The 144,179-nt window shown below is 35.2% G+C and overlaps 2 protein-coding genes across 3 annotated transcripts; one reads left to right on the forward strand and one right to left on the reverse strand.

The window, feature by feature from the left end:
• Window positions 1-21,918: 21,918 nt before the first annotated feature.
• On the forward strand, window positions 21,919-88,086 carry LOC148957021 (WD repeat-containing protein WRAP73-like). Its single transcript, XM_089092800.1, has 6 exons — window positions 21,919-21,993; window positions 26,455-26,634; window positions 33,141-33,347; window positions 62,714-62,837; window positions 85,031-85,228; window positions 86,691-88,086. Exons 1-6 carry the CDS (start codon window positions 21,919-21,921, stop codon window positions 86,903-86,905), a joined length of 999 nt encoding a protein of 332 aa, XP_088948926.1. The 3' UTR covers window positions 86,906-88,086.
• Window positions 88,087-101,032: 12,946 nt separating this feature from the next.
• On the reverse strand, window positions 101,033-140,816 carry LOC148957022 (xyloside xylosyltransferase 1-like). 2 transcript variants are annotated; one of them, XR_016142477.1, is made up of 3 exons: window positions 140,304-140,816; window positions 101,926-104,112; window positions 101,033-101,886 (listed from the first exon to the last, which is right to left on the reverse strand). XR_016142477.1 is itself a non-coding variant. In XM_089097328.1 (2 exons), the coding sequence occupies exons 1-2, from the start codon at window positions 140,754-140,756 to the stop codon at window positions 103,435-103,437; spliced, it is 1,131 nt and encodes a 376-aa protein (XP_088953454.1). In that variant the 5' UTR covers window positions 140,757-140,816; the 3' UTR covers window positions 101,035-103,434. The 2 variants fall into 2 exon arrangements, 1 of the variants encoding a protein (XP_088953454.1); XM_089097328.1 differs by having other exon boundaries at window positions 101,035-104,112.
• Between the last annotated feature and the right edge of the window lie 3,363 nt (window positions 140,817-144,179).

A 144,179-nucleotide genomic window follows, 5' to 3' on the forward strand; every position in this document is an offset into this window, starting at 1 on the left:
TGACACTGAAATAATTATTCTCAATGATAATCTGAGAGACGTTCTTGGCTTTAAACAGAATATGATCAATGGGAGAATGCTGGCACCGTTTACGAGATGGATCAAGTTATTTTTGCTGATTATCCACCTGGTTTCAACTCAGACTCTTGTATAATTCTCTATGCATCTTTTGTGGAAACATCGAGAGTTGATAATTCAAATGTCCCCCTCCTACGTGTTCTTGAACAAAAAACAACTCACGAACTTGTTCTTCGCAATAATATAAAGCATCTTCTATATGTTCCTGTAAACGTTTCTTATTTTGAACTCTGTCAGTTAGCGATACGAAGTGAATTAGGTGATCCTTTAGCAATAACAAAAGGCTTAGCAGTGATTACATATCATTTTTGACCCATTGTCGGCGACAGCACCATCCCCCAAAATGAACAATAGAAGAATTTCATTCGTCTGTCCCGTTATCGATTTCTCTGTTGGTGCTTTGAGTCCACGTCAAATAAGCAATGGATTGGACTACTACAAAGGGCGTACTACAATGTCTGGCTTTGGTCTTGGTAGCTGGTTTGCTAGGCTATTTCGTTCTGCAATACCCCTTGCCAGAAAATATCTCGTACCTGCTGCATCAAATTTTGCTGCTTCAACACTACAGGACTTGGGGTCGGGCAAGAATTTCAAGGAGAGTGTTAAGGAAAATATTAGATCTTGAGCAAGAGCTGTTGGTGAGCAATTAAAATCTCGACAAAATGGGGAGGAACTGAAAAGGATGCGTGCGCGTCTTTCACTCATCAGTCTCTATCCAGGCGGGAAGCGAAGGACATCACCAAGGACCTTGAGGAATAAAACAAGGAAGACCATTAAGCAGAAGAAGAAAAAGAAAAAGATTGTTATATTATGCCACTGCCCAACGCAGTTGCATAAGCCACTGCGTTGGGAAATATGCGTTGGCATTTGCCACAAGAGGCATAGCCACGGGCGATGCCTCTTGTGGATCACCCTTTTACTTGTCACCCAACTGGGTAATGGTAACTGAGCTCCTTTTTGGCGGAACGAGAGGAGTGTTGTCATTATGGGCTGTGCACAGTAGAAGCCACAATGAGGATGAATCCAAATTCTTTTCAACTAAAACACTTTGACTGACAGCCTTTAGCCCAGGAATAGACTACTATGACTTTGGTAGTGGGAAATTGGTTTATTTGATGTTGAACTGTTGACTCCAAGGGGCTTGCTGGCACTACAGGGTTAGTGGTGACCAGGTGACTTTGGATGATTGGTTTGAAAAACAAATGACCCTGTCAGTTTATATAAAACCCCCCGGCCTCAGCTCAGGCGAGACGACCCGCTAGACTTAAGCATATTAGTCAGCGGAGGAAAAGAAACTAACAAGGATTCCCCTAGTAGCGGCGAGCGAAGAGGGATAAGCCCAGCACTAAGGGTCAATTGAATCCTTTCGGAGTCAATTTCGACCGCTGCAGTGTTTGGGAGCCTTGTAAGACCGTCGTTTGTCCAGTATAAAGTACTCAGTCCGGTGGTGAAAGGTCACCTATAGTGTGTCTTTACATCTTTTCTAAAGATAGATATGCATTCAGATTACTCTAGATTTTATGTGTTCGTTTGAAATACGCGCTACAAAGTGTTTTAAAAAACAATAATTCGCAATAAGCCAGTTATAACCCAATAAGACCCGTACCCCTCTGGCCAGTTTTAAATTAAAAAGAAGAGAGAGTTTTTCATTTATTGTCCAAAAACCTTTTTGGGAATAATAATTACTTATTTAGTTCGATCCCTCTACGGGCGCCGCAGGGCAGGTGGCAAGTGCTGATGTGATTGCTGAGGGCAGCCTCGGCTGTTCTCTGGTCTTGTTGGTCGATGGTGATGGGAGATCCCTCTCCTCTGGAGGGGGCGCATCCCAGGGGCGTCGTGATCCCGTTGCGGATGCGACGCACCTAGAGCACACATGATGGGACCCGAAAGATGGTCCCACACACACATACACACACACACACACACACACACACACACACACACACACACACACACACACACACACACACACACACACACACACACACACACACACACACACACACACACACACACACACACACACACACACACACACACACACACACACACACACACACACACACACACACATACACACATACACATACACACATAGACACACACATATAGCCACACACACATACAGATACACACACACACACACACACACCCACACACAAACACCCACACCCACACACCCCCCCCGCGCAAGCCCCCCCGCCCGAAACACCACCCCCCACACCCCCTATAAAACCCCATCACTCACCAAACCTCACACTCACTCTCTCAATCACACAATCACTCACACTCAAACTAACTCACACACGCCAACACACACACACACTCACCAACACAACCCCACACACACAAAAACACACACACACACACACACACAGACACACACACACACACACACACACACACACACACACACACACACACACACACACACACACACACACACACACACACACACACACACACACACACACACACACACACACACACACACACACACACAACACACACACACACATACAAACACCAATTGGATGGACTACACCAATTGGAGTGGGCTTTACCCAGTGCTAGTGAAACGTCGGGCGCCAAATAAGCTTTTATTTTTTAAATCAAAAACGGTAAGCGACATGATTTCCCGTGGTATGTTTGTAAGTCCGAAGATTTACTTTATACAGACACACGACGAAGAAATCAAGAAACGATGCAAAGGAGTACCCACGTGCTATGTGGATAAAAATTTCGAAATGGACATCTATAGGAATTGTAGTGTTCAAAATACAATTCCACGGGCCAAATTGCTGGCAATTCGTTCCCTCAATTACAGGAACTTTACTGTAAATATAGAAAAAATTTAAATGGGTACCATTTCCAACAAAGTCTATGTTTTTCAAGACGGTGTAACTAACCTCCCCCTGGGACACTATTTAACTTCCGACCGAGCTGAATGAATTAACCATAGGGAAAGTCTCGGTTTGAATAAAGTCCAATAAATATTTCCCAAAACCTTGGGGGGGGGGGGGGGGCTTAGCGGGGGGGGGGGGGGGGGCTCGCAGCCCGGGGGGCGGCCGCCAGCGGGGGGCGCACCGCCACTATCAAAGTTACCTTTTTTGACTTAGAGCAGATTTTTTTTGTAAATATATATGTTGCATTGAAAAAAAAAGTGATATTATTTTTCATTAAATGTTGTATTTGCAAATTAAGTATATTTATTAAAGTGCTTTTTCTAGTGCTTTTTTTTAATGTTTTCTTATAAATAAATTTAAAAAAGTGTATTTTTCTTTGTTTTCTGTAAAGTGTTGTTTTTTATAATACCAGAAATATGATTCTATATTGATTTTTTTCTTCTCATTATTATTATTCTTGAACGGACTAGTAGAGAAATTATTTAGTCATTAAACAGCTATAGTCTACAATTAGTTGTCCAGGTGAACTGTTGAAGGGAACATGTATCAATTTAAAACACCATTCAGATCGTTTCTGTGTGGGCCATCAATGTTGGGCAAAACAACACTCTTAACTAAAATAATTAAAAATTGTGATAAAATGTTTGTGGAAAAGCCGAAAAAAATCTACTATTGTTACAGTATTTGGCAGGAGTCATACGATAAAATAAAAGCAATTGGCACGACGGGATTGGTGCAGATACAATTCAGACAGGGACTTGATGTTTTCAACATTATTGAACCAAACTCTTGGCTGATTATTGACGATCTGGCTGAATCTATTAAACAATGGTCCCAGGAAATGCTGCAATTGTTCTACGGCGTTGTTCACTGATTATTATTTTGTTTTGCTTTTATGACTTAGAATTGCCATGTATACTGAGTTTTTATTAATTATTAAAATAAATTTTTTTTTGTTACTGTTTGAAGTGTGCGAGGTACTACTACTATTTTTTTTAGTTAAAAGTAAGCTTCGCTTTGTTTAAGTGTGTTTTTTTTTTTAATAAATAAATTTTTTTTTTCATCACCGTGCGAAGCACATGAGGTGCTACTACTGGCTTTTTGTCAAAAGTATCTTTTATATGGTCTGACTGGGTTTTTCAAGTTTGAATTGTTAATGAAAGGGTTGTATTATATTAAAGACAAGCATATTTTAATTAATGCAATAACTGCCGACCAACTGGTAGGGGTCCTCAAATTTTCACTTTCTCCCCTCCCCTTTTTTTTGTTTCTGTATTTAGTCAGGGAGATTTCTTTTTTTTTCTTTTTACTCCATCCTTTTAAAGCGTTTATGGTTGTAGCGAGTTTTTACTAAGGCTATATTTTGAAAATATAGGCTTATTTTTAAGGCTTTCGAAAATTAAGCTATTAAACTATAATGCGTTTTCATTTATCTTCATGTTTTATTTAGTTCCGGCTACAGTGATTAAAGTATCTATTAATTTATTTTCTGCACCTTTCTACATATTTAATTAAAGGGAGTTAATTTATTTTATATTGAATGCGATTTCTTCCTAATTGCTTATTTTGGTAGCTATTTTTTTTAAGTTGAATTGCATGACGAGTCGCGTATTGATATTTACTCAATTCCTTTTAGATTATGTAGAAATAAATTCCTTATTTTAGCGTATTCTAGAATAATGCTAAATTGGTGGGATACAAAAGTTTGTTAGTTGATGTTAAGTTTTCCCTTATAAATGAGTTAAAAGAAAAACACATTCACCCTTAGGTGTTAACTCATTTTTTCCTGTAACGGAGTTATTGCCACATGGCAGCGGTATTTATCATCAAGCGCGATATTACCTAAAAATTTTGCTAAGTATATCGCAAGGCATAAAAAATTATTTTCTCTATATTATTTTTTAGCGTCGGCTATTAGTGCCTATGCAAAGCGTAAGACAGACACAATTGTTTTACTTGTTTTCCATTTTCTCGGCTTCGCAACTAATTAAAGTTGCTTAATTTGGGTCCTTGGCTTGTTCGTTGGCAAAGGGAATTTGTTGGAACAGAATACTCTTTGCGGCAGAAGAAGGGTGACGCGTCGTGGGCATGTGTATTTAAATGCAATATTATCCCTTTTTTTTATTTTTGGAGTTTTTGACTATTCTCCCTTTTTCTTTGTGTGACATTTGAATAGTTTGAAGATAAATTTAGTTCATATTTTGAATTGATTTTGTTCCTTAATACTCTAGATGTGACCTTTTTTGTTTTAAAGGAGGCTATTATTACAGAATTGATGACTTTCTTTCTGTATCATGTTCCAAATTTGGGCAATTTTACCTAAAAGAAATTTTTTGGGTATAGTAGCTGTTACGTGATATTTGCTTAGTCATTTATTGATTTGGGGCTCTATATAGGCCTAACTATAATTTGTTGATCCCGCATTTCTTGATTATGCTATAAACTACTTTTAGGGTCGACTTTATTTAGTATATATGCCCTTCGCATTTATTTTAACTTTAGTTCAGTCTCAGATATGTTACGACTATTAAGTTACCTTTAGAACTTATTAGAGACTACGTGGAATTAACTTTTTATGGATAGCCTATGTTCTGTTATAATGTTAATTCTCCGCTTGATGAAGCACTCAGCTATGGCCAAGGTGTTATATTAGTTGAAAGGTTCGTAAATTTAACACTTTGTGATTTGTCAAATCAATCGTAACATTTTTTTTTTCATTTGAATTATATTTTTTTGTTCATGTTTTAGGAAGAGAGGCTGATCTGTATTTTATCCCAGTAAAATTGAATTGTTTTTCAGCTGTTGCTTTTTGCATCACCAAGGGGGTATATTCCGCGGCCAGAAAATAAGAAAAATCTCTCCCCTTTTTTTTCTTTATCTACTTATTATGACAAAGCCTGTCTCTAGCTGACTGTATATTCCTTGCAAAAATATGATTGTTTCATACACATTGCTACATCACAGTTATTTGCAAACTAGGTTAAAGTTGCAGTATTATTTTACAATCCTAGAAGTAAGGTTTTAGTTTTATAATTTTCTTTGTTAACTAATTGGGGGTTGACCTCCTACTCTGAGGAATTTAGTTCACTGACGGGCTTGCAGTTTGTTTAGGTTTTGATTTATTTGGTATTTTCTTAGGTTTTCCTAGATTTTGCTTATCTCTACGGCCTTATTTTTCTAGGTTAGGATTTATATCGCGCTTGAGGTTTTCCTAATTAAACAGTTTTATCTTAATAGGTTAAGGCTTATATCGTAGGTTAATGCTTGTATTGACTTGTGTCTAAAATGCCGTATTTATCAACTTACTCTTATTTCTAAATATTATCATAGGCCATGTCCCTTTTCTGTATCAGATTGCTTTGGTAAGGGTTCGTTTTAAAACCGATCATTATTCTTGAGTCTTTGTTAGGACTTTTAATCCAAGATATATTTCTCTGTTTATCTGGATTCCAACATAGCGCAATATCTGCCTATTGTTAAGGCCAAGAGATATCAACCTATTCATTTTTTATGATCACCTTCTCATGTATCACAACAGCGAGCTATAGTTTGCTAAAACTAAGGGTCGTTTTCATGCAACACCCTATTTAACTGCGCCGCAAATGTCGAATATACTTTATTTGACTAGTTTCCTTTCACATATAGGGCCTATGGCCTGCATATTTTCTTTAATATCAGTTTAATTACGAATTTGTTAAAACGAATATATTCTGATCTGTTTGTGATTTCAATTTACAATATTGTGTGAATTTAATAAAGGATTTTGTACATTTTTGGAATTGCAAAAAAAATACATTTTTGTGAGGTTAGTCATACTTCGTGGACCCCTAATGACTAGAATGATATTGCAAATACCTTTTGATGAGCTAGGTCTTAATTAAAGAGAGTACCACACCCTGCGCACTCTAAAGGTCCACAAATTTAAATTGTTGTAGCTCACTTTTGCAAATTAAAATTTGCGAAACAAAAATGATACTTTTGTTTGTTTTACTTTGTTAATATAGGCCAGTATAGTTAATTAGCTTGTTTTTAGATTTCTAGAAAGCAGATGCCCATTGGCTGTCACTCAGTGCGAAGGAGTTACGTTTCTTCCCGCCTAACCAATAGGCTTTATGGGTTAGCAGTGTACTATTTTCATTTCTCAACAAGCAAGGTGTATTTTTGTAGAGAAAACAGAAATGGCTAATTTCTTGTTCACATGATATTTTCACCGTCCATTTGCGAATGTTCAAAAACTTGGCTAAGCTACAGTTTATCTTCAGTTGTGATCAAAACCGGATGGATTTGCCGAGACTCTTATTTAGGAAAACTTTCTTTTCAAGGGGAAACTTTCCCTTGTTTTCTATTTATTTACGGTTTTTTTTTTGGGGGGGGGGGGGTTACAAGTCACTGCTATGGTTTTGATTTTAGCATTGATTATTTAGCGATATTCCCTTCCCTATAAGGTATTCTTCTTTCTTTATCTAGGTCGTGAAGCGGAAGAATATTTTTATTGTTAGGCTCATGGGACGTAAATTCATTTGGATTTACTTGTACTCTTTTTTATGTCGCCGCATTGAAGTTATGATGGGTAATCCAAGGATCATTACGCTATTTGATGACACGATATAGGGTACGCTTTTCTGGGCCTTATTTTTAACTTTAAGAATTATGCTGCCCTTAAGGTATTTTTTTTGTATCTACGGGCATGTCTCCTGGTAAGGTTTATATCGCATTTCTCTAGGTTGAAATTTATTGGCCGAAATTGTATTTTTTTTTACCATTTTGGCACGGGCTATCTACAACTGATTTCTAGAATCCAAGGTTTAGCTATCGAAACATTTTATTTAAGGTGTGTATTGCTTTTTACAAAGGGTATGTGAATTAGTTTTGGATTGCACCACAGAAATTATAATGAAAGGGCTAAATCTTTTATTCGTGGCTCTTTTTTTTTGCCTTGTGAAAACCGCCGGTTTCACAATAGATAAGTTTTTTTTTTTGATGAATATGTTTTAAATTTTAAAGCTTGGTCCAGCCTACCCGTTGTTTTGGGTTATTTTTACTTTTAACGCTTAGGTATGCGTTCTAGCTATGTCTTCTATTTCTTTTGAAAGAGTACAAAATAATATTATTTTCTAGCAAAGCTAGGCCAGTCGGTTACTTATGAATAGGAATATTTTTAGAATATAACACAGTACACGAGTCAATCAATCTAATTGATAACATTGTAAATGAAAATGGGTAGTATTTTAACGTTAAGGAAGAAAAATGCGCGAATAAATTGGGTAATTTGCCATTAGTTTTGAGTTGTTTTGAGTTATTTTATTTTGTCTTAGATTATTCTACGACTATATCGTCTTAGCAGAGACTATGCTTGGATGCTTTCTGTTTCCTAATTATGCTGGTTTCTGCACAATTGCTTTGCACTAGTTACTGGCATAGCGTGGCGGAACCATGTGAGTTAGGAACAAATCTGTATTCTTGATTGTAGGTTAGCGCTGTCTAAAATAGAATCGCTAGAAGATAGTTTTTATTATAGATGGTAGTGAACATTTCAAAAATTTAAATTTTAAACTCGTTATAGTTAAGAAAACAAGGATGATTCTAAATAAAACTTTATACAGTTTATCACCTTGTGAGTCTTTTCTTGCCTCTGCAATGAAAGACAAGCTTATAGTCCACCGAGTTCAAAATGCACTGCAGCTTCAACACCACTGTTCATGGACTAACTGTGGAAATATATCTGTAAATGGCCTGAATTCATTTTTAAATGGCCTACTGTCTATGCTATCATCTGAAGGAAATACCATAGTATAATAAAGGGTTGTACCAAGTATCTACCCATAAAAAATAGGTATTTGCCTAGATACCCACCTGGAGATAATGAAACATGTTAAGAAAACAGTTTTTACTTCATAATATGCAGAATTATCAGTCAATATATACCAAATCATATTATTGAGTTTCAAATAAAGTGAATACACCATTCGATGCCTTTTTTTATGCTTTTTACGAATATAATAATTATTTATATAGTAAATTAATTTCAGCCCCCCCCCCCCTCTAAAGGCTATCCCGAACCCAACCCTGAATTGGCATATATAGGGGGCTGAAATTCATTTCCGACAGAAATGCTTATTATATTCGTAATCAGCATAAAAAAAGGCATCAAATGGTGTATTCACTTTAGTCCTAAATCAATAATATGATTTGGTATATATTGACTAAATTATCATAGTTAACACAGTGTGCGTGCAGCCTTGTTATACTTAACCCTCCCTCCCAATGTGCAAATGTTTAGCCCAAATCACATATTTTCTATTTATTCTTAGAATACAGTGCAGTTGTTTCAACCCCTTTACCTGTAAAATGAACCAACAGTGACAAAACAAAAACTGGAAAAAACAAGGTCCAGGTGCATAGTGCATTAAAAAACATATCATTTGGAATATATATTTGCGTATTATGGGGGAATTATAGGCAGGCTTTATGAAAAATTTGTTCTAATTTTTATTATTATTCATATTCTTTTATTGTTAAAAAAAAACAATTTTTAATTCATAATAATAATAAAAATACTTTTGTTTTCCCTCAGGATACACTATGAGGACCATATTTAATAAGTATAAAATACAAAGACACAACAATATATATTTACAATAATATTTTTTATAAATTTTAAGAGGCCTTGCAGAATTATCATAGTTAACACCTTTTGCGTGCAGCCTTGCTATACTTAACCCGCCCCCCCCCAAGATGCAAATATTTAGCCCAAATAACATATTTTCTATATATTATTAGAATACAAGGCAGTTTTTTCAACCCATTTACCTGTAAATTGAACCAAAAGTGACAAAACAACAACAGGAAAAAACAAGGTACAGGTGCATAGTGCATTAAAAAATATATCATATTGACTATATATTTGCACATTAGGGGTGACTTAGAGGCAGGCTGTATGCAAAATGTGTTAATTATGATTATTATGTATATTCTCAAGTAGCATAAGAATAGTTTTCTTGACATTTTTCATTCTTTCCAGGTATCTATATAGTCAAATACAAAAAATTTTTTAAAAAAATAACATAGTGTATATTAATGAAATTTTAACAACTCATTAAAAATAACAATAAATAATATATCTGGTAACAACAGAGTAAAAGGGCTATTTATTAGTAAACACCTTATTAAAAAAAAAGTGCTAGCAGATTATCATAACGTCCATTTTATGCTCTTTATAGTATAATATTTAGAGAATTCAAAATGACATGCTCACCTGTCTGGTATCATATATAGGCCTATGATAGCATATCTATTGAAATAAAAGAAATCAATTTAATTCTTGCTCTATATAGTCAGCAGTTAGGTAATCTTTATATTAACAGACTATTAAGGTAGCTAGGAAATAAACTTACCTCTATAGTAAGAATTCCATCCTGAATCAAAATTTAACATTCATTTGCCTTTATTTAGCTGATAGTCTTTTCACTTGGATGACTTGTTATTTTGACATTGTATATCTATGAATCTTGATATACTGATTTTGTTCAAGTTGAGTTCACCTAAAGCCAGGCAATATCAATATTATTTAAATTTACAAAAGATGGAAACTCTTTAATTTAGTCTCAGAAGTCATCTTGTGTTCCATTGCAGAGTTAGTGTGTCTTGATTTGTTGCTTTTGTGTTCAGGTGAGTCGAGGTTAAATTTAATTTTTCTTAGAGTAGTTTAAGTTATAGTTTGACTAGTATTAGTTTTTTGTTTGATAGGTGTTGTAAGTGAGAGAAGTTTTATCTGCAAGACATTCATGATTCTCTCCTTTGATGCTTTGAGGATGGTGTGCTTAAGTAAGGTGTTTTGGTAAGTGTATATTTGGTGTTCTGTGTGTGGGTCATTTTGTGTGCTTAGTTACTGGTTGATTTTGAATTGTTGTATACTGGGTTGCTTTCAAGGCAGAAAATGGGCATGGGATGGCATTTAAAGAGCTAAGGATATTTCTTTGTATGCTGAGAATTTTTTTTATGTTATTAGATGTGATTTGGACTTTGTGGTCTATTCAAATTGGTCAATCTTGGGTATAGTTTTCTTTTTCAGTGGTATTGGTGTTGTTGCACTTACCTTAAGCTTTTTGAATTGAGCTACATGTGTTTGAAGAATGTCTACGTTTTTTTATTTTTTGGCAGTGTATTCACTTAGGTTTCTTCAGTTTATGTCTTCATTTAACCAAATAAGACTGTCCAGGCAAAGATATCTATGTTTTCTGCAATGGTGAATAAAGATATTTGCTTGATCTTTGACCTTTTGTGTCATGATTGCCCAGTATAAGGACATCCACAACTGAGATAAAGGTTCCAGTTCTGACAAAGCCCTTCCTATTGCTCATGATTTGGGATTCTTAGTGGAATATTGTTTGCAACTATTTTTGTGGGAGTGCAGTTGGAGGATTTTATTGCTAACTCTTGATATTGGGTATTAACCCTATTTCAAACAGTAGGCTGTGCAAAAAGTGTGGTTCTATCAAACTTTCCAGGTTCTGAATTGAAAATAAAGTATTTTGCAGTAGTCATAAAGACATTGCCAGTTCTTGAAAAAATACAATACAGATAGTCCAAGTAATTGAGAGGCAAAAATGTTTAAATGGCATGTGTAATTAGAGAAATGTTGAGATGGCTAGGGCACATTCTTTGGGTGAAAGAAGACAGATTACCAAAGATTGTCATTTTTCAGCCAGCCTTCTTGAGCTAAACAGACTGCAGGTTATCTATGCTTGGGGCTGGAGGATGTCATAAAGAAGGATTTAAATCAAATGGGAACTTCTTGGACGGGTATAAAGAGAAAGGCTTTGAATATATTGGGATGGAGGAGGAGTGTGTGTAGCTGTGTTGGCCTCAGGCAGCTTGGTGCTGCAATGAGTTGGTAGTAGTAGTAGAGGTAGTAGTAGTTTAGTATCATAGATGGCTAATATTAATAAATAAACCAATGTATAATTTTTATTGTTCATTATCAAGTAAGAAGATTTACAAAGATTGAGTATAAAAAGAACGAAACGCGCATATACTGTACTAGAATCAAAAGAAAAGAAATACTTCTAACAACACTAAACAACACGGATAGTCCACTGCTTGTGGAGTACTATTATGCAATACATTATATGGATCTAATGTGCACTTAAATTGGATAATTCTATTTCTAACTACTACAAAAGGGTCTTCTGTTTTATTTATTTTTTTTAGACACTCATGTTCTTAATTCACAGAGTGAGAGATAGATTCAAAAGGTATTTTCCATACTTAAAGAATGTTGAATTGATTATGTATCTTTCTCAATCAGAATTATCCAGAAAGGAGAGAGTGCCAGAACATGGTCTGCAACAGAAGCATACTAAAGACTTTGCAAGGCAAAGAAAAGTGTATTGATGTTTACAACAAGCCAGAACCTCTTACCCATTGCAAACTTTCTCTGAAAAATGCAACATAAGTTATTTATGTGATCCCTTATGTACAATGAGCCGTCTCAGTTTATTTTAAATGAGAATATTGATTTTTCTGTTTTAAAAATTTATGCTTTTATAATATAAAAGTTTATATTTAAAAATGCATGCTGTGATATATTTTCTGTATGTGCCAAGGTTAGGTAAATAGGTAAAAATTTCTTTCCTTTTTGGGATTGCAGAAAGAACCTCTTGAAAATCTTTTTCAGCATTAATTGTTACATGTATGCCAAATTCTACCATAATTTCATCTAATGAAGGTTTTTCATCTAGTGAAGATGCTGGATGATTTTACCAGCCAAAGTTAGAAGTTGTTAGAACTAGATCAGGGGGTGCTTTTGGGATTTAGCTTTGCATCATTCTTTATTAAGAAAAGGATTTATAAAAAACTGACAAAAGTCATGACAGTGAGAGAAAGAGAGTGATTGATCTTTGTTCTATATTCAAATAGTGCCCACTACCTAGAAAAAGGCCGTAGCAATGTCCAATAACTGCTGAGATCTGTGCTCAACACAATGTAGTCAGTGATCTTTATCTTCCAGTACTGATTAACAAATAAACTTTCAACTGGGGATAAATCCATCTATTTAGACAGTGAAAAAACAGGTACAAAAGTCCATATATTTTGATAACACACACAGCAGACAGTCACACACTCAAGACGTGTGTTGTATCTGTGATCGAAATATCTTGCCTTTTTTACCTTTTTTTTCACTGTCTAAATAAATGGATATATCCTCATTTGAAAGTTTATTTGTTCGCCATAGAACAACAGTGAGATCTAAGAACACAACAAATAATTAGAGGGGTTCCGTCGAAAATGTATAATATTTATTGGGAAATGATACCAACCCAGTAAACAACTAAAAACTCAGCATTTTTCTGCAATTAGAAGAAACAGAAGGCTTTAACACTTTCATTGAATTTTTTTTTTACATTTAGGCAAGATTAAAGAAGAAAATTTACATGAAGAACTTTGATTGAACTTTGTCAATGAACTCTCTCTGAAAATAATCTAGCAAATAATCCGGAAGTTCATTATTTTATGAATGACCCAAAAAATTATTTATTTTGTTGTATATAAATATGCTAGTTTCAATTTTATTATTTTAGTATTTCTACTGAAGACTGTTGCTGTATATGTGACTGAAATATCTGGACTTTAGTACCTTTTTTTTCACTGTATAAATAAATGTATTTATCCCTATTTTAAATTTTATTTGTTTGTCTTAGAACGGCAGTGTGATCTAATAAAAAAACACATAATTTAAAGGTTTTTTGTCGAAAAAAAAACAGTACTGATTATTTTAAAGGTTAGGTTTGATAAAATTCTATCATCTAATTTGGAATGGAAGGCTGCTGCTGGAACAGGAAGGTGAAGGTAGATTTAGAACCTAACATGAATTGAAAGTATAATAGATAATTCACAAGTTAAAAATAATAGACCACTAAGAACTGTATTGTTTAACACACAGGAAAAGGTTAAAGTGCTAAATTCAATTTAGAAATCTAAATGTAGTGCTTGGATTAAAAGAATGGTTTGTCCAATTAATTTTTATAAAATTTTCAAAGAAAAGGATTTAAAATGAGAAAAAACAGTAGTAATGATCTTTTTAAAATATAAAAAATAGATAAGTTGTTTTATTATTTTATATCAAGAAACATTATTTACTGAATAGTAAATAACTATTCGTTATTATTTTTGTATTTCATTTTTATCAAAGCACAAATGAAACTTTACCCTATAGAATGTTCTTAAAGATATTGAGTCTGCTTCAATTTGTTGCTACTTCTACATGTTCTAAGTTTTATTTTTTATTTACAGATTAACTTATTAATTTCTTCAACTACTATGATTGATACTTGTTTTTGGACTAAGCCATTCTCTAAAAATTTTATGAAACTCTGAATACTTGACTTAATTTGTTTTTGAAAAGTTTGTTTTTGAAAAGTTTGTTTTTATTTAACAATATTTAACAAAGTCACTTCATTTTTGTTTTACACAAAGTTTTTCTAGAGTAATGCTGCAAAATTTAGTTTCTTAAACTTGTGTAATTTTTGCAGAGCATTGTAAGCCTCATTAAAGTGGGGTTTCTATTTTTAAATTTAGCTATCTATTCAACCATAATTAATTATAGCATTGCTATATGGAAGTATCCATTTTTATTTCGGGTCTGAAATAGCTTAAAGCACATATTCATATCTAAAACCCCCAGTTTTACTAGGAGTTGGTATGAACTATCACATTGGGTAGACTTGTCTCCCTCCTGTCAATGTGTAGACATGAATATAAATTATTGATAAAAAAATACAGGTCATTAATTATACTTCATTGCTGAAGATTCTGCATCCAGATCTGGCTTAAGCACTTCATGAAGAAATAATAATATGCTGTAACCTAGGTTACTACAGCTAATGAACCTATGTTTAGGTTCCCTGGTCAGGGTTTAAACCCTGAAACAGGGTTTAGGTCCCCTTGTCAATACTGAAACAGGGTTACGTCCCCTATTAGGCATAGAACTTCTGGTTACAGGCACATAATCAAAAGGTCAGTTTAGAAGGCTATTTGAATCATTGGTCAGAATACAAAAAAAGTTAATACTGTTTTTTCAAATGTTTAAAAAAATACATTTTAGAAAATTTTCTCTTTCCTTAGAAGTTAAGATGTTAACATGACTCATCAAAGATTGAAATAATAGTGTGCTTTAACTCAGGCTACTATCGTTAGTATTAGCCTGGAGCAGGAGTTTAAGTCCGGGGGATGATGATTATTTTGTTTGAGATAGGGGTAAGTTCTACAACTGAAAGCTTAGATAGAGTAAACCCAGTGCCAAATGGGTACCTGTAAAAATTGAGGATAAGCACGGAAAGAGTCAGATGATTTGCACTCTATTACACATATCACTCACAAAGGCAAAGAATTAGGAAGTTGGTGGAGAAGGCTATTTGAACTATTGGTCTGCATGCAAAAAAGTTAAATCTGCTTTTTATCTTTAAAGCAATCAGTTTTAGAAAAGTTTCTTTTTTATAAGTTAAGATGGTCACGTGACTCGTCAAAGATCCTCATTTCTTCGCAAGGGTCCTGTCAAATTTATTATGTTGATGATTAAAACTGGAAATGCACTTTGCAAGGAGGGACCCTTGAATGTGAAGATTATATGTGGTCGCCTGATGGTATGAGTATTATTGCTCTTTCTGCTAATAATTTAAGTATTTTTTCGGGTCTGGGTCCTTCCTTTCAAGTTTTGTAGGGTTTTTAAATTAACCAAAATTGTGATTATTTTTCTTGCTTTTGTGTGAATTTATTTTAGTGTTGTTTTATCTTTTTGTGGGAAAAAGATAAACTGCTATTCCTACTATCTTGAAACATCTAATCATGCTCACTGTTATATTTGCTTGATTTACTCTTTAAGACTATATTAATATTGAAGCTCTATATAGATCTGTGTCAAGAAAGAATTGAGATAAGATAAGATTTACTACTTAAAAACGGCTATCACAAGCCCAAATGGGCCGAATTCGAACTTTAGCATCAATGAACAAAAATATCTAAAAACAAAAAACAACAAAAATTATAAAAGGATCAATATCAATCAGTAAAAATGTAAAAAAAATAAACTAATAAAATTAAAAGGTAAATATAAATAAGCAAATCTAAATGTCAAAACAATGAAAAATCTACAAAGAACTACGTTTATACAATAATCAGTAAAAGATTACAATTATTTTTTTCAGCTCATAAATAGGACGCACAAAAGTATCTAATATATCATTAAATGTATATGTTGACAAGGGAGTGAGGGGGGGGGTGAGTAGATTAACTGATCTAATATGTCAACTATGTTTGGGATGAAATTTTTTCTGTATCTTTAAGTGAAAAATTTTATTGGGGAAAGAAGGTGGATTATTGTTGAAGCAGAGCACGGGAGGCACAGTCAAAGGGGTGAATATTGACTAGGGATAAGGGACTTGTCTGAGGGTGATGGAGGGTATTTTTATTGAAATGCAAGGATATTTTCGCTCTCCTTTCCTTAAGGGCGACTAGATTGGCTCTTCAAAGAAGGGTAGTATAAGGCACTTTACACTCATTGATGATAATTCTTTGGCACCTTTTTTGGACTGCCTTAATTCTGTCTGACAATTCATTGGAGATGCAAACAGGACAGGCGTACTCAAAAGTTGGACGTACAAATGGGAGGAAAGTGCTCAAACAATGTAACTTAGGACATTTAAGTTTTTTAAGGAGTTTAAGAAGGGACAATGCAGTATTTGTACGTTTTAAGGTATCATTAATATGGTTCGGCTATTACAACGTGGCTATACAATCATACCATTTATATACACTATGACATGGAATCAAACATTTTAACAAGGATTTTTAAAATGATAATCAAATTTGAAATTGTATATCACATTTTAATATTTATATCAACGATTACTTTGTCTATAAAATCTGCCCAGGTAATTATTATCTGTTAATGAAATTAGACCTTGAATATCACATAAGAATATGTCACTGCCCTATGTCAATTTCTATAAAAATTGAAGAACCCTCTACACAATTTAAGTTGCTATAGAATTTGTAGATGCATATCCAAGTTGAAATTTGATAAAGAATTTGAAGATGCATTATGAAGATTTAAATGCCATTTGAAATGGTAGCACCCATTTGAATATGGCAATACCATTTGACTATGGCTTGAAATGGTAGCACCCAGTAATTTCGTAATGTTATCAGACATTTCAGGGGGGATTGGGCAGGAGAAAGAAGGGGGAGTTTCAAGGATATTAGATGTTAAAACTGTTGATGTTAAGGGGTTGACTCTTATATCATTAGTTACAGCTTCATCAGATACCAATTACGAGATGTCCATTGAGCTACTTCTTAAATTTTCGAAACATGTATCTAAGACAGCTAAATCATCAGCGAATTTCCGTCTATCCGGAAAATCGACACCAAGGTAGCTTATCATTGTAAGAAATAAAGTTGGGTCTAAGAGGGTTCCCTAGAGCATGCCATTATAAATTGAGAGGGGATCAGAATATACATTCAGGTATTTGACGACTTCTGCTCTATTAGATAGTAAAGACACAACTATTCTAATTAAATAGGGGTCAACTTAAAAGTCATTGGATAGTTCTTCTACCAATGTATTGTGTCAAATCAAACGCTTTTTGCATGTCCACTACGATAACATTGAGCCAGGTATTGGTTTTTCAAGTATGTTACATATTGCGTCCTTAAGGTGAACAAGATATTGAATGGTAGATGTAGAGCGTAAGTTTCCAAATTGCCTTTGGTCAACATTTGGGATAATATTTACTTTCAAACACTCATGTAAAAATTTCTCATTTAACTATGAAAAAATTAGAGTAAGAGTAATGGACACCACCAAAATCTTACTTGTTACGGGAGTAATAAAACCGAATTTCCAACAACTTGGGAGTAACCTACCAGTAGAGGTAATTTCATTAAAAAGTAAGGACAATTTTTCTGAAAGATGGTCAGCTAAGGCTTTAATTAGTACAATCGGGATGTCTAGTGGACAAGTACTGTACTTTTTTATGTTCTTAATTTTTGAATCCACATTTGAGAACAAAATAAAGGGTATACTGAGAGAGCACAAATCAAAAGGAGGGTTTAAAGAGAGGCGAGGGAGGCTTTGAACTAAGGAGGAAAGGAGTTTGTTTTGATCATTGGCTGTAGCTAAGGGCTGTTGTTGGAAATGGAAATGTATATTATCATGAGTTTTCCATCAATTTTTTTTTATTCTATTATGTTATATATGAAGAAGTAGATTTACATATTTTCTTTATTATATGTTTAAGAAATGAATTAGCTTTGGATGTTTTAAAATTGTTTATTAGATTAATTTTTAATATTATTAGATTTTTGTAAATTTAATTTTAATTTAAGGTTTTTAATTAGAATATGTTTTCACTTTTATTTCAAGTAATTAATCTAGGTATTTTTTTTTTTAAATCAGATTCTGAAATTTAGAAAATTTAAAATTAAATTTTTTTATTAACTATTATTAACCTAAATATGTGAATTGAATAAGTATAAAACTCAAAAATATTTTTTTTTTGGGGGGGGGGAGGACTGTTTTGGAACCCCTTGATTTAAAGTTATAAAGACATTTTTAAACAATAATTAATATAATGTCTATTTCTTATACAGAACTTGGGATCGTAGTTCAGCCTAAAGAATTATATAATCTGATGAAGAATAACTACTTAGTTCTTTTTCCCATAAGAAGCGTATGAACAACGACATTTTTTTATAATTAAGAATGGACAAATACATTATGATAAAATTTATAAATTTATTTATATAAAAAAAAATCTCAGAATTGAAAAATTGACAAAATTAAATTAAAACACAAAGATTAATCAAAAAAAAAGAAAAAAGGAAGAAAATACAACTATATAAATTTAGATAAAATTTCATACTTATTGGTTTAGAAGACAGCCAGACTTTCTGTAATTCGTCGAGTTTCCGCTCGTCTGTAACGTCAGTTTCGAAGCACATTATGACAAGGTGATCCAAGCGGTCATCCTCCATCGATCTGCGTAAACATATCATGACCAAATAAAAACTTCCGTCTGTTGTGACCACAGTTGGTGGCACTGTCGCAACCCACTGATAAACTGACTAAAGAGCGGGGAACATCGAGTTGACGGCGTTAATTTTACGGAATAGCCCCTTAAAGATGGTGCGACTTATGACTTCGTTGCTTTCAACCTCAGTTCTGGCAAAAAGTGTTTGAAAGCTTAGTTCTAACAACTAGCTCCACAGAATCTAAGCTTTTTGCAGGAAACATCTTCACGACATCGGAAAGGCTTTTACAGCTGTCATACATAGGTCCTAGGAAACTTTGGTATGCTGGCCCCAGAAAAGATGAGTTGTCATAGATTGACATCATCCAAGTCGTTCACTAGGGCTTTAAGGACACCTCAGAGCTCCATAGCATAGAACAATTTCCAGTCATCCAGCGGGTTGGCTCCAGACGTGTCAATTGCCTCTGAATAACGAGTAGGCGGAAGTCTGGGATGGTGTTTAAGGTGGAACTCGTAATTGGCTATTGAACCAAATTTTTCCGTTACTGCTTTTGCTGCCTCAATTTGTCTCCCTGTCTGATCTGGATCTTCGAGGAGAGAATCTAAAATATCGCGTGTCTTCCAGCGTTTTTCTTTAGCAGTAATCAGATCGAGGTATTCAGTCTGCAACTCCCGTGAAAACCTTCGTCCTGAACATGACTTGGCCCATGAACATAAGCTTCAAAATAAACTCAGAGCAGGTTATGCGGGGGTGCAGAACTTCGGCTTTTTCTTTTATTATTTTATCCTCATTTTGTTCTTTTAGCTCTTTGAGAACTTCCTACTCGGTGTCTAAGCTGGTCCACAGTGCTGTCAAACTCTTGGATTTGGACCTCCATATTTTCGTTGACAAATTTTTTAGCTTCAGTACTGATTCAGCCCTCTCCAGTGTTCGTTTGCAAGCAATAATTCTTTTCATTCCACCCATAAAAAATACGTACAATTCTTGTAAGATCTCAAACAGTTTCCAGACTATTGAATTGTTTGCTGCACACATGTTCCACGATGACGTTCTCTGTATGAGCCATGCATCTAATGTAGTGTAGTTGTCTTCCAAGTTTGGTTGATATGGGTTCCTGGACATCTGTCGGACACCAGACATAGTATTTGTGTAATCATAGCTCTGAAACATAAGTGTCTCTTTGCCTACGCCTTCCTTTTCTAGAACTTCTAGAATCTTGTCGGCAATTTCTTTACCTTTTTTTGATTCAACTGGTACCATAGCTAAAAGTCTCTCCTGGATGGTGCCATTGCAGTCAACGTACCTGATAAAAATCCCAAGCTTTTCTTCGTGCTCACAGTCTGGAGTGGTATCTGTGAGAATTGAATACGCACCGCTATTGTTCACATAAGTTACAATTGTGCGCTTGATTTCGTTACCCATTACCTCAATGAATTGGTTTTGTGAAACATCACTAAGGTACTTCACCGTATTTCTTTTCGACGTTCTGTCGCGCAACCAGTTGCTGAAATTTGGATTACAGCGAGCAACGAGGTTAACAATTTTATAGAAATTCCCCGTCGCTGTCATCAGCCGCGCCACAAAGAGCTATCGGTTGTTTTCCTAGTGTTTTTACTATATCTACAAAGACTTTGACCCTTCATCGGTTTTAAATTAATTCCTTTTCTTGCTGTCTTTTTAAGACCTTAGTCTTTTCATCCAACATGTTTTCAATGCCATGCTTGAATTTGCTATAAACTGCCATATCAATTGATGCTGACTGATGAGCAGCGCTTTCAAAATATTCTTTCATCTTACCAGGGTTCTCCATCCTTCGGCTAATCATCTGGTTCCAGAAGAACACTCCATTTTTAACCCACGTATCTTCTGTCTTTTCACGTTTCGATCCAGTAGGAAACAGCATGCATGCGAAGCAGTACACACGATCCTTGATGACGCTACACTCAAGGTACCTGTATTTTTCGTATCAACCAGCGTTCATTCGCTTTTGGTGTTTGTTGCTTGTCGGTACCTTTTTTATGGTCCGAAAAAGTGGCAAGATACGGCTAGTTAGGACCTATGTTAAGCAAATAATGTTTCTGATTCTCCTTAAGCGGGAATGGTTGCTGTCCGGGATCGTGATTGGCACGACAATCAAGAGGCAGATTTTCAAAATTATGTTCTTTTGTGTTCCAACTTTTAATATAGCTGCTGACAAAACTTCAAGTTCTTTTAGGTTTTCACCTACACTTTCACACACACTGGTAATATCAATTGCCACAGTCTTTTTTTTTTTTGATTACTTGATGCATTATCAAAACGGAACTTTGCTCGGCCCGCACCAATTAAATCATTTTCGACGTCAATCAAGGCAAAACACTTTGCAAGAAGCTCCTCACTGTCCTTTGACATAGGATTACTTGATTTTCTTGTATCACTATCACTAACAGATTGTTCCCTTAGATAGACGTTTTCATCCTAGTTCCTCTTTGCAGGCTGAACAATCTTTTTTTGGTAAAGATGTTAACAGTACTAATTCACTTGACCATGCTGAAGCTACATCTGTGGTATCTTCTTTGGCATTAACCGACCAAGATTGGGATTTTGGTAGATGTCCTGTCATTATTTTCTTGTTTTTTATTTAACCGAATAGAGAATAGTGGCAACGGTCCGTAAAATCACTGCACGAGTTGGTATAACCTGCTTACCAACTCGTGTTCTTTATTTAACCGAACGAAAAATTTTGGCACCGTCCGTAAATTCACGCACAAGTCGGTAGAACCGCTACGTTGTCCAACCTAGATTGAGATTTCATTAGATGTCATATCAGTATTTTCATGTAACTGGGACACCAAGCATAAAATCACTGCACGAGTTGGTAAAACCGCTGCATTTACCGACCGAGATAGATATTTCGGTATATGTCATGTCAGCATCTCATGCTCTTTATTTAACTGAATGGAAAATAGTGGCACCATCTGTAAAATCACGGCAGGCGTCGGTAATACTACTGTGTTTACCGACCAAGTTCGAGATTTCTTTAGAGGGCGCCTCAGTATTTTCCTGTTTGTTTTTTTTCTTTTAACGGAACATAACATGTTGGCGGCGCGGAAAATCACGGAGCTTTGCGCCATGATTTTACCGACTCATTTTTTACCGAGTGGCTGAGAACATTGGGGGCATCCCCGCTCTCCCCCATACGTGACGGCCCTGTTAATTAGTGGTCCAAGATCCAAATTCGAAAAGCTGATCATTACAAATTGAGTCCTAGAACTGGCAGTCCTGCCATCCGTCATGGAATGGGTTCTTTATTGATTGATCTGGGGTGTATGGCTGGAGAGAGAACACTCTATTCATAGGCAAATATTTAAGGACCCATGTCTAATTGGCATATTCTTGTCTCCTAAGACTCAAAACTCTTTTTTTTGTATGCAGAAATTTGGCTCATTGTGTTTGTAGTACTTTCATATTCACCCTATCTTAATCGCATTAATCCATTTAAGAGCCTTAAGGTCCCCAGACCTGTAGTGCCCTTGAGTTTATAAATCCAAATCAAACTTCCATTGCTTCTTTTAACAATCCTTTTCAAGATGGTATTTGAAAGACCATATTGAGGGAATATTGATTGTTGAGTCCTTCAAATGGTTTCAATGGTTTGTGATTGTTCTTGAAAAAATTCCATTTGGCGGGTTCACGAACGGGAAATTAGCGTAGGCAGCTTCTTAGAGTATCTTCTTGTGTGATGATAGCCGGTGCTATGACTGCTGCTGAAGATTGTAAAATTTTCTTCCTGAAGTTTTTAAGTTCAAGCAGCAGTTGGTGTCCTTGGTTAATCAGATCAGTAATTATTTCATACGATACAAAATATATTAGTTTCATTTGATTTTCTAGTTTGGAATCCATGGTGCTTAGTTGACTGGATCTTATTGGTGATTAAATGTTCTATCATTGGTAGTGCGGTCACCTTTCTGAAATACTGGCTTTATGTTGGCTACTTTCCTGGCTGTTGGTAGCTCTCTGAAGACATGTGATATAAGAAAGATTTTTATGAGGGATTCTGCTGTCACATTAGCAGGTTCTTTTAACAGTCTGTGATGCACATTATTGGATCTTGGTGGTTTATTGGTATCAGACGTCAGTAAACATATAAAGACAACTGCAAATGATACCTTATTCTTTTCCATAGGTTCTTTTTTTTACTGAGACAAATTTTAAGTTCATTAAGTCTGCTAGTTTGTTAATGTTGGTAGTTCCTTCACCTGGCTCTAGTACCCTATCTACGCCGTTTAATATGGTATTGATTAAAAAAAAAAATCCGTGAAAAAAGTTTTTCATAGAAAAGTAAAGAGCTTTACTAAGCTAAAAAAAGCAGAAATAAATCCAAATGATCTTCCAAGCGTAAAACTACCGCTAACTACCATTAATAAATAAATGAAACACAAAACGAACAGAAAATGCAATAAATAACTGAGTCAAACTCAAAACGAGCAAAAATTAACAAGAGTAGGACTGACAACCCCCATGCCTTCACTAGACCAGAACATAATTTGCAATTTACTTATACTTAAATAAATGAAAAAAATTCACCGTGGGTTGTCAGTTTAATAAGTATATACTGACATTTATCCCTTAAAGTTGTGATAAGTTTATATTTATTCATGAAAAAAAAAGTAAAAAAGGATTTAAAATGTATGTTGTTTTATGTATTTTGTTAAAAGGTATGTTATTTCAAAGCTTGTGTACAAGTCTCGCGTCAAACTCTTAAGGTTTTTCTTGCTTTGGTATATTTCTCTCTGTTATTGAGGGAGTATTTATTTCTTATCTTTTCTTCCATTGTTTGCTGCTACGGTTGATTTCCCTCTTAATTTCTTTTGATGTGTTTTTGTGTTATTGTGCTTCTTTTTTCTGCATTGCAGGTTCATATCGATTGTTTTTTTGTTTTTTTTACTTCTTTTTTTACATTGTATTATTTGATGCAATTTAATGTTCTTTGCCGTCCTTTCCGTTATCATTGAAAGATATCCCTGGTCCTGTTTACTAGCCGCTATACTTTAAGACTAACTAACAGTTTATACGTTGAAGAAAGTCTTATTCATGACTCTTATCATAGTTTTAACGTCAATAACGCAGCAAATACCAAAAAATTTGTGGTAACGAACTGTAAGTAAGGAGCCATTCGGCCCAGTAGTAACTGAAACTCTAAGAAACAGAGTCTTGATAACAATGCTTGATATCAAAAGAATCTTGACAAAAAAAATTGAATTTTGATGTCTATTCAAAATATATAAAATTCGTAAAGTTTAATGTTACCCATCAAAAGTTATGTGCCTAAGAAAATTTGCCCAATTTCTGAAAAAGGAGAAAAACACCCTCAAAAAGGGGGAACTGTATAATTATACCTGCAAACAAAGGGAATGGTATTCCCTTGATATTGGTTAGAAGCGCTGTATCACCTCCCCAGAACCACAAATAAGATTGACCGACATTGCACTTCGGTATCTCATCCCTCCTTCTCCCCTCCCTCAAAGAAAGATAAACCGATTTGCTTATAATGATCGGCCAGGTTTTACCTACCTGGGTAGTCATTCCTACATGATCACTTCATGCAGTTGCCGAACATAAAATATCTTTAAATTAGAGCTATACGTGTCTAAACCTGATACAATTAGCTAGTTGCCTCTATGAACTCACAAAACTTTGAACACTCTTTTTTGTGTTCATAGAGACACCTTGCTAATTGTTTTGCCTACGTTGCTAGGCAAATATATATATGCATTAGCATATATATATATATATATATATATATATATATATATATATATATATATATATATATATATATATATATATATATATATATATATATATATATATATATATATATATATATATATATATATATATATATATATATATATATATATATATATATATATATTTATATATATTGTATATTGTTCGAATGCCAACTCGGATTTTTCTGTTTTCTTTACATTCTTTGTTTCTGATTATCCCTATTTATATCGCTACTACTTTTTTCAAAGTGTTGTTAGCTATATTCTAGTGTATATTCTCTTTTTTCTTAATTTTGAGTGTATTGCGGGATTTAGCGTATTTTTTAAGATTCTTTCGTTGTTTTATTATTGCATTATTATTATTATTTATTACAAACCTGTCTTTTTACAAAAAGAAAATGACGGAGAACTACAAAAAAAAAAAGATGCAAGATATCACTATACAATTATGACAAGGTAACTATAGTAGAAGAAGTTGGCTCCAAGCATGTCGTGAAATCTCGGGGCTGTATTTCTCCATAAGTATAGCAACAGCTATAGTAGGATCTGCTATGTTGACAGACTGTTGATGAGCTTTGAATTGTGTGTCCAGGTTGGATATCTCAGTAGGTATTTTGCGAAACGATAAAAAGTCAAGCAGATTTTCAATTTATCAACATTTGTAAGAATCTTCCAGAAGGGTGCAATGTAGAGGATTTGAGGCAGAGCAACAGTATTGTACAGTGTTGCAAGATAACGGCGATCGAAACGAAGCTTAGCAGAGACTATAGAAGCATAGGCTGCTGATGTGCGGTGTTTAATGACTTCTGTTGGGAGATGACGAGTATGAAAAATTGTCCAATAGAAATTCCATAATAAACGATTTGGTCAGACGGGCAGATCTTTGAATTCCCAAGTACAATTTCATGAGGAAGTGAGCCTTTCCAGTTGAAAAGCATTACGTTCGACTCTTCGGCGTTAAAATTAAAATCAGATGTCAAGTATTCTGCTTGCAGGTTTTGGGAAGTTTCAGAAATTTGTCTGAAGTTCGACTAATGTTAAAAGTTTCATCAGCATAAGTGACTAAGACGATATTGAGCCCAGAGAACGCAAGACATGTCACACTGGTCCTGAGCTTCGAAAACATGATTATTGAAATAACAAGGTGAGGCAATTGCACATTGCCTGGCTCCTCTCTTAACTAGTATAGTTCTATCCAGTGGCCTAATCATTTCATCTTGCTTAAAAGACTCGTATTGTGTTGCCCATAATAATCTAAGCTTCTTGAACGGAATAACCGTCAGTACCAATATAAATGATTGATTGATTGATAACGTTAGCTCGTTTAAAATCATTCAGCAATTCCAAACTAATATCCAAAAAATTACAATGAACATGCCTTTGTAATTTTCTTTCTATAATCTAAACAAGGGCTATTGCCGATAAAAGGGGTATTCCTCTCCTCCTCCTCCTCCCATTATTATTGCTCCTCCCAAATCTGTTGGCAGATGAAAAATACAAAAAGCATAAAAGTGTGTAACATGCAGAAAGAAGTTCAAACATTTATGCCAAAAAATCGAACCTTTACGAAAAAAATTTCCGATATCTCCTTTCGCAATTAAATTCACGGAGACCTTGTTGCTCAAAAATTTGTATTTTTTACATTACTGTATTAATTTTTTTTTAAGGTATGTTTAGTTGTATGGTGTCTTATCAATGGAGCTATTATTAAACTTGGAACACTAAAACCTGTCAATTCAGTTTTCAAATTTTCCCCAAACGGTTCATGGCTTTCACTCACTGAGGTATCTACTTTAGGAAGGGATGTAATTCGAGTATATTCATCCAGTAATTGGACACTTGTTCAAGTGAGTAAAAGGTGGTATATCTAGAGCATGAAGTTAGAAGTTCCTTATTTCTCTTCTTTTGTGTTTTACGTACTTTCATTTTCTGACTTGTGCTGAAAAATATTTCTTAATACACAGATTAATAAAGAAAACACTTTTAAAAGTGAATATGATTTAATTTATCAACAAATATATATATATATATATATATATATATATATATATATATATATATATATATATATATATATATATATATATATATATATATATATATATATATATATATATATATATATATATATATATATATATATATATATATATATATATATATATATGTACATTTACTTTTTTAACTCAATCATCTTCAGTTCTTCCTCTTGGCATAATGAGCACTGCAGGAAAGCTCATTTGGTATTGAGCTTATCCATTCACAGGAGCTGTTACCAAAAATCTTGGAAACTTAGTGGATGTTATTCTGCTTTATCAGTCTAAAGCCTTTCATGAAATTGAGCTTTTCTATATGTTTAAGAAAAGATACTGTTTATTTCCAAAAAATTGCTGTCAAAAAACCACATAGGCTGAATTTCTGAATTTGCAAGCAAATTTGCACAAAAAAGTGAACACAGGAAAAAAATGATAAATTTGGTAAGAAAAAAATAGATGTACAAATCAAAATTTAAAAGAAATAAAACTGACAAAGTTTATAGAGGAATTAAACTTGTTATAAAAAGCACAAAGCGAGTTTAAACTAAGGAAATAGTATAAATAACTAGGACAAGGGAAATTATTTTGACCATATTAAAAAAAAAAAAAATATTGTAATATAAGAGACATAAGTTTTTAAGGATTTAGCCAAAAAAAAGTAGACTACAAACAAAATGTCCAAAATTAGAAAACCAAACTTTTCATAATGAGTGGTGAGAAGGGTGGGTGTGGGGGAGAGTGGGAGAGGATATTTACCTATTCAGCATATCATTTATGAAGGGGAAAACGTTCCTCTGTATTTTCCTTTGGCAAATTTTATTGGGTAAAATAGAGATTTTCATTGAACCAGAACAATAGAGGTATAGTCTAAGGGTGGGAAATTAAGTAGGGAAAAGTGTATTTACTTGAGGGCTATGGAGAGCAAACTGTAAACATATTAAGTGAATATCATTTAGACATAAGGTTTTCGAGAAGCATTGCAGAATATTATCGTTTAGCGAATTAAGGACTGTTGTCCAAAATAGAAGGATTGTTAAATATTAGAATAGAATATTAAAAAAATATTCTAGTATTAAAATAGAAAGGTTATTAATTTTTTTTGTGAGATTAAACTAAGAGCTTAGGAATTTTAGCATCAAAAATGGCTGGTATGCCAATAAAAGGTGGGTGCTTGAAGGAATGGGCCGGTTGACCTTTTTGACAGCAATTGTCATCCGAAAATGAGGATTTAGGCTTTTTCTTTTAGCATAGATCTAAACTTAGACCTATGGTTAAAGTAATTATCGTTTTTAAAGGGCTAAATTCTTGTTTTTAAATGAGCAGAATTGATTTTTTGCATGCAGTATTATCTTATCCTAGAAGTATTACAATTCGCAAAGTTTTCTTAATATTTGTTTTGTGGATTGTAAGCAAATTGTCTGGCTCTGCACGGTTATTTTTACTTGGTGATGCCATAAACCATAGAATACTATAAGAAAGAAACCAAATACTGAGCCATTTCTATTCATATTTTCTTGTGACCAGAATACACAAAACAACACAAATTGTCTGGCACTGTACGGTTATTTGAACTTGGTGATGCCAAAAACCATAGAATACTGCAAGAAAGAAACCAAATATTGCGCCATCTCAATTCATGTTTTCTTGTGGCCAGAATACACAAAACAACATAAATTTTCTGGCACTGTACGGTTATTTGTACTTGGTGATGCCAAAAACCATAGAATACTATAAGAAAGAAACCAAACACTGAGCCATCTCTATTCATGTTTTCTTGTGGCCAGAATACACAAAACAACACAAATTGTCTGGCACTGTACGGTTATTTGTACTTGGTGATGCCAAAAACTATAGAATACTATAAGAAAGAAACCAAATACTGCGCCATCTCAATTCATGTTTTCTTGTGGCCAGAATACACAAAACAACAAAAATTGTCTGGCACTGTACGGTTATTTGTACTTGGTGATGCCAAAAACTATAGAATACTATAAGAAAGAAACCAAACACAGCGCCATCTCTATTCATGTTTTCTTGTGTCCAGAATACACAAAACAACAAAAATTTTCTGGCACTGTATGGTTATTTTTACTTGGTTATGCCAAAAACAGAAGACTGTAAGAAAGAAACCAAATACAGAGCCATCTCTATTCATGTTTTCTTGTGGCCAGAATACACAAAACAACAAAAATTGTCTGGCACTGTAAGGTTATTTGTACTTGGTGATGCCAAAAACTATAGAATACTATAAGAAAGAAACCAAATACTGCGCCATCTCAATTCATGTTTTCTTGTGGCCAGAATACACAAAACAACAAAAATTGTCTGGCACTGTATGGTTATTTGTACTTGGTGATGCCAAAAACATAGAATACTATAAGAAAGAAACCAAACGTAGAGCCATCTCAATTCATGTTTTCTTGTGGCCTGAATACACAAAACAACACAAATTGTCTGGCATTGTATGGTTATTTGTACTTGGTGATGCCAAAAACTATATAATACTATAATAAAGAAACCAAATATAGCGCCATCTCTATTCATTTTTTCTTGTGGCCAGAATACACAAAACAACAAAAATTGTCTGGCACTGTACGGTTATTTGTACTCTGTGATGCCAAAAACCATATAATACTGTAAGAAAGAAACCAAATATTGAGCCATCTCAATTCATGTTTTCTTGTGGCCAGAATACACAAAACAACATAAATTGTCTGGCATTGTACGGTTATTTGAACTTGGTGATGCCAAAAACCATAGAATACTATAATAAAGAAACCAAATACTGCCCCATCTCAATTCATGTTTTCTTGTGGCCAGAATACACAAAACAACAAAAATTGTCTGGCACTGTATGGTTATTTGTACTTGGTGATGCCAAAAACAGAATACTATAAGAAAGAAACCAAACACTGAGCCATCTCTATTCATGTTTTCTTGTGTCCAGACTACACAAAACAACAAAAATTGTCTGGCACTGTATGGTTATTTGTACTTGGTGATGCCAAAAACATAGAATACTATAAGAAAGAAACCAAATACAGAGCCATCTCTATTCATGTTTTCTTGTGGCCAGACTACACAAAACAACATAAATTTTCTGGTACTGTACGGTTATTTGTACTTGGTGATGCCAAAAACCATTGAATACTATAAGAAAGAAACCAAATGTTGAGCCATCTCAATTCATGTTTTCTTGTGGCCTGAGTACACAAAACAACACAAATTGTCTGGCACTGTATGGTTATTTGTACTTGGTGATGCCAAAAACTTAGAATACTATAAGAAAGAAACCAAATACTGCGCCATCTCTATTCATGTTTTCTTGTGGCCAGAATACACAAAACAACAAAAATTGTCTGGCACTGTACGGTTATTTGTACTTGGTGATGCCAAAAACATAGAATACGATAAGAAAGAAACCAAATACAGAGCCATCTCTATTCATGTTTTCTTGTGGCCAGAATTCAGAATTCGTGACAATTTTGTGACAACAGTTCGTGACCATTCTTTGTTTGTGACGTGCATTTTTGAGCTCTGTTTGAAATATGTTTTGAAGGTTTGGCCTCACGAGTTGCCCATGGTTACCTTTGGTTTTGTGCAAGCTTATTTTTGTTAACTGTTTTTTTTTTCTTGCTTGTGCATAGTGTTGGGAATTCATATTTTGGTATTTATTCAATAAGAAAAAAAAAGTTTCACCTGAAATTATGGAGCAGCATCAAAACTTAAAATCAACAGAAATTATTTTAAATATGAGTTAGGCTTCCTCTCTTTCAACCTTCGCTCTTTATGCTAATGTCTTAAAGTTTTTCAAAAAACTTCTCACTCAAATTCAATTATCCTTATATTTGAGCAGTCTTTTTTAAGGATTGCGAAAAAAAATTCATATTTTGCGTGAACAGCCAGAGATGAGAAATGTGCAGCCCCCTCATATACGGGATAATTTCTGTTTGTTTTAATTTTTAATGTTGCTCCTTGCTTTCAGTTGAAAATTCGTTTTCTGTTTTAGCTTGTGACCGTTTATCAGACCATGCCGAGAAATCCCCCCCCCCCCAAAAAAAATCAATATGTTTTCCAATAACAAATACTATATTTCTCCAGGGCCCTTTCTCCAGGGACTATAATGGTCTTATTAGTTCCCATATGCATTAAGCATTTTTACTTGAAATCTCTAAAAAATTTGAACAATTTAGCACCTGAAGGACATCTAAATATCGTTTATTATTTGAGAGCAAATACTTTATGTTACTTTGATTCTTTTTATCCATCATATAATCATATTCTAAATAATTTAAAAAAAAGGTCCGCTATAACTGGACTGGCATTACCCCCCATAGGAATTCCATTACTTTGATTATATAGATTACCATTAAATTTTATATAAGTATTAAATAGAACAAATTCTAGTAGATCAAAAATATCTAGGCTATAACATTGAGCTTGTGGTACTATTAAAATAATTAGTCCATCTTGCCTTCTTATAATACGTATCAATTTTTAAAAACGCCAAATTAGACAAAAGAAAAGCTTTCTTAATAATCTTTTTTAAATTTATAAATACTAAATTAATGGGTAAATTTGTATATAATGTAGTGAAATCAAACGAGTCCACTCTTTTAGCTGAAACTAGAACAAGAGAATCAATTACTTGCAACGAATTATTAACACTCCAATATGGATTAAACTTAGAAAATTTTTTAATTCCCGAGCAATATGACTCAAATTTATTTTTGATTTCTCCTAAAATACACGACAGGTCAGTAGCCGCAACTCTGGTCGGGCATCTTGCTGCACCCGCAATAAAGCGTGGTTTCGGGGGATTTTTATGAAATTTTGCCGTCCAATATAAAAATGGAAAATTTTTATCATTATCATTAACCTTAATATTAAATTTTTTAAAAAGTATATCCTCTATTCCAATCAATAGACTATTATTAACATCTTGAACCTTTTTATAGGTATTTGTTGTACTAAGCTCCTTTGTTAAAACATCACAATAAAGCTTCTGACAAATTATGGCAAAATTATTATTCGCTTTATCAATGGGTACAATTACAAAATCCCTCTTTATATTAGCAATTGCGTGTTTAATCTTAGAATTATAAGAAACTACATCATCATCATGTTTATTTATCCTCTTATATATCTTATTTCTCACATTATTAATAATTAAATTTCTCCAATGCTCAAAACTATTTTTATTAATTTTCTCTTTTTTGCACCAATTATCAATAAATATTTCTAGATTATTATTTAACCCCCTAAGCAGATTCGAGGGTTTTAGATGATTTGAAAGAAGGAATTTAGCCCCCATTTATATTCTGCAATTCAATTTGCTTTATTATTGTTAAATCACCTGTAATAATATGTTCGTAAGTTGGATTAACAAATGATAACAATTGGTCACACTTGCAAATAGGTTTTCAATTACTATCCGTGTCAAAATTCTTAAGTATTAAATTATAATTAAAAATCATTTGTCCTATCGTTTTTGAAAATTTATTTTATGATCGGATTATTCTTATACTTTAAATTACTAGGAAGGGCCTGTGTCACATCAGCCTGGTTTAAAATTCCAGGTAAATTTATATCCTCTATTTGTTTACTTATAAAAGTTATAGGTAGATATAATCTCTTCTCGTTATTAACAGTCTTATCAGACTTTTTATCTTTTGAAATACATTTAGTTCTAGCTAGAATACATACTGTATCGTAAATCAGTTTAATTTTTGAGTTACATTTTGTTTATTACTTATATTCCAGAATAATTTTATTAAATTATTATTTGATAACTTATTTAAACATTTTATTATGTTAGCCATACCATTAGACTCAAATAGTTTGCACAATTCCTTCAAATCGATATCTAAATCTATATTATTATTTTTTTTTGATTATTTTTCCTATATCCTCTTGATCGATTTTTACGTTTAACGGGATGATTAAAAGAAGGATAATCTTTCAGATTCAGTGTAAGACTGGTTGGGGGAGGTGGGTGACCTCTTGATTCCACCTAACAGAATTAAGGAGATTAACGATTGAGTAATTATTAATTGATCGAGCAATCAAGTAAATTAAGAAATAAGTTAGCTTCATAAAAGAGACCTTGCGCAACTCATGAGACTAAATGAGTTCAAAACCTTCCTATAAGTAATATGAACATAATTGCAAATAAAACAGTTACAGTCTTAGCTGTCAGTTTTCTAACTAGTGCCATATCCTCTTCATGCTTTTTCCTAAGTTAAAAAAGAAGACTTAATAATCCTCCCTAATAAGGCAAGGTTGACCAATTTCTTATTTAGTACTTTTTTTTCTAGACGATTGAATGTGAAGTAACAAATATATCAGGGCTTTCATGGGTAGATGATGGCTCAATCGCTTATTGGGATACGATCTTCTCAAGGAAAGTCTGTATCAGCCTTCTATGCGGCACACATGTTGCCAAATTTGAAAATATTCATTTATTGGAGAAGATAGATGTCTCTGTATCTGGAGATTTAATTGCAATGTCTAATGGCAGAGAAGTAAGTGATGGCAGCACGCATATTTTTCAAAGATATGGTTAGGATTTGACCTTAAACAATATTTAACGTTGAAGGGCATAACTAGCATAAATGTATGGCTTGGATTAAGAAATGATAAACTTTTTTTTCAAATTTAAGTTCATTTCATTCATTTTCTTTCTTTTTTTTATCTAATACCCTTGTATTATATTTGACGATGCTTCATGGAAGTGCATTATATAGTGACCACAGCTTATGAGTTTTACTGTACAAAAGAAAGGAATTAAGATATCATTTTCAGAAAAAACTAATGTTTTGGCGCAAAATTTGAATTATTTTCTAGCTAAAGCCGCAAACTATAATAGTCCAATGACGGCGCAGTGGGTTTGGCCTTAGCTTGACCCAGATATCGAACCTGACTGTAAAAAGACACTGCAGGGCTGACGCAGTGACCTTAGCAGTTTGCCTTTTTAATTTTTCTTTTTTCCCTCCAAATAAAAGAGGAGGGAGTAGTAGGTACCACTAAACAAGGGTGAAATTTTTCCTGTGATTTCGCATTTATGTATAACTGTGTTTACAGAAGTAATCCCCGATTTCCTCTGTGAGAAATCCACTGTAATATGATATTTGTTTCAAAAGTCAATCACTTGCTCATTTTGTCGAATAAAGAGAGAACCATAAAAAAAAAACTGAAAAAAAATTGAAGGACAAAGAACAACAAACAAACCTTTAACAACTGAATAAGACCGAAATAAGTCATGCATGAAATTATCAGATTAAAAATTCAAGGAATTCAGTAAAATATAGACCACACAAAATAAAGTATCCAAAATTCAATTAAAAAATACCTTACTCGCTGAACGGAAAAAAAGAAGGGGTCAATTATTTAATATTTAATTATTTAATATATGAGTTGTACGGGTAGTACGAGATAAGATAATGCTCCATTGATAAACCACTATCACAAACTAAAAGAATAATTCCACAATAGTAACATCAAAAAAGAATCACAAGCATAAGGCAAGGTAAAAATCTAATAATAAGAGAATCTATAACTGAAAAAATAGCTTTGTCAAATATTTAAAATAAAAAATTGAACTCCGAACCAAAAAAAGAAACAGGGTTAAAAATACATCATAAAGGAACCATAAAAAAAAGTCAGTATAAAGTGTGGCAATAATTATTGTGGCAACACACGAACAATCAAACAGGACATGTTTTCCCTAATTTCTTTTAAGGCGGAAGGGGAAAGCAGCGTGGCTTTAAGGAGGAAGAAATATGGGATTTCGCTCTGCTTGTAAACGATCCTTTACTCACTTAGAGATAGTCAAGTTCAAAGCCATTCAGTAATAAGCGAATGAAGTTTTTATGGTCAGCCACGCCAAACGCTCTTTGGAGATTAGTTAAGACAAGGTTTTGCCAGATGTTTAGCTTTCTGGACTATTTAAAAGGGTATATACCGTATGCACAAGTTTAATTACCAAATTGTGAGACGTCAATTTTGGCCTCGAGCCATTCGCAAAGGAAATCATTATAAGATTTTCAAAAACTTTAGTAAGTGTAGGAGGGGGTGCATTGGAAAAATTCAGGTTGGTAGATTTCTTCGGGGCAGGGGTTATTGGGATATCCTTTCAAGTTCAAAGGCCTTTATTATAAAATCAAAATATATTGTTATTATGGAATAACAATACTCAGTCCCCAAGTGGAAAATGTTTGATTTTTTAAGCTTTGGACTTAAAAAATCATAAAAGAAATCATCAGAAAATCATAACATTGGAGAGGTAAATTAGGGGGACAGAGCTTCTGGGAGAAATAATTGAGACTTTGCATGATGGAAGCGAGGTACTTTTCCTAATCGTTGGCAGTCCTTTGAGGGGGTTGATGGGGGGGGTAGACGTAATTTCAGAAAGGTTTTTTGCCGCAGATCTCTTTGATTTTAGTAGCCTATAGTTTTGCTTGGGTATTTTTATAACTATATAATACAGACCGGCAGATTTTCTAATCCTTTTTTTCTTCAGGTAATTTTTTAGACTATTAGCCTTTGTAACATCCTTGCTTGGAAAGGTTTATCTTTTTACTTATAAAATTTTTTGAAAGCCACAAGAAAGTGAGGCTTATTGTTTGAGCACTTTTTCATTTTTTTGGAAGCTGTGACTCGATTTTACTTCTTGATAAATCTTGGAGAGACAAAGCCTGCTCTTCAACATCACTTATTGGATTCTGAAAAAGTCAATGTTCAGTGGTAATTCAAGAGCCAAAGCTGTGAAGTACTGATCAGCAAGAGGTCTATTGATGATTTCAGTAATTGCAAAGGCTTTTTTAATCCTTGAATGGATGATATCTTAAATGAATTCGGATCACTCAAATAAGAGTATAATTTAAAAATTTTTCCAAGGAATGATTTTACGACTTTTTCATCACTTTTTGAATTTTGAATTTTGAATTTGGTTTTTTGAATTTTCAAAACTGCTAGATTCAAGAAATAGCCGACTAGTGTTTTGAAAGTTTGACAGCCGGAGAAAATTTTATATGTATACTTGGGCAAGTTTTAGCTTTTTTAACTGTCTGTTTTTCTGTATAAGGACTATTAAATAAAGGATATATACCCTGACCAATCAAAAAATCGAGACGCAAGGTTTTAAGAAGTTTTATACAAGTACTGCCAACTAATGAGTAAATAGCTCACGAAAGTGAGCTCACAAATAGCTCACAAAATAATTTCAGTCACAAAAGTGAGAAGCTTAAGCAAGTCTCAGACAGAATCATCACTAGTCCCACCTAATGTGTATTTGCTCGCCTTTTATGCTAGAATACTCCGTCTTTGCTGACTTCCTAGTTAATCCTTTACGTATTATATCTGCTGAGCCTCGCTGCAGTGCTTCTGTTCTTTTTGCAGAAACAGTAAGTCTTACTGCAGGCATTTTAAGTCCTCTCTAGTTTTCCATTTCCTTTGTGATGAGGCTTTGGACGGTCTGCAGAAATGTTTTCTGTGTAGTATACAATGCAGGGTTTGCTGTTGAATGAATTAGGCAGTTGACAGGTGACAGTTCCTGTTAAACCGGTCAACAAAATAATATTCAATATGCTTCAATATTTATTTTATTGATATATATAAAATTCTGAAATTTACATATAATTTAATTATGAACAACTGATTGTAATTTATTCGTAACTTATTACTAAAACCGATCCGAATTGAATCATAGGTACAGTGTAGCGTTCTCCTTTTAGAAGTGGCGAGCGCACAATCTTTTTCTAGTTTTGCATGCTCTTTACTACGAAACTGGTGATTGTTTGCAGAAGTGTTTTTTTCTGCTCATTTTTGGTATAATGGAGCTCTTTATTTTTCTTCAAAAACTTGTTTTGTAAAAAAAATTTCTTGATTAATTTATAATGTAGAAAGGGGCAAAATTCAAAAGCTGAAATGTGCTCCCGAGACAAGACTAAAATTTACATTTAATCCATACAATAGGCTTCAAATAGCTAAGATTTTGTATTTTTTTTAAGTTAATAAGACAATACAAAAGGTTTGTATGGCTTTCACCAATTGTTGAGATATTTCATTCCGGGTTTTGTCAAGATTTACCCAAGCTACTCAGCATAACCTATTTTGTCCCAATGCTTTTTTATCTAAGGATTTTAATCAATGCTTCAAGCTTTTCATTAGTAATTTTCACAGCAACAGGGGTTTCGTTTTTTTGGGAGGGGAGGGGGTATTGGGAGCAGTTTTCAGTATACTGTGGGGAGTCACCTGAGGAATGATTGAAATCTAGATAGTTCTCTTAGTTTTAATTGGCAAATTAACGCAAATTTACCTATTTACTAACTTCTCCAAGGAACCTTCCGGCCTCTGCGGCTGTATTCGGTCTTCTTCTCCATTTGCTACAAGTTGACTAAAGTGGCCCTGCTTTTCCTGTAATGGCCCTGCTGGTTCCTAACTAGATATGCTGAAGCTATCGTGCTGATGGCTTTTGGTTGGCCAATAGTTGATACAAAAAAGTGGCAACTACCAGTAGTCAGATCTGCAAGAGTTTGAGAAACAAGAATTCTTTGATTTTGGCATCTTCCAAGAACGTTCAGAAGTTTGAGGGCAACATTTAGAACCTTCTTCCAGCCTTGTTCGAGGTATTGTGCTTCACGCTGCTTCTCTCTTGTGGGCTATTGTGTGAAACTGTTGACATATTTGTCCTGGGTTCGTTATAATCTCATCTCAGCTGTTGCCATATTTAGGTTTTACTCATCTCATAGTAAAACAAATTTAAAGCTTACTATGCAGTGAAGCAGGTGTGTCAATTGGGAAGGGTGAAATTTTGCCACCCTCTCTAAATTTTTGGTGTTTTCATTAAAAATGCTATTTCGTGCTTTCATTGAGGAAATTGAAAATGTCGAAAAGTTGCCTCCCCCTGGATTTTAAAAATGGTGTTTAGCCCCTATTCATCTGTGTGGATTGACGACCTTATAGTTAAGGCGTTAGTTTTCAGGTGTTGTGCATATGGCCAATCTACTTTTTCCTCCAGCTTGAGATGCAAGGATCATGTCAAGAATATAATGGAAGTCGATGCCAAGATTCTCTCTAATTGTCTTATAAGTAAAATTCTCATAAGAAAAGGAAGGTTAATTGTTTAACAACCCAAACATTTGCAAAGTAAAACAAACTTAGTGATTGTAGGGTTCAGGGAGCTTTGCCTTTTAAGTTTAAATTGATATTCGGTTAATTAGAACCCATATGATGGTGATAGGTATTTAGTTTAATTGCTTGAGCTTAGCGGAAAAACATCGCCCTCGTTTGAGTGCACAGTACCTTTTAGATATTTTAAAAACTTCGCTTTCATCAGTCTAATTCTTAGTTTGGGGGTTGGTTTCTGGTGGTTTTAAGTGTTTTTTAGGTTGAACTGTCTTGATTACGTGCCTTTTAGTTAGATTTTCTTTTGTGCTTTAAGTGGTTATTCACGGTGCACAAGATTCTCTGCATGGTACACAAGATTCTGGGACTCATATGTAAAACAAAACAATTTTCTTCTATAAAGACCATGTTTGTCTCTTTTTTTTAGAAATAGCTATCTTTTTCTAGAAAACACTACAAAATTAGATTTTTATCCTAAAATAAACATCTTAGATAATCGATGGGTTGTCCTGTCAGTGGGACACGTTTTCTGTGCTTTCATCAATGTTCCTTTTGTTTCCGAACTTAATATTATGTATTATCATTTTGTAGCAAAATAAAGTTAAGAAATAATTACGAGTGAAAAAATATTGATTATCTAGTCTTCAAATATTGTTGCCCTAGAACTTGCCAAATAGTTTAAGAAGATATAGCTGTTCTTTGGAAGCTTAGCTGTGTTTGGGATTCAATAACTTGTTATTATTTGAAAAAAAAAATAGAAAAATGAAAAAATTATTAAAAAATGAAAAATCAAATAGATTCTTTTTTTTTATTTGAGCAGCTTCATTTGATCTCCAAAAATATATTGATATTGTAAGTCCTGGAAATGAGAAGCCATTTTGAAATAACGTCAGAGCTACGGGATTAAACTTTGAGTTTTTTAATATTTTTTTGTTGTTTTTTTTCTTTGTTATTTTTTTCAAATTCTTCACAAGGTTCAAGAGCTATTCCAACGATTTTTTTTGGGATTTTTTTTTGTTAGTTTTTGATAAAAAAAATTCAAGTTTTTCTTAGCATGTTTCTGAACCATATAAATTCTACCGAATCCCCTTAACTCTTGGCGAAGCTCTACTTAAGATATAAACAAAAAGTTATATGTTTAAAAGTCGCTTACAAGTATCGCTTGCATCAAGTACCTACTGTCATTGGATTTTTTTTTTTTTTTTATTAAGTAATTTTTTTTCTTCACAAAGACACTGATATGTTCAGACTAGGAAATAAGAATGTATATTAACCTGACATTTGAAATTTGAGATTGAACTTTGTTGTTTTTTTTTCTTCTTCTTCTTAATGCTTTTTGCAAACTGTTCAAATCCCCCCTTTCACTTACATCTTCCTCTTCGCTAAGCTGCCTGTCAATTTGAAAAAAGTATTAGAAACCATACAAGAACTTCGAACGGCTCTTGATGCTCCTTATTGGGTGTATCAAATAAGTAAGGATAAAGAACTCTCCGATGTAAAGGTATTGAATATGGACTATTCTTGTTATCTCAATTGCTTTTCCAGTTTTGAAGTTGAAAACTTCAAACTTCTAATGGTTATGTTTTGCCCGGAAGCTTATCGTATGAAAAAGAATCGATCTCATGAACCGAGAAATTATTAAGATAGCTTAATTTGTACATTTTTTGTTCATTAAAATGATAACTATTTTTTTTTTTTTTAATGTTACTTATCTGACTATCAGTGCTTCAGAAGTGACAACAAAAATCAGTATTAATGCTACTAACCAATCACTAACAAAATAAACTAAACTATTATATTGTTTCATGAATTAGAGAGAATTTTCATAATAGATCTAGATTGATGGATATTTCATTATAGTCTTACCATAATCCTTACATATCAAGCTGGAGGGAACGTAAGATTGGTCATATTTACTCAGCTGCGTCATTTCATTCTGAACTAGGGGGGGGGGCTAAGACACCTCTGTGGCTCCCCTAAAGTGGCCGGCTCACAATTGTTTAAGAACAATACTTCTTCGTTATGGTTATCACAGGCCTCTCTCAAAATCAACTTATAACAGCAAGAAGCAATTTAAAAGTGTTTAATGAACACAGAGCGAACTTAAGTTGGAAAGTAATTTATAGTTTTATTGCAACACTGGAATCTGACGAGGTCTCATTTTTTCAAAAATATCAACTATAGAGTCGAAACCCAACGAGCAATACAATAACGATGCCCTTTGCGTGAGATTTTCAAAAATAAATATTATGGACACTGTTAGTCACCTGCAGGTTATCAATAGTTTCATGATTGATCTCAACTTATTATTTAGTTTCTTTTTTTTATTGTTTCTTTTGTTATTAAAATTTGTATTCCTTTTTAAAGTTTTCATTTCATTAAAAGAAAAAATTAATTAAATTTTCAATATTTTCATTATCAAATTATGAAGTTCTTCTATTATTAAATATGAGTTATTATTATTATTGTTATTATTATCTAGTTTTTTGGATTTTTCTGCTGAAGAGAAGGAAATGATTGAGGATTTTTTTATGATCACGATGAAATTCGGTGCCGTTTTGTAAATTGACACCGAAAACTAGAAAAATTTTCAAGTTCAAATTACCGCCATTTTCATTGCAAATCAGCACCGACAGCCCTTACGTTTAGAAAAGAGACTCTCATTACTAACCGTTATGATAGGCAGGGTAATGAAGTTTGGAATAATTTTCAAAACTTCAGAACATGCTACTGACATTGCCTTCAAATAGTTGTAAAGTTCAAATAGATGTTTTGTTTGGCGTATTGGCTAAAAAATTGATATATTATAGGCAGCGCAATAGTGCTGTCTAAGTAAAAGAAGATGTTGGCGCAATGTAATATTTATTTTCTTGTTTTGGCCAGGGCACTTCGTATCGTAGGAGTTGTCGTAGAAACTTTGAAAAGGGGTCATTGGATTGGAAATTGGAATGGCTAGTGCCCTTTTTAAAAGTCGAAAGTGATAAGATGGCAACTAACACCTCTCCCACGCCCACCATTTCCCCAAACATATCCAATCAAAATTTTTAGATAGCCATTTTATTCAGCGTAGTTGATTTCCCGATAGAAAATGTGTTTTTGTGTAGGACACTCCCCCCGCAGCTCTCAGGGCAAGGGTTGTAAGTTATGCCCTGGGGATATAAGGTTTTTGTAGAAAGCTTTGTCGTAGAAACTTTAAATAGAGCTCATTCGATTGCAAATTCAAAGGGCTAGTACCTTTTTTAATAGTCGAAAATGATTGGAGGGCAAATAACCCTCCTCTCACGCCCACCTTTTCCCCAAACACATCCAATCAAAATTTTGAGATGGTCATTTTGTTCAACTTAGTTTAAGTTCTGGAATCTAGGTCTTTGAGGATGACACCCCCCCCCCCCACCGACCTCAGGGCAAGGGTTGTAAGTTATGCCGTGGGGGAATATAAGGTTTTTATAGAGAGCGTTGTCATAGAAACTTCGAAGGCCTAGTGCCCTTTTTAATAGTCAAAAGTGATTGGAGGAAAACTAACACCTCTCCTACGTCCACCATTTCCCCAAGCACTTCCAATGAAAATTTTGAGATGCCCATTTTGTTCAACGTAGTTGAAAAGTCCGGAAATTATTTCTTTGAGGATGAAATTCACCCAACAGCTCTCAGCGCAAGGGTTGTAGGTTATGCCCTGGGGGCATATAAGGTTTTATAGAAAGCTTTGTCGTAGAACCTTCAAAAAGAGCTTATTCGATTGGAAATTGAAAGGGCTAGTGCCCTATTTAATATTTGAAGTGATTGGAGGGTAACTATCGCCCCTCTCACGCCCACCATTTCCCCAAATGCATCCAATCAAAATTTTAGATAAACATTTTGTTCAACGTAGTTGAAGGTTCTAGAAATTAGGTCTTTGTCAGCGTTGTCGTAGAAACTTCAGAAAGGACTCATTCAATGGGGAATTGAGAGGGCTAGTGCCCTTAATAATAGTCAAAGGGATTCGTATGGCGAATGCCCCCCCTCCACACCCATCATTTCCCCGAACACTTCCGATCAACATTTTGATATAGTCATTTTGTTGAATGTAGTTGAAGGGTCTCGAAATTATGTTTTTGAGTATGATAACCCCCCCCCCCACAGCCGTCAGGGCTAAGGTTGTAACTTATGCCCTCGGGGCATATAATATCTTATAGAAATTGTTGTTGCAAAAACTTCAAAAAAGGCTCTTTTGATTGGAAATTGACAGGGCTATTGCTCTTTCAATACTCGAAAGTAATCGGAGGGAGAATCACCGCCCCACCCACGCCCATAATTTTCCCAAATATTTAAGATGAACATTTTAAAATGGTAATTTTGTTCAACGTAGTTGAAAGGTCTGAAAATCATTTCTTTGAGGATGACAACCCTCCTCCCATAGCCCTCAGGACACGGGTCGTAAGTTATGCCCTTGGGGCATACAAGGTTTTTATAGAAAGTTTTGTCGTAGAAGCTTCAAAAAGGGGTCATTCGAATGAGAATTGAGAGGACTAGTGCCTTTTTTCTTAGTTGAAAGTGATCAAAGGGCAAATAACCCTCTCCAAGCCTATCATTTCCCCAAACACTTCCTATCAAAATTTTGATATAGCCAATTTATTAAGCATATCAGTAAGGTCTGGAAATTATGTCTTTGAGATAACAATTCCCCCTCCCCCAGCCCTCAAGGCAAGGGTTGTAAGTTATGCCCTGGGGATATATTTGGTTTTATATAGGGTGTGGTCATATAAACTTTAAAGGGGGCTCATTGGAAATTTTGAGATAGCCATTCTATTCAAAGTAGTCTAAATATCATATAACAAGACTTTTGCGGTTGAAACAAACCTCAGAGAGTAGGGGCAAGTGTTTTAAGTTATACCCAGGAGGTATTTATGGTTTTTATGGAAGGAATGGTTGTTTAACTTCAGTAGAGGCTCATTCTTTCTGCCTGAAAAAGACAATGTCAATATAAAACGAACAGAAATTAATCAAAATAACTTTTTGCTCAAAATAAGTTTTTCAGAAAAAAAGTAAAGAACTCCTTTAAACCAAAAATGAACAAAAATAGAATAAAATAATCTACCAAGTATACAACTACCACAAATCAGTATCATAGGCAGTGTAATAGCGCTGCCTAAGTAAAGAACGATGTTGGCACAATGTATTTTTTTTTTTCCATATCCGGGCACTTCGTATCGAAGGAGTTGTCGTAGAAACTTCTAAAAGGGCTCATTTGACTGGAAATTGGAATGGCTAGTGCCCTTTTTAATAGTCAAAAGTGATTGGAAGGCAACTAACACCCTTTCCACGCCCTTCATTTCCCCAAACACATCCAATCAAAATTTTGAGATAGCTATTTTTTTCAGCGTAGCTGATTTACAGATAGAAATTATGTTTTTGAGGAGGACACTATCCCCCACAGTCCTCAGAGCAAGGGTTGTAAGTTATGCTCTGGGGGCATATAAGGTTTTTATAGAAAGCTTTGTTGTAGAAACTTCAAAAAGGGATCATTCGATTGGAAATTCAAAGGGCTAGTGCCCTTTTTTAAAGTCAAAGGCAATTGAAGGGCAGCCAACCCCTCACTCACGCCCACCTTTTCCCCAAACATCCAATCAAAATTTTGAGATAGTCATTTTGTTCAACGTAGTTGAAAGTTCTGGAAACTAGGTCTTTGAGGATGACAATCCCGCACAATCCTCAGGGGAAAGGTTGTAAGTTATGTCCATGGGGCGTATAAGGTTTTTATAGATAGCGTTGTCTAGAAACTTCAAAAAAACTCATTTGATTGGAAATTGAGAGGGCTAGTGCCTTTTTTAATAGTCGAAAGTGATTGGAGGGTAACTAACCCCCCTGTTACGCCCACCATTTCCCCAAACACATCCAATTAAAATTTTGAGATAGGCATTTTCTTCAACTTAGATGAAAGTTCTGGAAATTAGGATTTGGAGGATTACAAACCCCCCAAACTCCTCAGGGTAACGGTTGTAAGCTATGCCCATGGGGCATAGAAGGTTTTTATTGGAAGTGTTTTCGTAGAAACTTCAAAAAGGGCTCCTTTGACTGGAAATTGAAAGGACTAGTGCCCTTTTTAATAATCGAAAGTGATTGAAGGGCAACTAACCCCCCTCTCACGCCCACCATTTCCCCAAACCCATCCAATCAAAATTTTGAGATAGCCATTTTGTTCAACGTCGATGAAAGTTCTGTAAATTAGGTTTTTGATGATAAATCCCCCCCTCCCCACAGCCTTCAAGGCAATGGTTGTAAGGTAGGACCGGTGAGCAAATAAGGGTTTTTATAGAAAATGTTGTCATAGAAACTCCAGTAAAGGCTAATTCAATTGGAAATGGAAAGGACTAGTGCCCTTTTTAATAGGCTAGTCGAAACTGATTGGCATACAAACTACCACAAATCAGCTTAGTTGAAAGTTCCGGATATTATGTCTTTGAGCATGATAACCCTCCCCCCCCCCCCACACACACACACACTTCAGGGCAAAAGTTGTAAGTTATACCCTGGGGGCACATAAGGTTTTTATAGAGAGTATTGTCATAGAAACTTCGAAAACTTCAAAAATTCGAAGGGTTAGTGCCCTTTTTAATAGTCAAAAGTGATTGTAGGAAAACTAACACCCCTCCCACGCCCATCATTTCCCCAAAAACATCCGATAAAAATTTTGAGATAGCCATTTTGTTCAATGCAGTTGAAAAGTCTGGAAATTATGTCTTTGAGGATGACATTCCACCCACAGCCCTCAGCGCAAGGGTTGTAAGTTATGCCCTGGAGGCATAGAAATTTCAAAAATGGCTAATTCGATTGGAAATCGAAAGCGCTAGTGCCCTATTTTACAGTCGAAAGTGATTTGAGGGTAACAACGGCTCTCTCACGCCCACCATTTCCCCCAACATATCCAATCAAATTTTGAGATAGAAATTTTGTTCAACGTAGTTGAAAGTTCTGGGAATTAGGTCTTTGCCAGCTTTGTCGCAGAAACTTCAAAAAGGACTCATTCAATTGGTAATTGAGAGGGCTAATACACTAGTTAATAGTCTAACGTGATTAGAGGGCGAATGCCCCCGTATACACATCATTTCCCCCAAACACTTCCGATCAACATTTTGATATGGCAATTTTTTTAACGTAGTTGAAGGGTCCGGAAATCAGGTTTTTGAGTATGACAACCCCCCACAGCCCTCAGGGCTAAGGTTGTAAGTTATGCCCTGGGGTATATAATGTCAAATAGAAAGTGTTGTCATAAAAACTTCAAAAAGGGCTCTTTCGATTGGAAATTGAGAGCTCTATTGCCCTTTTTAATAGTCAAAAGCAATCAAAAAGTGAATCGCACACCCCCCTCGACACCCATCATTTCTCCAAAAATTTCTGATCAACATTTTGATATGGCCATTTTGTTCAATGTAGTTGAAAGGTCTGGAAACTATGTCTTTGAGGAAGACAACCCTCCCTCCATAGCCCTCCTGACAAGGATCTTAAGTTATGCCCTTGGTGCATATAACGTTTTTATAGGAAGTTTTCTCGTAGAAGCTTCAAAAATGGCTCATTGGATTGAAAGTTAAGAGGAATAGTGCTTTTTTTATTAGTCAAAAGTTATCAGAAGGCAAATATCTCCCTCCACGCCTACCATTTCCCCTAAAACTTCCAGTCAAAATTTTGATATAGCCATTTTGTTAAGTCTATAAGAAAGGTCTAGAAATTATTTTTTTGAGGATGACAAATCCCCCCAGCCCTCATGGCAAGGGTTGTAAGTTATGCCCTGGGGCACATATAGGGTTTTTATAGGAAGTTTAGTCATATAAACTTCAAAAGTGGGTTATTGAATTTGAGCTTAAATCTTCATGAACATAAAAGAGCTGCCTGGATATTACCCGTTCAACAGGGGAGACTTCACTGAAGTTTCATCCCTACTGGACTTGTCATAGGCCTATTTATGCCGGAATTCCACAATTTCCTAGGATTTTTGTTTTAGTTTTTTCAAAATTACGAAGGTTTAAATATTGAAAATTTTATTCCAAACATTTAATCTATTTGTTATTTCTTGTTTTATAGATTTCTTCTTTAATTGCAACTTTCTCATCGGAAAGAATTGGAAGTTGCGCTCATGAAAGTTGCCTGAAAACTAATTCAAAACAAGAGCTGTTGACAAAATGAAAAGAAGCAAACCTAAACATATCTAGCATTAACCTATAAAATAAAAACTATGGAAAGCTAAGCAGCAATGTTCAATTGTCACATGATTCTTTTTACGCATCGGGGGATGAAATTAGAAAATAAAGTTTAGGTTAAATGTAAAAGACAAAAGTTTAGAGCTTTTAGTATTTTCGAGGAATGAAAATACCATGCTGGATATTATTTTCAGGGTAGCTTTGCATTATTTTGTGCCTCACCATAATTTTCTTCCTCCGCTTGAATGATCATCATCAATGGTGATCCCTCAGAAAATGGCTGGTAACATCCTCGAAGGAGGCCACACACCAGATGGGATCATGTAAACCAATGCATGATCACTACAAAATCATTCCAAATGAAGCCTCATCTGCAGCTTTGAACAGGGCCACTTGGAGAAGACAGACCGCGCTGTCAACCAGTTCCCTCTACGCTGGTGATTTTTCGGAGCAAGAGCGTTAAGTCAAACAAAGTTAATTCCAGGTTGTTGAAAATAGTAGAATGGCCATTGTGGTAATTCAGTATTGAAACATCTTTAGATTCAGTAAATAAATAACAATTGTGGAGGGATCACTTTTGTTTATTTTTTTTTGTAATGGTGCAGTTTTGAAACCTTAAAATGTCTTTGAAATGCAAACGAATACCTTACGTTAGGAGGGTGGTGTCGTAGATTGTGTCTTAGGGAAGAAACTTAGAAGTTCAGCTGTTAGTGAAAATGCTTTAAGCTTGGTAGAAATGAGGGGGAGCTTGTGCAAGAAGTATTTGAGTGACGGAAAGTAGGAGAAAAAAGGAATGAAATTGGAAGTAAAGCCAGTGTCGTTACTAGCCAAAATGTTGGGGGGGAGGAAGGAGCAAGAGATTTCATCGATTGGCTGGCCATTTTTACTGACTATTTTTTTGTCAATAATTAGCATAATGTCCGTTTCGAATACAATACGTAAAATCACTGCACGAGTCAATAAATCCGCTGCATTTACCAACCAAGATTTAGATTTCGGTATATATCATGTCACTATTTCAAGGCTGTTTATTTAACCAAAAGGAAAGTTGTGGCACCATCTATAAAATCACGGTAGGAGTCGGTAAAACTGTTGCGTTTACCGACCAAGTTCGAAATTTCTATAGATGACATGTCAGTATTTTCGTGGTCTTTATTGAACCGAAGAAAGAATTTTGCCAAATTATTTTTTTTACCGAGTAGCCAAAAACGTTGGTGGGGAGGGGGGGGGGGGTCCCCCATCTTTCTTAAAAAAGAAAATAAGAAAAAAATGGAACCCTGTGTGCCACTAGCATTTGGCCAAATGAGTTTGCATATCGGCATCAAAATCCCTTTTTAGTTTTAGAAGGAAACCGTAAGGCAAAATATATCCATCCGAAATGCTATGTGCTACCTGTATTCAAGAAAGGGAAGCTTTCAGATGCCAAAATCTGTAGACCTATCAGTTTGGATCTCTATCCCTTCGAAAATTCTGGAAGGCATGGTAAATGATGCCATTATACAATACCTGAAAGCCAGGATCTCTTGCCCAACTATCACCACAGTTTTAGGAAAGGCAGGCCAATAGACTCAAACTTACTTGGTACCTTCAATGGCATTACTGACTTTGTAGATAAAGGGATACCAGTTAACCTATTCCTCCTTGACTTAATCCTTTCCTTATTATGGCATTTCAGAAGTTTCAACATCGGAGATTAAAGCTTAAACTGGAATGCCAGCATTTAAATGAAGAAATCGTTTATTTTGGTCATGGCCTTCCTTACGTGCAGAATGTAGGCTATAGTTGTATATACCTCAGATTGTCCCAACCCTTAAACAGTAAAGAATAGAGTTTCCCAGGGTACTTGGCTTGGTTCTACTCTATTACTCGTTTATATTAATGATACCCCTGATTGTACAAGAAGTAAAATATCGTCTTATGCTGACGACTCTAAGCTTGCAGGGGCAGCCAAGTGTTCATTGTTCTATCCCGGATCCGGTAGCCCCTCTCAGCTGACACCTTCATCACGCTCCAAGTGTGACCTTAGAGTAAGGGTGGACTTCTATCAGCATACTTCTGGCTGTTGCAAATGCAGGGAGACGTTTTGGGACTATGAAAAGAACATTTGTCAAAGGCAACTCATGTGCAATAGCAAAGTTGTATATATACCTCTGTGGTACGCCCAGCGCATGAGTTCGGTATGACAATGGCTTTCCCTCAATTCAAGGAAGATAAACAACTCCTGGAAGGTGTTCAGCGACGTTTCATTTTGTTTCATTTCATGTTTGACGTTTTCTGCTTCGAAGTTCAACATAGAATAGTTTAAGGATATCATGGCAAAAAAAAGAAACATAAACGAAACGGGAAGAACCGAAATATTTATTTTCATGCGTGGTTTGCAAAATATTATTTCTTATGTGAGGCTCTTGAAGGGAGGCCCCTTCGAAATATACTGGTATTATTGAGCTTTCCCATGATTATCTAGAAGTTTCACAAATTCGCTTCGTTTGGTGGGTTATCCCAACTTCTTTCCCTCATACACTGCCTTTGTTTCTGTGTTGGTTCCGCCTTGCGTTTAACCCTACAAGTACGCCAAAACGCATAAAATTTTGTATTCATCTCGTTTCCATTTCCTATTTTTGTTTACTTAATTTTTCCCTTTCTTAGTTTTTATTTTTCCGAGCTAATTACGAAATTACAATCTATGCAAGCTAACTGTACAAAAAGAGAGGGTATTTAATCGAAGTTAGTGTATTTCTGTCATTATGTTTTCCAGCCTAAAAACGAAACAGAAGGAGGCTCGAAAAGGGCTGTTCAAGCCAGGACCGTATTCAGTATTTTTTGTTCGGGGGGTGTTTTACACTAGGATTTCATTTCGGAGGGGGGGGGGGTACACACAAAAAACTCAAAAAACGTATACAAAAATTTTTTATATTCCTTTTGTTACGTTTTTACGAGTCAGACAAACATTTTGGGGGGAGTTCAAAGCCCTAAAGCCCCCTCCCCTGGGTACGGCCTTGGTTCAAGCATAGAATTTGTATTGTTTGTGATGGCCCTTAATTTTTTTGGCTTCTTGTTTTTCATTTTCCCTAACTTTGCCCTGATCGTACAGATATGTTGATTTACCATTGTTTGTATCAAAATTTATAATATGTTCTTTTCATTACTGTCGGACTTTTATTTTATTTACGTTATAAGTATTTTTCCCCGGAATAAGTCACAGAAGTCACAAATTCCTCAGGATGGTTTTTTTCATTATTATTTTTTATCAGTTTCAAATATTTATCTCTTTTTATACCTTTTATTTATTATAAAAAAAGGGAGAATTATAACTGAAATTTTCAATTATGGAAGTTAACTGTGCGAGAAATAAAGGAAAATATCCTGAAGACAGTGCATTGCCGTCTAAATATTTCAATCATAAAAAGTTCCTTTTCGGCACAGAATTTCTCTTTAACAGATTTGACCGTATAGTCTGTACTCTACAAAAAAACAATAATCCTAGAAATGGGCTATATCGAAGACTGTAGGATAATGGAATTCGGGTTCCCGTTTCACACTGAAAAGATGAATTTTTTAAAGAAAAAACGTAGTTATCCCCATCCGTCCCCTTGAAGTCACCAAGAGCATCAAATAACCTTTTATTGGCTTCCTAGACCCATCGTAAGTGTATTTATTACAGAAAAAGGCATTTTCTAACAATTTTATTTAGTCGTTTGAAATTTTTTTCGGTTTTAGGGCAGTATCATATATTTGTCAGGGTTACCAAGTTGAAACTCTAAATAAATAAGAGAAACCGAATATATTTTCTGATTATATGTTGATTTTGTACCCATGTTTTTTGTGTTTGTACCCAAGTTCTGTGTGAATGATCTGTGAGTAAGTGGTTTTATGACATTTGAATGCGTCGTGTCTGGGAGTTCTTCCTCTTGGTGTGTGAAGCAAGACAATGAATTTAATATTTGTACTGTATATAATGAAAACAAAGTAATAAAAGGGGTACTTTTAGATTCAGAAGAAAAAAAGGATTATGTGTTGATATGTGAGCAAAGTTGAAACACAAAAGATATAAATATAACAAAATAGGATAATTGGTCTTTCCTAAATGTTGTTCTTGTGGGTAAGTCAATAATTGGTAATTTAAAGTCTTTAATCTTGGACAATCTTAATGATAACTAGATTAATGCCTAATTCAGATTTTTTGCTATTAAATGATGATGTCTGCTAATCCCTCCCTCCGAAAAATTTTTCCTTGGAAAATCCCCCACCCTCTAGGAAATTCCCCACTGAAAATTATCTCCATAGTTAAGAGCAGCCAAAGGGAAAGTAAGACAAATTAAAAAAATAAATGAAGAAACGAAGTTTTTCTGGAATATTCTACCTTTTTTCCAAAATACAGGTCAAATACATGATGCAGGATATTCTGTAAGACTTATTTTTATATTTTTATTTCTTCTTTTTTTAGTGTTTTTGGGGGGTGGGGAGTTTTTCTTGGGTCTGACTTGGAGTTTGAGTCCATGCTATTCAGATTAATTTTCAAAAAAAGACGCTTCAAACGGGATTATTTGAAAAAAACTACGTTTTCTAAAGAGTTAAAGAGGCTGAGTCAAAAGTTCGAACCTTAAAACGTACAGGAATTAGGAGATGCAGTTGGGGGGCTGCCGCCCCCCAAATCACCGCTTCCGTATATGAAAGGGGCTATGCCCTCCTCAACGCCTCGCTCATTACGCTAAAGTTTGACTTTCTCACAACTCTTTTTTTTAAATAAAAAAGACTTTACGTAAGGAGCGAGGCGTTGAGGAGGGCATAACTCCTCTAATATAAGAACGCGGAGGGTTTGGTGGCAGCCGCTGTACCACAAAATACAAGTACGTGTTGAGCTTCGAACACGTGACTCAGTCTCTTTAACTCTTTAGAAAAAGTAGTTTTTTTAAAAAAATTTATGCACGTTTTTGTACAGTTTATAACTTATTATTGCTTGACTAACTGTTAGCTGATCTTTTGAGGAGTTAAAGATGGGGGGCTGCCGCCTCCCAAACCCCCCGCTTTTGAAGATTCTTGTGTTAAGGCTTTTAATTCCTGAATACTCAAATCAAATGCTCAGTAAGATTTTTATCAGCCGCCCCAGGCCCCATGTTATCAAAGCAGTGGAGACTTACCTGTAACCTGAAGGCCGACTGTGATATTATTCTGGAGACGCCTGTTGAGCCGAAGGATTTAATAGATTGGATTTAAAAAAGAAACTGAGTTTCTTTTTTAAACTTTAAATTCAATATATAAAAAATTTCTCTGACGGAGAATCGAACTCGGATCTTCCGCCTGACAGTCAGGAATAGCGACCACTGTACCACAGAGACATTACATTATTTTTATTCTGTGTGATGTATTTTTGACGCAAGCAAATCCCCACAAAACTTGATATTTGCTTTTTGTAAAACAGGGAAGGAGTAATCGGATTGAGCTGAAATTTTAAGGATAAGCTCCCAGGCCCCAGGAAAGCTTATCCTCTAGATTTCAGCCCGATCAGACAACCTTAAAGGGGGGCTGTGGTGGGAGAAATTAACATGGGCTCTTATAGGAAAACGAGGTTTTTTGTAAATGTAAATTCGGGGGATAATTTTTTCGGTCTGAAAATATCAAAAGGCCATAACACGTCGAATTCCGCTTCGAATGAGTCCTCATTCACCCGGATCCGTTGCCAACTGTGGCCTGTAGGCGTGGCTGAAAAAAAAAGAGAAATGAACTTTAAGTGGCTATATTTGGTTTTTGGAAAACAGGGAATAGAATTGAGCTGAAATTTCGAGGATAAGCTCCCGGGCCCTAGGAAAGCTTAACCTCTAAATTTCAACCCAATCGGACAACGTTAAAGGGGGGCTGTGGTCGGAGGGTCGAAACTTCCGGCCCACTTTTACCCATGAAAATAAAGTCGGAGGGGGTTAAGATTTTGCACGTTTCTTAGTTGGAACTTGAGCTATAAAATGCGATCATCGCTGTCTCTCTGCAACCGCTAGGACCAGAAATTGCTTAACATTGTGGTGGGTCACCTCTTTAGAGAGGCACAAGTGTGCCTCCTTGATAACCTCCTGATATTACTTTTAGTGGACGTGGTCTCGATCGCAAGGGATTAACGGGTATTATGTACTATAGACATTGGTGTCCGACAGTGCTTCCACTTTAGTGATTTTCTCCCTTAAATTGAGGCTCTTGAGGTTATCCAGGTTCAAACTTTTTCATTTGGGATTTTTAAAAGTCTTCTTTGCCATATTTTCAAATCATTTTAACTAACTTTTATCTTACTCAGCTATGATAACTCAACCCCCGGGAACTCGGGAAAAGAATTTAAAAAAAATTAATGGCTATGTAAGCTTCATCTTAAAGATTTTAAAAAATTTGCTTCAACTTTTACTATTCTTTGTACTTTAACTTGTTTGAATGATCAAATTTGATATTATATGCCCTTGGAATTTTACTCAAGAATATGGTATTCATACAAGCTATTCTCCACCTAATTTTATTTGTTTCTCCGGTGCATTTTCTCAAACGCAAATAATTGATAAAGAACTCTAGATAGATCTGTGAAGCGCTATGTTTGAATCTTAGAATGACAAGTTTTTGTTTCCCGCTGAAAGATTCTTTTTATAATCTACATTTTGGAATGTCATTTTATCCCTGAGATACTGCATTATTGGATTTTCAAGGCAGTCATATAAAGAAGAGAATTTGAGCTTAATAAAAATTTAAAATGTTTATTGCGTTTCTAATATTCAAATAGTTCAGCTAAATGGCTGTTAAATTATTTAGTTGCTAGCATTAATTACCAAACTGTATAATTTAATTACCAAACTCTTGTAATTAAAGTGTAATTAATTACTAAACGCTTGCTAAAAATCGGGTCTTCGGAGCTGTGGTCGGTGCTCCTTGAGAACCAGAATCAAGATAACCGCTGCCTTTTTCAATTTTTTTTCGAATTTTCGCTGAGTTAAAGCTTTCTTCCATCTAGATTATTGAAACAAATTTTTTCTTATGTAAAGATGAGTGAAGTTGAAATTCAAAACAACCAAAAATTACTGGTTTACAGTTTATTCAAAATGGTTTTAAATAACTGATATAAACGGATTTGGGATATTTTTAATTTTTGCTCTTTACTTTCAGAAGAAAAACTTTTTTTTAAATTATTTCTTGCGAATTTTCTAGGTTTTAGAAATATAGACACCTGAAGCTTTCTAAAATTTTCCTCGTCGTTCAAGTTGAGGAACATGGCGACCTAAAAAAAAGGATACCCTGGCCAAAGTACTTGAAGAACATTTTTGAAAGATGCTGTATCTTACTTAATGCATCGCTGAGGGTATCTATTGAACATATTTGTTGATTCCTTTAAAAACAAGTTCAAAAGACATAATTCAAGAAAAAAAAATAGGTAAAAAGTTGACAATTGGCGAATTAAGCCTAAAGTTCTTACCTGCTTTGTGCCACGAATTATGCGTTTTGCTTTCTTTTTTTTCTTCTTGTTTTTAATTAAGAATTTCGCTTTCCTTTTTAAAGCGGAGAAGTGTGGAAATGTTTAAAAATGTTAAAAACACTTATACTAAATTTTATAGAAAATCCTAGCTAAGTTTGAAAGAGAATTTACCAAAATAAAGTTTACTTTGCAAAAGTGGCGAAAGAATGTTGGCTTCCAATTGGCTTTCTTAAAGCAAACTTGACTACGGTATTTCTATACTAAAAATATATACTAAAGCTATTTGCAATATAATGTAGGCTATATATTTCTTTGCAATATTTCTATACTAAAACACGCTTTTGTGCAGTCTTCATTCTCAAACACATTCCCCAATGCAAAAGGTCCTGCACATGGCGGTCTAAGGTTCAAAAGTACTTTGAAATTTAGTTCACTATCACCCAGGAGAGTGTTCTATTTTTCTTCTCTAACGAGATCAAAACCCATTTGTAATAGTGTAAAAGGATATAGCCTAAATATGCTACCTATGAAGTGGCTACAGATAGGTTCTATAGACTACTTGTGACTAGTACTTATTTATAAAGTAGTTAGAAAGTACGCTTTATTCGAGTTAGTGGCAGTTCTTGCCTTTCTTGCACCGGGGCAAAATATAGGTTAGCCCCCGCCCTCCTGTCCCCCAATAATATTTTGGCCAAATCTTGCCAAATTTTATTTTATTAGCAAAATTTTGTATTTATTAACAGCATTTTCGTTTATTTAAATCTGATTTTTCTTGCTTTAGCATCTTTACTTACTTGTACTTGTTGCACGTTCATGCCGCATCCAGGCTCATCGTGGCGCCCAGCAGACGACGACAAGTTTCTTTCTAGAGATTTCACTCGAGGGTGGGATGCTCCATAATTTGTAGCCATTAACGATCCCAGCGTCGCCCAAATTTTTGGAAACCCCCAATAGGCTCTAGGTCAGCCTTGACTGTCGCAAGCCATGTTTTCTTCCGTGCTCCTACTTTCTTCTTCCATATTGGTAGTGGAAGGCATTTGAAGCATTTTTTGGTGATATGCTTTTCTGATCTCCGCATGGTGTGGCTAAACCACCTCAGACGCCTCATTTTACAACATCAGAGACAAGTCAGTGATCCCCACCTCTTCGGTTCGAGACTCTGTGTGAGAAGCGAGTTCCTAGTATATGTCGCAGGCATTTGTGGATGGAAAACGTCCAAGTTTGACGCTTCCACTGCTTTCAATAACCAAGTTTTACACCCATAGAGAAGGAAAGAAAGTACCATGGCTTCGTAGAATCGGAGCTTTGTGCGTGGAGAGATTTCGCCACGCTTCCAAAGCGAGTTATTTAGCTGCAGAAAGACGTTCCATACTGAGGATATGCGATTCCGGATCTCCTCTGATGATTCCCCAGTTGCATTCATCATTGAGCCAAGGAATTTAAATGACTGAACGTCCTCGATTTGACTACCACTTAGGGTCACAGGAGTGTCATCCCTTCCAGCTGTTCACATCGTTTTGGTCTTCGGTACTTAATTGGAGGCCAGCCAAAAATACTCTGCTTGTTCCTTCATTAAACATGGATTGTGTATCTATAACAGACTCGGCAAGTATGTCCACATCATCAGTATAATAAAGATCTGTGACAGAAAAGGACGGGCTTACTTCCAGACTTTGGTACTTGTCGAGGGCCACGAGAATCCAATCAATGACGAAGTTGAATAAGATCAATGACAGTATGCATCCTTGACGTACACCCTCCTCAATCAGAACCAGATCCGAAAGCTCACTATCAACTCTAACTTGGGCATTGGTTCCATCGTAGTATGCTTTCAGTAGTCTGATGATCTTCTCAGGGACTCTTTCCTCCTTCATTGCGACCCATAGGGCGTCCCAATGGACCGAGTCAAAAGCCGTGATGAAATCGATAAGGATTTGGATTGTCTCTTGCTGGTGTTTGAAGCGATGTTCTAGGACCTGTATTAAGCTAAAGATCTGATCACCGCAGCCCATACCTGGTCTAAATCCTTCTTGGTTGGGTCGCGTTTGGGAATTTCAAGTGTCTCGGAACCTATTTAGAAGTATAATTGCGAATATCTTTGCAGCAATCGGGATGAGGTTATGCCTCGGTAGTTTTTATGCATCATTCAGTCTCCTTTTTTGAAGATAGACACAATTATCAATGTCTTCCACTCATCGGGAATAATTTTATTATCCCATATATCCGTAACATGTTCATGGAGCTCATCTGCGGCCGACTCAGGTAGAGTTTTCAGCAGCTCATCAGGGATGCCATCTATTCTAGGACTTTTGGAATAGCATCTGCAAAATTATTGACTTTCTAGTCCCAATTGATTGCTTCTAATTCTTTAATTCGGCCGTCTTACTTTTCACATAAAATTCAATTTAAAATTGCTTAAATTTGATATACTTATTTACAAGAAATTGTGGAAAATGTTGCATTTAATTCGCTTATACTTGCTATGAACTGCGCCCTCTATTTTATTTTTATAAAAGTAAAATTTCAAAAATTACAAAATGATTAGAACTGCTAGATTATTTTATTGAAATTTTACGCCCTAAAATTTCTGTGAACGGGGCAACCGCTCACCCCTCCCCCCCCCCCCTAAAACCGCCTCTGGTTTGAATTTGCTTTACCTCAAATATTGAAGTGTATATATTCAGTAATAAAATGAATAGAAGAATATAATAGAAAACACAGAAGAGCATAGACTGAATCCACTCGAGATATGTCAGGGAAAGCTCCCTCCAAAAATAATCGTGGCCTAAAAATAGACTTTCGTGTTTCAGACCCTTACCTTGGAAAACTACTGTGGAGTTTTCCAGGAATGTCTGAATGTCTCCAGGAATGTCACCATTTTTCAAGAATGTCTGAAACGCCTTTAACCTTGGTTTACAATACTGTTTTATAATCACCGGGGGAGCCAATTCACAGAAACGTAGAGAGACAAGGACTTTATTAGTTTTTTAATCGAGATGCAACAAAAAAATGTTTTGAAATGAGGTGGGGATTTTTCGATGAAAAATACTAATATTTTTTTTTTCAAATCTTGGGGCAATTGCAGCCTCCTCCCTGGGCCCCCAATAGGCATTCCTGAAAATGACCTGAAAAGCCTTATAACCTCTCTAAGTGAAGAATGGTCCAGGCCCATGTTTGGACAGCCTCTTTATCTCTTACTTTGTCTTGTCTTTACCAAAACCAGCGTAAATGTTTTCTGAGGGCAGGATATAAGATCTTTGTCATCTCATTCTTCGTAAATCCAACAACAAACTGTAAAATTCCGGTTCAACAAGTCCTTAAGGCAAGACTTCCCTTTTAGCTCCTTATCTATGCTTGCATAGTGAAATTAATTTGAAATTCGCGCTATAATAAAGGACTCAAGTGTTTCTCCTTTTCATTTCCTAAGAGGGATTGTCTTAACAGGAAAAACCTATTCAAAGACAAATCTTTTCATATTTGAGCTGTTTGATACTAACTGGTCGGAATTTCATGAATCATTGATTCTCCTTATAATATTTCTTGCCCTTTGAATATCACACCAAACTGTTTGGCAATTTAACTCAGTTCCTCTGTAAACAAAAACTCTAAGAGGATATTGAAGGGGATGTTTAAGGGCGCTGAAGGGGATATTTAAGCGCGTTCGTATAAAGTTATATGATACAGTTATAGGAAATATTAAGACGAAAAGTTATAAGATAAAATAAAATTGATATAAAAAAAATAAGATGATAAAACAGACAATGTAAATATATATAAATATAATAAAAATATAATAAATAAAATATAAAAGAAAAGAACAAATTATAAAATATATTGATAACTGGTAATTACTTTGCATTTGCTTTCCACCCTATTAATGTTCTATAACATTTCGTCTGTATTGCCCAAAGGTCGTATCTAAAATTTACACTCTTTTGAGATAATTTCTTGAAATGTATTGTCAATGCCACAGTGGGATTTTATTAATATTTTATAAAATTTTCACATTTTAGAGATTATTTCTTGAAGTTTTTTGCCAATGCTACAATGAGATTTTATTAATATTAAATAAAATTTTCACACTTTTCAGATAATTTCTTAAAACGCGTTGCCAATGCCAATGCCACAATGAGATTTTATTTAATGCCACAGTGAAATTTTATTAAGTCTATCAGAAAGCTCTACGCAAAATATTATTGGCTCAGATAGCCTAAGTGCTTGATAACTCTCGGTTCTTGCTAAATCCCGGGCCTTAATCTCAACTGAAAGCGAAGATTTGAGAGCAACACAGATAATGAGGAGATTGTAATTTGGCATAGATTTTACTACTCACCCATCCTTTGAGAACTGCTTAGAAATGGATTTTGGCATTTATTCCAGAAGTTTGTAAATGTTAAATATGATCTTCGGGTCGGATGGTAATGGTTTGGCAGCTGTAATTGTGATATTTTCGAAATTTTTCTGCATTCCCATCGTTTGAGAACTGCTTAGAAAATGGCTTTTGACTTTTATTCCAGAAGTTTGGAAATGTTACATATGATATTTACGTGTGACAGTCATAGTATGGCGGTTGTACATGCGATTTTTCCGATATAATGTAGATTTGGATTCCTAAATTTAATATAAAATAAAATAGAAAATTTAATAAAAATAGAATGACAACATCAACTAACCGCAAAGGTTTTAATTATTAACTATAACTAGAAGCTATTCTGCTCTACAAGTAGAAGCAATACTGAAAACCAATTTAAACAAATTTTCTTGATGTACATGAATTCTAACTTTGTTAATATAGTATTTAGTTTAGTGCACATAAATTAGATAAACACTCATTTTCTTCTTGTTTATGGTCGTCGTAGGCTGGGGCTAGTTCAGGCACAATCCCCGGACACCTCAAACTTCCTTGAATTTCTGAGCACTTCCTAATCAAATAATCTTTTCTTTCTTTTTTTCAGTTGTCCTCTCCCTTCCCAGGAAAAAAAATTATAACCTCCCTTTCTTTTATGATATACCCTCTGAAAACACACTATCATCAGCATTCGTAAGCTGTAAAAAATATCAAGTGTGCGCGCTTCCATTTAGATCCAAAGGCGTTCGTTTGTTTTAATGAGTATGGACGGATGCATTGCTGCATAACCCCTGGAACATTAAATAGCCCACACAACCCATAAACAAGAACTGCCAATCTTTGGGCCATGTGCCAATTTTTTCGTAAATATGTTCAGTTTGTTTCAAATGATAAGAAAGTAAAACCATCGAGCAACTTGAGTGAACCAAAATTCCACCTTTTATTCTATGATTTTATTTTTTTTTATTTTGCACTGAATGCAATATATATATATATATATATATATATATATATATATATATATATATATATATATATATATATATATATATATATATATATATATATATATATATATACATGTATATTATAACTGAGATGGAATTTTATAGTATATTGAATACTCACGGAACAAAAACTTTCGTTTTTCACAGTTTGAGTGGTATCTAAGGAATAGCTTATAATGGTACTACTACTACTACTAACAACTCACCGCAGCACCAAACCGCCTGAGGCCAACACAGCTATGCACTCTCCTCCTCCATCCCAATATATTCAAAACCTCCCTTTTTACACCCTCCCATGAACTTCCCAGTTCCTTTAAATCTTTCTTTATGACATCCTCCCAAACCAGACGAGGACGATCTGCTTTCCGTTTAGACCTAGACGGTTGGCCGAAAAGAACAATTTTCGGCAATCTTTCATCCTTCATCCGCACAACGTGGTCTAGCCACCTCAACCTTTTTTTCCTTATAGCCCTAGAGAGCGGTATTGAAGCACATGCTTTTTATTTTTTTAAATACGTTTAGTTAGCCGGGTGCCCAGAGCAATCCTTAGGCCATTTCTCTGGGAAACATTTAGCAAATCTTGATCCTCTTTTTAATGCACCGATGATTAAGAAGCATATTTGACTTTTGTCACCACTGTAGCTTCTAATATTCTAATCTTGTCTTGTTGACTAATCTTCCTATTCTTTCAAACTTTTTTTTTAACTGTGATAAAAAAAACACCCTGAGCCTTGGTTATTCTACTCTTAGTATCTTCACTGCTCTCATCCGTCATTAATGATAATACTACCAAGGTAAGTGAAGCTGCCCACCTGATCAATCTTTTCATTACCCAACGTCACCTTTTCATCTTCACTTATTCCTAGCCTTAGTTACTTAGTCTTCTTAACATTAATTTTCAAACTTATTCTAGCACCCTGAACTCGCAAAACCTCTATGCAAACATCAGAACCTTCGTTTAGTTTCTAGTGGTCGGACAAAAAAAAGAAGTTTTTCCAGAGGCTTCTCGTAATGTGTACATCGGAATCGCGCGTGCGCGAAGGCGGAGTATTAATCTTGTTTGATTTTAAATCACACAAGATTAAAGCATGGTGTGATTTAATTTAACTAATAATTAATTTAAAATTAATTTAACTGATTTGCTGAACATGACGGCGTGATTTTCATTAAGATGGATTGACTTTTTGGAGGTATTTCCCCCTTTTTTGAAAATCAGGCAAATTTTCTGAGGCCTGTAACTTTTGATGGGTGACTCAAAACTTAATGAATCTTATATATTTGGAATCAGCATAAAAAGCTGATTCTTTTGAAGCATTAATTACTATCAATTTGTTTTTAAAATAGAGTAAATTCAGTCCTAAGGATGGGAGAGCCTTGGCTACGGGAGAGCCAAAGAAAACGGTTCTGACGAGTCAAGAGGGTCAAGGAAACGGTCAAGAGGGTCTCAAATTATTCCTTAGGGAATGGTAGCGGTAGATAAGTAGACACTATGTGTATCCAGGGTATCAAAATAGCATAATTGCAAAATAGCATAAGTTCATTCATTTTGCTCATACTTCCCTCTAGGATGCTTAAATCATCAGCATAATCTGAGTCCAGGAGTCTTTTTCCTTTCCATTTGATTCCTTGGTCTCCCATTGCCTTTCCTGTGCTCCTTAAGACAAAATCCATCAAAATAATCCATATAAAGTGGGATAGAACACAACCCTGCTTAACTCCTGATTTAATACAAAACCAGCTGCTAACTTTATTTCCTACCTTAGCACTAATCACTTTAATGTATTTGTCTGGTATACCATACAATGATAAAACCGCTGCTAAAGCTCTTCTATCAACAGAATCGAACGTTTGCTCATATTATATAAAACTGAGGACAAAAGGTGTTTGACAACTCAGGCACTTCTCAATTTTCACTCAACTAAGAGTGAAAATTTGGTCGACGCATCCTCTACCTTTTCTAAAACCGCACTGTTCTTCTCTTAAAACTTTGTCTACGGCATCTTTCGGTCTAAAAAGTATTATATTACTAAGTAATTTCCTACTTACAGAGACCATACTAATGTCTCGATAATTACTACACTCACTTTTATCACCTTTCTTATAAAGTGGCTTAATCGAGGTTTTCCTAAAATCGTTAGGTACTTCCCCTTTTTTAAAAACCATATTCATAATTTTCAGTAACTTATTTCTAACCTCAGAGCCACTATATTTAATAAACTCATTTACCACACTATCAGCATTTGGAGCCTTATTATTTTTTAATTCGTTTATTACTGTCGCTAATACTTCCTCACGAAACAAATCTTCACTCACATCCAAGGTATCACAAACTTTTTCATTTTCTTCTATGTCTTTTCCTGCAACTCTATCTCGGCTTAGCAAATTCTCAAAATGTTTTGCCCATCTTTCTTTAATTCTTTCCTTATCGCTAATTTTGGCCCCATTCCTATCTTTAACTAGGCCAATCTGGATCGACTACTCCTTCTCAATTTATTGACATGCCAGTACAATATTTTACTATTATGCCGTCTAGTTGCATCTTCCAGATCCTCGAAAATTTTATCCATGACCTCTACTTCACATCTCCATGGAGTAGGATTACAAATTCGTCTAACAAAAGTTCAATTAGTTTTGCCTTCACCTCGAAATTTGTTTGTATCAAGTTCGAATCATCAAGCTGTGAATGTGTACCTAGAGATACCGCAAATTTGTATGGAGATCCTCGTGCTCGTCTTAACCCCCCCCCCTCCCCACTCCAGGTCATTTGAGTAGATTATATCGCCTTCTTTGTCACAAAATCCAAATATTCCATCATATCTATCTGCTAGGACATGCAATTTTTTAATGTCACCGCTAAAAGATACACAAGTAGAAATATTCGTTTTGTGTAGCTCTCAATGGTTTCTGATTCAGTTGGTAGGTTGCTTCTGAGGTGCAGCATCATGTCTACCACCCTTGAGTGAGACGACTCACTACTAATCTCGACGTTGGTGTTAGGTAACAAAAAGTTCGATCAAGTGGATGCCTTCATTTTCTTACGTAATATTATTGTTAAAGGTTGTGAATGCAGTCAAAATGTCAAAAGTAGAATAGCCAAGGTCTAGGGTGTTATTTCACGGTTGAAAAAGAGTTTTGAAGAATAGGAAGATGCGTCTGCGAATCAAGATTAGGATATTGGAAGCTACAGTACATTGGTTAAGTATGGTTACAAAACGTGAGCGCTTCGGAAGACGGAGGAGGATTTGGTAGATGTTTTCTAGAGGAATTGTTTGCGCATTCTTTTGGGTACCTGCCTGACTGACCGTACTTCAAACAGTTAGCTGTGCGATTTTTTTTCTCCAGTTTCTGAGGCTATAATGAGAGAAAAGTTGACATGGCTGGGACACGTTCTGCGGATGAAGGATGACAAATTGCCAAAGATCGCCCCTTTCAACCAACCATATAGGGCCAAACAAAAAGCTGGCCGTCCTGGAATGAGGTGGTAAGAGGTCGTTAGAATAAATTTAAAGGAAATTGGAACTTCTTGGCAGGATGTAACGAGAGAAGCTTTCAATAAATTGGGGTAGAGGATGAATATGTGCAACAGTGTTGACCTCAGGTGGCTTGGTGCTACAGTAGATTGTTAGAAGCAGTAGGAGTATATATCTATCTCCCTTTTATCCCTGGCCATGGAGCCTTTTAAGGAGTAATAAGAGTATTGTATTTCAAATCTGTATTTATTTGTCATATCTCTTTTAATGCATTTTTTTCGCCTCTGCGCTTTTTTCTGCATATTAAATTGTTTCCTCTTTCTTTTTAGATCCAGATAATCAATGTTCCGACACTTCGGGTATTGGGAAAAGCTTCAATTCTTCAATGTATTGACGATTCAGTTAATGTTGCTGTATATAGGGAGGTTTTAAACCTTGACTGTGTCCTTGAATGTAAGTACTTTAAATGGTTTGGGTCTTGCCAATATTCCTCTCAGTTATTTGCAAGCGATATTAAAAGTAAATAAAATGCCAGTCTTTGACCATACATTTTACGTAGAGCCGCTGGATTACGTATATTTGGTTCTGGCTGCTTGCTTCGTGATGGCATCGACTTGCCTTCACTTAACATGATCCAACGAGGACAGATGGTGCTTCTAGACCCTATGACAAAGAAAAAAAATTGAAAAGTTTTTTGTTTTTTTTTAGCACTGAAGATGGCTTTGCGGAAGTCCTTGTCAAAATATCCGCTTATTTTCGCTTCTTTTTTGTTCACTGGCTGACTTTACCCTCGTTTTCCTATCCAATTTAATTTTTTTATTCATTTATATTTTTTTTCTTCTTTGTCATGCCTCATGTATAACTGGTGTGGTCTTAGAATGTATTTGCTTCCAAACCAATATTTTAATGTCACTTGTCTTTTCTCCGGCATATGTTCTTCGTCTATCTGCTCTGATTGTTCTTCCATTATATAAGGGTCTGCATTTTAGTGCTTTCTTGGCAAGGGAATCAGCTGACCCTCCACAAACATAGCTTAATCAAGAAAGGAGTGGCGTAAATTCGTCAAAATCCTGGGGGGGGGGGAAGTTTGATCCAATTTTCCCAAATCAAGTGAAAATGAAAGTAAAAACTAAAAAATCAGCCATTTGGTACCATGAAAGTACGATATAGTACTATAAAAGTACTATAAAGATACTTTATAGTACTATAAAGTTAAATATATACTAAGAAAACTGATTCGTTTCTATTGATGCTTAAATTATGCAAGCTTATCTTATTTTTGACAAGATTTTGAAGAAACTAAATTTCAGCTGGGGAGGGGGGGGCAAACCGATGTCTGGGAGAGGCAGTTGCCCCCCTGCCCCATAGCAAATTATGCCCCTGCAGGAAAAGTAAAGGATTAGGCATCAGGCTAAAGTTTATATAAGTGGTGAAATTATCCGTTTCGTAGTCCTTGTGGTGGAAAGTCCATCAGGTAAGGTGAATAGATCTATCGAATATTTTAATGTCATATTTTGTTCTTTTATATATTTTGTTTGAACTATTTTTTTTTCAGGGGTGAAGGGGAAGGAGGGTGTTTGTGAATAAAATTATTCGGATATGAAGCCCAAATATTCACTTTTATTATTAGTTTAAAATTTAAAAGTTTTTTATTTTAATTTCTCTATCTTTCTTAAAACCGTTTTACCCGTTTTTGTATATTGATAAAAAAAGAAAAATTCTGAAAAACGATTTTTTCAGAGAAAATTAAAAGCAATATTAAACTTATTAAACAATATTAAATTTTAGATCAGCAGAAATAAATTCTTATAATATTTCAAACTCAAAACGACCAAAAATTACTATTAAAGAATAAATGAAACCCTAACGAACAGAAATTAAATAAACAATCATAGCAAAGCAAAGAAGCAACAGGTACTGAAATAAATGAATGAATAAATCTTAAAACGAGTAAAACTTAAATTCAGTATGCAAGTGAAATTTCATTCGACCAAAATTACTAAAAACAAGAGTTTGGCTGCTGTCCCCTTCCCTAACTGTAAAAGTCTTAAGCCTACTGCGTCATTTGCATTTTACCGAAAACGAATTATATTACAAATATTTTCTTTTTTACATACACCATAAAATTTGTACAACAAAAATAAAAATTACAATGAAATAAAATCTTGAACTGCGCAACTTTCAGCTATTAATTTCATTATATATCAAATATTCAGTTTCAGTTGATTAGTTCTTTTTAAGGATTATTCTAGACACACACAGTTTTCAAACGAATTGGATATGAATTGAATATGGTTATTACAACATTGAAAATAAAAATTACAATGAAATAAAATTTTGAATTGATGAGCGTTCAGTAATTAATATCTATATGTCTAATATTTAATTTAATTGTATTAGTTCTTTCCAAGACTGTGTAAGACACATGGATTTCAGTAATGCGCCAATAAGCAATAGGCTTCAGACTTTTACAGTTCTGTAAGGGGAGAATTGTCGAACTCTTGTTTGTAGTAATTTTTGTTCGTCTTAAGCTTGATTTGCATATTCAATTTATGTTTAACTCATTCTAAAATTTATTATTTATGTATATTAGTGCCTGTTCTTCGTTTGTTTCGTATGATTGTTTATTTAATTTCTGTTCGTTTTTCGGTTTCATTTATTCTTTAATTATAATTTCTGATCGTTTTGAGTTTGAATTATTATTATCGAAATTGGTTTCTGCTGATCTTAAGTTTAATAGGAACTAGAACTTTCCATTTCCAATCAAATGAGCCTTCTTCAAAGTTTATACGACTACTCTTTCAATAAAAATATTTAATGCCCTCGGGCCATAGGTTAAAACCCTTGCCCCGGGGCTCTTGGGGGTTGTATTAACTCCAGAGGCATTGTTATATGATCTTTAGACCATTTTTGAAGAAAATGGCAATCTCAAAATTTGGATTGGATACATTTGGGGAAAAGAGAGCGTAGGGGGTGGGCTACTTTCCCTCCGGTCACTTTTGACTCTTGAAAAGTGAACTAAAAGTTTCAATTTCCAATCAAATGACCCTCCTCCACAGTTTATACGAGCACCTCTTCCATAAGAACGCTACATGCCCCTGGGGAATAGCTTACAACACTTGCCTCTGGGCTATGGGGGGGGGGGTTGTATCGACCCCAGAGTTTATTTTTACCGATTTTTGGACAATTTGAACATAATGACTAGCTCAATATTTTGATCGAACGCGTTTAGTGAAAAGAGGCCGGGAGGAGGGGGGGTTAATTGCTCTCTGATCACTTTTGACTCTTAAAAAACACACTAGAACTACGGATTTCCAATCGAACGAACACGAACCCTGTCCGAAGTTTTTTGCGACCACCCCTTCCATACGAAGTACCTCTTGAAAAAAAACCATAAACCATTGAAGTCTTATGGCCTTTACTATAGGCAACGCTGTAGCGTTGCCTCTGATTCTTGTTTCAATTGTCAGTTGAAAGGCAGGGAAGTATAAAGAATCATTTACTAAATTCAAAAATTCAAGAAAAGTTCCCAAACTTAATCTAGTAGTCTGACTTTGTTTTGAATAGAAAACGAAAACTAGTTGTATTTAAATTAAGCCCCAAGACGGAATCAATTTTCCATTTTGATATGACTTGGTTTATTAATTTCTCCTGTTAAAGGATTTCCTTTTCAAGGAAAAGGAGCAATACATTCTTTACGTTATGATTCTATTGAGATGTGAGATGCAGATGTAATTTGTCTTTTCAGACTCTCTACTCCTCGGATGATTTTGCTTTGACGCTAAAAACTTTAAAATTGGAAAATGTTGGATTTGATTTTCTTCTTATATGCTCAACCAAAAGATTACGTATTTTACTGTCAAGAAAATTATAAATTCAATAGCCTTGGGATATATCGACTACATGTCGATTTATTGCTATATCATTTTCAATTACAGTCCTTTCCTTTTTCTGCTTTTAAAATTATCCATTGCTTTTTTAATTATTTTAAACTTTTATTTTGCACTATTTCATATTAATATTGTACATCTGTAAATCACGCATATATATATATATATATATATATATATATATATATATATATATATATATATATATATATATATATATATATATATATATATATATATATATATATATATATATATATATATATATAGTATCGTGAGCCCGGCAGTTTCGCCACCGGGCCCCGGCACTCGGCAGGCTTCTATATATGGATTCTCTTTATTTTTCGTCTTCTAATCGCAGACGATTTGCTGTCTTTTTATTCTGAAGCCTTTTCAAAGATATTTCATAATCTCAAGAACTCTGATTTCTAACAACGGTATCTGGTAAGATCCAAAAATTTTGTGGTCTTTTAAGGGCTACGCCATAGGCTTGTATGTATTGATTCTTATAGTCACTTATATTGTAACCGCAGACAATGTGAGCCTCTTCTTGATGTCTTGGCGTCACCATAGGTTCGATACAACCATGAGCAAAATACAAATTCTTTCTTAAACCTGTGACCTTTTTAGATCGTTTTAGTAGCCAGAAATGTCAATATACCAGTTAAGAAAAAAAACTATGTAGCTGATTTTGAAGCCGGACCCCGGTACTCAGCATGTGGTAGGCTTGTACATATTGATTCTTGGGTATTGATAGGGTCCCAATGACTTTTAATCAACAGCTGCGTAGTTTATGGTATCTTTGTTGGTTTGTATTGGTTTTTGCGACACATTTTGTTGACGTCGAAGATTGTGATGTCACACGACACACCTGTTACATCACGCGACACACCCTCGTGCTTTAAATATAGTATTTCTACCGGAGCCCTCAAACGTCACGGCAGCCATATGGAAAATAGCATTGGATATTAAAGTCATGCCTACTGATGACACGGTACGCACCCCTTTGTATTTCCACGAGAGCCCTGTTACATTACGCGACACACTTCAGTGTGTTTCTGTGACACCCATGTTACGTCACGGTACACACCCCTTTTTCTAGGCAAGATTTCAAGCAGAGCCCTGTTACATCACGCGACACACCTGTTACAACACGCGACAAACCCTCGTGCTCTAAATAGGTTCATAGTATTTCTACCTGAGCTCTCTGACGTCACAGCAGCCATAAAGAAATTAGCATTGGATTTTAAGACGTCGCGGTACACATTGCCGTTTCAAGCGCATGTTTCGTCACGCGACATACCCCTGTGTATTTCAAGCGGAGCCCTGTTACATCACGCGACACACCCTCTCCTTTGAAGGGTTAGATAAGTTGAGCTACCAACCCCTCAAGCCGTCACACCTACGCAATGTCGTCCCGACACAACCCTCTGGACTCCAATGACGTCACACGACTTGGCCTGTTTTATGTAACCCTGCCATGGGCACCCATGGGGGAATCCCCGCATGTAACGTAACCGACAGCTCACACCTTACGTAATGATTACGCATCACTGTCACATAATACCCGTTTTGACAATTTATTTTTAGCTTGAAACGCTCAACACATTGTTTTCTTTCTTTCTTTCATTAGTTCTTTTTTTTATTAGTTCTTGACCCCGCCAAGACTCTTGACGTATTTTCTTGACGCCAAGTTCTTGAGCACCACGACTAACAGACCATATAGTTTGTCCTATTCATTACATGATAGCCATTATCATGCAATAACAATCTCCATGACGTCGCAGGTGTTCCCTAGCAAGGGCCATTGTTTTTCCATGCACATGTATCATTTGACACGAAGCCGGGGAATATTGATTTTCAGAGACAATCACTGGCAAGGTATTTATAACGATAAAGGGAGAATGCATGCTTTACTCGTGCTAAACAATACATCTTAAAAACAAAGACTTTTGCAAGTCTGTGCTATAGCTCTGGCTTGTTTGGAGACCGGAGCATGCAAGAACTGTCAAAAAGTGATACGGGGTAGGAACACAGTTCGTGTTGAAAGTACTCAGATTTCGTGAGATTGATCCTCTTTGTTAGCGTGATGAACCTCTGAAAAAGGGGAGTGGTGTCCAGTTTTTTGCAATTTCCTCCTGGATTGGGCTTTGTAGTAATTTGAACTGCCTGTTGTTTTCGTCGAAACACAAAAAATCAGCGACCAGTTTTCCAAACAAGCAATAGATGTTTTTTAGGCCTAAGTATCTAGTAGAATTAATGTTGGCAGATTCGTAAGCTATCAGACCACTGGTGATGCTTAGTTGGAGATACCTAGTAAATGCTGATTTTTTTTCTTATAAATCGATTTCAATCTATGTGTCTTACAGTCTCTGAGCTACCTCGGCTCGGATGTTTCCTTGTGTTGTTCACTAGTTCCATTAACAACCTGTGACATACCCTCCATCAGAAGATTTAGCGCAGAGCAGACTGGTCGAGACAGAACCCATAAAGACCTTTGAACCTCTTTTATACCACTTCCATCGGTAAGGCCACCAGTCGTTTTGAGACAAGGCATGAGTTCCTGCTCAATGACAAGATACGTGGAGAGCCCAGCCCAGAATCTATCAGAACGTCTGATCACGTGCATTCCATTCTGGAAGGGTTTATAGACGGCAGGATGGGTTTCCTGGAGCTTGACCATTCGCTGGAGGTAAAGAGGACAGAATTCTGTACGATTGTAGTGCCCAGATGCCGCCAGATAAGGTAGCATGTCAGAAATGGATTTTCAGTGGAGATTCTATGATATAGATCGTTCGGCTCTTACTAAATTTTGCATTACGGATACCATATCGGAGTATTGGAACCACAGTTTCGAGGTTCTTTACTGGAGCTTTTCCAGTCTCTTTCTATCGATGAATCCCACTATTTGTTATAAAACTTTTCTTTAATATAAATTTCCAAGAATTTTACTACGTACGGTTGGCCACATTAGTTTACCATTTCAGACTGTAGATCTTTGATTGAAATGATGACACAAACAAAAATGATCTCTTACCTTTCAATGTCAAGGCAATGGGAAATGAGAAAATTCGCAGTAAAACTTTTTTAGCTTATTAGGTGGCAGATACATCGAATGATTTTTTTGTATCTATAGATGGCAAGATAGCAAACACGTGGCATTAACGGGACTTATTGACAATAATTGCTAAAAGAAACATGTCAAATGAAAATAAAAAAAACTGCATATTGATGAGTATGAAACGGGTTTTCTAATAGACATTAAATCAGGTTGATTTGATTTTTGGGCTTAGCTCATCATTTTATCTAAGAATAGTTGTCTTCTGTTAGTATGGTGAAAAAGAGGTCACAACGATGAGAACGGTAAAATCACATATTGATGATTATGAAACTTCTTCCTGGTATATTGTACATCGAATTTGCTTTCATCTTGGGGCTCAGCTCTTCATTTTACACCGGGACTGTATTTCATATATAGAAAAACGAACATTTACTGACAGTTCATTTTTTTAGAAAAAACTGAAAAAATTGACACGAAAAGCAAAAAAAACTAGTTTTGCGTCGACCTAGAATGTGCAACTTTGTGGACAAACTTGTTGTGCCTTATCAATCTGCTATGCATTTTGGTTTAAAATAAAAATAGTTATCTAATTTGGAAAACACATTTATAATAGCTTTGCTCCTGAAGTCCAGCTGTTCCGCTTTTGGGAAAATTGGAAAAGGCTAAGAAATTAGGAAAGTTTCCAGATAGTGTAAACCGCGATACCCTGTCACTCAGTATGTCTATTATACACTCTATCTTTCCCTCATTTGCTTCGTGTTTATCCATCAAGTCAATGAGCTTCCCTGCCGTAAATGGATATTCTATTAATGGTAATTAGATAGAAGTAGAGAAAAGGCCTCAGGGAGATGCTGGAAACTTACAAACAGTCTATAGTGTAGGCTGTAAGTTTTCAGCTGAGAGTGCCTTCACAGTGTCTGTAAAAATACTTCAGTTGTTAACCGGAGATGAATATTTCGTCACTTACACTCTTTAAAGGGCTTTTATAGGTTTAGTTAGTTGCCCCTCCCCCTTTAGGCTAAAAAGTTTGTTAAATATGTGATAAAAATGAGAGATTTCTAAAAGTTAATTTTTCACTATCTGACTCTCCTTTAATAAAAATGACTGTCACTTCGAACTATTATGCAATTGATTTATGTGTTTTCTCTTCAATTTTTTAGTTTGTCTGTATTATCCTGAAATTTCATCCAGGATTGAATTAAGGAATAGATTTATTAATGATGAGATCAATCAACTAAATTGATTAGCTTTAACTAAATTTGATTAAATTTAACTATAATTTAGGACTAAATAAACAAAATTATGGGTAGAAAGAACAGAAATCTAAGGAGCTGGTCAAAATTTCCCAAAAAAGTAAAGAAACATTGAAGTTTTTATCAGCTTTGCGGGATAAATACCGGAAAAATCCCCGGGAAGTGAAGGCTGAGTGTAAAAGGCCTGAGCTGCTCTAATGCTCTGAGAGGGTTGTGGATCTTTACTCTACCATGAGCTGTTTTATCCATCCCTATTCCCAAAAGAGACGGCATTTGTGACGCCTTATAGTGGTGTTTGGGTGGACCTTTCGCACATTTTTCATACCACAATCGCTACTTTGAGTAGCTTTGAAAGACAGCAACTGTATTGATATTCTGACTGACGAATCTAGACTTTTCGAACTGGGCTTGTTGAGAGGTTTAGAAACTCGTCTTCCTGAGTTAGGAAATACGAACGGAGATTATGTAGTATTTATTTATTTAAGTGGGAAGGATATTGAAGGAGACATACTACACATAATGAAGGGGAAAATAGTTAGTTTTCTTAGTTTTAGCATGAGTTTTGATCTTAGACTGGTAGGATGAAGAAAATGTATTGTTATTCACATCAGAAGTAGAATCAACATCTGTACCGGGAGTAAAACACGATATATTTGAAATACCAAAATAAAGTTCCTTCTTTAATTCGGACTCCTATAATTAAGCTAAATCTAGTTTCAAAAATGAAAAAGTCCTTAATCGGCAAAGAAAAGAAACTGCAATCTTTTGATTTCGCTAAGACAGTGAGCAATAAGAAAAGTGCTACTCACAAAATAATTAAGGAAGATTAAACGATAAGACCCGTGTGAACGCCTTAATCATCAAAAATCTTTAAGTCGTATTATTGGACGAGGGTTCGCGTTCTTGGGGCCCGTGAGCCACTGGCAGGCAGCCCCTCGAGCGCAGGACGAAAGAACTGCGGTTGGGAGTAGGGAAAATGTGTTTTTAATTTGAATATGAGGTGAGAACTGAAACGTTTAGTACGAAATTATTTTGGTCACCATTATTGTCTTTGAAGTGACCCATTGCTGTACAACTAAGCATGTAAGTTTAATAAATCTATTGTCTTTTTATAAGTGTTTGTTTCTCTTATATGTCTGAGTCTAGTCCGATAATAGGTAACTAGTTCGCCAGTCTCCAAGGTAAATGCTCCCAAAGGAATCTGATCTCCAGGTGGCGCTATAAGAGAAATCTCTATCGCCACGAGCAAGCCTTATCTATTACCACGAATAATTCTTCAATGGTACAAATGGTGCGGTCGGTAGGATAAATTCAAAACTCTTAGAAAAGAGATAGATAATTTTTACTACGACCTTGATGAAGAAATACTGTGTAGGATTGTGACTGCTGAGACAAATAGAAACCAAACCTCGATAATACCTGTATTACCACAAAGCTTGATTGGGCCTGTATTTGAATATTTTCATTCGGACACAGGTGGACATCTAGGAGTTATGAAAACATTCCATAAGTTAAAACAATACTTTTACGTACAATCAGCACTGATAAAGCTTAAAGAATTTGTAAGTACATGCGAAGAGTGTAATTTGAGAAAACCCCCCCCAGCGTCTCCAAATCCCCCAATGGGAAGGGTCCCAGTCGCAAATTACCCCTTCGATATTATCTCATTTGACCTGTACGGGACAAATGGAGGCTTACCTGTTTCTAGCAGAGGCCATACGTGTATTCTTTCGGTTGTAGATCATTTTTCCGGATTTACTTTTGCAAAAGCATTAAAAAATCAAGGTGCTTATGCCACAAGTAAGGCATTAGCAAAATTATAAAAAGACTATTGTCCCTTTCTTATCTCTGTTTATTCCATTTTATATGTCTGTATTTAGCCTATATAGCTAATTAGTTCGCCATATCGTGTGCCAAGAAAAACTTCCATCGCTACAAATGGCGCGAGTCGAAAATTGGAGGAAAACTGCAAACTAGTTAGGCTGTTTAAACTCTGTAATTCAAATTTAATTATTGGAGAGATACATAAATATAAGAAATTTTATTTGGCATATAACCGATTGGATACTATTGTAAACCCCTTTTTTATAATAGTTGATAATAGCATACCCAAAAATTGTTTATGTAAATTTTAATTTAATTCTATATAAACGAAAAAAAAAAAAAAAAAAATGGACGATATAAATGAATTACTATTAGTGCAGAAGTTAGTCGCAAAAAATATATAAATTGCGAAATCTATCCCGGAATACAATGGTCAATCGTATATTGACGAATTTAATATCCAATTGACCCAGTTTGTACAATTAACAAAAACAGACGTTGGAGCGTTAAAAGACATGCTGCTTCTACGATTAAGAGGCCAGGCCTTAACCTTTCTAAAACAGGTCGAACATACCGTAGGAAATAACGCCAACTTGCCAATAACTACGGTTGATGACTTGTTAAAAGCATTCAAAGGGAGATTTATAGAAACCAGTTCAATAAATAAATTAAAACATGGAGTAGTGAACTTTGATTTTTCACAAAATATAAGGGAATATCTGGATAAGATACGCATTTCCGTAGAAGCAAAATACTGAAGTGGCTCGGGGCAACTGTATGAAAAAGTCATACTAAATACCTTTTTGCAAGGGCTACCCCCAAAACTATATAGAGTAGTAATATCCAAGAATATTCAGACGTTGGACCTTGCAGTCCAAGAGGTAGAACGACTAATTGAAGTTGATAAAATGGTTGCTAATCATAGTAATACAAAAATAAACAGCCTAGGCGACTCAAACGCGAACATAATCTTCACGGGCGATCAGACATCCCCCATTTTCTTTTCACGGTATAACTCCCCAGTAGCAAAAATAAGAAAAACGCCAGAACCCGCTAGGCAGAAAACAGTACGTTTTCAGCCCATTAACCCTACAATAATAAGGTGCTATAACTGCAATCATGTTGGCCACATAGCAAGAGAGTGCCACTACGTCACCAATCCCATACCAAGAAATGCTGTCAGTAATACGCAAAATTACGTTGACCATTTGTTCAGAAGAACAAATTTTAGCACCAATCATGCAATAGGCTAGAGCCAGGGGGGAATGCACCAATCCGTACCTTATAATGCATACCAACCAAATTTATACAGCCCTTTCCCCAACAGGCAAATTAATTACAGGTTTGAAAACCCAAATACTCGCCAAGGCCAATATAATGCGAGAATGCAATATAAAAATAATGAAAATTTCCCTATGAGAAATGAAAATTTTACAAGCCAACCGCACTGGCAAACAGTGCCAGCAAACGGCACTGACACGAGACATCCACGTTACCATAATAATACATGGCAAAGACAGGCAGACGTAAATCATTTAAATATGCCTACGGAGCCTAATACGTCTGAATATCTGTTACAGGCACCGAGAAATGAAATAAATTCTCAGGGAAACGCTTCAGGCCCCTCAGAAACATAAGTTGGACCCCGAGGGTGCCAGGGATATTTAATAGGTCCAAAACAATACTAGTGCCTTCTTGTAGTGATATTATTAACAAGTTACCTATATTTAATGATTTTTTTGTAGAAAACGTTTACTTTACGGCCTTAATTGACAGTGGAGCTACTGTAAATATCATAAACTCTTGCGTATTTAATACGATGCCTCTGCACATTAGGCGACAAAAGAACCCTAATAATCCCAATTTAACAAGTATTACAGGCCATAAATTAAATGCAAAAGGGTCAATTTGCCTAAACTTAAAAAGAGACAATAGAACATTCATGACAAATTTCATCATATGCGATAATCTCCCATATGAAGCTATTATAGGGGCAAATTTTCTAAGGTCTAATAGAATACTATTAGACGTAGCCAACGAGAGGTTGGTCTACCCAGCTAAGGTGGAGGAAGAATTTTCTACCTTAAGAAATCGTAACAGAGGTTACGAAGATAACATAACAGTAAACAAAATTTCTAGTGGTATAATGTCAAAATATTTTGAGCCCCATGTCTCGGACAGCCATGGCATAATTGGAAATTTGTCCAATTATCCTGAGAGATATAGCAGAAATGAAGCAAATTTAAATAATAACAGTATTGAATCTGCGAAAATGAAAATAGGAGATATGCGACAGTACAGATCAAATGAAATTAAGAAAATAGTGGAATTGTGGAAAAACATAGTAAAACCCAACGTGACGCCACAAGATGCCGCAATGGCGCAGCATAGCGCCAGCATGAATCTAATAAACAATGAAAATGAAGAGAAATATTACGGATTTGCGATAAGGAAAACAAAAATCCCTCCCAAAACGATGCAAAAAATTCAAATATCACAAATGATCGAGCCAGTAATTAGCAAATCAGAAATATGGTTTGCGACACCGTCTGAAATACCCGAAAATCTGTTATGCGAGGAACAGATTATATATTATGACAAAGGAGAAGGTTTTATTTGGGTAACCAACAACCATGAAAACGATACAATTACAATTAAAAAGGGGACTTGTTTAGTCCAAATCCAGGTTTTAACGGAAAATGATTTAAATACATGGGAAAATTCAAAAAGAAACCTAGTTAACGGTATTAAAACTTCAAATAACGAATATCCTTTGACTAAATCGCAATTTGTAAACAAATTTAAAATGGATCATATTACGTATATGTAACTTAATAAAAAATTATGCTATTTTTTATGTATTTTTAAGGATTTATTTTCTGAATCTTAAAATGACATCGGGATTATCCAATTTTACCAGAATTAATTTTTAACGACTGGTAATCCCGTAGCAAAACAGCCATATCGCGTGCCATATAAGCACAAAGAGTGGTTAAAAAATAAAATCCATGAATTAGAAAGGAACGAGATTATACGCCCAAGTATAAGTCCGTATAGTGCACCAATGATCCTAGTACAAAAAAAGAATGGAGATTTTAGGCTCGTTGTAGATTATAGGGCTCTCAACAAACAAGTAGTTAGCTATAAATTTCCTCTACCAAGAATAGACGAAATTCTTGACTCAATTTCAAGCAAAAAAAAAATTTTTACCTCTTTGGACCTTACCCAAGGCTACCACCAAGTGAAAATAGCCGAAAAGGATGTCCATAAAACTGCATTTTCAGCATCCGAATATGGATCTTATGAATAATTGAGGGCACCATTTGGGCTTAAAACAAGTTCAAGCGCTTTATGTAGACACCTATTGCACCTGCTAAGAGGATTAAAGAATATAATTCATTTTGTTGATGATATTATATGCGTGGGTGAAAACACCGAGCAACACTTAGCAACGTTAGCTAAGGTGTTCGAGAAGTTCAGGCAAGGCAATTGAAAATGCCGGCCTGAGAAAGTAAATTTATTTCAATCTAAACTTAAATTCTTGGGAGTAGTAGTAACCAAGAGAGAGATATCCCCAGACCCGGATAAAATAAAATGTGTTGAAAACCTCAAGCCCCCCAGAACTATGAAAGAATTAAGGGGAATTTTAGGACTTACTGGCTACTTTAGAAAATTTGTACGCAATTATTCCCAAATTGCGAAACCCCTCACGGAACTAACGAAAGGAAACTCCCATAGTGTTACCTGGTCCCAGGGAGCTCAAACGTCACGAGAACAACTCAAAAAGCCGCTCTTTTCTGAACCACTTTTGTCACTCCTTGATATCAAAAGCTGAAAACTCTTCGTTACAACGGATACTAGTTCGAAGGGGATTGGCGAAATTCGTTTGCAAGCCATACTAGTAGAAAACCATAACCCTCTACAGGGACCGCCTCAACAAATAGAAAAAGTTATATGCTATTCAAGTAAAACTTTACCAAAGGGCGAAAGCAGTTATTCCGCCACAAACTTAGAATTACTATCTATTATCTACCACTTGGACAAGTTTAGACATTATTTAAGTGGTAGAAAATTTATATTACGATCAGACCATAAAAGCTTGCAGTACCTGCACACATTTAAAAACCCCCCGGGCATTCTAGCTAGATGGATTATGAAAATCCAAGACCTAGATTATGAATTTAAACATTTAAAGGGAAAACAAAACGCAGCTTGCGACTTTTTGAGTAGATATCCAGAAAATGACCCGTCGGAAACTGAAGAAAATGAAGTTAATGCTATTAATGCTAAAAGCAAACATAGATGTAAGAAAAACAAAGCCAAAGACGCAGTAAAAGAAAATAAGACTAACTATTGTCCCTTGTCTTTGGAAAATATAAAAAGAAAGCAAAAAAAAGACGAAATGTGTGTAGCACTAATTGATTATTTTGTGAATGATGAGGCGTTACCTGATAAATTCAAAACTCTTAGAAAAGAGATAGATAATTTTTACTACGACCTTGATGAAGAAATACTGTGTAGGATTGTGACTGCTGAGACAAATAGAAACCAAACCTCGATAATACCTGTATTACCACAAAGCTTGATAGGGCCTGCATTTGAATATTTTCATTCGGACACAGGTGGACATTTAGGAGTTATGAAAATGTTCCATAAGTTAAAACAATACTTTTACGTACAATCGGCACTGACAAAACTTAAAGAATTTGTAAGTACATGCGAAGCATGTAATTTGAGAAAACCCCCCCAGCTTATCCAAATCCTCCAATGGGAAGGGTCCCAGTAGCAAAGTACCACTTCGATATTATCTCATTTGACCTATACGGGACAAATGGAGGCTTACCTGTTTCTAGCAGAGGCCATACGTGTATTCCTTCGGTTGTAGATCACTTTTCCGGATTTACTTTTGCAAAAGCATTAAAAAATCAAGGTGCTTATGCCACAAGTAAGGCCTTAGCAAAATTATTTTTACAATTTGGCATTCATAATAAAATTTTGAGTGACAACGGGAGCAATTTTATTGCAAAAGTAAAAAAATATTTAATGAGTTTCCTTAATATATATAAAATTGTGACAGCACCTTACCATCCAAAAGCCATTGGCAAAATATAAAACAGGCATAAAATATTTTCGAACGTTCTAAGTATTTATACTAAAGACAATAGGAGCGACTGGGATAAATTCTTACCTTATTTAACTAACGTAATCAACACTGCTTATTCCGAAACAACCAGATAAAATCCTTTTTATTTACTTTTTGTTCTAGTTTTTATAATCCATTTTGAGTTGTTTTTTTATTATGGGATTTTTTAACACGACTCAGAAGATTATAAACAAGAATTCATAAATAGGATGATGAAAACTTATAAGACAGTTAGTCAAGAATTGGAAAAATGTAAAATAAACCAAGAGCTAAGAAACCAACCCAAAGTTAGGGGGAATATAGATTTCAAAGTAGGAGACTTCGTTTACCTAAAGAACGAGGCAAAAACGGAAGGAAAAAAACTTTCCAACAAATACTCTGGTCCTTACAGAATAGTCAAAAAATAAGATAATGAATATACCTTTAAAATGGAGAACCCCGAGAGTGGAAAAACTTACAAGGCGCATGTTAGCCGAATAAAAACAGCCAAATTTCCAGAGAGATGGGTATCCCATCCCGCTTCGACTGATTAGTCATAGTCGGAATATGAGCCCCAGATCCAACGTTGCTTATATATCAACACCTTTAATTTCACAAACTATTATATCTTATATGAAAGTGACTACCAAAACAATTAATTATTCTTGTATATGGACTATAGCTAGGTCACTAAGAAAAAAATCACACATACACTTATTATTCAATAACCTTCAGTCGAACACCAGGCCCAACCTTGCTTAATCGGTGAGTGTGGGAGATTTAGAGTATACAATATCTCCAAAAACCCAATTCTTCCCCGATAGAATCTCGACCCCCTGTCCCCCCCACAGATTTACCGACGATATGGTTTCCCCGGCAACACCCATAGAAAGTCCCCTGTCCTTACCTGAAGAATTAAACCGAGCTGTATACACCCACGGCCTTCATGTAAACAAAACTCCTCTCAAAGATTTAACTAAAACAAACCTGCGAGAAGCTATTGATTTAATAAATTTTCCCATAAAAACGAGTCAAAGTACATTGCCCGGGAATAAAAATCCAAAGGATGACCAGCAAGGTCGATATCATTATATAACTGTGTCAAAGGACAAACCTAAACACGACTGGACGTGGTCTTCACGGAGGGAATCCCTACTGCAAAGAATGCCCCATCCTCCTGAAGACATGGCCTTCAAACAATGGAGGAACCCCGCAAAAACTATTGATTCCTCCCAAAGCTCTCAAGACTCTTTCAAATCCCCCGAGTTGAGAACTCAAAGCGAGGCCTTAGAGAACAAACCTTCTACTTCCGGAGGAGCAGAAACTTACGAAGGAATGGCAGGTGACACTTCACAAAGTGCCACCTCTCAAAGCTCCAATCCGGATTCGTCAGAAACCAGTTCTGAAGATTCTTAATTATAATCAGAGACAATAGTAGCTAAAGAAATTGGTAAATCAAGGCAAACCTCAGCTGCCTCACACATTACAAACTCGACTATACCCTTCAACTTGTTTTTTAAAAAGAAATACAAAAAGTATGACATATTTTCGAAAGAAAAACCGAAAAAGGAAAATCCTAACGACACCGCTTAGATAATCACGAAACAGACAGGTAGAACGGTTAAAAAAACATGACAGATTTACATAACACTAATAAATGTAAAGACAAATTTCAAAGATAATAAATTGAACACCATAATAAATTCAACAGTGTGCATTTAGAGTTAACCAAGTAAGGATTTGATTAAGTTTTAGATGTCTTATTTTTGTTACTGTTATTCCTATGCCCTTTCAAAGGATAATAGAAAGGTTGGAACAGAAAATAACCAAAGGTAGGAAGCTCGTGGTCGACTAAGAACGACAAATGGTGTTGGACCACGTCTTGTGGGAAGCCCGGGTAGGAATTCAAGGCCCATGATTGTTTTGTAATTTTTTTGTGTGTAAATGAACGTAGGAAGGGATATTTCTCAGTCCTTCAAGTGTAAAAAATTAGTATTTTTATGCCAATCAGGGCCAGTCAAAACAATAATTAAAGTTTTAATAGAAACTTCTGTGATCTAGTTAAGTTTTCGTTTTTGGATCAGAATGCTTTTAAAGAGAAACAGAGAGTTTACTTTCTTATAGCTCCGAGGCGAAAGAAAAAAAAAAGAAGAGAAAAGTGTTTTAATTTCATTATTTTATACCTATGACGTATACAATAACAGAGAGATCACTGTTCTATAGTTCTGTGACAAAAATGTTCTTTAATTTCATTGGTTTATCTATGAAATATATTGTGCTCTAATTTTTGTGACATATTTTCGCAAGTCAGTCACGTTATATCTTACCTATACTGACTCAGGTCCCCTCGAATTTTCTATGAAAATTCGACCCAGGTCCAAACAAAATTGATGTCATCAAAAACAAAACAAAAATTTTTTTTACTTATCGTTTAATTTCTACCAATAATAAGACTGCAAGGTGATGACGGTGATATCTTTACTAATGGTTTTATACATGGATTAATTCGAGGCGAAATCTCATCTCTACAACGGGCATAAGAGTCTTCTAATATTTATAATCCCTGCTTAAATTGCCTACCACTTGAAGATTGAAAAAAAAAAAAAATTTTAATCAAAAATAAATCAAATACGCCTAACTTGAATTAAAAATTCGATAATATGACACTATTCATAGCTAGAGCTTGATCTGAATCGTGTTTTGCTCTATTTTTAGGTTTTTAGTGTTTAATCTTCCTTTTTACTTGCCGTTTTGTTCATTTTTCTTGCTTAAAATATCAGTCAAATTCTTATTTAATTATTCTAATAATCAATCCGTACTCAATTTTTACTTTAATTATTTATTAAAATATGATTTCTCAATAAGTTATTAATTAAAATTTAATTATCTCAATAAACTAATTAGAACCTGATAATTTATTTAAGTTAGACTAGTGCTTATGTTTAACTTGAAAAGACTGTGCTTCATTTAGCGAAAAATGTTTATTTTTGTAAAAAAAAAATTTTTCATGTGTCAACTTTTTTTTAGTTTATGAGAAATTTATTTGAGCAACAGCTATATTAAATTATCCCAATCTGATATATTAAATAATAAAGAAATTTACTCTTGAAACCTATATTTATTCACCACCATTATACCCGTACAAATTTCAGCCAGTTTTCAGTATATTTTGATAGAGCTAATTTGTTTTTATTAGCTGAAGTAAACACGAATAATTCTGAGCGTAGTTTATTTTTAAAAGAATTTTAGTTTTTAAAATATGCAATTAAGTAGGCTATACCCTTATATCTGGCAGCTTTATAAAATCAAAAAAAAAACTACCAGTACAGAAGCGTCTAATTATATGAAATATTTTATCTTAGCGCAGATTATAATTATTTTAGGCCTACACATTGCTCATTCATGTGTTTCTTACTCGAGTAATATATGTACTAATAGCCAACTATTGGTAACTATAACCAAACAACCTATTGGTACGTTTATTTGAAGAATTTCACGGCGGATGTGAAATTATATCTCAATAATAATACGTAAAATTTTAAAACCATTTGATCAGTTAAGATATATGGATTGAAACCCTGTGTATGTCCAATGGCGACTAAGTAAAACCCACAAGGAATTCCCGATTAATGTTAAGGTGTTTCTCGCTTAAAGGATTCTAATAATACTTTAATATAATATTTATTTATTTAGTGCTGAAGGATTTGCTCAAACAATAGCCTTCTAAAAAGATATTGATGTCAGTTCTTTATTTTTCTTATATTCTTTGCCAAGCATTAACTGGAATCTACGGAGGCAAGCTTGGAAATCCTGCATCTAATGACCTTATTCGAAAAGCAAATATGAGGCACCAATGTTGACTTGCAATTACGGAAAAATCCTGAGACTAAGAACCTCTGCAACCTCTGCATTTCAGCCGTTAAACCCGGAACCCCATGAGAACGTCTAAGCCAAGAAATAGGGAAGACATCAGAAAACTAGTGGGTATAGAGGTCTCCACTAGTCCTTGTTATGTCTTATTCCCTCATTGTAGTATCGTTTGCGTAAAACCGTGCGGTTATGACGCTGCACATGCGTTTCTTATATAGCACGGACTTGCGTGAACAATGCAGGCATGAAAAGTATTTTAAAAGTAGACCTCAAACTTAATAATGTAGGGTAAATTATGTGTATTTAATATCGATATTTTCGTTATCAAAACAAATTTGAAGAAATTTCTGTTTTAGATTTTCATTGTGAGTACCAATATTAGTGTATTTATTTACTTCTGTCTCATAGCTAAGAAATTATAACCCAATTAATGAGTGAATTATTGTATGTGTATTTACTTCAAAGAACATGTGATTCTGCCGCGTTGTTTTTATTGAAGGAAAGTAAACGGACACTTTGTTCATTGAGTATTACAATAAGCTGCCCAGTACAGATACGACCCAGTAGCATCTATTTTAATCATATCTCAACCAGCGCAGAGTACTCACCATAACTTCAGGCAATTTCCATCCCAGCTTCGTCTACGAAAACAACAGTTACCTTCGATCGTCGTTTCTTCGACTATGAACCATATTATGTATCAGGTAACACTATATTTGAACCTCAGTATCAAGTGCTTTAACGAACTATATAATCGCATAAACGCTGAGAAACCCATCGGCCAGTACAAGATATAAATACGTAGATATCGCTGTTGATAGTCACTATGGACCCCAGAATAATTTGACAGCATAGTGATGATATTTGAAGCTAAACGATATTTAAAGTAAGATGACACTTAAAGACATTTGAAGATATTTGAAGACGAAATTAAAGACAATTTGAAGTTTAATTCTGAGAACTTCATCGATCAGCACACGATAAACGATATTTAAAGTTAAATGACACTTAAAGACATTTGAAGATATTTGAAGCAGAAATTAAAGACAATTTGAACTTTAACTCTGAGAACACCATCGAGCAGTACAAGATAAACGATATTTAACGATATTTGAAGTTAGATGATAGTTGAAGAAAACCTACCGTGTGAAGACAACTAGACTCGAACTGTTCCACGAAGAAACCATAACGTAAGTGCTTCGAAATTTTTGCCACGACAAAAGGAGTGAAGGACAGTAATTTACAACAGAAGGGTGTAGTACACTAAGGACACGAAAGGTGATGAATAGATGTGAAGCTACAAGTGTTACTTCCTAACAGCTTTGACAATGCAAAAATCTAAATAGTGAAAGTGTTTTAATGTCATCAGTGAATATGTTGAACCAAATATTGTATGTTATAAATCATTTATGTATGTACCACAAGTATAATTTGGTGTAATATTTTTATGTTATTCATTTAACGTTGTGTATATAGTACGTTGTAGTTAATATAGACAGCAAAAAAAAAAAAAAAAAAAAAAAGAGAACAAAAGTAAAAGTAGAATAGTCCCAACCTTATTGGAAAATTAAAAGTAAACAGTGTTATATATAGAAAAATAAAAAAAAAATCTTTAGTATAGTAGCTAACCTAGGACCAAAAATAATCTTAGTCCGTTATATGAATTTTAGATAGGGATGTAGAATAAAACAAGAAAAACAATTGAAAAACTTTAAAACTCCTGATGGGCAGTAACTAATGACGGGGCGTCATTATTTCATGGGAAGGGTGATATGTACCGGGAGTAAAACACGATGTACTTGAAATACCAAAATAAAGTTCCTTCTTTAGTTCGGACTCCTACAATTAAGCTAAATCTAGTTTCGAAAATGAAAAAGTCTTTAATCAGCAAAGAAAATAAAATGCAATCTTTGGATTTCGCTAAGACAGTGAGCACTAAGAAAAGTGCTACGCACAATAATTTTAAGGAAGTTTAAACGATAAGACCCGTGCGAACGCCTAAATCATCAAAAATATTTAAGACGTATTATTGGACGAGGGTTCGCGTCCTTGGGGCCCGTGAGCCAATGGCAGGCAGTCCCTAGAGCGCAGGACGAAAGAACTGCGTTTGGGAGTAGGGACAATGTATTTTTAATTTTAATATGAAGTGAGACCTGAAACGTTTAGTACGAAATTATTTTGGTCACCATTATTATTGTCTTTGAAGTGACCCATTGCTGTACAACTGATCATGTAAGTTTAATAAATCTCTTATCTTTTTATAAGTGTTTGTTTCTCTTATATGTCTGAGTCTAGTCCAATAATAGGTAACTAGTTCGCCAGTCTCCAAGGTAAATGCTCCCAAAGGAATCTGATCTCCAAGTGGCGCTATAGGAGAAATCTCTATCGCCACGAGCAAACCTTTGCTATTACTGCAAACAATTCTTCAATGGTACACATCCACTTGTACACAGAGTTTAGTCTAAAGCAGAGATTTGGTAAAAGTCACCTCCTGAGCAGGACAAAATGAATTGTGGACGACCAAGAATAGGGGGGAAAGAAGTCATAACAAAATACGTAAAGAAAGTAGGAACTTTGTAGAAACTAGGATAGAGTGAAGATTTGAAAAGGATGGATAGGAGGTAAAATGTGCACGGCTATGTTGAACTAATGCTGTCTCGTCGTTTCTGGTAATAATAGTAGCAGTAGTAGTAAATGTTCATAATAAACCGTTACGTTTAATCAAGATAGTACTTTATTTTAATGTGGTGAGACTGAAGAAGGATATTTTCCGTCCGCCTCGATTACGGTCTTGATAGCATCCCTTAACCCTAGCATGCACAACTTTTTTTCTTCTGAAAGGGACCGAATCTTCCCTTCTGTGTACTTTATAGACCGTGTTGCAGGATAACAGTCAAACCAGAAAAAGAAAATTCAACTGTTTATAAAATGTCAGTTAACTGAAATTTAATTTTTTAAATTGAAGTGTGTGATAATCTTGCACTAAAACCTGTCAAAATGTGATGTTTTCTGGCAATTTTGTTAGAACCATTATTCTTCTCAGGTTGTGAAACCCTGAAAGAATTTTTGCTTTAAAGTGGAATTTTCTTTTCTGAAAGGTAGACCTTCCCCTCCTTGCTGTTTTACGACTTCAAGAACCTTCTTTGGTACTTTTCTGTAATAGTGATCCCACTCAAGAAGTGAGGTTAACTTAATCCTAATAAAAAATACCAAAACATTATGGAAATATAATACTTTGGAAACAAATTTGGGCTTTATATTTGCACATTAGGAGGGGGTGAGGGTTAACTATAGCGGTTCTACATGCAAAATGTGTAAGCTACAATTATTCTGCATATTATGAAGTACAAATTGTTTTCTTATTTCATGGTGTCCAAATACTTTACCCCCCCCCCTAATGTGCAAATATATAGCCCAACTTATATAAGTATGATAGTCTAATGTATTCTGTAACCCGTCACTTGTTCTTCACTGAGCGTAAGCTAATTTTCTCTTTATACAGACAGATGAAAAACGGTTCTAGGTTTGTTCTCGAGTTTTACACAGAGTAACTCTTGAGTGGGGTCGCTATAATAGAAAAGTACCCCTTCTTTAACTGTACATTGTATTTACCTTCTTTTTTCCAGATGAGACGGTGCATTCCAGACCATACGTCGTGAGCAAACAAAAGCATAAGAAAGAACAAATAATTCATAAAATGTCTTTCAGTTACGATGGCACATTTCTTTCAACTGTCGTCACTTCCACTCTCTCTTCTGTTTGGATTTGGGATGTCAAAAAAGTAGCACCTATCTGTCTTATTACGTTCATTAATAATGTTACCGGTAAGATATATGATATTATTCATATAAAAAGCCTTGGAAAAATATGCTGGAATTTTTCATGTATTTCGGAAGAGCGGGAATTTAGGACACAAGTTCGTTAAAGACTAAAAAAGTAGGCTGAGTTTCTGACAAATCTTTGAAATTATTAGGCAAATCGTAAATAAAACTAAGATTTTGGGGGCGGGGTGGCTCAGATGGTCTACCTTACGCATTTGCAGAGGGTTAGGTAGAATTAATCCTTCTAGTATCCTTCCAGTACACGATTATCCTTCTAGTATCCTTATAGTACACGACTCAGTTATGAAAATGCATATATGATTCATACGTTCATGCTCGTCATTATGCGATTCATACTCAAGGAGTAGGTAGTTAGATTTTATCCTTTACATTGAATTTCTGCTAACAACTTTTGACCCTTTAAACTCCTAGTATCCTGCCAATTTTTAATCATAGAACTATTTTGACAGTATCAATGTCTTACTTAGCACACATGCACCGTGTTTTCATGTCCAATGATTAATCTTCCCGGCGCAAGAACTCAATTTGTTAGAACTCTCTCTCTCTCCCTTCACAATCCAGTTTTCAGCCTATTTTTCTTGCAAAAGACCCCATTAATTTTTGTTTGACTGCCTAACGACAGTCGAACGACGACTACCTATAACTACAGTTGATCTCACATATGAGATAATAAGTGGATATGTGACAGCCCTGAAGATGGTTGCAGGGACATGACAAACCCATAGGCAATTGCTATAAGAAGGAAATTTTATCGGTTTTCTTATAGCCGTATTGGGGCTTACAAGGTCGATGGTTAGTGTTAAAGCACCAAACACATGAAAATCAAACATTTCTTGTCCTCTTAACTCAATTCGGTGTCTTTAAACAAAGAAAACAGGAATTTTCTTAGAATTTTCTTTTAATTGTTTAAAAATCTTTTCTTTTTTTCTTTTTTAGGAAATTACCACAATTTCATCACTGTTGCCATATTGAACCGTGAAAATAGACAAGCAAAACTAATTAGTTAAATTTTGCAACGATTTTCGACGAGAAAAATTAAATATTAACAATCTTTTGGTTCCAAAATGCAACTAAACCCTCCAAGAAAAGTCACACCTTCTTAAGCTTTTTGGTGCCGTATGTTTTTAGCTTATTTTTTAGCTGATTGCTCATCCGTTTTTTTTTTTTTTTTTTTTTTTTTTTTTTTTTTTTTTTTTTTTTTTGGTCCCACGTGTGCGAAAAACTGTATAGTGGCATATAGATTTATTTATCAATAAAAATTAAATTCTTTGTTCTCTTGTTTTCTAAAGATATATGTTTATTTAAGCTTCTTTTTAACCAATTCACACATTCAGATTTAATTTTCACTGTCCTCGGTACTTTGAATTCGGCTCCACTATTCAAGCCATAAATATTGGTCTGATTGCACAGCCTACTTCTAAAGCCAATCATTTTCCAATTTTAGATTTAAAGTGGTGTCCTACGTCTAATAATTTGGCAGTTGCAACTGGAAGTGATTCCATTTTCATCTGGTCTCCCGCTGATTCATTATGTCATTCTTTGGAGTGGACCAACCAAAAAGCCTTTCCAGGGAAACATCTCCAGTGGAGCGATCCAGGAAATCTTCTGTTGGCATATAGTAAAGGGTGCTATAAGATATTACCAATATTTAATTGCTAGTATAGGTTATCTTCAGTTGGGTACAGAAGGTTACATCTCCATTTTAAAAACTGTACTGGGAAGCAAAAAATTCCGTTTAAATTTGTCTACATAGCTTTGTCATTTGGACAGGTCTTTATATCAAGTTAAGACTTATTCTATGAAAAATAGTTCGCGTGAATAGACTTGTCAGATCTAGAGACGGATGTGTGATATTTTGATACCCATCTGACATTGTATTTTAGGCAGAAACTTGTTTTTATTTTTCATGTGTTGGCTGATTTTCGAACTCTCACAATTTATTTTCTAGCAACTAGCTACAAATCTAATATTAAAAAGAGCCGCAATATATTGGCTTAACAATAACATTAAATTGCATGCACAAGAAGCAGAGCATGCCAAAGATGCAAGGTTAATAAAAGACAAATGAACATAAAAATCATGCACTGAAATAATAATACAACAAATGGCATAGAATCCGGAAGAAAATAAAATATAGATGAACCCTTATTTCACTTACTTAGATTAGACCAAACGCACACCCAAAAAAACTTTGAATTAAAAACAAGCAGCTTTTTCTTAGATTGGTGTTTATGAGTCCTGGTTTGATTAATCTTTATTTTGAAGTTTGCTCGCGAAAAACAAATACATGAAAACTAAAAAATGTCCAATTTTGTGCAACTTCAAAACATAAGTATAATTCTGATGAAAGCTGATGCTCCTAAATTGAGTAGCATAAGTACACCATAAGTAGATACAGTAGATTCTTGATTAAGTGCATAATTAGTTAATTGAAAATAGGACAAAATGGAAGGAAATTGCCAAAGAAATGCTATATACATGTTTTATTTATATTGAATTATTGCAAGATTATTTATAACACTACTATCAACGTTTGTATTCTTTGATGCTAAGTGTAAATATGGAGAACCATCTTTATTAACCAACTATATCTTTAAAAATTAAAAAAAAGGTAGCTCAATTTGCAATAAAAAAAAGACTTAGGGTTAAGTGGAAATATGTACATGTTTTGAACCATCTTTATTAACCAACTATATATTTTAAAATATTAAAAAAGGGAGCTCAATTTGCAATAAAAAAAGACTTAGGGTTAAGTGGAAATATATACATGTTTTGAAACATCTTTATTAACAAACTATATATTTGAAAATGTAAAAAAAAGGGAGCTCAATTTGCAATAAAAAAAGAATTATGGTTAAGTTGAAATATATAAATTTTTTTAAAAAAATTTATTAAACAAAAATATAATTTAAAAATTAAAAAAATGGGATCTAAATTTGAAATAAAATAATACATAGGGTTAAGTGTAAATATATAAATGTTTTTAAAAATCTTAATTAAACAAATATATCTTTTTAAATATAAAAAAAGGGATCTCAATTTTCAAAAAAAAAAAGACTTAGGGTTAATTTTAAATATATACATTTTTTGAACAATATTTATTAAAAAAATATATATTTTAAAATTAAAAAAAAAGGGAGATCAATTTGCAATAAAAAAAAAGACTTAGGGTTAAGTGGAATTAAATAAATGTTTTGAATCATATTTATTAACAAACTATATCTTTTAAAATTAAAAAAAAGTGAGCTCAATTTGCAATAAAAAAAGACTTAGGGTTAAGTGGAAATATATACATGTTTTTAATCATATTTATTAACCAACTATATCTTTGAAAATATAAAAAAATGGAGCTCAATTTGCAATAAAAAAAAAGACTTAGGGTTAAGTGGAAGTAAATACATGTTTTGAATCATCTTTATTAACCAACTATATCTTTGAAAATTAAAAAAAAGTGATCTCAATTTTCAATAAAAAAATACTTAGGGTTAAGTGGAAATATATAAATGTTTTTAACCAACTTTATTAACAAACTATATCTTTGAAAATTTAAAAAAATGGAGCTCAATTTGCAATAAAAAAAAGAATTAGGGTTAAGTGGAAATATATACATTTTTTTAATAATATTTAATAAAAAAATATATATTTTAAAAATAAAAAAAAAGGGAGATAAATTTTAAATAAAAAAAAAGAATTAGGTTTAAGTGGAAGTAAATAAATGTTTTGAAAAATATTTATTAACAAAATATATATTTGAAAATTAAAAAAAAGGGAGCTCAATTTGCAATAAAAAAAAGACTTAGGGTTAAGTGGAAATATATACATGTTTTGAACAATCTTTATTACCCAACTATATCTTTGAAAATTTTAAAAAAGGGAGCTCAATTTGCAATAAAAAAAGACTTAGGGTTAAGTGGAAATATATACATGTTTTGAATCATCTTTATTAACCAACTATATCTTTGAAAATATAAAAAAGGGAGCTCAATTTGCAATAAAAAAAAGACTTAGGGTTAAGTGGAAATATGTACATGTTTTGAACCATCTTTATTAACCAACTATATATTTTAAAATTTTAAAAAAGGGAGCTCAATTTGCAATAAAAGAAGACTTAGGGTTAAGTGTAAATATATACATTTTTTGAACCATATTTATTAACAAAATATATATTTTAAAATGTAAAAAAAGGGATCTAAATTTGCAATAAAAAAAAGAATTATGGTTAATTTGAAAAATTAACATTTTTTTAACAAAATTTATTAAACAAAAATATATTTGAAAATTAAAAAAAAAGGTATCTAAATTTGCAATAAAAAAAAAGACATAGGGTTAATTGTAAGTACATAAATGTTTTTAACCATCTTTATTAAACAAATATATCTTTGTAAATATAAAAAAATGGAGCTCAATTTGCAATAAAAAAAAGACTTAGGGTTAAGTGGAAATATATACATGTTTTGAACAATCTTTATTAACCAACTATATCTTTGAAAATGTAAAAAAAGGGAGCTCAATTTGCAATAAAAAAAAAGACTTAGGGTTAAGTGGAAGTACATACATGTTTTGAATCATCTTTATTAACCAACTATATCTTTGAAAATTTTAAAAAAGGGAGCTCAATTTGCAATAAAAAAAGACTTAGGGTTAAGTGGAAATATATACATGTTTTGAAACATCTTTATTAACCAACTATATCTTTGAAAATGTAAAAAAAGGGAGCTCAAATTGCAATAAAAAAAAGACTTAGGGTTAAGTGGAAATATAAACATGTTTTTAACAATCTTTATTAACCAACTATATATTTTAAAATTAAAAAAAAAGGGAGCTCAATTTGCAATAAAAAAAGACTTAGGGTTAAGTGGAAATATATACATGTTTTGAACCATCTTTATTAACCAACTATATCTTTGAAAATATAAAAAAAGGGAGCTCAATTTGCAATAAAAAAAATACTTAGGGTTAATTTGAAATATAAACATTTTTTTAACAATATTTATTAAACAAATATTTATATTAAAATTAAAAAAAAAGGGAGCTCAATTTTCAATAAAAAAAAAGACTTCGGTTTAAGTGGAATTAAATAAATGTTTTTAAAAATATTTATTAACCAAATATATCTTTGAAAATTAAAAAAAAGGGAGCTCAATTTGCAATAAAAAAAAGACTTAGGTTTAAGTGTAAATATATACATGTTTTGAACCATCTTTATTACCCAACTATATCTTTGAAAATTTAAAAAAAGGGAGCTCAATTTGCAATAAAAAAAAGACTTAGGGTTAAGTGGAAATATGTATATGTTTTGAACCATCTTTATTAACCAACTATATCTGAAAATTTTAAAAAAGGGAGCTTAATTTGAAATAAAAAAAAGTCTTAGGGTTAAGTCGAAATATATACATGTTTTGAACCCTGTTTATTAACCAACTATATCTTTGAAAATTAAAAAAAAGGGAGCTCAATTTGCAATAAAAAAAAAATACAGGGTTAAGTAGAAATATATACATGTTTTGAACCATCTTTATTAACCAGCTATATCTTTGAAAAAAAGGAAGCTCAATTTTCAACAACAAAAAAAATTCATCAATGTTTAAAGGCTTCTACAAGGCAATCCTAGTACCCTAGTACTGCCCAAAAACTGAATAATTTTGAAATGCCCGAAAAAAAAATTCGAAAATCTGGATTTCTAGATTTTTTTATTTTTTTGTCTTTGGCATTAATAATAATTTGGCTCCCTGGAGGACATGGTAATTAGGAAAGCATATAATGCAATAGAGGATACTATAGATTTTATTGTATAAAAATAACGCGACTCCAGGGAAACCTTAAAAATGCAAATAGGTTTATACAAACGGTATCTACTCATTTGCTAGCTATTTAAGACGTAGAGAACTTTAAAACCAATCCATCTTGATAAAAGTGATGCTAAGATATGTTTAAAGTGTTGTGTTCTTCTGAGTTTAAATGTTAATAATGGATGCAAGACCGTACCCAGAGGGGGTTCAGGGGGCTTTGAACCCCCCTCCCCTGAAATGTTTCTTTGACTCGTAAAAACGTAACAAAATTGGATATAAACAATTTTTTTATGGGTTTTTTGAGTTTTTTTTTGTAGCCCCCCCCCCCCCCGAAAAAAATCCTTGAGTAAAACCCCTTCCGAAAAAAAAATCCTGGGTACAGCCTTGAATCGATGAATCTTTAAAAGTTCCGAGGATGTGCACGTCTATTTTCTCTAAGGAAATATTATCCATAAGTAATCGTTTTCCACAGGTAATTATTCGACAGTATTCAGAAGTGTGTTTCAAGTGTTTGGCCCCACCGGTAAAAGCAGGGGCGTGTATTTTTTCATAAATAAAAAAGGGTGCTTGTATGAAATGCCCCCTACCTAATATTTTTCATATATGTTTCTTTGACGCTCAATCCTAATTAAATGTACCAAAGTAAGATTAAAATATGGTACTTTAGAAACAAATTTGGGCTATATATTTTCACATTAGGGGGGGGGTAAGGAATAGTTTGACTGTTTCTACGACACTCCAATTTAATTAAATATGAAAAAAATATGATTAAAATATAATACTTTATTAATAAAATTGTGGAACCTACCTAGTTACTGTACCCCCCCCCCTAATGTTCAAATATATAGTTCAAATCTGTTTGTCAAAAAAAAAAAATCGACAAAAAAAACGGTTATACTTAGATGAAGAATATTACGGGGTATTTCATACAAAATGCCGAAAAAAGATGGATTAACCAAATATATCCTAAAACGAGATTTTTCTGTAAAATTTTATGGTAACAACTATGGTACTTATTTGTTATAGTGCCGACACTCAAGAAGTGAAGTTAGGATAATCCTAATGAAATATACCTAAGTATGATGTAAGTAAAATACTTTAGAAACAAATTTGAGCTATATATTTGCACATTAGGGGGGAGGGGGTAAAGTATAGCGAGTTTGCATGCAAAATGTGTTAGCTACAATTAGTCTGAATATTATGAAGTAAGGACTGTTTTCTAACTTCACACTGTCCAAACACTTTACCCCCCCCCTCCACCCCTAAGGTGCAAAAATATAGCCCAAATTGTAAATTTCCCATCTATTCTGTTACTTGTCTTTGTCTTGTCTCACGTTAAGCAGAAAGAAACTAACGAAAGAAACCGGTTCTGCGGTGCGTCAATTGATGAAGAACTTGAGTGTCGGTGCTATAACAGATAAGTACCGAGCTATTATTAACGGCAAAAAAAATGTGTTCGAAAATCCGTCTTTACAAATTACAGAGATTACGAGATGCAATTTGGAGCTGCCCCCTAATAATCAGATTTAAATAGTTTTTACAGACTTTTTTTGCATAAAGCGACTGCTATCTCTCCAGTAAAGGCTCTGAGTATGGTTTGTATTGTAGCTCTTATTTCTTCTCTTTTCGATAGTTGATAATGCTTAGCGCTGATTATTTTTGTCAATGCATTAAATCTTTAACACAAAATAAAAATATTGACCGACAGCGTTGATTTGTTTGCTGGTTTATCTTAAAAGTTAAAGTTTAGGAACTTATTTTAGGCAAGGAAAAACAAATAAAATTAGAATATCTACGTCATTTATTTATATACTAACTTATATACTAACTGTAACACTAACTATATCACAGTTTATATAATTATCCAGTATGATCTTTCCCTATCTCACCCATTATAAAAACTCGGACCAAGGTGCGAGTGCTCCAGAGAACGTTTTTGCAGATAGAAACATAGGCGGCATTAGATGTTTTCACGGGTAGACAAGTCAGACTGTGATCTAATCGGAAACAAGTGGAAACCCGATAATGCACTTTGTTGGAAACAATCAGAAACAGACTAACCCACTAATGCAGAAAGAAGTGGGAGGAGCTTTTTGTTCGCACCGAGAACGAAGACCAGAAATGATCTGCGATAAGCTTACTGGATAATTATATGAACTGTGAACTATATCTAGCATAGACTGCGAGTTGTCTCTCACAAAAACATATGTGTACGTTCCCTTAGAATTGAGTATTTTATCATTTCTTCCATTATTTTCCATTTTTGTTTTGTTTTTTATCAATTTCCATATTTTCCTCAAAAAATTTTATGGTTCGATAAAACAAATTCTCTTATTATGAAGAAATTCTAGGAAATGTTGTTTTTTTTTTCGGTACTCTTCTATTAACTGGACTCTTTTATATAGTGCTAGTTTGGTTAATGCTAATGAAATAAAATAAAATAGGATGACTATATAATAGTTTAGAAACAAATTTTGGCTATATATTTGCACATTAGGGGAGGGGCAAAGCATAGCATTTATTAAATACGTAACCTAACCTAGTTACCTCTTTCCCCCCCCCCCCCAAAAACAAAAACAAAAAACAACATTTTAAATATCGTATACGCAAGTAAAACCACGCTATACATTGTATTTCTCTACAGAAAAACTAATCTCTGCGGTGTCTTGTATCATCCCGTAAAAACGGGTTTTTCAACGCGTCTCGAGTTTGAGATAAAGAAGAAAAAGTCCAGTTAATAAGTACCTTTTTTTCTTTAAGAAAGTAGCAAATCTTTTCAAAGATGGATTTTCGAACGCTTACCAGAATTTTTCAGGAGGTCGAACCTCCGGCACGGAGCAGTTTTGTCTGTCAGATGGAAAAGACTTATTCAACGGAGAAGGTACCAAGGACAATAAAAATCAAATCTGATTTTCCAAATTGGTTAAGTGTAAACTTTAACAGCCACATACGTCTTAAAAATTTGGAATACCCAAGAATTCAATTTTAGATGAAAATACCTTCATATGCAGTTATCTATTTTTAACACATAGCCGGTGCCAAGTAGTTCAGTGTGAAAGGGGCTCAAGTCTTCTGAATTTTCAGTACCTCTTTCGTCTATTGTTGTTTTTATTAGAAAATGGAAAAGAAGTTAATATTCCCTGGTCTTCACAGATTGAAGCATTACATCTTTCCAAAGTCTTTCCATGAGAAAACCATCGATCATTGTCAAATATGAATTGATTGAGGATGCTTTGAATACCAAATACACGGATATGATCAACTTAGTTTTCTCTCTTAAAGTAGGGAAATAAGGAATGACGTAAAGCTCCTTGGGCCAAAATGTGTAAATAGCCCCTTGGCGAGAGCTGACTCATGAAAACTGTAAAGAATAGTTCCTTTTTTTATCATGATAAGTTTATCATCATTAATGATACTGAAGAGATTACTTTTTGATTGATGTTCTTCTAAAGCAAGACTGTGTGTGCGTTAGGAATGTTTCATAGAAGGGGAAAGTGCGATGGGCCCCTTTTATGAGATGTATGGAAATTACCATTTTGTGAGCTACACTGCCTGTACGGCACTGCCTCTTGTGAGCTACATTTGCTGCACAAACGATAACACTGATATATCACTGACCTTATCAATTGTCTTTTACTTATATTTTAAGATCATCTTCAATAGTTGTATCCTGGGTTGTGCATGTACATAATTATTGATTTTGGAAGGGTTATGTTTCCGTGGCCTTGGTCTCAAAGGGTCCAGTGCGAGACTATCTCTTTTGTAGGTGGAAATGTAATAAATTTAGTTGTTTAAAAAAACAGTAGGAGCGGGATTTGCATGATACTTTGCCTCTGTAGCTCTGCGTTGGCTCAAAATTTGTCAATACTGAATTAGTGTTGCCAACGTGATATATTTGTACCGTTTTTAGTCCGAATTAGAAGTCCAAGTACAACACAGTACATTCGGAAATTTGTTGGTACAATTTGAATACTCCGGTACATTTCGGTTTTATTTACTCTTTTCGGACTTGGAAATATGGTCAATTTTCGGATTGTCAAAAATATTTCTCGAATTGTTACCTCTTCTATGCACAAGAAAAGGGATGTATCAGAGAAAACGTTCCGAAACCGGTTAAATCAAATTTGTATAAAGCAGTACTGCTTAATAAATTAGCCGCCTTGCTAAGGAACAGGTCAGTTGAATGCAGGGTCGCCATCGTTGGTGATTTATCACCAAATTTCGCTATTTTCTTTTCGTTTGGTGATTTTAACAAGAAATTGGCGATTTTATCGTAAGATTTGGTGAATTTATTATGTTTACGTTCCAGCTTCTGAATACAGTGAGGTAAATACTCATTAAAATACTATTCAACAGAATTGATTGTCAGTAAAAAGTGAATTTACTGCATATCAAAATAGTCGATCAGGGCAGCTTACCACCTATATTAATAAAGAAGAAAATTTTAGGGAAATATAACAGATAGCAGTCGCAGGATCTACCAGACGCGGCTCTATTTTAAGTTTGTTACAGGTGAAGAAAATATATCATGTTCATCAACTGCTGTATCCAAGGCCGTACCCAAGGTGGGGGGGGGGCTAGGAGGGTCTGAACCCCTCACCGAAATGTTTGTCTGACTCGTAAAAACGTAATAAAAATGGATATAAACAAATTTTGTATATGTGTTTTTTTAGTTTTTTTGCGTAGACCCCCACCCCCCCGAAAAAAAAAATCCTGGGTACGGCCTTGACTGTATCTCTACTCATCACCTACTATAATAAGTAGAGATGGACTACACACTAGATGAGGTATAATTCTAGCTGAGGGGCTTTTTACTATCTTGGAAAATAATTGCACTAGGAAAGACAAACTTTCAGGAATTAACTCAAACCCTAAATTATGCCACGAAGAGTTGTTTTCTAGCTCCCATTTTAAGGTCATTACTGTTTTATTTGTCAGGAAATTCAGATTGGAATTTTTTATAATAAGAATACTTTTATTTCAAACTCTGTATTGTAATACCTTAATCTCAAACATGGGCGCCCATATGGGGGGGCAGGGGAGCTCTTGCCCCCCCCCTTGCTGAATGATGCTGCCTTATTTTTATATTTTTGTTCTGAGATTTTTATTATATAGCATTAAAAGTAGCAATTAGACGAAGTTTGCCCCCCCTGGAATTCAGCTTATGGGCGCCCATGAACTCAAAATAGTCTTAAATCCGCTGTAGAAAAGTATATTTTTAAAACTAATTTCCTCCTTGTCTGTTAAGTCTACGAATCTGCAATATCTGGAAATTAACACATAAAATGGAAACTTTAATTAGTTCTGTGACCAAAATCCGTATGAATGTGGCATTTTAAATTCTTTTGCTGTGAAAAATGCTTATCTTTGTTCTAAAGACTAGTAGCACCTATAAATTCACCTAAATATGTAAATACAAGAAGCAAGCAGAAATTCACCTGAAATAGGTATAAATATGCATCGGTATAATACAAAAATGCAAAGGTATAAAAATTGCTTCAAAGATATGGATCTATTTGGCACACTAAGATGTTTCACAGCCAATTTACCTTTTGGTGATTTTTGATGATTTATTCTAAGAGAAAATGGTGATTTTTATTGCGTTCTGTGGCAACCCTGGTTGAATGGCAAGAGGACGATCAATTGAAGCCTTGAAATTTAGTAATAAATACTATTCAACATATACTTAATTCGGACTGGATTTTTGGCAAATTGAATTTTGTTTTCCTTTGCATAGTTTTAAGGTGTGCCAATTCACGAAAATATAGTGAGTAGGGACAATGACTAAATTTCCTTTTTCTTTAATGAAAAAAAACATATTTCTCCAAATCTAGGGGAGATGGGCATTTTTTTGTAATTTTTTTTTTTAAGAAAATACCAAACAAAAGTTATTGTAAAACAAAAATGTAATTCAACAATTTTTGGGAGCTTCATGAACTGAATTCAATCAATTGCTGAATTGATTTCTTATTCCTTATCTTAGTCAAGTTTTCACTTTGTTCTATACAAATAAACGTTTCTAAAATTACCACAAGGTAATTACTACACGTACGCAAGGTTTTAGTCTTGAGGGAGAGGCATGCGTTTTAGGAGTGAGTGAGAACCAACGTTATAAAATTGGTAATCATACGGTAAATAGTGGATATTGGAGAAAAATCGCAGGAATCTCAAATTTTTGGTGAACCATCATGGTTGCCAACCACTGACATCCAAAAGAGTGCAAATCAAGGTAAAAAAAAGAGTGATTTTTGCTATAAAAAAGAGTGATTTTTGCTTAAAAAAAAGAGTGCAGGTCGAGACATTTTCACGCGCAGGGCTGCCAAAGCGTGTGCATCACCTCTGAGGTATAAAAGTGTGCATTTCGAATGAAAAGCGTGCAAGTTGGTTACCCTGTTGGATTAATTACACTTCTGACGAAGCTACCAACTACTGACGTTCAAAGTGAATGAAACCTAAAACCCAAAAAAGAGTGATTTTCACTCTTCCGCTTCCCCTCTTTGGTAAAAAAGAGTGCATTTCACACGAAAAATATGCAAGGTGCCAACCCTGTCGACCACAGACTTGAGCTTTTTCTTCGAATGTACTTTCAATAATGATTGAGTCGATCAATTTTCTTTGACAAACTGGCCAAAGAAGACAGCAAGCAATTATTATCGAAATTTTGGTTTTGTATATAAAAAATAGTTATTCTATAATACATCTTGAGGTTCGCTACTGCCATGGGTTTATTTTTCCTGTTCTTACCATTGAAATGTTTGTCGGTTCTCAGCGAAACTGGTTAAACATAACTAACGATGCGTGGTAGATTTTTAACCTACTCTTCAAATGGTACAAATGAGTTACGGTACAACTTTTGTCGGAAAAATGGTATTGTTCATCTCAAAGCGTTGGCAACGGTGCGTAGAAGCCTGTAACGACGGTAAGCAGCAGCCATGGAACACAGCATGGATGGAAATGGAATCTATAGAACAGACGAAACGAGATGTATATATCTTTTGAAAAAGACGATAAATCGAGGTAATATATAGAAATCGCTAAAAATCATGAAACGTTGTCCAGTGATAGAAAAACATAATGACACTGTTCTAGAAACGAATAAGAACAATGTCATCTTGTCCCATGATCAGCGGCGTCACTATTCAATTTTTTTGTGGGAGGGGGGCAGTGGATTTTGCTGATTGGCTGGTTATTTTTACCGACTGATTTTTGTAATATTGATATAGTTCGTTTACTTAATTTAAAAACTAAGTCAATAAATAAAATGGTTGCATGAGACCGTTGTTGTTCTGACGTAGACCGTTGTTCTAACGTCATTTATTTTCGATAGCCCATTTAAAAAAAAAATGAACAAGCAAAACATCAGCGATTCGCACGACAAAGCAAAAAATTGATAACACTGAAATGGTTATAAAGGGTCTTATGTCAAAACGCTGTGATAAGATCTACAAGAGAAGATTTTATTTTAAATAATACACATGAAACAAATACTTGTTTAATGCAAAAGTAACAAAAACAAACTCCATTCGGTTGTTTCGACGGAAAGAAGGGTGCATCTCAAATTATTTAGCGTAAGAAAATATGATTCATAATCGAAACGGCAAAATAATACGGTCTTTTAAAGCACATCTGAATTTTGAAAATCGAGTCATTTTCCCTCATTGACTTTCTTAAGCTTCTTTCCCTCCCCACCCCCCCCCCCCCACCCCACATTATCTTTATTTTGGGGCATCCTGGTATCGAATTCCCTTTTTTTGAAGATATTTTTTTGCCCCATTCCCAATATTGCACCCATCAAACTTTTCAAGTTCTCACAATGGGCAATTGCGCTATGCCTTCGCAATGAAAAATTAGAACGTAAATCCATCTAATGCCCACTTTCGCCCAAGTAAGAAGTATGGGCGCCCATAAGGGGGGGCTCTAGCCCCCTCCCCGCTGAATGATGCTGCCTTATTTTTTATATTTTTGTTTTGAAATTTCTATTATATAGCATTAGAAGTGCCAATAAGACCAGGTAAGTCCCCCCTGGATTTCAGCCTATGTGCGCTCATGATAAGAAGTAAAGTTAAAAGTCAACCATTTCAGCTGCTTAAATCATTAAGTCTTTTTAAGGAGATTGTTGGATATACAGAGACCGTTTTAGGGGGGATAGATGGGGCACTTGCCCCGGGCGCAGAAATTTTTGGGACGCAAAACTTCAAATGAATAATCTAACCGTTAAGTCATTTTGTAATCATTTTATTAAAATAATGTAGCGGGTACAGTTAATAACTACTACTACTACTACTACTAACAACTCACAGCAGCACCAAGCCGCCTGAGGCCAACACAGCACGCTCCTCCTCCACCCCACTCGAGTCACCGCCTGATGGTTTACAACTGTCCATGAAGTTCCCATCTTCTTTAAATCTGTCTTGATGATGTTTTCCCAAACCCGGTGGTGGTGATCTGCTTTTTGTTCAGTAATCGATGATTCGTCAAAGAGAAAGACGTTTGGCAGTCTATTATCCTTCATCCGCACAACGTGCCCCAACCACCTAAACCTTACTTTCATTATAGACCTAGAAAGCGGTATTGAACCACATTTTTCGTATAGCCTATTGTTTGAAATACCGTCAGTCAGCCGGGTACCCAGAACAATCCTTAAGCAATTTCTCTGGAAAACATCTAGCAAATCTTCATCCGCTTTTCGGAGCGTCCATCCTTCAGAGCCATATTTGACCACTGTCATCACTGTAGCTTCTAAGATTCTAATCTTGGTTTGCAGACTTATCTTCCTATTCTTCCAGACTTTTTTTAACTGTGAAAAAACACCCTGAGCTTTGGCTATTCTATTTTTAACATCTTCACTGCTCCTACCGTCTTTACTAATAATACTACCAGGGTAAGTGATGCTTTCCACATGATCAATCTTTTCATTACCCAGCGTCTCTTTTCATCTTCACTTATTCCAAGCCTTAGTGAATTAGTCTTCTTAACATTAATTTTCTAACCAATACTAGCACCCTGAACTCGCAAAACCTCTAAAACTTCATTCATTTTGCTCACACTTTCATCTAGGATGCTTAAATCATCAGCATAATCCAAGTCCGGGAGACTTTTTCCTCCCCAATTGATTCCGTGGTCTCCCGTTGCCTTTCCTGTGCTCCTTAAAACAAAGTCCATCAAAATAATCCATATAAAGGGGGATAGAACACAACCCTGCTTAACTCCTGATTTAATACAAAACCACATTATCCAAATTATACATAAACCAAATTATCTTAATACAAAACCAGCTGCTAACCTCATATCCTACCTTAACCGCAGCAGTGTTATTCTCGTACATAGCACTAATCACTTTAATGTATTTATCTGGTATACCATACAAGGATAAAACCTTTACTAAAGCTCTTCTATCAACAGAATCGAACGCTTGCTCATAATCTATAGAACTGAGGACCAAAGGTGTTTGAAAACTCGGGCACTTCTCAATTATTAACCTAAGAGTGAAAATTTGGTCAACACATCCTCTACCTTTTCTAAAACCGCACTGTTCTTTTCGTAAAACTTTGTCTACGGCATCTCTCAGTCTAAAAGTATCATATTACTAAGCAATTTGCTACCTACAGACTAATGCCTCGATAATTACCACACTCACTTTTATCACCTTTCTTATAAAGTGGCTTAATTAAGGTTTTCCTAAAATCGTTAGGTCGTTAAAATCGACCGATCGTTAAAATCGTTAGGCCTGAAAAATCTGTGGAAGATAGGGGGGGGGGGGCTAATCAAGATTTGACCCCGGTGCAAGTGAGGCCAGAACCAGCACTTTGAGGTAAATACAAAATTGAAATAAATTAATCCGGATCAAGTTCCCAGAACTTCAGGAGCTTCAGAACTTCACCAAATGTTGAATTTCTTCAACTGTCCAAATATTTTAAAAATATTGACATCTGCTGACAGGTTTATTCATAAATCAATATAACAGTAAGTTTAGTTTTCGAGAATACATAAAAAAAAACTATAATTCTATAGTTGAGATTCTGAAAGCACTGCAATTTCTCAGATATGCAACAGAGAATATTTTTTAAGGTTCAAATTCGTAAATTTTGTTTAGTCTTGGCCTATTTCCAATTCAAAGAAAATCGGGTTCAAAACCAAGTGGTAGCCTAAATTCTGAAAACGAAAGAAGAGTCTCAGAAAAATGAAATGAAAATAACTCCTTGTTTTTATGTGGTTTTCAGGATATAAACTTTGGGTTTGAACTTTGGGTTTGGGTACAGAAATTTTGGGTTCAACTAGAGGCTTCATTGTTTTTATGTGGTTTTCAGGATATAAACTTTGGGTTTGAACTTTGGGTTTGGGTACAGAAATTTTGGGTTCAACTAGAGGCTTCATCTCAAAAATTGACAACCCTATATGTAGTCCTAGTAGTAGTCTTAGTACAATAATTTATTAAAAACATGAATACAAAAAAAGAAAGAAGAGAAACAATTCGCAGTATACCAAAAGCTAAGCTTACGAGGTATGGTTCTTAACAAGGTCAACAAAAAATACAGCAATAATAATAAATGTAATAAATAAAATAATATTTAAAAATTATTTCAAGAATAAAGTATAATGGCGGGGCTAAATGAAATTCCTTTAACGAGGCAATTTCGATAACTTCTCCTGTGTTAAAAATGTGCACAACAGGTGTTCAGAGTCGTAACTACAGAAGCTTTAAATTTAAAAAATAAAGAAACATTTTAAATGAAAAAGATGGCACACAAAATATGAGATCAAACTTATGATTGTTTCAATGTTTAAGTTGCGACATTGATTAAAACTCATATAAATCAACAAACTACTGGCACTGGAAAAAAAAAATCAAACCTATTTTTCACGATGAAATTTCAATCTTTCTAAGAATACGTATCTTTTGTTCATTTTGCAAGAAATGTTTTAGACTGATGTGACATTTCCAGAAATTAGGTAAATAAGGAAAATTATATTCTGTGTCATACAAAAGGCCATCCTTTAAAGCAGTGGTTCTCAAGGAGGGGTTCGCGGCCGGTCAACAAAAAAAATAAATAAAACAACCTTTTAACTCTAGGACTGACAATTTTATTTATATTTTAGCTACAGTTTACTTAGTACCGGTAACTGAGAAGGGGTACCTAAAGTGTTATGTGGGTAAAACGGGGTACAGTGTCTAAATAAGTTAGAGGAAAACTGCTCTAAAGGATCTGTCATTTTAGGAAAGTATTGAGAACAATTCGAAAAAATATAAACATTGTTGAAAAAGCAAGCATTATGCCCAAACCCACACGAAAAGTTTTAATCCTTAATGTGCAGAGGGTAGCCACCCTCTGAAATTATAACTTTGTGCAGATACGGTCAGGCACGTATCCAGAGGAATCGCTACAGCCTTCAGGGTCCGCCCCCCCGCACCTCAAAACCTAAAGATTATAATTTTTTTCCTGACAATTTCTCATACAATTGTTTTTTTTTCGAATTGTACTCCAGACCAATTCATGTATATTTGTCTTTCCATGCTTATTAACAAATTATTTTTCAATTTATGTTTAAAAGATAAAACAAAGTTAGGTCTGTTCATTAAAAAGACCCTACCGTTTTTCTAAAAGTAGTTTATAGGAATTAGGAATATGAACTTCACTCGTTTTTCCAAGGATTTTTAGCTTACATTCATATCTGTACGGATTGTAAACACTATATTTTTTTTAATAAACATATCTCTTGTACTTACATAAGGGCCATTCAGTAGCCAAGTCGATTAGCCATTTTTTTTCCTTGGCGTAGACTAGCTTTACGTAAAAACCCTAGCTTTGCTCAAAGTTTTGCGCTGTTCATTGTTTTGTACAAAGTTGATAATCAGTCTCACAAAATGACGAAACAAGTTTGGTCACTAAAAATATTTTTTTAGAAATAAATAATTAGATTGCCTAATTAAACTGGTTAACTAATTTAAAGATATTTCAACTAAGTCAGAATTAAATGTACATTAACCCGTTTTCTGCACACACAAATGATTTCTCAATCTTCTTCGTTATTTGTTATATTACATTGATCAAATGGCTTCTGAATGACTCATACAGGGTTGATTAAAAAGGAATATTGTTGTTGTGGCGTCCACTTACGAAAATTAGCAGAACGTAAAATTGTGTGTGTAATTTTTTTTTAGTTTTTTATCTTTCCCATGAAAATACAATAAAATGCAGTTTTCAATGAAAATACCGAAAAAGGTTATTTTAAAAAATTAGGGGGGGCGGGAATCTGGGTGCATCAGCCCTTCCCCAGATTTACGCCATTGTATTGTTGCGCATCTAGATTTGTGCTAATTCAACTGTCAGAGAACCAGGGAAACGACAAATCACAAAAAAATGAAAGTCACAACAATCCCACATAAATCATTTCAACTTGTCAAAAGTCGGGAAACTCCGAATTACAATTAGCATGATAAATCTTCGTCTTATCTGAGCATTCAAAATAACTTTCAAACACTTCCTCATATCCCCTATGTTCCCACCATCGACAAAGTTGTCTATTCCATTCACATGGCAACACGTAATAGAGTTCAGGATACTCAAATCCTGTGAGGGTGAAAAAGTCCTGATCCCCCAAGTGTCCTTTAAAGTTGTATTTAGCAGCTAAAACATCAATCACGGTTTTACTTAGCAAAGAGGCATATTCAACAGAACTTCTTAGCTTATCCAAATCCATTAGAATAACACCACTGTTAAAGCCTGGGAAACCATTTTTACGTGGCCCTCCAAATGGTGTGGTGTTATGCTTTGCACGGTAAGTATGAAGCACGTGTCTGTACACAGGGGTAAGTTCGTGGGTAAGGCCTATCACATTATCTTCTTGAAACTGCGAAAAATGAAGGAAAAGTTCTCTAATATCGGTGACAACTTTACAGTCTACGTCGATGAAAACGATTTTCTTCAAAGTTGAAGGGGCTGCCTTATAAAAAGTGAGAGAAATGAAAAATAGGGCATCAGCGTAATAGGCACCTGGTTTTGCACTGAAATGTGCTTGCATTATACTTATGACATCTTTTACTTGTTGAGCGATATCTTGCAGGAAATAGGGTGTGACCTAGAAAGAAAAACATATTATTTTTAAAAGTGTAGGGGTGGATGGTACAAAAACTAAGGTAATGATATATACTTCCATTACCTTCATCTAATTACGCCTATGTTTTAGTATATACATTGTGCAGCATCTGGCTCTTCATACCCTGGGAAGATTTAGCTTGCGTAGTTGGATATATGGGCACTTGTTAATAATAATACGGAACAGACTCAAGAATTAAGCTTGAGTTACATCTCAGAATACCGGTTTCATAGCTACAAAAACAAGTGACGGATTATACAATGCATTGGACTTCTGTAATTTGGGCTATATATTTGCACATTAGGGGGTGGGGGGTGGGGGTGTGGGGTATATTAGGTTACATTACCCCCCCTCTCCTTAATGTGAAAATATATAGCTCAGATTATGTTATTATATTATCTAAAGGTTATATTTCATTATGATTGACCTAAATTCACTTCTTGGGTGTGTTCCGTATTATTAACAAGTACCTATACATGATATTTGTCCTGATTTTTTTGGAGAGGGGGGTTATGCTGATAGATTTTACATAGTAATAGATATTCGAAACTTGAATCATAGTAACGCATTGATTTTCTATTCATACTTGCATGCAAGATAGGGAAGAACTATCCCCCTTAGATGGGGCTTTCCACCCCCAAAGAGAAATAGAAGTGTGTATTGAACTGTCATTTCAAACTAAAAGCAAAAAATATTTTGAAACAATGTTTTAATTCTTTATATAAAAAAGACTGGAAAGTAAAAAAAAAAATGTATTTAATCAGTCGAAGATTAAAGTCAATAATAGCTAATACGTTTTTTATAATACAATGCGACTATATAAGCAGGTAAATAGGCAAAAAGTTGGGGCAACCAACATAATTGGCCCATAAAAGGTTTTCAAGTTCAATGGGTTTATTGACAAATGAAAATAATAAATCACACATAATCAAAATACTCAGTCCATTCCTGGACGCCGAGAACCAAAAAATGGATCGATGGCAACTTGATTCTAACTCAAAAACCCTATATAAAGTATGAGCTAATTTCAAACTGGCCTCCTCCTTCGACTTACTAGACTTTCTCAGTACAGACGATGGAAGAAGAAAAGGAGGGTTATATGTCATACTCTAGGCGCCAGCCTGTCGTTTCATTGTTAAGTTGAATTCATTTGCTCCCGGCAGGATTAAATTACTTTTTGGGGGTGTTCCCTTCTATCTTGTTTGACATTTACTGAAAGGGAAATTTACGGACAAAAAACCTGAGGAATACACTCTGAATCGCCCAGAGAAAAACTGGGGACCAATTGTTATTACAGAAATAAATAAACCTTTCCTTCAAAAAATGGGATAGCTTAATTTAGTGTAGTTAAGAGCCTGCAATTTTTCAGTTCAGCTAGGTTTGTAAATACCAAACAGTTAGTGGTAAGGATCTGTAAGTATGGAGCTATTTAGCCCAAAAACGAAATTTAATAAAAATAGATAAATCGAAAGAATTGTTTTTTTATCCTAATGGAAAAAATATCAAATCCATAAAGTTTAATGTTACCCATCAAAAGCTGATAAAAATTTTGGATGTTACCCATCAAAAGCTGGTAAAGTGTGCCATGAGCCTGATAAAATTTGTGTGATTTTTGAAAAATGAGAAACCCTACCCCCCCCCTCCAAACGTCAAAGAACTTTAATAAAAATCATACCATCCCATTCAGCGTATCAGAGAACCCTGCTATTTGAGGTTCCAGGCCCGCTCCCATCTGCAAAATTGTGGAATTTTGCAGTTTTTAATTTTTTTTTTTGCCAGAAGAAAAAAACATAGGTGCGTGTTTCTTTGTTCATTTTTCTTTTCCCCAGGGGGTGGTCGCAGTCAACCAATGGTCCTATTGTATCGGGATCGGGCTCAATTCGAACGAAAATTAAAAGTTTTAACACCCTTTTGTAAGTGACCACAAGGATTAGAGGGCAACAAGCCTGCCTCCCACTCCCCGTTTTTCCCAAGTTATTCGATTAAAAATTCGAACGAAAATTAAAAGTTTTAACACCCTTTTGTAAGTGACCACAAGGATTAGAGGGCAACAAGCCTGCCTCCCACTCCCCGTTTTTCCCAAGTTATTCGATTAAAAATTTGAGATGTCCATTTCGTTCAGTATAGTTCAAAGGTCCAATCACTATGCCTCTGAAGATGACCTGACCTTCCCTCAGAGTCTGGGGAAAGGCCTGTGAGTTATAGAATTTGCCCATTGTTTACATACAGTATTTGTTATTGGGATGTATAGAGATATTTTAAGGGGGGATTTTACGTGGGAGGGAAATTTCCTGGGGTGAACTGTCGAGGGGATATTCTACTAGGGAGGGATGAATTTGCCAGAATGCCTATACGAAATTTAGGTAATTTGTCTTACTGACTCAATTTTACCTGTGATGCTCCGGGGAAATTTTTCAGTGGGGTTGGAATTGCCTAAGGTATTTTGCGTAAGGAAAGGGATTTTCCACGGGATACATTATCCATGAGTGAATTTTCAATGGGACAATTTTTCGAGGGAGAAACTTTTCATCGGGGAGGGGGGAAATCCAGCAATATTTGAAAAAGGATGAGAAATAAAATAAAAACTATGTTTTTTTTCAAATAAAACAGGCTAAAGAGAATTTTCCATGCGGAATTATCCGCAGAAAATTTCAGCACGGATGGAGTTTTTCGGGGAAGGTGAGAACAACAAATGAAGAAATTTTTGGTAGGGGGTATTTTCCATGGAGCGGGTAGGTGGATTTCCCGGTATAATTTGAAAAACGTTCTGAAATCAAACTAAGTTTTTTCAACTGAAAGTAAGGGGCCAGATTAAAACCCAAAAACATCGGAAATTATTCCCTATATGAGGGGGACTGTCTTCTCCTCAATACCTCGCTCTTTCGCTAATGTTTTGTTCCAATTCTTTATGAACGACTCCTGAAACACAAGGGCCATTTAATTAGAATAAGAAGCTTTTTTAAACTACTAAAAAACTCTAGCGTGAAGAGCAAGGGATTGAGGATGAGGCAGCCCCCTTTATATACGGAAGAATTTCTGTTCGTTTTAAGGTTTAATATTGCGCCTGATTTTCAGTTGAAAAAAAAACAAGAAAACAAGGCACAAATTGAGAACTTAAGCTTTATCGAGGGATTGTGGCATATATTGCGCGGGTGTAAATGCCTCCGCATCACACAATCTACTCTGTGTTTATTCTCTGCCCATGGGCGTAGGGAGGGGGGGGACAGCTGCCCCCCCTAGACCTTCAAATTTACATTAGATATGGCTGAAAAAGCAGATGGTTGGAAAAGCAGTTGATAAAAGGCCCTCCATTACACTATCGACTGCCCCCCCCTAGACAATATGCTGCCAACGCCCATGTCTCTGCCTCTTACAGTATCACCCAAAAAGTCTTACGTTCTTCCTTTTATTTTAATGTACCTTAAAATGAATCCAAAAAAGAAGTTTTTCAAAGAAAAGTAATGGCCATATTAAACTTAAGATCAGGAGAACCAAGTTCCTAGAATAATTCAAACAAACAAAAACATTTTACTGTTAAAGAATAAATGAAAACCAAAACGATCAGAAATTAAATACACCATCATAGCAAACAAACATACAACATATACTAATATAAATGAATATATCAATCTTAAAACGAATAAAACTTAAATTGAATATGCAGATCAAGCTTAAAACCAAAAATCACTACAAACAAGAGTCTGGCTGCTTCTTTCCCAGCTGTAAAAGTCTATATTCGTAAAGTAGCCTACCCCGCCCGCAAAAAAAAGAAACGAATTTCTTCATCAAACTTTTGCCGCTTCTAAGTTAGGCTAGTTTAGGTTATGTTTATCGCTTTTAAGTTAGGTTAGTCTAGGTTAAGTTGGCGGCAGTACATGATGGTTGCCAAGCGACAGTGACGAATCAAGTTTTAACGGTGTCTTTTCCAGTTTATCAACAACAGTTACATTCGTTTTAAACGTTGACATCCATCTGGTAAGGTTTTCATAATACCAGGCACGATTTTGATAGCACAATGCTTGATTTTCATAATATCTGACGAGATTTTTATAATACCACACAAGATTTTGGTAATACTTGGCAAGATTTTGACGATATCAGACACAATTCTGATAGCATTATGCTTGATTCTGATAATATCAGACAAGTTTTGGTAGTTCCAGAAAATGTTTTGTTAATATCAGGTAAAATTTTGATAATACCACGCAAGATTCTGTTAATAACTTGCAAGATTTTGATAGTACCACATAAGATTTTTATAAATGAAAAATCTGAAGCTGAACTGGCCAGTCATGACAAAGAAACAAAGAGAGAAAACTCATTGATGAAAATAGACAAAACGGAACTTCGGCCAGAAGGGGAAAGACAAAAAACCAAAACGACGTGGATATTTCAGTTACTTTGGTGCTTTCATCGAAGTACTCTATTAGGAACAGTAACCTAAGAGTAGAAGGCTATCTTATAGTCCCACGCGAACCACGTGGTTTATGGTTTTTCTCAGTGAGAATGAAAAAACAGAATTTTTCTCACTTGAAAAACCAGGAATTTTCTCACTTTTATGGATGTTTCTTGGACGGTTATGTGTGTTGGTCAATTTATTTGATGTTTTTCATGGTTGTCAACATCGAATTATGGATGTTTTATGGTTTTTGTCAGTGAGAATGTAAAAAACAGGAACTTTCTCACATTTATGTCTGTTTTTATGGTTTTTGTCAGTGAGAATGAAAAAACAGGAACTTTGTCACATTTATGTCTGTTTTCATGGATGGTTATGTGTGTTGGTCGATTTATTTGATGTTTTTATGGATTTTGTCAGTGAGAATGGAAAAACAGGAACTTTGTCACTCCCTTCTTGTTGTAGGTCAATGCAGATGTTATGAGTTTCCGGGAAACAGTATTTGTTATTGTTGTTCAAGCCAAATGTTATGAGTTCCCCGGAAACAGTTAGATCACGTGTTTCCTTCTCAGCCAATCAGCGAGTCGGATACATCCTCCTTCTCAGCCAATCAGAGGGATGGTTACATAGTAGTAACGGAGGGAATATAAGGAACGGGTTTTTTGCTATAGTTTTATTAGTCTGTGAATAGAATTCAAAGGAGTGAGAAGAAGAAGAACAGTTATATTTGTGTTGATGGCGATGAGTGGAATGTTTACTCTATTAGAAGTTGATAGTGGAGTTGATGATAATAGTACAAGAGCACCAAGCATTGCGGTGGAAATCACGAAAGGATCTCGGCTTTGTCTGGAATGGGATGCAGTATATGCAAGATATGTGATATCCTTGAGCAAATTTAAAATGGAGGATCAATTATGTTTTGCAGCAAAAGTTGATATAGCACATGTGAATAGACTTCAATGTGCTTTAAGTGCATTAGTGAAACATATTGAAGACAATAAACAGTATCGCTAATTGTACATGCATAGTATTATTGCTGTTGTTGTAATTATTCAATAAAATTGTTTCGAAATCGAAAATGATTTCTTTCTTTTCTGGTTAGGGCTAACGAATCAGGCTCAGTCTAGAGTCAGCAGTCAGAGTGAAAGGACTGAAAAATTAATAAATTTGAGAGAGAGAGAATTAGATCAAATCTAGTGTTTATGGAAAAACATTTGATTTTGGATGATGATTTTCTCGAGTTACCTCTTAAACACAGAATATTCTCTCGGTCGGGGTACACTTGACAATATAATGAGGAGTGATTCTCCCCCCATTGGACTATTGTATGAAGCTTTTAAAATGTGACTCAAATGCTTATAGTCAATTTATTGATATATTAATTGGAACAAAGCAGAATCATATTGTGGATATACTTTTGAAAACATTGCCAATGGATTCAATGTAGATGACTCCTCCGTCATTCGAAAGAGGTAACGTTACAGAGCTACTCCTCTCCCCCATTTCCCCTCATTGAATTTATCGAGCGAAGACGATCAGTTTCGTTTTAGCTGTGAGTGAGTTGACATCGGAAACCAAAAATTTTCTATATATGTCCATTGTGCTTGTACACTCTTGGCAGTTGGACTCAATGCGAGAATTGTACAATTATTGATGACTATAGTGAAAAGTGTAAATTATGTAATCCTTGCAAATTACATAGAGGCTATGCAGTACAAATTAAAGGATGTAATTCATGTCTTGAGGAGGTGCGTGACTCTCACCCTAGAGGGCACCTGTGCTCCAATTGTCACAATGATAAATGTGATCAGTGGGAGAATACTTACCCCGCTATGATTGGAAACAATCCCAAACGTGATTTCAGTTTATTTCTACGAGATTGGTATCGTCGCGGATTTAAACTATTCTGGGAATAGGAATCTGGTCTACGATTCAACTGTTGGGGTAACAAGACAATTTGGTTTCTACGTCAGCGCTGTGACGACACTGCCTATTATGACTATAAACCTAGTGATTTTTATTTGGCAATTACCGAATGTGATTCACCATTTGAAAACATTGTATGTGATATTGCTTCAAAAAGACAGATTGAAACTCGTGAATTTCATAATATGAATGCAAATAGTATCATTGACTATACACAGAGATATGACAAAAGTGAAGTTACATTGTGCTGTAGAAAATGTGACCCTGACTTTGCAGTCAATCAAGATCAATATACAGTGAATCCAAATGATTTACCAGCATTAGTGGTTCACGACAGTTGCCTATACACCGATGAAGAAATCTAAAAGTGAAGATTTAAAGACATTGTTGTATATATACATTTTATTAATAAACAAATTCACAAAAATTTTTTAAGATCTCAATACTGTATAGGTCAATACTGTATTTTTTAAGATCTCAATACTGTATAGGAAAGAAATCAATACTGTATAGGTCTGAGAGGATATTTTCCACTAGAAAGTCGTTCAGACGGGGATTGTCACTATAAATGTGGAGAAACTGCTTGTAAGTATAGCCACGACATCGGAACACAAAATATAGTAGTGCATGGAAGCCACAGCTTTTAGTCGTTAGATCCTGCACCCTCTTTCGATTTTGAATAATAGTTTTCCCACTGCTCTCAATATAGTTGCTGATGTGAGGTGTGTAGAATGTATAGGGTAGACCAAGAGGATCAAAAAATTCGATATTCTTCACTGTTTGATAGATGCACAGCCAATGACCCGTCAGCACAGTCGACGGACTGCTATTAACAATAATCAAGGTATTGTTCGCTTTTTGAATTTTTCCAAGATAGTCTGAGGGTAGACAATAGGATTTGTACTGGGACATGTAGGGGTCCATATTAAATACATTGATTATTTGACTGGTGTTCATGGCGCCAAGTCTAGTAGAACACTGCCTTCGGGAGTGATTTCCCAATGGGTTTCATATTGATTTATTTAGATTAGTGCAATACTCTCGGCCATTGGATTGGAAAATGTACACTCTAAACGCACAGTCCCCATACGTACTATACTCAGATCCTGTGTGCCAGACAAGTCCAATACAATGATACCATGTGTTTTAGCAAACATATCTTCGGTTATACCATTTTCAAATAGTTGAGAGTCATGGTCTAGAGTTTGCATGGTCAACTCGTACAATGTTCTATAGGATTTATCAAAAGATAGATTGTAGAGTGGGATGCCGTTTACTTTGCACACAAGAGATGAAAGTCCAAACATCTCGAATGTATGTGGGCATTCAGTCCATGATCCTATTGCACTGGCACTTTTCACAAATGCCAACGCAAGCTATGATGTAATTTCGCCATTGATATGTAATTAGTTAGTGAAGGTTTGTGAGTATAGGTCACAATGACTCAGAGTGGTAACTGAATGTGGTCAAAACTGCTGAATATTAGGGTCACTGGTTGTTTGTTTCTCTACTGCTAATGCAAAAGAAGCTTTAACCTGTTGTTTGCGTACATGTAGTATTGCTGAAGTGAGGGAGAGACTCACATCAGGATTGACAGCAAGTTCTTTTCTCAAAATGAAATTGGATGGTGCAAGCGTCAATTTTATATCCACTTTAACATTGGGCGGCAGCCATTGGGTTATATTAAATATTTCATCATATATTTTTCCAAATAGATGTAATTCACTAGTTGTAGCATTTTTAAGTGCATCTGTACTATCAGTATTAGTAATATTTTCATATCCATTGGAGGCGCCTCTCAATTCCTTGTATGACTTGGCGTCATCAGCATGAATTGCATATAGCTAGTATAATTTGAGAGAGCGTTGCTTGTGCTCACCAGTATGCCATTGATGTAGACACTAATTTGACTAAATAAATTATGTAATATACAATTTTCATAGGATATCCCCTCGGCCCGAATCGGCAGTAAATTATCGGATTTCAAGACTTTCATTTGCAAATCTATAAATGTGGACGATAAATCTATGAAGTAGTCTTCATTGGAATAAATTTGAAAGTGGATATTATCGGAGAGGGGTTGTTGTGGATAAAATTGTTCATAGTATCCATGCTTGACACTCACATCAACATTTTCAGCATTGAATAGATTCAATGAGGCGGTGATTGAAGTTTGAGAATCCTTATGCGGTAGGTAGGACATTTTAGGAGAAGAAATCTAGTTTCGATCTAACAATTTTCTTCCTGGGCCTTCTGGTTACACTACGTGTCGGCTTTTTCCTTCTTTTCTTTGACAAAAGGGATGATGTCTTTTGTTTCCGACCTGAGTAGAGACAGATGAGGGATGCATTGTTTCTTGGCCTTTTTAAGCCTTTACCATTTTGTTTTAATCTCTCGCCCAGGGTTCGCGCACTGGACCTAAGATTTTCCGAAGCACTTTTTTAAAATCCTTGCCAGAGCCCCAATCGTATAGTTTAGAGGATGCAAAATATTTCGCAGCCAGTGCAAGATACTTTAGAGCCAGTGGAAGCGAAGAACGAAAGAGCTTAGCAAACCCAGTACCAAGACCGTAGCCAGAAACCGACGTACGACCTGTGTTAAATTCTATTTCATTGCCCTGTTGTCTTGGGCCAAGAGTATTAATATAGCAGTTAATATCAGGACAAGTGAATACCACTTTATTATTAGACATTTTGCTTTTGAACGATGGGTCGAAAATGGCATGTAATCACAGCCAAACCTTTTGAAATTGCTATGGGATCACCCAATTCGGTTCTTAGTGTTAACTGACAGAGTTCCAAATAGGAAGTGTTTACGGGAATATACTGAAGATGCTTTATATTGTAGTGGGGAATATGTTCTTGATTGGTTTTTCGTTCAAGAACTCGTAGGAGGGGAACATTTGAATTACAGACCCGAAATGTTTCCACAAATGAAGCGTATATAAATATACAGGTGTCTGTGGTGAAGGCAGGTGGGTAGTCAGCAGAACTGAAATTAATGTTTCCGGCACTTTTACCATTGATTATATTGAGCTTAAAGCCAAGAACATCCTTTAGGTTATCATTGAGAATAACCTTTTCACTGGCAATGGGTGAACTAATATAGATCTTGTCGTCTTCTTTTTATTAGATAAGATAAAAAGCTCCCTTTTAACGATAGGACATTCTTTAATTGATGGAACAACATAAATCGTTTATACAGGTGAGGTCCTCAGAGGGTAATTCAATGTATAGTTAATTCAACAAATTGATTTTTTGAATTTGTTCTTGATCACCTGTTGGTGGCGGCGGCCAATCATAGGGTCTAATTTTTATTTCATATTTACGATCCTTTCTCAGGATGTCGTAGGTATTTTTGAGAATACAGTCGACAAGAGCCACTTCATACTTTCCAGTGTCGTCAAATTTGTTGGTGGAAGAGAGTTTTTTTCAAAAATCACTTGATCTGTTTAAGTCATTGTAGAGAGGATCAGAAACATTGGAAATGAACGTCACAGAACAACCATTGTGCACTGTTAACATGTTCAGCACCAATCAAAGAATCAATATCTCGATTTTATCCTAACCAGTGAACCAGCAACTGTTTCTTGCCATGACGTGTACGACTCTTTAATATCTTTTCAATTTGATAAATTTCACTAGTGGTTCTAACTTTTTGCAGTTCATATTCATAAAAACCGCCGAGAATCTCGTCATCTTTGGTGTCTCGCAGTCTATATTTCGTAAGTTCAGTGTCCTGGATTTTGGACACTTTAAAAGGTTCAGTGCTCCATAAATAAGTCCCTTTTTCAAAAATATTGGTGGTTCTATTAATTCGAACAGTATCACCAACATTGAATTTCTTCTTCACATTTTTTTTTCTCTTTTTCACCATTGGAGTATTGCTTTAGAAAAATATCAAATGTATTTTCATTGTAGTGAACATCCCGAGGGCTTGAGTTGGACAGAGATCGATGGGGTCGATGGTTGTATATCTGCATGATTTTATCTAAATCATGAATAAATGCCGATGTATTTTTCAGGGTACAATATCTTGAAATTAATAGACGAATCGTTCTTATTAATCGTTCAGCCAATGCAGCCTTTATCGGGCTGTGACAATGATAAAGTGTTGTATTATATTTCAAAAGAACCTTTTGCACATGGGGATTAACAAATTCACTGCCACGATCCGATTGAATTTTTCTATATGAATACTAGCGACGAAGACCACACTGCCTTTCCATCACAAACAACAAAAGTACGAAGAACAAAAGGGAAATCTTTTTGTAAGACAGTGGAGATAATTTGAATGAATATTTCGGCCCTATGTCCACGGGCCGTCCTCAGCAAGACAAAAATATATAAAAGAAAAAAGACTCACAACAACATGCGACCAATAAAACCAAAAAAGTGGAAATTCTTTCAAAACAATCCTAGCATCATTACTTCAGCGAAGTTCAACCAGGACTGATAAAAAGTAAGGTAAAACAAGACGATTCAATGAAATGAAAGAAAATAAATTAAAAACATGTTCTTATTGCTAATCCAGCCTTTTTGGCAGCTAACCTCAAAGGTCTTTTTGTAACTGGTTCTGTGTTAATGTCTATCGGTTTTTTAAAATATTTTGTAAGATCATTTTTAATTAAATTTGTGTATAGAGCATTTAGTGTATATTCCCCCAAGTCCCTAATTAGGGAAATATTATTATTAATCTTAAATCTGATTTCAATTACTTCTCAAACTACCTGTTTTATGCCTATGTCATGGCTAATAAGGGCAGCTTCATTAAAAAGTATATTGTGGTTAGGATTTTCAAAAATATGGCTGCCTAATGCAGAATCAGATGAAACAGTGGAAATATTAGAATTTAAAGCTTTGACAATATCATCTTTATGCTGTTGTATGCGCTTTTCTAAATTCTGGTGTGTTCTACCTATATAATATTTGCCACAATCGCATGGTATTTGATAGACCCCTCTTTGGCGAGTAACTGGGGTTTTATCTTTACCAGAATTTAGAAAATTTATGATTCTAAAATTATTTGTGAATACTACATGCAGATTATTTTTTTGTGCAAACTTTTTTAAGATTTGTAGTGATTTTTGGGATATAGGGGAGGTAAATTATATTTAAGGGCTTGTCAGACATCTCACTTGGTAAGCTATCATTAATTTTACGGGAATGTCTTTTCAGTCTACAGTTAATTACATTATTAATAAATATCATAGGATACCCATTTCCAAAAAGTATGTCCTTGATAAAGTTTAATTCTGCTGTGATGTGGGAATCAGAACAAATATTTAGGGCGCGATCGACGAGGGATATTACGACTGCTCTTTTAACTTGAGGGGGTGGTTTGATGTAAAATGCAAATATCTATTATTTTGTGTTGGTTTTCTATAAATAGTAAAATTGAGTTTATCAAAGCTACGAATAACTAACACATCCAGGAATGGGATTTTATTTGCGATTTCAATTTCTAAGGTAAACTGTAAATTTCTATCATATGTATTAAGGTGATCTAAAAAACCCTTTAGCTCATTTTCCCCATAGTTCCAGGGTGAAATTAAGTCATCCATGTACCGTCCCCAAAAGATATGTTTCAAGAAATACGAATCTAATGCCCAATTTTCAATATGTTCCACATAAATATTTGCCAGTAACCCGGAGAGGGGAGCGCCCATCGCTAAGCCCTTAATTTGCTGGTAAAAAGAAGTGCGGAATTGGAAATACATTGAGTATTTGTTACAGAGTTTAACCAAGGTCATTAAGACATCACAATCTATTCCTGCTGCTGAAGCTTCTATTAAGTGATAATTTTCTTTGATTTTATTAGAAAATATTATTAAATAAGATTTTATTATTAAATGCATCTTGAAGTAAAATCAGTTTTTTGTCATCGGCAATATTCTCATCATTAATGAATTTGCTTAGATTGTCTTCAAAATGTTCGACGGGCGAGAGGACAAGTTCAAATGGTGTCAATTAATAGGGTTTAGTCATTCTGTAGAGAAAACTGTTTACAAGTCCTGCAATTATTGGCAGTAAAAGTGGGAAAAAGCTACCGCCTGCTTGAAGGAGCCATTTTCTTTTAATTTTTTTCCCATTTTTTTTTAAATCCAAGGCGAGGAAAGTGGAAAGATGTTGGTTTGTCTTTTGTATAAAAACTTCTGGCAGTTGAAAATTGCCCTAAGTTAAATTTAAACAAAGTTCAAGTATTATATTAATGAAATCATTGTCAACCTCATGTTTGATTATGACCTTCCTAAGCAATGGTTTTGAAGTGCTTAAACGAAAAATAAATGTCATTTTTCGTGTAGTTTCTTCAGTGTCATAATGGCAACTAATAGTCTTTTCTACTGTTCACTGGAAGATGTACTGTAATTTCATTGTCGAAAATGTCGGTGACTACACGTAGATCCTCGGGCGTGCTCTGATTAAGATCCAACAAAATGTAACCGTAGGGCTTGCTAGTCGCCTGAGTGTACGCTGACAACAGAAATTTTGGAGCGCCGGGGTATATCTGCTTATTGAGAGTTATGAGCGAGCTAGAATCACGAACAACTCGATAGATAATATAGACGGTGCAATTCAAAGCAAGGGTTCGCATACATTTGCTCTGATGAAACAGATTGTGTAGAACCAGAGTAACGGAAATGTTTTCTTGGTAGGAGCGAACGGTGAACAGTTGTAGCATTTCCTGTGAGAACTGTTCAATGGATTCAGCCATATCATTAATAATCAACCACGAGTTCAATTCAATACTATTGAAAACATCAACTCCCCGTATGAATTGTATTGGTATGGTTGTGGCAATAGCTTTTATTTTATCATAGTACTCCTGCCAAATAATATAGCAATAGTAGATTTTTTTCTGCTTTTTCAAAAACATTGTATTGCAATTTTTAATTATCTTAGCTAAGAGTGTTGTTTTCCCCAACATTGAGGAACCACATAGAAACGAACTGACTGGCGTTTTAAATTGATACAAGCTGCTGCTGCTGTTGCCAACATTCGGACTATAACTAACTGTAAATGATGTATGTCCAATGAATAAGTAGTAGCAATAATTTTCCCCATAGATCTATCTATTCAAGAACAACAAAAAAAACAATATTTCACGGCAGCATTTATTTCGACACTGCATAAAAACAAATATTTGTCATCAACATGAACTGCAATGATAAAAATAACACTTGTTCAAAAAGAACAGTTGACAAAATTTCATGCTCAACATGAAAACTCTATTTGTTCAACATGAACTCGGCAATGATAACACTCTATGTACAATAAAAAAACACTTTTGTCCATTATCAGCACTTATTGTCTTTAAAAACACTTTTCTGTACAACAACAACATCTTTTAAAGCACTTATTGTCAACTTAAACACTTTTCTGTACAAAAAAAAACAAAAAAAAACACTTTTCTATACAACAACAACAACAACAAAACAGAAAACACTTGAAAATACACTTGGAACTAGCACAGTTGAACATTACAGTGAATTTAAAGGTGGGATCCCCCCCGGGGACCGCGGGGCCGAAGGCCGGCCGGCCGCAGGTGGGACCCCCCCCCCTGGGTGGCCGCGGGAAGGGACCCCACCCCCACCCCCCTGCCCCGGGGGCCACGATAAAAAAGCAATAGTTGTCGTCACTGCTACAGGGGAGTGGTTGGGTTAGTGGTGCTGGATTGAGGTTGGACTAGATTCATTGGCTAGCTTAATTTATGAAAGGTTGAGTGGAGGTAGTTAGTGCTATGGTTAGGTTTGTTTATCAAGACCAAGTTGATTACGATAGTCTACGCATTCAACTCGGTCTGAAATACGGTAGTGGCCATGAGGCAGGACACTCACACCATTCTCGAGCACATAGACTTTGTCGGATATACATGACATTGCATTCTTTTCCACTCTCACAGTATAATTTCTATACTGTAGAGAGCGAATTGCAAGCACTTGTGCTCTCGGCACTAGGCTACTTTCTATACAGTCTCTGTACACGCTCATGTTGAAATTGCTCTTTAAAAAATGTGTAGGCACTCCTTTACACGCCTTCTTTTCTTCCCCACTATGAGTTTCAACGCACTAGACTTTGCGGCCCAGGAACACTCCCCTGGATATCAAATCACTCCCCGTCTCTGATTTTAACATTAATAGTTGGTTGGGGGCTTGACGTTTCACCAACTCGGGGTAGATGGTTGGATTCCAGTTGGTGAAATCCATCCACGAGCTGATGTGTTCCCTCTTTTCTAAATCACCCAATAAATCTTCAGTCCTATTTACCTTTAACAGCAGATAATCTGTATCCCCACAGTAAACTTGAACCTCCCCCTCCCGTGGCCATTGCACCTTGCACACATTGTAAAAAAACGACAACATGAGATTTTTTGAAATTTCCAGTACTGAACTGCCGCCTGCTATATTCTTGTTCAGTACCACATTTCGCTTTCGCCTGTGTAGAAGAACAATGCCAGTCTCTATGCTCGCGAATGATTTAAAATTGGGATCGGCAATAATTTGTGCACACTCTAGAGGGTCAGTCACGACATCACAGCGAGATTTATTACGAACGCTTTCACACATTTTGCCAAACGCTGAATTTAGAATGAGCTTATACATTTCCTTCTCCACCTTTAAATGTGCCCTAGAGTGTTTATCGACAAAGGTGTCGATAAATGTTTTCAAATAAGGTCGCTGATTGAAATGTAGGACCCTGTGTATTTTGGTGATCTTGAAACCATTGTTCACCATCCAGTGCAAAAGCACATGGTGAACAACGATATTCTCCTTAGGGTCCAAATCAGCAATCAGTTTCTGTTTGGAGGGGGTCCAGTGCATCCCCATATCCTCAACCAATGAACGATTGTAGGGGCTCAGAGAGTCCCTGCTCACGGACCGATTGATACAGGGAAAAACAAAATCTTTGACTGAGTCGTGAAGCGCCAGCGGAATGTGACCGTCAATTTCAAAGAACCATCCTTGTGGCCCATTGTCCTCGACTGTGGTAATGTCGGGGAACTCACAAGGATTCTCAAGCCATTGATAGTTCCCACACGGCAAAGAGTAGTGGGACATTGTCGAGGGGTACAATGAGTTCATGTCCAAGAACACTGCATTTGACTTTGCACCGGTGCTTTGTCCGCTCGGATCGGTTGATAAGACGCGGTCCCCATGAAAAACATACCCTCCCCTCATTGAACGCTCTACAAAAAGGTGTTGATCTACATCAGTGATTAGGCCTAGTTCCTCCCTGCTAATTTTTAAAATTAAATCCATCACTAAATGGGGTGTGGAAAAATAATAGCCTACATCTAACCCGAACTCTGAATAGATTTGGTCTGTGTTCTTACAGACTATATTCAACAGAGTTAGAACGTCACTGGCCAAGTACAGTCTACAATAATCCCACCCATTTTTACAATCCCCCTTGGACCACACCTTCTTGGCAAACTCATACTCCTCTGCTGTGCATTCACTGTTGGTCAGTGAATTGTAAAAAGTTTCAATTGGAGGTAGTTTCACCTCGCATAAGAGTGCGCCAGAACAGTAATAGTCGTATGCGTATATACCTTTACAGGTCAAGAGCTCATACATTTCACTGTCTGGAAAGTGCTGTTTAAGCAAGGGAAAGCTATCAAAATTGTCGCTTTTTTGCACTTGAATCAATTGACTCAATACCTTGGGAAAAAAACTAAAGGAATCTAAAAACCTGATTTTATTCCAGCACCTATGCCCATTATCCACTGCCTGCCATTTCAGTTCGAGAAGCAACAACTTCTCGGCCGATTTGGGAATAATGTTATAGATAAATGAATTATTCACCCATGGACAATCTACTCCCCCTCCCTCCCTATGCATACGTGCCAGTGCCGGTAAAATAAATTTTAAGTCATAATTAGAGTTGTGGATAAAAACAGGGATAAAAAACTGCTGGCTAACATTTAAATTACACGATTGATGCGCAACCCCCCTAAAATTACTACCCCCAGAGGATATTTCCTTCCACAAGTGATTATGATCTCTGACTTTCCCCCTCCTACCGGCCCCGATTTTGCCTTTAGTCCCCTTATACCCCGCTACAAACTCTCCCTTACAAACCCAAAATATTTTGTTATATTTAATCGAGATATGATCGACTGCAGACAGCATCAGTGGATAATGTGTATTTCTTAATCGAGAAATATAAACATTAGCCTAGAAACTTAGTTTAGCCAATGCGTTGGTCATGCATTTGTCCCCCTCCTCCAATGTGTGTACTCTTTGTCACAACCGCATGGTGTTAAAACTGTCTCGTTGTGCATGAGCATAGGAAACTGCAATAGCCTGATGTTCTTTGACTCGGTTTGGAAATTGGGGGTCTTTCACCTCCACCAGCTTAGCTTCACAGTCTAAAGATATTTTGTTGCACTGGAGAAGGGTGTTTTGGAAATTTTTGAATCGTAGAATGGCCCTATCCCCTGAAACCGTTTCCACTGTCTGGTAGCCATGTCGGCTACAATGCCCCATGCGATTTTGCAACTTTAATTCAGTCCAAAATCTAGAGAGGCATGTCGGACAGTAGAAACATACCCCCTTATTCTTACCCTCCCCCAGAACTCTACTGATGTCTGTGATAGGGTTAAAATGGCCAATTGAATTGGCAGGGTCACTAGGGGCTGTGTATAACAACCAAACCCAGTGTCTGACCAAATCAATTGACGGGCGCCTTACAGGGAAGACCACCCCCTTCTTTTTTAAACGAACCCCATCTTCAAATTTAGTTTCATACTGAACCACAGTAACGCCAATATTTAAATGGACATTAGCCCTTTCAAAAATATCAATGGATCGTAGCGTTACTGGGTATTTCCCCTCTAAACAAGAAAAATCTACAATGGGAATATCGGACCCGTCCTTCCCATGTACAGCCCAGTGATCCAAATTCGTCTTGGTAGCGTCATCTGCTAGAGGCTGAAATGCTGATATGAGGAAAGCATATCTGAAACACATTTGACCTGTTTCAAAACAGATCCGTTGGACACCGCGACAACCTACTAGATCTGGGTTATAATTTAAAACTACTGCCCTCTCAGACCCCCCGCCTGCCCCCCCTCTTAAAATAAAATCTTTCTTAAATTTACATATATTTATACTTAAATTTTCAACAAAAAGAACTAGAGATCCACTACTGTTTTCGTTAAAGTTCTCAAGATGCGTTATAATTTGATCGACCCAATTTATGAAAGCACCCTCAAAATTTTCTAAATTCTGATAAATTACACACATCTAGGAATATATATAATGATAATAAACTTCACTTTTCCCCTCATTTAAATAGAACACTTTTAAAACAATAGAAACCTTAATTGATTACCTACCCCCCCAAACCTGAATGTGGTTCTCCAGAAGTGCACGAATTTTATCTACATAGTTGTGCACAATTTCTACGGGGTCAAAAACAAATTTTCCCCCCATAAGTGTATTAAAAGGGTCTCCAAAGGTCGCAGTGTAAATAACTATTGCATTTAAAATTGTATTGGTCAATTGAAAATCGGGAAAAGTTGTACCCCCCTCCCCCGCGGGTATATTATCCCCACCCCCAACTTGTTCAACAATATCTGGGGCATGCTACACATCAGTTGTTTGAAGTGGACTCGTTAGGGTATCGGATGCTGGAGGAGGAGGGTTCACTGTGAAATCATTTAAAGGCTGCAAAGTGTTCGGGCTCAAGTCTACCAGCTCAACTGTGCTAGCTTCTACATTAAAAAAATCATTTAAATAGTCATCAATATTAAAAGGTACTTCAATGATATCGTCCCATGTTTCATTGTCTTGAAACTCCGCTGGTGGTTCCTCCCCTTCTTCACTGGACGGCGAATATGGGACCAATGCACCAACCTATAAATGAAAAAAATATCTTATTTTCAAAGTGTTAAAATCATCCCTACTGTTAAAATTTTGATTATTGCCTAATACCATTTGGTTAATCTAACTTAAGATAATCTAAGATATAACATAGAAGCGCATCCTGCGGCGCTTTTCGGGCCCGCAGCGCATCCTGTGGTGCTTATCTGGCCCACAGCGCATCCTGCGGCGCTTCCCTGGCCCGCGGCGTTTCTCGGGCCTGCGGCGCTTCATGCAGCGCCTCCCACAGCTCTTCTCAGCCACCTTTACATAATGCCCTTCAAAAGTTGAAATATTTCTAATTCCATACAGGTTCAGTAAACACATGAGTTTAATTATGGAGGTTAGATGAACGAGTTTGAACTTCAAAATGTCGAGAACCGTTAACTCGCTTTCCCCTCACTAAAATCTTCGGCACGATAGAAGTATTCAATGTAAATTAGAACGTCAATATGTGACAGATGGGATAATCTCTCCCTCAAAATTACGTGAAAAAGAGCATTCAGTTTCAAAGGTATCTACAAATATATGTGATAGCAACAGAGAAAATAGTAAAGATTAGAAAAAATAGCATTTCTAGTTTCAAAGGCAGTGATTATTAATAGAAATTACCTAAAAATATTCGCTTATGAGATATCGAAGCGATAGCAAAGATTAGAAAAGAGCAGTTTCTTTGCAAAAAAATTACATTATATTTAGATATCTCCGAGGGAGGGGGGAGCAGAGAAAACAATGGTTGGGGGGTGAGGGGTTAATACCCCGCTGAGATAAGCTTATATTGGGATTGAAAAAGAAAAAAACATTGGAAGAAATAGATAATCTATTCTCTGAGGCCAACCTGACTCTTGTACATGATAATGGTAATAAGCTTACCTAAGCTATGGATGTCAGGTATTGTGTTATCTTGGAACGATAATTTTGACAGGACCTGTGCCTGTCATCATCAGGTTCAAATTCAAGACTCTTGCCAAAATATTAAATCACTAAATAAAATAAATTGAAATCACTGAACAACACTAATAATAAGTCGAACCTGGAATTATTGTTGTAATATGGCTCGGATTCTACCAAAATCTATATTTGCCTCTACCAAAATCCGAGCCATATTACAACAATAATTCCAGGCTTGACTTATTATTAGTGTTGTTCAGTGATTTTAGTTTTATTTTATTTAGTGATTTTATATTCTGGCAAGAGTCTTGAATTTGAACCTGATGATGACAGGCACAGGTCCTGTCGAAATTATCGTTCCAAGATAACACAATACCTGACATCCATAGCTTAGGTAAGCTTATTACCATTATCATAAAGAAATAGATAGGTAGGAAAAATGCTTACATTTGCATAATCCGTCTGGGCTTGAGGGCCCGAACGACCAGGTAGTGCATGTTGGTGGGGGGGCGGGGCGGCAGTGCTATGTTCTTGCGCAGCTGGGCCAGCAATGTCTTGGGCTTGCATAGATGAGCCAACAGGGTTCACCGTCCTTATGCCCCATTCTCTTTTTGGTTTATGCCCAGACTGTATGTGGGCTGGCACTGATGGGGCTGCCACACACACTCTTGCTCTTTTACTGGGTGGCGGTGAAGGACATTCTTCATAATTGGCCTTAAAAAGAAGAGAAAAAAGTTAGTATTGAAATAATTTGCCCCTTTTTACAGAAAGAAAGTTAGTATCCTCATCCGCATAATTTGGTCTAGAAAAGTATTTATCACTAAGAAAGGCCCCTACGCCGGCATTTTCAGTAAAGCAAAAAATAAAAATATACTGAACTCAGAAATCAAATGCTATTTTAATTAATTAAAAAAGGCTTATTCATAGACATCCCAGCCTAACCTTACTTTCCATGCAAGCACTTTGTTTTCATTTTACAATAGTGGCGATAGAATTGAGGCATGTCCCCCTCCCCCCCCCTTTCAGCAATGTCAGAAAAATATTGTTAGCAATTATTTTTGGGAAATAACTTGTTTCGCTCTTACATAGAATATAGAATTCCAATGTCCTAAATATTAATTTTACAGACAATTAGTTCTCCGCTATTTCAGAAAACATAGAATTACACAAAAGGTATTGAAACCTTGATTGACTAAAACCGCTAATGTAAAACAAAACAGGAAAAGAAGATGCCAAAATTATTTATAACCTTGAGCGGAGAGCTTTATGTCAAAACATAGCGGCATAATGCCTAAGAATTGACAGAATTCAGTTACAGAAAAGATCACAATACAGAAAAGCAAGAATTTTATCGAAAAATGAGAATTATTTCAATTGCGAGAATTATAGTTGTAAAAACAGTGGGGGGGGGGGGGTGAGAGGGCTTAGGTAGTAATAAGAACATATTTTATGTTTTCTAGTGACTATAAATATTGCAGGGTGGTTAGGTTTGTGTGGGGGGAGGGGGTACTTACCTAAATATACTAGAGGGTGACCAATGAAAATAATTTTATTATGAAAATAAAAATGTATTAAATCAGAACTTACATGGTAAATTGAAGTTGCCAAGGCTTCAAGTTCATCAATAACATTCATTGTTGTTTCAATTGTGTCACAATACTTTCTGGTAATTTAATCACAATGCATGCCCGTTATATACGAAATCTCAAGGGCGAATTGTTATGTAATGGGGAAAATCATATGTAAGCAAGTCTCTGATTGGCTGAGAAGGAGGATGTATCCGACTCGCTGATTGGCTGAGAAGGAAACACGTGATCTAACTGTTTCCTTGGAAACTCATAACATTTGGCTTGAACAACAATAACAAATACTGTTTCCCGGAAACTCATAACACCTGCATCGAACAACAACAAGAAGGGAGTGACAAAGTTCCTGTTTTTCCATTCTCACTGACAAAATCCATAAAAACATCAAATAAATCAACCAACACACATAACCATCCATGAAAACAGACATAAATGTGACAAAATTCCTGTTTTTCATTCTCACAGACAAAAACCATAAAAACAGTCATAAATGTGAGAAAGTTCCTGTTTTTTACATTCTCACTGACAAAAACCATAAAACATCCATAATTTGATGTTGTCAACCATGAAAAACATCAAATAAATTGACCAACACTCATAACCGTCCAAGAAACATCCATAAAAGTGAGAAAATTCCCGGTTTTTCAAGTGAGAAAAATTCTGTTTTTTCATTCTCACTGAGAAAAACCATAAACCACGTGGTTCGCGTGGGACTATAAGATAGCCTTCTACTCCTAAGTAGTCAATTGTAGTTCAATATTGGTGTTGGTTTTTATGTGTTTTCAGTTTCTTCTAGTCTTTTAATGTTTGTTTCTTTTGTACTAAAGATGCCTCGTTTTTATGTTGGTGAAATGTCTGAGTCGTTTTAGTTTTTATCTTTTTTCTACTGGCCGTAGTCTCGTTTTGTTTGTTTTCTTCATTGAGTTTTCTCTCTTTGTTTTTTTAAGGTTTTGATAATACCAGAGAGGATTCTCATAGTATCTGACAAGGTCTTATTAATACTAGACAAATTATTAATACCAGGCAAGATTTTGGTAATGCCACGCAATATATTGGTAATACTTGGTAAGATTTCAATAATACAGGACACATTTTGATATCTCCATGCTAGATTTTGACAATATCAGACTGGGTTTAATAGTACCAGAAGATATTTTGCTAAAAACAGGTAAATTTCTGATTATACCACGCAAGATTTTGGTAATACTTGGCAAGATTTTTGATAACATCACAGACGATTTTGATAGCACCATGTTTGGTTCTGATACTATCAGACATGTTTTGATAGTACTAGAAAATATTTTGTTAATATCAGGTACGTTTTTGATCATAAGACGTAAGATTTTGTTAATAAATTGCAAGATTTTGATAATACCAGAGATGATTGTCATAACATTAGACAAGATTTTGATAATACTAGACAAGATTTGGTAATACCAGACAAGATTTGGTAATACCAGCCAAGATTTTAATAATGCAAAGCAAGATGTTTGATAATATCAGACAAGATTTTGATAATACCACACACGCTTTTGATAGCACCGTGCTAGATTTGGATAATATAAGACAAGTTTTGATAGTACTAGAAAATATTTTGTTAATATGAGGTAAGATTTTGATAATACCACACAAAATTGTTATTAACTTGCAAGATTTTGGTAATACCAAAGAGGATTCTCATTATATCTTACAAGATTTTGATAATACCCTGCAAGATTTTGGCAATACTTGGCTGGATTATGAAGATTTTTGATAATATCTAACGCGATTTTGATAGCATCATGTTTGGTTTTGATAATATCAGACAAGTTTCGATAATACTAGAAAATATTTTATTAACATCAGGTAAGTTTTTAATAATATCACGCGAGATTTTGTTAATAAATTGCGAAAATTTGATAAAACCATATAAGACTGATAATACCAGAGAGGATTCTCATAATATTTGACAAAATTTTGGTAAGACAACAATTCTGACAAGATAATACTAGAGAAGATTTTGTAATACCAGGCGAGATTTGGATAATGCAGCGTAAGATGTTTTGTCATATCGGACAAGATTTTAAAAATAACACGCAAGAATTTGGTAATACTTAGCAAAATTTTGATAATACCAGACGCGATTTTGATAGCGCAATGCTAGATTTTGATAATACCAGACCAGTTTTGATAGTACCACGCAAGATTTTGATAATACCTTATAAAATTTTGATAATACCAGAGAGGATTCTCATAATACCTGACAAGAATTTGATAATATTAGACAAGATTTGGTAATACCAAATTTTGATTTTGATAATGCAATGCAAGATGTTTGATAATACCATACACTTTTTTGATAATACTAGGCAATATTTTTGTAAAACTTGGCAAGATTTTGATAATACCAGATACGATTTTGAAAGCACCTTGCTAGATCTTGAAAATATTAAACAATTTTTGATAGTACTAGAAAATATTTTGCCAATATCAGGTAAGATGTTGATAATACCACGCAAGATTTGGTTAATAACTTGCAAGATTTTTGTAATACCATGTAAAATTTTGGTAATGCCAGAGAGAATTCGCTTGATTAAAGTAATATTAGACAAGATTTGGTAATATCAGGCAAGATTTGATAATGCAACGCAAGATGTTTAATAATATCAGACAAGAGTTTGATAATACCACGCAGCTAGGTTTGTTTCTTTAATGTTTCGCCCCTTTCACATACGGAATAATTTCTGTTCATTTTAAGTTTTAACGTCGTTCCTTACTTTCAGTTAAAAAAAACTTGTTTTTTTATCTAATTTTTGAACGTTTTGAATTAATGCAGGTTTTGATTTTGGCTCACCGTACATGAATAATTAAAACAAAATTTGCATATTAATTTTAATTTATTTGGTGAAATGGCTTTCTCGACACTTGTTTAATTTTATTTACGAACGTTTTTATTAATAATAGATATACGTAACTTACGAATTAACTTACGTAACGAACTTCCATGTTCATAGATTTTTAATACGTATATTAGGGGGTTCGCCCCCTAGTCAATACCTTGCTCTTTAAGCTAAAGTTTGAATTTTGTTCCAATTCTTTAAAAATGACCCCTTAATCACAAAGGCCGTTAATTAGAATAAATAGCTCTTATGAAAGTACTAAAAAAAGTTGGCTTAAAGAGCGAGGTATTGACTAGGGGGTGAACCCAATCATATACGTAATATTTTCTGTTCGTTTTGAGTTTTGATGTTGCTCCTTACTTTCAGTTTAAAAACTTGTTTTTTTTAATTTAATTTCTAATCTTTTTCTTTAATAATGATGGTAAACCCGACGCCCCCTCATAGTAATGTCTCTTCCCTCATGAAAACTTCCTTCGTGGAAAGATCCTCCCATATAACCCCGACTCCCCCCCACCTACCAGGAAAAATCTCCCCTGAAAACGTCTGTATACTTCCCAATAACCAATACTATATGTTAACATTGGGTAAAGTTCATAACTTTCAGCCCTCCCCCCGGGGACTTCGGGGGACTAAGTCATCCTAAAAGACATACTTATCATATTTCCGACCATGCTGAACAAAATGGCTATCTCAAAATTTTGATCGGGTGGCTTTGAGAAAAAAAATGAGCGTGGGAGGGGGCCTAGTTGCCCTCCATTTTTGGTCACTTAAAAAGGGCACTAGAACTTTTAATTTTCGTTCCAATGAGCCCTCCCACGATATTCTAGGACCACTGCGTCGATACGATCACCCCTGGGAAAAAAAAATAAATAAACACGCATCCATGATCTTTCTTCTGGAAAAAAAAATGCAAAATTCCACATTTTTGTAGATAAGTGCTAGAAACCTCTACAGTAAGGTTCTCTTATACGCTGAATATGATGGTGTCATTTTCATTAAAGTTCTATAACTTTTAGGGGCTCTTTTCCTTTTTTTCTAAAAAGGGGAAGGCCCTTTCCCTTCTTCTGATGTATCTGTTGGTATCAAAATTCCGTTCTTTAGAGTTTCGGTTACCATTGAGCCGGGTTGCTGCTTACTTACAGTTCATTTCCATGAACTGTTTGAAAGGTTCAAGGTTGGTAGATATGAGAGATTATTATTGGAGTTTTGCGATTTAGCAAACATAATTGTGGATTAGACTCAAATGGCAATCGGTCTATATTCAGGTTATTCCATGCCCACCACACATAACAAAAATGTCTTGGAAAAGTGCCAAGGGAGGGAGCACCAATCATTCTTTTTATAAGAATGTATTTGGGTTGCCCCTTACCCAGCCCACATAACAAAAGTACGGGGCAACGGTCATTCTTATTATAAGGATGTATTTGGGTAGGGGGCAACGAGCATTCCTATGATAAGGACGTATTTGGTACAGGGCAGTGACTATTCCTATTATAAGGACGGTGGAGAAGTGCCAATAGAGGGTGCTCTGATCATTCCTGTTATAAAAACAGTGGAAAAGTTCCAAGGGAGGGTGCTCTGACCATTCTTGTTATAAGGACCAATATTGGAAAAGTGCCAAGAGAGGGAGCGATGATCATTCCTATTGTAAGGAAGTACTCGGAGTATCCGGGCAGCCAGGTGCAATGAAGATTAATCTAAGCAATCGAAAGTGGCAGGGGGGGGGGAACGACGGCTTTCTTCCATTAGGGACGTATTCGGGTTCGGTGTGACGACTATTACCATTATAAGGACGGTGGGAAAGTGCCAGGGGGGAGGCTGGCTTAGCTCACTGTAAACATTATACTAATACTGGCAAAAATAATTCTGTTTGTTTCAGTGATAAGGTATATTGTTGTTGTTTTTTTTTCTCCTTGGTATACAAGCTCCGCTCCCCGCCTACGGAAAAATATATAAAATTCTATAGTTTATCGGCATTTTAATGAAGAACCTTGAACCTTGAATAACGAATACTATTCGTAAACAATCGACAATTTGCATAATTTACAGCTCTTTCCCAAGGGGCTGTGGGCGGTCAAACCCTCTAATCCTATCAACTATGGTGAACAAAATGGGTGTCTAAAAATTTTGATCGGATGACTTTGGGAAAAAGGGGAGTGGGAGGGGGGGCTATTTGCCCTCCAATCTTTTTGGTAATTTAAAAACGGCACTAGAACTTTTGACTTTCGTTCGAATTAACCCTTTTTCAATCTTCTAGGATTATTGGTTCGATACAATCATCCCTAGGAACAAAAAAAAAACTTATTCGTGATCTTTCTTCCGGAAAAAAAAATACAAAATTCCACATTTTTGCAGATGGGAGCTTGAAACCTCTATAGTAGGGTTCTCTGATACGCTAAATCTGGTGGTGTGTTTCTATTAAGAATCCTTGACTATTTAGGGAAGTTACCCCCCCCCCCACTCTTCAAAAGTCTAGCAAATTTGTTCAGGGTCGTAGTTTTTGAAGGGTAACATTAAACTCAATGAATTTTATATATTTGGAATCAGCGAAAGAAAAAATATTTCGGTGTATCTATTGTCATCAAATTCTGCTTTTTTAGAGTTTCGGTTAGGCTACTACTGGGCCGAGTCGCTCCTTTCTTAAAGTTTGATATTTGAAAAGATTTGAAAAGAACGAACTATTTGAAAAGATCATAATTGACTGACGATTTACTCTCAATAATCAAAGCATCATTCATGATGTTCAGTGCAGCATTCATGTCACACTTTGTGCTTTAGCAGTCATTCTTAAAGCATTAAGGACAAAAAGCTAAGCTAGAGCGTAAACGGCGGAGGTTACTAGGGGGGGGAAGCTTAAATGCGGAATAATTTACGTTTTTTCTCAGTTTGAATGTCACTCATAACTTTCACTTGAAAAAGACTTTTTTATGTAATTCTGTTTTTTTGCTCAACCAAATGAGGATAACCATAAATGCTAGGAGGGCTAGTTCTGCCCTCGGGCTGTACTCAGGGGGGTGAAGACCCCCCCCCCATAGGTTTCTGCTAAAAATATTATCTTAAATAAAATCGAAAAATTGATATTGTGATAAATTTGATTACTTCTGTTGAATTTTTATACATGAATATTGAAAAAAATTGCAATTTGCGGTTTTTTTTATTATGTATGGTGTTAATACTTTTTCTCTTAGTCTGTGGTGGAGTAAAGGGGCCAGGCATTTCCTGAATGTCCATTACTCCTTTCCTTAAGAAAACTCTCTGATTTTCCCCATGACAATCCAGAAAAAAATGGTACTTATGCATTATATATAACACAGCGCTATAGACTGTACAAGGAATGCAAATAGAAAACCGTTAAACGGGTATTTGCAAGAGAAAATGGATTGCAAAGCGTAGTTTCTTATCGTGTTTACAATATTTAAACTGTTGTTTTTAGGGGTTTAGGGGGGGGGTACCTAGGATAGGTTATGTTTTTAATATATGCTATGCTTTACCCCCCGTCCCCCCCCACCCCCAAATGTGCAAATATATAGCCCAAAATTGTTTCTAAACTATTTTATATTTTATTTTATTTCAGTATCATTAACCAAAATTGACTTCTTTCATGTGTTATATATAAAGAATAAGTACCGAAAAAATTCGCAAATTTCTCATTTTGAAATCCAATCGACTTTCATGCAATATCTTTTGTTTTCAGATATTTTGTTTCTCATTGTGGCTGAGTTTTTAAAAAAGAACCCAAGAGGGTTGTATAAAAATGAACAAATCAAGTCAGTTTAACCTTTTACGTCTCGCAATGTTTTGGGAACACAAAAGAATTTTACAGTAGTTTTTTGGATACTTACGCATTATATGGGCCTTTCTAAAAAGTCATTGTATGGGCCTTGGTTAATACTAATGATATAAAATAAAATAGGATGAATATATAATAGTTTATAAACAAATTTGGGCTATATATTGGCACATTAGGGGGAGGGGTAAAGCATAGCATATATTAAATACGTCACCTAACCTTGGTATCCCCCCCTAAACCCCAAAAAACAACAGTTTAAATATCGTAAATGCAATGAAAACCACGCTCTGCATTGCATTACTCTATAGCGGTTTCTTGAATTAACCTGTCTGGCGGGTTTTTCCTGACTGGTTTCCTTGTAAAGGCCCATATAATGCGTAAGAACCGTTTTTTGTTTTAGTCATTCTTACATTCAGTCGCCACTCTTATCAAACACTTTGTGGTAACAAACTGTAAATAAGACGAGAATCGGCAAAATAGTAACCAACACTCTAAGATTTAGAATTTTGATAACAGTAGATACATAAAAAATATAGTATTTTAATGCTTATTCCAAGAATATAAAATACATTAAAATTAATTTTACCCCTCAAAACGAGGCCTTTCAAGCAGCTTGTGGTATCGACCCTGTAGTAACCGAAACTCTAAGAAAAGGAATTTTGATAACAGTAGATACATCAAAATAATTTTCGTTTTATGCTGATTCCAAGTATATAGAATTCATTGAGTTTAATATTAGCCATCAACAGCTACGAGCCTGAGTTGATTGGCCTGAATTTCGATATAAACCAACTGAAGAAATGATATATATTTCAATTTAAATCAAGCTAAATATAGTCTATACCAACGTTGCCAACGCTTTGAAATAAACTGTACCAGTTCTGCGACTAAAACTTTACTGCAAGAGACTAATTTGTACCAACTGAACAGCAGGTAAAAATTTGCCGTAACAAGAGTAAAATTTTTGATGAAATAAAACTTGGAACATATATCTAAGTAAGAAAAGGAGCAAGCAAAACCAATTGTACAGGAAAATGTCCCAATGCTCCGCATTGTACCAGGACCTCTAAATTGTACCAAAAATGGTACAATTGTACCCCGTTGGCAACACTGGTCTGTTTTCTTTCCGATAATTTTAAATCGACTGGCTATCTTAGAATTTTTGCTCGACATCTTATTGGTCCATCTTATTGGTCCATGTATTGGTACATCTTATTGGTCCTTTCTGAGTCCATGATGTTGGTTTCAGCCTGAAACTGCGGTAAAACCTTTTCTGCTACTTAAAAAGGACAATAGAACTTTCAATTTATGTTCAAACGAGTCTTCTATCAATATTCTAGATACAAAAATCAGGCAGCTTAATGAGCTTTATATGTTTGCAATCGCCATAAAAAGCCGATTTTCTCGATACACATATTGTTATCAAAAGTTCGTTTGGTAGATTTTCGGGCTATACTATTTAGCACGAATCCTTACAGCGCATTACCACGAACTGGTTGACCTTTACATATGGGGCTCAGACGGGTTCATTTAGATTTATACTATCTAAAAAATATTTAGAACATTTGGAAACTAGAGGAACTTTTCTTATCCGTCTTATTGTTCCACAACTGAAAGAAAAGGTTTGAATTTCTGCATCGACTCTTTCACCGCTGATATAAGCCTACTGAACAAATGTGAAACCACTGTTACCGATAGCGAGTTATAGACAACGGATAAAAAAATACAAACAAATAACCCACTAACCTGAAAACTTAAAATAAAAAGCTGTGATTTTGCTCCGCATCACAAGGAAATGTGCGAAACAAAACCATTCATAGATTTTAAAGCTCTTTTATTTAAATTAAAGCTCCCCCGACAGGATATAAGCGCAATCATGCACATTCACAAGATTGTTTTCTGGTTCCCGCTTTCAGGGGAAGGATAATTTGACAAGAAAATAAAAAACGGGCTAGGTATAAGCCTAGAATTCGGGATATTGAGAAGAAAACATGTTTAGAAAACAATTCTTACTTCATAATATGTAGAAAAACTTTTGTTAACGCATTTTGAACTTGCTTCCACTATACTTTACACACACCCATCCCCCTAATGTGCAAATATATAACCAAAACTATATATTTCCTACGCTTTCTCCGTCTCTTGATTTCGTCACCGTTGATTCAATTTGTAGGCAAATGAGTTGAAACAATAGTGAGGCATGAGAAATATATAATCTAGCCTATATATTTGCACAATATATTTGCAGGAGGGGGGTTGGTGTAACGTATAGTGGAACTGTTAATCACCTCTCTCAGCATGATAGACCATGGTGGTCTTCTTCGTGAAAAAATAACGGCGAAAATAACAGCGAACATGAAAATTGACAAATAGTCTAGAACAAACAAGGCTAATTTTTGCTTTTTCTTGCTGTATTCCAAGCTTGTTTATGATATCCTCAATGTCCCAAAGAGATAACATTCTTTCACATTGGTTAAGTGGCGTATCACACAGCTTCGCACAAGGTTCACAAAACCTTGTAACGTACGGTATAGTGTAACGTTTTGTGTATAGAGTAATGTATAGTGGAATTGCCGTCAAAATGTGTTAACTACAGTTATTCCTACTACAATTTCCCTACATTAGGGGGAGGGGACCTGAGTCCTGAGCTCTAGGCGTTTATAGAAATTTGCTACTGTTTTGTTTTTCTTGTTTTGGTTTTGTGAACGAACTATTGATTAAAATTAAGCCCATAAATAAATTCGAATCCAGAAAGCCCGCAAACTTTGGTATAAAGCATTTGGCTAAATTCGGCCCCATTAGGTGGAGCGCTGGGACACAATTGGACCGCAGGGGCTTTTTTGTTTGAAAATAATATTGTATAGAAATTGTTCTTCTTTTTTTCTATCTGACTTTTGTTTTACAAAATAAGCTTTCCCAAAAATATATTTGCGGCACTGTTCTAAAATCTGGGCAACACACGAAAAGAGAAGTTTGGTTAATGCTAATGAAATAAAACAAAATAGAATAAAAATATAATAGTTTAGAAGCAAATTTCAGCTATATATTTGTACATAAGGGGGGGGGGGGGGGTAAAGCATAGAATATATAAAATACGTAACATAACCTAACCTAGGTACCTTTTTCCCCTAAACCCCAAAAAAATAAAGTTTAAATATAGTTCCTTAATCCCCCCAAGTCCCCGGGGGGAGGGCTGAAAGTTATGAAATTTACCCAATGTTAACATATAGGCTAGTATTGTTTATTGGGAAGTATACAGACGTTTTCAGGGGGGATTTTTTCTGGTTGTGGGGGGGGGGGTCGGGGGTTTTGTGGGAGGATCTTTCCATGAAGGAAGTTCTCATGGGGGAAGTGACATTGCTATGAAGGGGACGCCGGATTTCCCAGCATTATTTTAAAAAAGATCAGAAATTAAATATAAAAAGACAAGTTTTTCAACTGCAACAGAAGCTACATCAAAACTTAAAACGAACAGAAAATATTACGTATATGATTGGGTTCAACCCCCTAGTCAATACCTCGCTCTTTAAGCCAAAGATTGTTTAGTACTTTCATAAGAGCTATATATTCTAATTAACGGACTTTGTGATTAAGCGGTCATTTTTAAAGAATTGGAACAAAATTCGAAATTTAGCTTAAAGAGCAAGGTACTGACTAGGGGGCGAATCCTCTAATATACGTATTAAAAATCTGTGAATATAGAAGTTCGTTACGTTAGTTAATTCGTAAGTTACGTATAATTATTACTAATAAAAACGTTCGTAAATAAAATTAAACAAATTTTGAGAAAGTCATTTAACCAAATAAAAGTAAATTAATATGCAAATTTTGTTTTAATTATTCATGTATGGTGAGCCAAGATCAAAAGCTGTATTAATTCAAAAACGTTCAAAAATTAAATAAAATAAAATAAAGTTTTTTTAACTGAAAGTAAGGAACGACGTTAAAACTTAAAACGAACAGAAATTATTCCGTATATGAATGGGGCTGTTCCCTCCTCAACGCCTCGCTCTTTACGCTAAAGTTTTTTTGTTTTTTAAAAAAAATAGAGTTGTGAGAAAGTCAAACTTTAGCGTAAAGAGCGAGGCGTTGAGGAGGGGACAGCCCCATTCTGCATATACGGAATAATTTCTGTTCGTTTTAAGTTTTAACGTCGTTCCTTACTTTCAGTTAAAAAAAATTAGTTTTTTTTATTTATACCAACTATAGACTTAAAGAGATTAGATTGCCTTGACAGAAACTATGCTGATTTGCCAACATTCTCCTTACATGTTGTGCCGCCAGCAAAATTTTGAAAAATAGTTTTCCCAGGACTTGATGCAAAATCCATGGTCAGAACTAAAGGTACTTGTATGGAATCTAGTACAGACGCGAAATGTGAAGTTTGGTTAATGCTAATGAAAGAAAATAGGATTAAAATATAATAGTTTAGAAACAAATTTGGGCTATATATTGGCACATTAGGGGGGAGGGGGTACAGCATCGCATATATTAAATACGTAACCTAACGTAGGTACCTGTTTTTGCCCCTTCAACCCCAAAAAAAGGTACTCCTATGTTAAACGCACTCTTTTATATAGTGCTAGTTCGGTTAATGCTAATGAAATAAAATAGGATGAATATATAATAGTTTAGGAACAAATTTGGGCTATATATTTGCACAATAGGGGGGGGGGGGTAAAACTTAGCATATATTATTATTTTACCTAGCCTAACCTAGATACCTTCCCTCCCCCTAAACCCCAAAAAACAACAGTTTAAATATCGTATACGCAATGAAAACCACGCTATAAATATCGTATCAACAACAGTTTAAATATCGTATACGCAATGAAAACCACGCTATACATTGTATTACCCCATAGCGGTATAGCGGGTCTGCATGCCTAATGTATTAGGTACAATTATTCTGCATATTTTGTAGTAAGAATTGTTTTCTAACTTCACACTGACCAAATACTTTAACACCACCATTCCACCCCCTAATGTACAAATATATAGACCAAATTATATATTTTCCATGGTACTGTTGCGCTTAATGGTACACACGAAAGAAGTCAAGTTTGGTTAATGCTAATAAAAAAAAGGATGAATATATAATAGTTTAGAAACAAATTTGGGCTATATATTTGCACATTAGGATGGTGGGGGGGGGGGGTAAAGCAAAGCATATATTAAATACGTAACCTAACCTCGGTACCTTTCCCCCCCCCCTAAACCCCAAAAAACAACAGTTTAAATATTATAAATTCAATGAGGAACCACGCTCTTCGATCAATTTAGATAGCAGTTACCCACTTTACGGGTCTCCATCACTGCATTCCTTCGACAGTCTATAGCGCTGTGTACCATTAACCGCAACTGTACCTTTTCCATCTATTCTCAAACTTCTCTTTGTCTTGTCTCACGCTAAGCTGAAAGAAACTAACGAAAAAAGATCGGTTCTATAATGCGTCAATGAATGAACGACTTGAGCGGTAGGGGGTTTATCATACAAGTACTCAAAGCTTGACATATCACGAGATATACGACAACGGAGAAACAAAACCTATTATTATGGCTAGCCTATATTTGGGACCATAAGAGGGGGGAGGCCAGGGCCATATCCAGGATTTTGTTCAGGAGGGGGGGGGGGTTACCCGATTTTTTCCCGGGGACTTTGTCTAACATCCTCGAGATGGGTATTTTTTAGACTAATTTTTGACTCGGTCAAAAATTTGGGGGGGGGGTTCAAACCGGGTAACCCCCCCCCCCTGGATACGGCCTTGGGAGAGGCGGTGCATTGTCAGAATCAAAGCATATAATAGGTGCAGACGCGACAATTGCGTTCAAATACCTGTCCTCTAGTCTTTATTTGTTAATTTCATACTAGGAACACTAATAATTTCATACTAGAAACCATAGACTCAGTGGCGGATCCAGGGAGGGGGCGCGTTCTCCCCCCCCCCCGGCGTAGTCTAAAGTAGTGTAATTTACTTAATTAACGCAAATTTGCGTTAATTAAGCTTGCTCATAATGCAAGTTTATCGGCTCTACCTATTTTGCGCTCCCCCCCCTAAACTTTTTGGGTCCATTCGCATTATCCGGGCCTCTAAAGAAGTCATATAAGAGATGCTAGATGCTATTGTCAAACGGGCGTCGAAAAACCCGTTTTGATAAAAGATGTTTCAATACACCGCTGAGAGAAATACTTTTTCTAGTGTGGTTTTAAGATATTTAAAGTGTTGTTTTTTTTTTATTTAGATGGGGAAAAAGGTACCTAGGTTAGGCTACGTAGTTAATATATGCAATGCTTTACCCCCCACCCTAATGTACAAATATATAGCCCAAATTTGTTTCTAAACTACTATATATTCATCCTATTTTATTTTATATCATTAGCATTAACCAAACTCGACTTTTTAGAGGCCCGGATAATGAGAAAGTACCAATTTCTTTATCGGATCAACCTATTTTGCCCCCCCCCCCTAAAGAAAATCCTGGATCCGCCCCTGCATAGACTAAAAGGGATTAAATTTAGTGTTGGGCGATATTCAATATCGATATTGATATATCGATATATCAGAGCAAATATCGATTTCGAATATCGAAACGAAACCGATATCGAAAACGATATTTGAAAATATTTGACTATTTTCGGCCTTTTCTGCTACTGGTAAACGTCCTGCAGAAAAGATCCAACATAGAAAATTGTTTGGGAAATGGGCGAGAAGAAGAACAATGATGTATTTAATCCATTGACTCATACATGCTGATACTCAGCATACTTACCTGTATCCATAAGTTGGTATAGCCTGTTCTCAAACTCAAAATACGTTTAGTCAGGAGGACTTCCAAACGTTGCTGAGAACCTCCAAAAGGCCTTGGCTGTATTAATGCCTTCTAAGCTGATAGGCCTTGCTCATATAAAAGAGAATTGGCTTTCTATGCTGAATCCAAATATATAGGATTCATTTAGTGTTCTCATCAAAAGATACGAGCCTGAGAAAATTTGCGTGATTTTTGGGAAAGGGGAGAAACCCCCCAAAAAGTCAAAGAATCTTAAAGAAAAGCGTACCCTCAGATTCAGCATATCATAGAACCCTACTTGTAAAGATTTTAACCTCCCGTTAGCGTAAATGTAGAATTTTGTATTTTTTGTCAGAATAAAAATCACGGATGCATGTTTATTTATTCCTCTTTCTTTCGCCAGCGTTTCGAAATTTTTTTGTGGGAGGCAGGGAGTTCCCACGGGGGAAATTTTCCATAGGAAAGTTTTCAATGGGAGCAATTCTTCGTGGCGGAATTTTTCGCAGGAGATATTCTCCATGTGGAAATTTTTCGTGGGAGAAATTCATCATCAGAGGATTTTCCGTGGAAGAAACTTTCCATTCGGAGGATGGAATTTCAATGAAAAATTTCCTGTTGAAGGAGTTTTCTGGCATGATTTGAAAAAGATAAAAAATTAAATGAAATACAAGTCTTTTTTTCAAATGAAAATAGGCGTAAGAGAAATTTCTAGGCGAAATTGTCCATAAGAAAATATCTGGGTGGAATTTTCAGCAGGGACGGATTTGTAGTGATGATTTCCTGGTATTAAATGAAAACAACCAAAAATTAAATAAAAAAAAAATTTTTCAACGGAAACCAGGGAGACACATTGAAACTTGAAACAAAAAGAAATCCTACCGTATGCGAGGGGAGTTACCCCCTCCTTTAAAGAGCTCCAATTATTTAAAAACAACTCCTGAAACACAAGGGTTATTTAATTAGAATAAGAAGCTTGTTTTTAAAATACTAGAAAAAACGTATATGAAGGGCATCCCTCTCATATACGGAATAATTTCTGTTCGTTTTAAGTTTTAATGCTGAACCTTACTTTCAGTTGAAAAAACCTGTTTTTTTTTTATTATTTAATCACTGAAAGGTAGAACAAATGCTCAGGGAAAAAACATTGACATGTTGCTGAGTTTGAATAGCCAAAAGTATCAGTAGGTCATCTTTCTTTACCCTGAGCCCGAGTAATTTCAAGTCTAGATTTCTATGATATTCACTCTTGTAATCGAAGTTTGTTTTTATTGCTTGATTTTCTATTATTCAAAGTTTAAAAAAATTGTGCAAAGTACACTTTTATTATAATTGTTGGTACTTTTCTATCAGCCAGTACACATTCGAGAATTTGGATCTACAGGTACGGGGTAGAAACAACCGCTATGCTTATCTATGGAAATAGATAGGATATAATAATAATAATATAATAATATATATTGAATCTATAATATGCGTACCATTCAGAATCAGGGATAGTAGATGCGGATAAAGACTCATCGCTTTTAGAGGACAGAAAACGCCAAAGGAGAGAAGGATTAATTTTGGCCCGTGTAGATTCGATATCAATCATCTTTTTCATATGTAAAAAAAATCATCATATAAAATCATCAATCATATATATAATTTGGGCTGTATATTTGCACACTTGGGGGATGGTGGGGTGGGGGTTAAGTATAGCGGGCTGCATGCAATAAGTAACCTAACCTAAATAAACCAAAATACCAACTAAATATTTATTAAAACATAGCTACACTGTAGTTTTCCACTGAATCGAAGCTAATTGTCTCCGTATACAAACAGCAATAAACCGGTTGTTGTATGATTTTATAAATTCAGATTCTCGAGTGTGTATTGGTTAACAGATAAGTACCCAATTTTTTTTTAACGTTGCAAAGCCAAGAGTTAATCTGAATAAAAACGGATCAGAAATATCGAAATCGATATATCGATTATCGAATATCGAAAGTAAAAATATCGATATTTCGATATATTGTTTGATCAAATTATCGCCCAACACTACTTAAATTACCTTGACAGGAACTCGGTGCTGATTCTCCAACATTCTCGTTACATGTTGTGCCGCCAGCAAACTTTGGTCGTCCGTAATAAGATGAATGTGTATAGGAGATCTCGTATTTTTTAAAATAGATCGTACCAGAGTTTGATATTTATGTTTAAGAACCCCATTTCCAGTGATTTTTGTAAATATGATTCCAATATCCAAATAATCATTTTCACTCAATAAATTTTCACCTAAATACACCGTTTGTTCCTCCCATATTGAATCCAAGGAAATCACTCTGCTATTCTGCACCATTTTATCTCGCAGATTGTTATTTCTGTCAGATAAGTTCCATTTGGTCACTAATGATAATTTAGTAATTTTCCAATTTTTGGCAACTCTTCCAAAAAATATGCCGAACGAAATTACACAAATTAGAAATAACCATAGAAGAAAACATTTTCTCACAATTCTTTTCATTTGCACCACATCATTGAATGGGGTCTTTTCATAGACTTATTGATGTTTTTGATCCCACCGCCTCCGGTTGGTATCACATCTGCATTTGGTATGCCCTTTGGCTTTTCGTTGCCTGTTTTACAACTCGTCAATTTGCATTTGTACGGATCTTATGAAAGCGTTTATGTTTTGGTCATCGGGTTTCTTGGGCACTCAACTATTTAAATGCATAATGGTTGTCGCGAGTAGAGACAATGATTAGAGTGGGTATGAAAAAAGTACTTCCTTGTTAGCTAGTACACACTCAAGAATTGAAGTTAGGTTAATCATAATGAAATATACCAGAATACGGTGAAAATATAATAATTTAGAAACAAATTTGGGCTACATATTTGCACATTGGGGGAGGGGGGTTAAAGCATAGCATATATTAAATACGAAACTTAAACAAACCTAACCAAAATACCAACTAAATGTTAAAAGTAAAGATCGCCATCTAGTATTGTCAAGGGCTAATTTAATGCTGAAATGTCGAAGGGGTAACTTTCACCTCCCGGGAAGTTAGGATGTTGGTAGACTCCAGGATGAGAATTTGAGAGAAACTTTCCAGGAACAGTTGAATACTAAACTTAAGAGTTTAAAATTTGATATTATGGAAGATGGTTGGAATAATTTTAGAAAAATAATTTGTGAAGTTGCTGAAGGTGTCTTAGGGAAGAAAGCCAGCACTGCAGTTAAGAACATTAGTGAAAAGGCTTTAATAGAAAGGAGAAAGGACTTGTACAAGAATTATCTGAGTGATTTATTATCTGAACAAAAGGAATGTAAAGAAAGTGAAGGAAGCATTAAAATGTGAACTAAGGAGGTGTGAAGTGGAGGCCATAGATAAAATTGCCGAGGATCTGGAAGATGCAGCTAGACGTCATAATAGTAAAATATTGTACTGGCTTGTTAACAAATTAAAAGGGATTAGTCAATCCGGAATTGGCCCAGTTAAAGATAGGAATGGGGCCGCAATTTGCGATAAGGAAAAAACTAAAGAGATGAACCGAACATTTTGAGAATTTTCTTAACCGAGATAGACTTGTAGGAAAAGATATAGAGGAAAATGAAAAAGTTTGTGATACCTTGGATGTGAAGGAAGATTTGTTTTGTGAGGAGGAATTAGCAACAGTGCTAAAAGGATTAAAAAATAATAAGGCTCCAGGTGTTGATAGGGTGGTAAATGAGTTTCACAAATATGGTGGCTCTGAGGTTAGAAATAAAAAACTGAAGATTATGAATATGATTTGTGAAAAAGGGGAAGTACCTAACGATTTTGGGAAAACCTTAATTAAGCCACTTTATAAGAAAGCTGATAAAAGTGAGTGTGGTAATTATCGACGCATTAGTCTGGTCTCTGTAGGTAGTAAATTACTTAGCAATATGATACTTTTTAGACTAAGAGATGGCGTAGACAAAGTTTTAAGAGAAGAACAGTGCGGTTTTAGAAAAGGTAGATGTGTCGACCAAATTTTCACTTTTTGGCTAATAATTGAGAAGTGTCTGAGTTTTCAAACACCTTTGGTCCTCGGTTTTATAGGTTATGAGCAAGCGTTCGATTCTGTTCATAGAAGAGCTTTAGTAAAGGTTTTATTCTTGTATGGTATACCAGACAAATACATTAAAGTGATTGGGGCTATGTACGAAAATAACACAGCTGCGGTTAAGGTAGGAAATGAGGTTAGCAGCTGGTTTTGTATTAAATCAGGAGTTAAGCAGGGTTGTTTTCTATCCCCCTTTGTATGTATCATTTTGATGGATTTTGTCTTAAGGAGCACAGGAAAGGTAGTGGGAGACAACGGAACCAAATAGGAAGAAAAAAATCTCCTGGACTTAGATTATGCTGATGATTTAAGCATCCTAGATGAAAATGTGTGCAAAATAAATGAAGTTTTAGAGGTTTTTCGAGTTCAGGGTGATAGAATAGATTTGAAAATATATGTTAAGAAGACTAAGTTACTAAGGCTAGGAATAAGTGAAGATGAAAAGGTGACGTTGGGTAATGAAAAGAATGATCAGGTGGGCAGCTTCACTTACCTTGGTAGTATTATTAGTAAAGAGGGTGGGAGCAGTGAAGAAGTTAAAAGTAGAATAGCCAAGGCTCAGGGTGTTTTTTCACGGTTAAAAAAAGTTTGGAAGAATAGGAAGATAAGTCTGCAAACCAAGATTAGAATATTAGAAGCGACAGTGATGACAGTGGTCAAATATGGCTCTGAAGCATGGACCCTCCGAAGAGCGGATGAAGATTTGCTAGATGTTTTCCAGAGAAATTGCTTACGGATTGTTGTGGGTACTCGGCTGACTGACCGAATTTCAAACAATAGGCTACACGAAAAATGTGGTTCAAACCGCTCTCTAGGATTATAATGAAAGAAAGGTTGAGGTGGCTAGGGCACGTTGTGCGGATGAAGGATGAAACATTGCCGAACATTGTCCTTTTCGGCCAACCGTCTAGGGCTAAACGGAAAGCAGGTCGTCCTCGCCTGGGGTGGGAGGACGCCATAAAGAAAGATTTAAAGGAAATGGGAACTTCGTGGGTGGGTGTAAAAAAGGAGGCTTTGAATAGATTGGGATGGAGGAGGAGTGTGCGTACCTGTGTTGGTCTCAGGCGGCTTGGTGATGCGGTGAGTTGTTAGTAGTAGTAGTAGTATAGCTATAATGTAGTTTCCCACAGAGCCGAAGCTAATTGTCTGGTATAAAGGCCATGAAAACTGGTTATTGTCTCATGTTTGCGTCATTCGCGTAAGAAATTCTCGAGTATGTGCTAGCTAACAAGTATAAACCCTTCCGCATTGTAATGGTATATAGTTTGTAAGCACCATTGGATGAACCCGCCAACTATTAGACAACGAAAGTAAAGCTTACACAAGGAAGTGCCATGAAAAATTGTTTGGTATTTGTGCATAATGCGCCACTCACTCTAGTGCTTCATTTAATTAGAACCTGTTTCTTTGAAGCTCAATCCTAATGAAATATCACAAAATATGATGAAATATAATGCTTCAGAAACAAATTTGGGCTATGTATCTGCACATTAGGGGGGGGGAGTGAAAAATGTGTTAGGTACAATTATTCTGCATATTATGAAGTAAGAATTGTTTTCTAACTTTCAAACTGTACAGATACTTTACCCACCCACCCCCCCTGATGTGAAAAAATATAGCCTAAATTATATATTTCCCATCTATTCTTTCACTTGTCTTTGTCTTGTCTCACTCTAAGCTGAAAGAAACTAACGAAGAAACCGGTTTGTTCTCGAGTTTTACACTGCGTAAACTTGAGTGAGTGGCGTATAATAGACAAGTACCAATTATTTCAAGGGTGACCCCAGGAAATTTTCACCAATGGAGGGGATAAATTTTTTACTGAAATTGTGTCATGGTAGTGTGTGAAACTTTAAAT

Source organism: Artemia sp. Qi Xiang Cuo, chromosome 1 (genome assembly GCF_049724085.1).
Source record: "Artemia sp. Qi Xiang Cuo chromosome 1, ASM4972408v1, whole genome shotgun sequence".
In the NCBI taxonomy this organism is placed as follows: Eukaryota; Metazoa; Arthropoda; class Branchiopoda; order Anostraca; family Artemiidae; genus Artemia; species Artemia sp. Qi Xiang Cuo.

Coding starts and splice junctions, on each gene's coding strand:
- LOC148957022 (XM_089097328.1), bottom strand. CDS start 140,756: ATGAAAAGAATTGTGAGAAAATGTTTTCTTCTATGGTTATTTCTAATT. Junction 104,113..140,303: donor AGCACCGAGTTCCTGTCAAG/GTAATTTAAGTA, acceptor TTTTCTTTCTAG/GTCACACCCTATTTCCTGCA.
- LOC148957021 (XM_089092800.1), top strand. CDS start 21,919: ATGTCAGCATCTCATGCTCTTTATTTAACTGAATGGAAAATAGTGGCA. Junction 26,635..33,140: donor GTAATTGGACACTTGTTCAA/GTGAGTAAAAGG, acceptor TTTTTTTTCTAG/ACGATTGAATGTGAAGTAAC. Junction 33,348..62,713: donor CAATGTCTAATGGCAGAGAA/GTAAGTGATGGC, acceptor CTTTCTTTTTAG/ATCCAGATAATCAATGTTCC.